Source organism: Nesoenas mayeri, assembly GCF_963082525.1.
Source record: "Nesoenas mayeri genome assembly, chromosome: 16".
In the NCBI taxonomy this organism is placed as follows: Eukaryota; Metazoa; Chordata; class Aves; order Columbiformes; family Columbidae; genus Nesoenas; species Nesoenas mayeri.
This window is the reverse complement of record NC_137562.1, coordinates 13,847,224-13,991,402: the sequence shown is the minus strand read 5'-3', so window position 1 is coordinate 13,991,402 and position 144,179 is coordinate 13,847,224.

Below are 144,179 nucleotides of genomic sequence, written 5' to 3'. Positions count from 1 at the left end.
CGGCGACAGGACTTCTTATGGCAACACTACATCAAAACCGAAAAAGGTGCAGGTGACTTGATCAGGCAGGATGAGGAGGGAGAAAAATGTGCAAACAAAAATAGCGTTGTGTTTTAGATCCAGAAGATGCCTGGTGTATCAGACTCATTTACTGAGAAGTATGTGCTGTAAACTCTCCAGCTCAGTGACTAGAGGAATGGCTACTAAAACAGGCTCTTTGCAGGAAAATCCCAATGTGAAAAAGATGATGTAATAAATGAATATTTGTTTGTAATCAGATTTCCAAATAACAAGTTTAGACTTTTTTTTTTTACCCTGAATACAACATGGTGATGCAAGCGTTAAAGTGAGACTTTGCAGCCTTCAGTTCTATGTTGGTTTGTATTTCCTGTGCAGCCTCAGTCAAGTAAAGTTCCTCTTTGCTCTTCTTGTCCCTCCCTGCAAATCAGCCTTTGTGGCACGTTCACAGCTGGCGAGGCTCTTGCAGAGATGTTCTTAACATCCTGAGGGACAAATGAGCATGACAGCAATGGAGACAACAGAAATAACTTAGGAAGAGTTACAGGCTTGCAAGTATGGCTAACTGTACTGTAAGATCACAGCTCCAAATACATTATAATCCCGAGGAGAAGCACCTTGCTTCTAATTTTCTTGGTGTCAGTGGCTGACAGGGATGAAAGGGCCAGAACCAAAACCAGATCAAGAGTTTTGTTGTTGGTGTAGGACTTTGGCTTGGTTTTTCTCTTTAGAGCAAAGAGTAGAGGGGATGTGCTGGTAGTTGTTAAATTCACAGGCAACATCAGTCTCAAAAAAGGCATCGAGCTAAAAGGAGGGTGAGGCTGGAGGCTGTACTGGGACCAGCATGCGGGGATGGATGGACACTTGGTCTCAACCTCCGTGACTCTTCCTGCATCCCTGAGAAAGACAAGTCTTAGAGTAGATACGACAAAAATCAAGGCCAGAGAGAGAAAACAAGAGGCCAAAGGGGAGGTGACATCCTTCTGTCCTCATCTCTCATCTTCTCCAACAGCGTGTCCTGAGGGAGGAGCACAGGATGGATGTAGTCATGTCTGAGTGGGGAGAGCTGGGGGTGATCTCCCCTGGGGGACTCACTGAAAGAAACATCTCTGGGCAGGTTCTGGGTTCATGTCCCCTGAGCCAGTGTCTGGTGTCATTGCTCAAGACTGCTGCGCCATCCCTAACCTCAGCCTTCTGGGATTTAGTTTGGTTTTTACTTTATGTTAGACTGATGGCAAGAGTAGAGTGCTGTACAGATGACTCCGGAGTGGAATCGGTGTGCGTAAACAAACAGGGAGATGGGAGACATTTTTCTCTTTAATGTCATTTTGAGTCTTTCTGGAGCTGTCCGTTTATCGCCAATCTGTAGGTCCACAGATGATGAGATGGATGAAATGGGATGATAAGCTTACACTAGCAGAGAAACTATCAACAGACCTGTTGATTTATTGCCCTTCTCAACTCAGGTGAATTTAGGGGTGAAGGGAGGATAAATTTTCCCCTACTGTTTTTCTTTTGCTGCTCTTATGTAGCCATTGACTCTCCATGGACCATGACTTTCATTTCCCATCATCTTTGAATTATTTAGTCTGGGATTAAGGTAGAAGGTAATTTCAAGAGTTGAAAAGAGGCAGAGAAAAACCCAAACTTTAATTTAATTCTGACTGTGGCTGCCTTAAATTCTGCCCTTTATCAGGGCTTACATCAAAGACAGATTGATAGGGATGTTGCTATGGGCAAGTGGAGATGACAGCCTTGCCTAGATGGTCAAGTAATTGTGGACCAGTCCTACAAGGAGACTAAGGTGACCAAAAAGATTCAATAGAGGTACAAACAGCTTTAGGATATGGACTTTGGTATGTATAGTCACGTAACAAGCAGACGAATACTACACTGTTCTTTATGTATAACTGTACAGTGAACAGAAAGCGTTTTCAACCATTTTAATTAAGGTTGAAAGTTACCATAAACACTTAAATCAAGAAGGTTTAGGAATGGTTTTGATTCTTCCCCCAAATTCATGCTTTCTCTCTCTCCTTCACCTTGAAATAGTGCTTAAGGACAGGAGCATAATTGCTGCTTCACTTGGAAGAAACAAATAGCTCCATGTCTACTGTGTCCCCTCTAATGGATTCAAACTTCTTTCTGAACTTCAATAGTGATCCTCTGGGCTGGTTCCCACACTTCGCCATCCATCCCCCCCATCACCAGCGTGCAGGGAGCTCAGGCTCCACAGAAACACCAGGTTTCGCTTCTCTATGGAGCTTCTCCTTAAACAGACCCAAAATTCTGTGTTCGTTTCTGATATTGTTGAGAGCCTTGTGCAAACAGGAATCCATGGCAAACCTTTAGTAGGGTAACTAGCCCATGTGTGGCACACATGAGCATAGAATGCAACAAAGCAAAGCAATAAAAAATCAGGAATAGGAAAGAAGGTGAGAAGAAAATTACCTTATTCTCTTCCAATGTTTGCTTCCCCACCTTTGGGGTAGATTTTCCTTTTCTGGATTATCTAGTGCAAAAAAAAAACCACCCCAAAACACCAGAAGTTCAGCAGTTGCACAGTTTTGCAGCCTGAGAAGCAGCCTACACCAACACACCTGCCTGGGGCCAGCCATCCTGTATTGGTGGGAGAGGGTGAACTCTGGCTTCAAGTGGTGGCTCTTGGTCAAAAACATAGAGAGGCACTAGAAGTTAATGTAGCTCATCATGTTTGTGATGGTTTCAGTGCACATTAGGAAGTGCCATCAGTGTTCAGTGGCTCATAGTTTGCTCACTGAAATTGTGGCCAAGCCTACTTTGCATGTACCTATCCTGCTGATTGCTCTCCTCCTTCCCCAGTTAGGAGAGAAAAGATAAAATCCATGTTAATTAAAAGCTAATTGATGACAAGATGACAATACTAATATAACAGCCCGAGTTCCTAAGTAACAACAGGCTCCTAAATACCACCAATGCAATTTTTAAAAGGCAGAATCAATGTTCTAATACCTAAAAACTTTTCTCACTAATTGTGGAAAATTAAAGGTCCAACTTGGTTGTTATCCAGGTGTGTTGAGTCACTATAGCACCCAAGGAGGTGAATCCCTGCATGTTGTGCATGAACAGCAAGAGGGACTCCAAACCCTACAACAGCTGGGGATGCTGGCAGGAGCAGCAGCGATGCCAGCACCACGTCTGTCCCATGAACATCTCGGCAGTGCAGATGAAGCTGAATTTCTGCAAGGATGGGAGGTCTCCCAGTCCTGCCCCGGCCCAGGGCCAAGCTGGGAGGGAACAGCTCGGGAGGATAAGAACTGCAGCTCCTGCAGCTGCTGCCAAGGAAGGAGGGATGTAGCAGGGAGCAGTGCTGCTGGGGAGGTGCTCTTGGCCCCAGAATGGATGCTCGCTCATAAACCCATCCTGAATGTGCCAGTACACAGCAGGAGCCAGCCAGGCTTTTGTGGGCTCTGGCCCAGGTGCCAGCAAGCCCAGGCCATTTCAGCTGCCGCTGGCAGTGCCCTCGCTTGCCCACGCGTGCAGCTGGCTCTGCCTCCGGGCAGGGATGGAAGTCACCGCAGTGCTGTGATCTGCTCTGGGCTGGCAGAGCAGCTTTGTCCAAGCTCCCTTGGAGACCCTGTGGCCCCCTCCATGGGAGAAAGCCTGGTACACTATCCCCCATGGGGAGTCCAAACGGTTTGTACCTCTCATTGGCTCCCACACTCCCCCATTTTCCTCTGCCAGGCCAGGCAGGGTGCAAACGGGCATCACAGACTGGGACCAGAGCAGGGCTGGGCACTAGCCACCCAGCAAATACTGGCCTTTCATCCCCTAGCATACTGTTCCCTAAGCCCAGGAGCCAGCAGCTGGTCAGCATCAGGGTAATTTCATCCTCAGTATAATCTGCAAGTTCCTCCTGGTCCCTCCTTGCCCAGCTGGGAGCACCAGGCTCATTGCTGTAGTCCTGCTGGCTCTTTGGGAGCTCCTTGCTGGAGATGCATGTGACTGGCACCCTAACTCATGCAACAGAGCAGCCCCAACATCACTTCTTGATAACAAGGATCCATTACATGAAGGTAGTGGCTTTGAAGGACTGAGATATTTGAGTTAAAGAAAAATTAATTCTACTCTGTATTCTTTTTTTCCAATTTGTTTTTTATTTATTCTGTGGATCTTTATTCTCTTAGTGAAGCATCCATGTCTGGTAGCTCTTTCAGGAACTTGGTGAGGCACCCAGAATTATTGGGGAGAGTTGAGGGTAAATAAAATCTAGGGAGGGAAGATGTGGAGTCAGTCATCACAGTTGGTTTGGATAATGCATCTGCTAAGCCATCATCCAAGGAAGCAAAGAGAGAAACCTGCCAAGAGAGCTCTGTAAATAAAATCAAAGAAGACAGCTGAAAGGTACTGTGGGTAGCACAGAGTTGGCTTCAGACAAGTCTATTTTCTAAGCAAGATTTCACATTTCCTCTGAGTAGAAAATAAGAGTACTAGTGACCAATCTGAGAAAGACTCTTGGCTTTTCATGGGGAGGGTCTTCAAGTTTTTATCGCCCCCCTAATGTATAATCAAGCCACAAAACTCTTGGTCTCTTTCAGCAGATCTGCCTCTCTGTAGAAGAACTCATGACAGGCTGTTTAATAACTGAGCCACTTGTAAACTCTGCCCTGGGACCTGAAAAGATACCTGTGCTGGGACATGATGTACCGACCCACGGAGCTGGGCTGTTCCAGCGTCACGGAGGGGAGTGCACAGGCACCCAGCACTCTCTGCTTTGTGTGACAATATTCTGGAGGTGTGAGACACTTTAAATCACAGCAATGCCTCTTTGGTGTCTTTACAGGCAGCTGATGAGGAAGACTGTGCTCAGCTGAGATACCGGTGCTGCTGGGTCCTCTCAGGGGAAATCTGCTCTGACACGTGCAAAAAGCAAGGTTTGCAAGTTTTCCCCTCTATTCCCAGGGTCTCATGAGTTGTGTAAGGAGCTGGGAAGGGTTGGAGAGTGAGGTGCTTCAGTCTGGCTGGTCCCAATTTTGTAGCTTGCTGTGGCTTGTGGCTTATTGCCCAGAGTTGGGATCCAGCAGTGGTAGCACTGTGTAAATGTCAAATAGTCATATTCTTTATAAATGTTCCTCACACGCAGGTCTGAAGTGATTTCAGAACTGTTCCCTGAGGGGTTTGGTTGCTGTCCTACAGATGGGAAAATAACTGCTGGATTGGGACTTTGCCATGACCTGGCAGCACCCATGGGACTCCTGCACGCCACTGTGATCTAATCCTCATGAAGTCTGACCCTTCCTTTCAAATGAAGGCTAATCCATCACGCCCTGATTGTGAAGAGCATTAGCGGCTGACAAATGCGGTGTTTACAGTGGCAATAACAGCCTGATTGATGGCTGGGGCTGGGGAGCTGCAGCTGGCAACTCTCCTGGTGACCAGCTGGTGGGGCAGGGACAGAGCTGCCATGTCGAGCATTTCCAAAGGTGAGGTTTAGTATCTATGTGTGGAGGCTGGTGGGGAATAAAAGGGTTATTCTGGAGCTTCCCAGCATTTTTGGCAGGTCTGTGCCCATGTCCAGCACTCCCAAGGCTGCTGGGGCAAAGAGGAGGAGTCAGGTGCGGCTGCCTTCTGCTGCTGAGCTCCAAACTCTGTTGCATTCAGCCTTTTCAGCAAAGATAAATAAACTTTGCTATTAGCTTTTTTTTTATTGCCTAAATCATGCAAGAAAAAGCATTCACTGACCTGTTGTGCTCTAAACTATAGGTGGTCCTGAAGACCATGAAGATAGACAAGTTTTTAGAACCGCTAGGCAGAAGTACTGCATGCTTTGTTGAGTTTTTCATTAGGGTTTTTCTCCCTTGTCTGTGCATTTTTCACACCCACTGGATTACGCATTTGCTTGCATTGTAATGAGAATAGCTGCAGTCATGGTAGTTTTTGGTTTTTTTTTAATCTTCATATAAAAATGTTATAAGACATAAGCAAACTGTCAAAGTTAGGAGGAAACATCCCATTTGGTCATGTGTTTTCATGTCTCTTGTGGTGGAAATGCAAAGTGAACCTGGGCTGCAATCTGAACTCTGCAGTGAGTTGTAGTCGGCAGAAGTGAACCGTGTGGTGCGGGTGCCACGTGAACCGAACGTGAATCAAACCCTGCAGCTGTGACGGAACTGGGGGTGTTGAAAAACTAGTACCAAAAAATGTAAATTTAAACTCTGAAAGAAGGGATTGAAAGCAGATTTAATTGCCTGAGGAAAAGGGTAACATGAAAATTATGAGGGTCGGAGGAGATTAAATGTACCTCAGGAATCAGAATAGACTGTTACTGTGTGATGGATGAATGGCAGAAGCCTGACAGAACGCTATTACACTGATCCAATTACATAGAAAATGTGGATAAGTGGTTCAAAAAGGTGAGTGGAAGGGAGGAGCTCTTGCTGGGGTCTTTGCATCATGGCACGACTCTGGGCTGAATGTTGTTTTGAGTATGCTTGGACCATGTGGAGTCTGACCCTTGTTTGATCCTGGGAGCTGTGTGACCTTGTTCATGTGATTGGGCAGGTTAATGTGTTCTTTGGAAAATGTGCTGAGCTAATTTTGGCAGGGTCGGTGTTAATATGTGTCACTGTTGACAACTGGGGCACAGGTTGGGTATCTCCACGCAGCACTACTTGCACACAGGTGGGACACGAGAGCTCACCTAATTGTAAACGTCTACATCTGTGTGAACTGTTTAAGGCTCCCTTTGTAATCAATAAGAAAAAAAAAAATCCCAGCTGCTCCTAGACTACAAGTTATCTCACTGGTTTTAGACATAAGCATTGCAATAAGATGAGGAACAGCTAAGGAGTGACTGCTTGGGTTTCCCCAGAATGCTCAGGAATAAACACAGGACATTTAGTGGAGGCATCAGCGTATGTGGGGTTAAGCCAGTGTTGTGAGAAGGGCAGGGAAGAGATTTAATTAGCTACAGATAGGTCGGAGCAGGACACCAGTGCCTGCTCCCCTACAGTCCCATTCTGCTGGTGCTGAGGATGATGTATTCCTGGTTTGGGAACGTGCCGGTGCGAGCTCTGCATGTTGAAATCACTAGAGAAACTTCTTCAGTGTTGCAGAAGAGGTTCCGTGACGATGTGGCTTGTGCGGTCCCTCTGCCTGTCACCGGAGCCTCTGGAGTGACCGCAGGGAGTGGCACTTCGTCAATGGAAGTGTCAGAGGCTTCCAGAGCTGATGAAGTGTCACGGTGCTGGCAGGCAGAGACGTGAGAGACGCTGAAACAAAAGGGAGTTGCTAGGTCCTTAGCATTCTTTTCTAATAAGGTTGTGGCCAGAAGTGGGAGCATCAGAAAAGATTTTTGCCACTCATAAAAAGTTTCTATGCTGTCTCCCATCTCCAGGAGCTGATTGCTTTGGCCAGCACCAGTTTTCCAGGAAAAAAAGAACCCGGTCACCCCCCCCCCCACACACTCCCGTCCAACAAAATGTATCTGTTAAAAATAGGTGTTTCTGAATACGTGTGATTTGCCTGAGAAAAAAACAGTGATGTTCTGGGGAGGAGGCTGATATCTTATCAACATACTGATACAGATGAAAGTGCAAAGGTAAGGGACAAGGCACCATTAGCAGTGGGTGCTGGATGTGACTCCGCCACAGACTCTCAGTGCGACCTTTGTCAAATCATTTAATCTGTGAGTGTCTCTGGCTGACTTGGTAGAAGAAAATAAAAGTGCTTGTTTACCCACCATTCAGGGGAGCTGCAGGGCTTCCTTATTCAGTGTTTAGGAAGCATTTGTGTAATGGCAAGATCAAAAAATGATGCTATGCAAGCGCAGAAGTTTATTCTGATTAAATTAATTGTACAACTGCTCCCTGATAGTTCCAAACCCAGGGCTCCCAGAGGAGACTGCATTACAGTCTGTTGTTTTTCGTAATCCAAACACAGAAGCTCTTTCTGCGCACAGCAGGTCGGTGAGTTATCAGAGATTGGATCTAGTTTAACTTCAGAAAAAGTGTGAATGTCCGGAGAGCCAGAGTGTTTGCTCTGCAAATGGGGTCAGGTGAGGAGAGATGTCATTAAGTGAACTACACTAGGAGCAGGCAAATGACTTTAACCATGGGAACACCCCAGAAGCTGAAGCTGCTTATTCTGCAGGTGAGTTTGCTGTGGCCTTGCAGGGAGTCCCCAGGGGTGACCCTTCCAGCTCCCTTTGAGGTGAACATCATGAGACATCTTCATGGCAGCACAGCCTGCAGCACGCTTCATGTTGACTACATCTTGTCCAAAAAATGTTCATTTGAAGGGTTTTCGTGCAATATCAGTCTGGAGGATTTTTGAAAAAAACCCAAACTGAAAAATCTCTTATTTTAACCTCCATCTCCCATAAGTCCTTTCTGAAACTGCATGAGCTGGCATGTAGACATCAGAAGGCACATGTGTATGCCAGCTGTATAATTCACCTGTCGTCCATCCGTTTGTTGTCTGTGTGTATCTCCTTCTCTTCACGTTTTGGGAAACCTTTTTTATCTTTGCCAACTCATTTTCTCCACTATTGCTGCCATTCCTGACTCCGGTGCCGGCTCTCAGCACGACAGCAGAGTCCCTCAGCCTGTGGATTTTTTTGTATTCATCAGCTTTTTAAAGCCCCTTGAAAGCTGCCATAGGTAAAAGAACTGCAGGAAGCCATAATTTGGGAAGTTTTCAGAGCTGCTTGTAGCTTTTTTGCCTGCTGCCATGCCTGACAACTTGAACTTGTGGAGTTATTCATTGGAAATAAAGCATTTGAGGAATATAGCTATTGATTGTTATGAATGATTTATGTACTATTTATATTGCTGTAACCTCTAATGACTTCTTATGGATTGGGGCTGTAAGGTGTTAAGCTGTGCACACAACTGCACTGACACGATGTGTTTAGTCAAGGGTAGTAAACCAGGTGGGTGAAACAATCACATTTGGTGGTGTAGGTGATGGTCACAGTGCGACCTGCCCTGCTGTTAGCAAGTATTTGGTGTAAGCATCTTGTCACAGGTAAATTCTAATGAGGTATTTGAAGGAGGAGAAACATGCTTTTACATTCCTCCCATGGACAGCATGGTAATATGCCAAAAAAAAATTAAAAGCTTGTTGGAAAATGTAACTGACGGGCAATAAAAGCTGGCATTATTATCAGAGCAGAAGGTGGGCTTGATATTTTTTGCCGTGTCTGCAAGCAGGTTGCCTTTGTTGTGCTGTGTGGCTTCTCTCACCGTTGCCTGTTAAATGCTAATGTTAAAGTCCATCTGCGCTCTCTTACACACATTTTAGCCAAGGGGCTGGCTTGCAAAATCAGGCTTATGCGCATTAACAGTCAGTGAGTTGACCTGTGGGAGAGGGCACCAGCATTTCTCGGTGCTGTTTCTGTTCCCTGAGCTCTCGCTGGATCGCACACTTAGTCCACTCCTATCTGCTTATTAATAACTTGTATTTCTTGTGAGATTAATGAAGTGAACTTTCGAAGATGACAGGCAGGATCCTTACTCAAAGTGCTCGTAGTCCAGTGAAATAATTCAGCTCTGTTGGATTGTTGTAATAAAAAACCCCAATTTAATCATGGAAGATTAGCATATGCCCACAGGCATCACTGAGATAAAGGGCACTAAGCCCAGGCCAGAGGCTCAAGCAGACCCCAAAGCAGTAAAATATAAATGATAATATCAGTAAATTGACAGATTTGGTTTAAGTAATAATGAGTAGTGTCTCTGGTACCTCAATACCCCTGCCCAGATGATCACCAGATTGGTTTCACAGGTGCTCTTTCAGTAACCGCATATAATAAGTTGTGTTTTCAATTCATACCAAACAACGGTGTTTTGGATACATAACAAAGCCTCTCACAACTTTCCGAATATTCAGTGTTTTCACTGAGTCTGATCTCTGGGGACACTCATATGACAATTATTCCCTTCCATTGACCCCAACTTGGCTGCTTTTCTTTCAGGCCAGGAGATCTCACCACTTTGGCAGGGCCTTTAATAAAGACATTTTCATTTACATGGCTATTGTGTTTCTCTCCCATCAGGCATCCATCTGGCTGGGCGGTCATGAAAGTATTCATCATAGGGGTGTCTAGACACCCACTCCAGTATGGGAAATTTAGTGCAAGGAGACTTTACATCAGATTTCACTGCTTCAAAATGCTATTGATTTTACTTGAAGAAGATGACCGAATGTTTTGAAAGTTTTAATAAATTCACCTTTTAAAAAAAAATGTTATACCTGTTTTCTGAAGCTGGAAACTTTGGTTGTTTCAGATGGGGTTTTAGTTACAAAACATCCTAAGCATCCTTATCATGAACAAAGCTTAAGCATGAGTTTAACATATAGAATTCGATAGGCTTCAACAAGGGAAAAAGGCTTCCAGTTTAAAAAAAACACAACTCTGTTGGGTTGTGAACTTCCACAGGCTGAATACTTTCCAGAATGAAGACCTATGTTCTGAAACTCAAACCTACCGAGTAACTTAATACAACCATAAAATCTCTGCCTTTTCTACCCCTTGACTTCATGGAGTTACAGTTCAGCTATAAGCTTTTATTGCGTGTTTTGCTTTGGTGTGTGTGCACTTGCTAAATTGTATTATTGAAAGTAATATAACACAACTGAAAAGGGATAATACACCAGGGCTGTATGTATTTAATGAAGACCCAAAGGCCACGAAGAAATAATTTTGACCCAACCATGCCCCTGAATATTGAGTTTTGCCCGAGAGTAAAGATAGATTTGAAACATAATTCTGGAGCATCTGTTCTGCTACCGCCCAGCTGCTGGCAAAGAGGCTTCTTTAACAAATAAAACAGAGTATGAGATGGGGGAAAGCAGAGGGCAAGAGTGAGGAGGAGGCTGTCTGAGGACAGACGTCCATCTGCATGTCCTGTGACAGCTCTGATGGCTCCTCCTCAAGGGCAGGAGGGACCTTCTCAAAGAAAACACATTGAAGCTGTGGACCAAAGGTTCTTACTGGTTTGAACTGCTTTGGAAATATAACAGTGCTGATGAGCAGGGGATTGTGACAACACCTCCCAGGAGCCAAGGTGTGAATGTTCAAAGATATTGTTTTCTAAGCAGCAAAACATTTTCGTCTGAGAAACGGAAAACAAATGAGAACCACAAGATAGGACATTTATGCAAGGCACCTAATGTGGAAACTGTTTATGAAGAGGAAAACCCACCAGTCAAACTAAAAGGAAGGAAATATGAGAGAGCCACAGGGCCTAAGCCAGGTTTTAACTATTGGAGGGCAAGATGGGTCATGCGAGTCGTTCTCTGGAGGGGAATTATCTCACTTTAGTAAGAGAAGATGTTCTAAAAAATAAAAAGAAGAATCAGATTCATGTAGAAAACCTCAGTGTCCATTGGAAAAAGTGGACCTCACCTCAGAATCAAAGATGACGTGGAGGCACAACAGCGTGTAACATCTGTGCAACGTGAGCCAGTGCTGGTACTGGACCATCGCTTCATGTCCATGGTGTAACAAGTTATTCTTGTTGGTGAGAAATATTAGGAGTTTAATGCAATTTAACTCTTTTGGGGCATTCTGATAAACATTCAGAAATATGGTATATTTTAACAAAAACTGAAAAAGAAAGCACCACAGGAAAAAACTCTTTTCTGAACAGCTTTAGTGCCTAGCTGGCTCAACCTCATATAAATATTAGGAAGTCCCAGAGAGATTAATATAGTGTGAGATCTTTGTGTTTGAGGGCACCATGAGGACTTGCAGGTCAGAGAAATCAGAACTCCCAAATTGGTTTGTAACCCAAATACCTCCTGGTGCCTCAAATCCTCTTGTGCGTTGCGTGTTGCCACACGAGATCCCCAAAAGGCTTGTACTGACTTACCCATAAGCGATTATTTTGTTTCCTAAAGACATGTTTGTTCAACTTTGTCCCTTAAACAAGAACAAAACGCTCTGCATAATTCAGCATCATAAGAACAATGAATTAATTAAGAAGTGTTGGATGGATTAAGTCATGTGTAAGGCCTGGTGTTATAAGACAATAGTTAAACAACCCGTTGTATTACTGTAATTAGAGTTATAGAAATTACAGTAAAGGAGCACCAAAAGGTAATTTCCAGTTTGGCTAAACCCTCTCTGATTCCCTCTGGCCAAAATTCAATGCCCCTATAGAAATCTCTAATCCTCACACAGAACACTGAAGCTTTTTACACAAGCTCATTTACTGCTGAGAGCTTCATCTTGGCTTCAGCTGAGCTGATAAGTAGGCACAGAAAGACTTTCAGATTAGGAAGACAAATACATATTTGAAACTGATTAAACTAAAAGAAGGTTCAATTGTATAATGTTCCAGGGTTGATTTAGGTACATGAAATCAAGAAACAGAAAGTGAATACAGCGATCCCTGGGTCTGCAGAAGCTGACACACGTGATGTGGGATCACCGCCTGGTACACGAAGAAGTTTGATTTAAACTTCTTCAGTTTGCTTAAAGTGGCATCATTGTACTGAGCCAAAGCTGGTGGAGTAAATCTAAAGTAAACCAGTCGAGATCTGCCACTGATCAGTACATTTTGTCGTTCTTTCTTGCTCTCCTGAGTATATTCTACATATGCATACAGTGACAAATGACCCTGAGACAAAAAAAAAGTAACATGTTGTAGGAAGAACTTGTGTTTAATACAAGATAGATGCACATTGCAGCACTTAAACTGAGATCTACGGAATGTGCGAGGCGGATAACTGCGTCTGCACGTGCATCTGGTGAAAATCGTGAGTACTTGAATAGTGCTTATGATTCAGTCTAGGAAACAGGTCAGCATGATCTATCACTGTGGCCTGCGCTTTGTGCTGCTCCTGCAGACAGCGGGAAGCTTCCAAACGCCTGACATATCAGCTTTTCTGTCCTTAATAGATACTCTATATTCCATAATAACAGTGGCACATAGGGTTGGTGTTCCTACCACTTTGCATTGCCCTTTTTTTTGGGGAGGGGGGGGCGCAAACAAACCTTAGCAACTTTCTCCCCTTTTTCTTGAACAATCCCTTAACAGACATTACAATCAACCTGAAATGCATTCAGTACATCATCTCTGATTACACAGCTAAAGAGCACTACTCTCTATTGGTCGTTCTAAACATCTTCAAGAATTTCATTGATGAAGACTTTCCGAAAGGAAAGATGTTACATTAGAACTTAAATCAGACCCAGCGTTTCACAAGGAAAGGAAAACAGAAAAGTCAAGTGTGATAAAGGGCTGTTTATCCATAGGAAGACGTGATATGTGTAAAAAGAACCACCTTACAAAAGGCTTAGCTGCTCAAAATGCCCCTTTAAAGGAGATACAATTAGAGCTTAATCGTTTCTCTCTTCAGTTCAAAGCTCCCACATCTAAGTTAATGAACATGTGTGCCAAGTCAGCCCTATATGTACCTTGCTTATCCTGACCATTTAAACAAGCCGTCTCTTTGCTAACATTGCTGTTTATAGAGATTGCACATCTCTGCAAGGGACCATTGCTTCTCTTTGTAGGTTGGATTTCGCTCTGTACAGAGTGCGGAGGATCAGATGTAAGTCCTAACAATTATTTTACAAATAAGTTGATAAAAAGCTAATAGATGCTAAATTAACCACAGGAGGAGTCCTGATCCGTTCCCTGAACCACAGAAACATGGCGGAAAATTACAAGGAAAAAAAAATCAATGAGGAAAGAAAGTTGAAGTCCATAAAGTTCAAGTGAGGTGCAATTGTTACTTGACACCAGCATGTTCTTGCAGAACAAATTAGTTTATTAGTGTCTACAATGCGGCACCATGTGATTGAGGCTGCTGTATGTTATGAGGAGGCTGCAATGTGGAGTCAAGTAATCAAAAGCCGTGTCTATACTGGGGAATTAAATAGACCCGGTAGTATTGCCTGATGCTGAGGTTGGCAGGCTCATCTCTTTTCCATACCACTCTCTTCTCTTCCATCATAGGCTGCTGTTTGCAGGATGCTTGTTGAAATAGCCCTAGCTTGTTAAATCACAAATCCTTTACAGGGATTGCCTAGAAGTGGGTTTGTTAAACTGGGCCAAAATTGGCGGCTGCTGTAAAAATTTTGGTGAGCAAGTATCAGCTAAGAGCGTGTGAGGAGGAAGATGAGGAGGCAGCGATAACACCACATAGAGCCATGCTGGAAGGCTGGCTGGGACCTGGAAGCAGCACAGGCTTTTCTTATTAGGGAGCACTGATAAATTCATGATGTTTCTGGGCTCAGAGACACACCTGTTGCATCGTGTGGCCCTCAAAATCGTCAAGTCCAACCATTAACCCCAACACTGGCACTAAACCATGTCCCTAAGAACTTCATCCATGTGTTTGTTCAACCCCTCCAGGGCTGGTGACTCCAGCACTGCCCTGGACAGCCTGTTCCAATGCCCCACGGCCCTTTCTGGGAAGAATTTTTTCCTAATATCTATTCTGAATGTCCTCTGGCTCAACTTGAGGACGTTTCCTCTTATCCTATCGCTTCTTCCTTGGCAGAAGAGACCAACCCCCTCCATGCTCCAAGCTCCTTTCAGGCAGTTCAGAGATCAGAAGGTCTCCCCTCATCTCCTGTTCTCCAGCTGAACCCCCCAGGTCCCTCAGCTGCTCCCATCACACTTGTGCTGCAGCCTCTTCACCATGTATACACATATGTATATATACACAGAGATAATCCTGTACAGGCTGCAGACTGTCGATCAGTTCTACCTCTAAATGTGCAGGCGTCTCACTAGGTATCTCCTCAAATCTAACTGATCAGGTCACTCCTGGGGTGATCTTTCTGTCATTTAAGCTTTGCTATGGTTGTATTTGTGGGAGTGCGTGCTGTGGATCTTTTAGTGGTTTATTCTCCATTTCCATTTGCCAGCACACTGGCTCAAGATGGAATGATGATCTAGCAATACAGGAGCACACATGTTCCCTGCATGTGTCAGTTCTACAGTTATGAATTGATGCCCATCACACTTCATCAAACCTGTTGTTACAGACCCCAAGAGCTGCTCATTCATCCTGCAACCCAAAGTACCAAGAACACCTGCAGCACCCAAGGTCTCTTGAAAACAGTGGAATCCAATCCCCAAAACCTTGTAGTGGTGATGAGCAGAAAATCACAGCAACCGGTGCTGGAAAAATAGGAATTCGGCTAAAGCAACAGTACCTTGACAACACTTGGTGCCGCAAACATCACTTAACTTGACAAACAACCAGTAATAGCTAGAGTGAAAATAAAGGGTTAGGCAGGTAGAGAGGTAAAGTATGAAGAACATGCTGAGCAAATAACAGCCCTTTGAGAACCAACATTAGCATAATTACTAAACATAGGTAATTGCTGAAATAGCATTTGCTGGCAGCGTTTGTGTTTCTAAATGCAACACTTTCTCTCTTCCCTGTGTAATCTTCTGCTAGGACTATGGAGTGTGCTTACACTCTGCTTTTAGCTGCGAGCGAGCTGGTATGGAAATTGGCACCATCTGAAAGCCGAGGGCATAGAGAGGAACAAACACATTTAACACCTTGGAGTCCAACCACCCTTTATAAACAAGGTTGTCATACTTGGGGCTACATGCCTCGTTAAAATCTATATGTTATACCATCAACTCAGCATTTGTCCCAGCGCCCTACTCGATACTTGATAAGATTGGACATTCTCAAATCAATGCCTATTGATTTTTCACTGCTGAGATAGGATAAGCATGTGACAGACACAATGAGTGTTTAGTACAGCAGATGAAGCCATTCCGACACTAGAAAACAATTTGGCTGATAAAAAAATGGCAACGAAAAAGCAAAAATCCAAACTCCACCATACACAAATGCAGTAACATGCGGTGCATAAGCAGAGGTCCTGGCTACGATCAAAAGCATTTGCCGGTTTTGCTTAAAAAGGCATTTGGCTACAGTTTTGATGGAAGAGCAGGTGGAAATTAAAAAGAAAAAGGGGAAAAAAAAAGAAAGGCAACAGATGAGGTTACATCTGTGAAGGTTGTAGGGCTGATCTGCAATTATTTATGAGTCCTGTCTGTGACCTGGGTACTGAGATCATGCTGTACTGGCTCCTGCAGCTCTGACGGTGTGTTGTTCCACAGCACAGATGGGGAGATGTCAGAGGCAGGAGCTGGACTCTACCTGATTACCTGTAAATACCTTGGGGAGGGGAAAAAATGTACATGCGCGATTAGCTGTGGAGATACTTGTGGATAACAGAAGTACAAAAGGGACAAAGCCTGGGTTTTTTGAACAGAAGCGAAAAAACGATTTGAAAGTAACTGCAGAGGGCAAAAGTGGGACCGTGCAAGGGTGGTTTGGAAAGGGCAGGATGCCCAGGACAGCCCCCACAGAGAAGGCTGAAGTAGTGGGGCCTTCTAAACCTTCAGGGTGGTGAGATACAAAGACGTCATATGCAGAGGCCGTTCTCACTGGCCGAAAACAGCTTTTTGTTTTAAAAATTGCCGAATTCTTGTTGTGAGGTCAAAAGTTGATATCCACCTCTGGACCACCGCCCATGGCTCACTGAAGGAAGATACCTACCTGCCAATTTGAGATGGGTGAGCTGAAAGAAATGGGTGTCATCCTGCCACAAATGGGGAAAGATTGTGGGATCAAAAGGAAAGCGTGAGGCTCTCCAAATACTGACTTGTTGGCTCCCTGGTGAGCCCCGGAGGGGATTTGACCATCAGCAGCACAAGCACATGTTTCACGGAGCATAAACTGCTCTCTCCTCAGGGATAGCTCAAGCCTTGAACATTTGCGCTTGAACATAATTTCCTCAGAGGAAACTCCAACACAATAAGCAAGAAGCATGAGGCCATTTGATGATCCATACATAAGAGATAAAAAAATGGCAGGCCCTTCAAAACTAAGCCAGAAATGTCTTCTACTGCCTGACCTTGTGGTGGCATTTAGACAGATGTTTCTTTAGGCAAGATCAGTATTTTGCTGTCATTCATTACGGATTTACCAGTTTTGTATTGATTTTGTTGTGGCCTCCTATGTACTTTAATTGCTGCAATAGAAAAACAAGTTGCTGTACATGACATTTCCTTTCTGAGGAGCTGGCAACAGAATTGCATGAACCACTGGTAGATTCACTGATTTCCCTCGTGAGTCAGTAATAAAATGATGACTGAAACAGCTTGTCCTTCTTTCTGTTCCAAAACAGCTATTTTTCTTTTTTTCAAGAATTCTCACTAGCTGTGGATTTAAAACCAGAAATCTTCCTAATTGCTGGGTAATATGGTAGACTTTCCTATAGTATTTCACAGTGGTGAACTCTGAGGTTTTATTGATTTACTTGGAGGTACAGGCACCTGAGTGCCTTTGCTTGAGCAAGCAATGGTTGCTCAAGCTGCAGATGAGGTCCACCCAGCACTGGCCAAGGGCAATGGGAATAATTGACAACGCGGTTTCTGGCGCTCTCATCGTTAGACTGACACATGGTGCAGCTTTCAGGGCTGCGGGTTGAAAAAGCAATGCTTCCCTCCTCTGGAACATGAGCGACCAGCTCAGATTCAAGGCTTCTCACCTGGGAGATTTGCAGCAGCTGGCAACCCTAATGATGTGGGGCAAACGATGTCATGATGTGCTTGCAGACTGGGGAGCAGATAAAACAGGTTAAGTTACCTCTATTTGTTTCTCTGGAGGGGTTTTCTTGCATGTTGTAGTTTCTAGGTCTTTCAGGGCATTTTCAGCTGTTCCACCTTCCCTGAGGATCTGCCATGCCAGGTGAGGACATTTACTCAGTACCTACAGGCTGAAACGGAGGTGAGAGAACGAGGACTTATTTTGGTTTCTCTGTGCTTTCCTCCCTTAACTTTCAATATTTTCAAAGAATGGTGCTCTAATCCTCTGTGTTTAGCCATCTGCTGACACCCTCTGTCTGGGTTTCCATAGCTCTCCTTGCTGAGCATTTCCAACCCTGATACTTTGTGTGTGTGTATTTTCTAAGCTGTGACCCTGGCAAAACTGAGCCCAAGGAAGGTAGTAGACAGGAGGTAGTTTACCTAATTGAAAACTGTGTCAGAGTTATCATTCATGACAATACACACTATTCTCCTCAGGCTGGTTTTGGTCCCACTACATGAATTAACATGGTAAGAAAAGAACCACAGAACTCTTCCCTCTAACAGCTTGATGTGTGTGTGTTCACATACCATAATGAGAAGCCCTACAAGAAAACATGGATAGATGAAGGCCTGTGAAGTGAACTATGAATAACATAAATTCAGTTTGTCTATAAATAAATTAAATTCTGCAACAGCCCTGTGAGGTAAGTCTGTATTACAGCTATTTTTGCAATGGATAGACGATGTTCCTGGAGATGCAGCTGGTGATGAGTTGTCTCAGCAGCACATTGGAAGGAGACCCTGGGCAACCCCTGGCAGGATTTTAGAACTGGCAAGACTGCTGGGGAAGGGGAGGGTTTGTTAGAGTTGGTCAATCTGATAAGAAACAGTTGTATGCAGTTAAACAAAGTAAAATAGGATCTGACATCTCTACGGGTGTATCAGGAACTGCGCCTTTGTTTTGTGGAGACACAGAATCTGCTTCCTAAAAAGTCTGGCTGAAAGAAGCAGCAAAAACGTGCTCAGTCCAAATAGCAGAGGTGGCCTGAAGGAACAAAATAAATAGTAGCTTTCTTTGCCTTCTGCTGGTCCTGCTTCAGATCAAAGCTGCTGAAACCTCCTCAAGGAGTATTTTCAAGCTGTTCTGCATGGCCATTTCAGCATAGCCCAGCTGGTTAATGCCAGCAAATCTGGGCTGGTAACAGTTCCTGAAATAAAATCTCTCTTGCCAGAAGAAGAAAGTCTAAGAACGGAAAAGTCTGGTTGTATTTTTTCCGTCATTGCCTGTGTACTTCTCAGAGACGTGTAAACAAAGCCAACTTGTTGATGAGAAATATGTCAATCAAAGAGCTGCTGAATGTTCTGGAGACAGTTATCACTAGATGTTTTGACTAAATGTCTGAGAGCTCATGCTCTTGGGAAATTTCCCAGTAGATCTGAAGATAAACACACAAGCTCTTGGCATCTCTCCTGACTGGATGAGAATCTAAGTACTGATAATTATTTATACCTAACCTGTGCACCTTATAAAACTTCTGGTGCGTCCTTTAGAAGGTAACATTGGAGCATTTTGTAGTGGTGTTTACTAAGGATGAAGTCCCAGTCAATATTTAAATCCTGCCAGACTACTTGTCTACATTGCAAAACATGTCAGAATAAAAAAAAAAATGCTCTATATATTCATGACTATATTCATCTATAGTCACTTTGGTCACAGCTGAATCATGGAGGTAGCAAAAATCAGAGGAGTGAACCGGTTCTGGAAAGCTCTCCAGTGGGTGGGTAACACCACAGGCATTTGGTGAGGCAGTGAGAACAAATTTGGTATTTGAAGCAACTTTTGTGAGTTTTCATTTAACTCAATTGTTTAATGATGCCCTGCTGGGAAAGGTCCCCTGCACCTACAGTTTTGTGCTGTTGAATGATCCTTCAATGGGCAAACCTCTGCTAAATCCCGGGTTTGGGGCTTCAAGGAGGTAAGATGAATTGCTGGGAGGTTGGCCTCAAACAGCAAGAAGTAAAGATTCACAACTGCGCACCTGCAAAACCACCAAAGCAGTAAGTAGCACATCACTGCTACAGCAGGAAAGGGCTGTTGGGCATTGGAACAGGCTGCCCAGGGCAGTACTGGAGTCACCATCCCTGGAGGGCTTTAAAAGGCGTTTAGATGAGGTTCTCAGGGACATGGGGTAGTGCTGGAGTTAGGCTATAGTTGGACTTGACTTTAAGAGTCTCTTCCAACCAAAATGATTCTATGATTTGTCTGAGTTGGGTTCTCCCCTGTGCTCATCTGTACCAGCTGGGGTAGCAGGGATGCTCCAGCTGTCCTCATGAGATCCAGAACACTGGCTCTGAATCTTATTCCTCCCTTTCACCTTGATTAACTGATATAAACCTTAGATGAACAGAGACCAGCTGTATTTCTGTTCTTGCAGTGGAAGTGGTGGAAACTAGAGCAAGAGAAGGACAACAAGGGCATGGCTGCCTTCTCCTGCGTGTTTTCAGGTCTGCAGTCTGCTCAGCCTGCAACCCAAGGCAATGTGTGAGACCATCCTGTTGCTGAAAATAGCCCATATTTGCTGATCTTGAGAAGTTTTCACAAAAAACATTGCTGAGAAAAGAGGTGTCCTGGCTGGATATTTACATATTTGTATTGTTTCTGGGTTATTTACATTCATTTACAGTGGTATTATGGGAGCAGTTAATTACAATAATTTATTTGTATAAAAACTCTTCTATATGCCTAGATCTCAACTTATGAGTTTCGTAACTCATAAAAATTAAACAACTCAAGAACAAACAAACACAAATTATAATTAAGTTTTGGTTCTTCTAGCATTCCCAGGCCACTCCTGGGACTTGCCAGTCTTGTCAATATTTTAACATGTTCAGCAACTTTTGAAAAGTAAACAAATAGCCATCGGTGGGTAAGCATTTCTGTATTTGTTTTTCAGAATTAGTTGCTCAGGTACGTTGCATGCATGTGGTAGAATGAATACACTTCAGAGGCACAGAATCCAGGCTTAGGCATCCATAAATGCTAAAATCTTGGACACATTCTTATCAAACCATAGCTTCAGATTATATGAAATATATTCTCTACCAGCTAATCAGTTAAGCACCAACACAAGGCAGATGGGAAACCAGGGACTCAGACTCTCCCAGCCCTTTGGTGACCTCTAACAATCCTTTCCACTCGTATTTCTGTTGGCAAATAATGGGCATTTCAAAACACATACGAAAAGAGTCAAATTCAGGTTGTACAGATTGAGTTTGACACTATCCCTTAACTCACTGAAAAGCAATATTCTGAGTGGCATTGTTGTTTTATGGCTTTTCAGATTAAAACTCTGGGCAATCAGGAGTAGCCGCTTGCTTTTCAGGACCAAAATATAGTGAGGGAAAAGCCACCAAAAACATAAAAATAGAATAAAATCAGAGCTGGTTTATTTATATTGGGAAGAAAACTGCATAATCAGACTGCAGCTTAATACAGGGAGTTATTAAACGCATCAGAAGATGGTTTGATGTGGACGAGCAGTGATGTCTCTGACAGTTCTGTGCACCTTAAGATATCAGGTGGAATAAGCAGTGAGGCTGGCACAAGATACAGCCCCAGAGCAGCAATCCAGCTCACGCACCTTTGGATAAATTAGGCCCCATCTCTGTTGATGTTAAAGCTCCAGAGGATGCTAATGCAGTGAAGTTATTTTGGGACGTTCCTCTTGAGTCCATGCTCTGCACAAAGGCAGTTTCTTGCCCTCCTGCAGGTAACCTTGGACTCACCTCGGGGACTTGGCTTGAAAAGTGCAAGTCCCATACGCTGAATCACGACTCTCCCTTCCTGCCTCGCTCACCCTCGTGCAAGCAGGAGGGATGCGCAGTGATGCTCGGAAGTAATTACTGCAGTCAAGTCCTCTTAATACTCCTTCTTTCCTATTTTTGTAGTAGAGTGGGGAGAGCTCTCCATCTCCTCTGGCTTGTTGTGCCCCTTATGGCCTGAATTATGCTCGATTGTCATAAAAATGACAAATGGTGTATCCTTGCTATGAAAGCCAACCTCATGTTAAATTTCAGTGTCCTGCTCCAAGGTACCAGAAGTGTTTTACCTGGACAAAATCCATATATATTTGTTCAGAAATACCCAGATAAACAATATACAGGCTTTCATCTTACACCCTGGTGCATTTCTGGGTCACTGAAAAGAGCTATAAATGTATAAACACCAGGCAATTATAATAATAAACAGAGCTATTTTGTGCACATCACCACTCACAACAGTCAGAGTCTGGGCTTCTGTAAAGATACCGATGTGTACATAATTATTAAAACCAGCAATGATCTTAGGTATGTATGTATATTATATAACTATGTAGCCCCAATTATTACACATAAGCACATTTTCTTAATTGCCATGTGAAACTGTTGCTTCCTAAAATTCTGTGGGTGGTTTGAAACAAAATACTAGAGATTAATAGAGTTTTGAACCAGCAAATTACTTCTTGTATAGCTTAGTTTAGTTTAATGTAGCTGCAATAAATGTGTATCTTGATGATATGGTTAATATTACATTACATTGTACCATTTTCCCTTGTGCTAAAATAAGTTTTAGCATTTTTTCCACAATGCAAGATGACAGAGATCAATTACAAAACTATTAGATGTCAATTAACATCTTTGCAATCTGAATCCCAAATGAACTTGTTAAAACTACCTTGTTATATGTCACTTACGTGTATAAATGATGGCTAAATGTTCAATGAATGCATGAAACAGTAATTACCTATTTGCTGTTTATGTACTGGTAAGCTAATTCCACCGCTGTTAGTTATGTCCACTTGAAAACTAAGATTGAATTTGCAGATGTGAGTGGCTAAAATGGGTTCTAAAATGCATCATTCATTACTCAGGTGCACTTCTATGCAGTGTCTAAATACAGATTTGGGAATCTAATTTTCAGCCCTTAAACAGGAGCATTTTGACTTGTTAAGCTACAAAGTTGTTTTTTAGCGTGTTCTGGTCAACACCAGTGCTCCTTGCTATAGAGTGCTGTGTTGTGCAGCTCCTACAAAGCCTGGAGCTTTCCTGGAAAAGATTGTCACTGCATTAAAAAAAATACTCTTTAACAATAATTTAGGCTAAAACGTAGTGAGTACAGCAAGGTTAACACCTCCACTCGCAGGAAAATGGAGTCATTGCCCTTGGGATAAGAACTTTCCCCTCGCAGAATATTCAAAATAGGGTTTTTATTTATTACAAGTAGTCAAGACTTTGCTTTGGCATCTCAGCTGAAAAATGATGCCTTTAGGAACAGACCAGAGGAGATCACACTGGCTACTTTGCTTATGGATCTCAGTTGCCTTTGCTACAACCCTGCTCTCTTTATCTGGTCTGTAGGGAGTGCAGAAGTGTCCTGAAGCGTGTTCTGGTGACAACTGGACTCTTTCTCCATGGAGGACACAAAGCCAAAGGAGATGGGGCTCCTGAAACAGGCACCTGTGGTAAGGTGGATAGTAGTGGGTGGGGGAATGGTGCCTGTGTCAGGGCAGATCTATCCCAAGGAAAAGGGACCTCTCAGGTCACATAAACCAGCACTGGCTGTTTTCCCTCAGTGGGAGAAAACACCTTTATTTTCAATAGTTGTTGTTGGCACATCTCCCTGTCCTCTCTGGTGAGTTACTTGTGCGGGAGTGAGATCAAAAGGGCTGTTAAAAAGCCGAGCCAGAGCAGCGGACACGGGAGCCCGTACAGGAACAAAGCAGGGAGTTACTAATTGGGGAATGCTTCTTGCCTCTCCCTCCTGGCTGGTAAAGCGTAGTCTTCCCAAGGCTAAGCTGAGGATCAAAGGGGAATGCTAAGCCTTACAGATCACAGCCTGTAGGAAGAGCAGTGGCCAGGGAGGCTGTCGGCTGTGGCAGGCTGATGCAGAGCTGGAGGGGAGCAGAGGCTCCAGTTTCTGGGGCAATGTGGGACTCCGTGGACATGTCAGTCCATGGCAGGCCCCTGAGAGCTTCTAACCTTCAGGAACAGAATACATGCAGCTACATCTCTTTGTCCCTTTCAGCCATGCTTCTGTTCTTCTTGGCAAGTACATCAACTCAAGGCCAGACTGGATGGGGCCCTGAGCAACCAGTTGTGGTTGAAGATGTCCCTGCTCATTGCAGGGGGGTTGGACTAGATGAGCTTTGAAGGTTCCCTCCAACCCAAACCATTCTATGATTCTGTGATCACGCTTTGTGTTGACAGAACTGTTTCTTTGTAATTGGAAAATACAGTTCTCAGGTCCCAAAGGAGAAGTATCTGCAAGTGTTACATATGGCAAAAGGGAGGGAGCAACCTTGAGAGCATCAGTTGGAAAGATCCTGCTGCAGGGATACATGTGGCCACCAGCCTGCAGCAGGGACCAGGAGGAGGCACGTTCCCAGGGGTCAGGAGCCTGGACCTGGCTGTGGTGCAGCCCAGTGACAGTTTGGAAGTCACACTGCACAAAAACCACAACCCTTCCTGCTGGACAACCTGGTCTCTTGGTCATGGTCTCTTCAAGGACATCTTCCTTGAAATCTATGTATCATGTCAAGGCCAACCAGCAGGCTGCTGCCTGAGACAGGGTCTAACTCAGAAAGATCACAGAGAGAAACTCATTAAAGGGAAAATGCTTCATCAGAAGTTTGCCAGCTCTCCTCTGATGGCAGACATTGTGTCAAACTAATTCCTTCTCTTTTGTGTGCTGGATCCTGCCAGCTGAAGATGTTATGGGACCTACTCACTGAATTCTCGTTAAAATAAATGCATGTTGGCCAGCAGACATTGCCATATAGCTCTGCAAAGATGATCTTCAGCGTCTCCTCTGGTTTTTGTACCAGACGACTTCATAGAAGGCTATTAACACTAAATGGGTAGGAAGGGGACTAGCGGTAGCCTCTGCTGCCAGGTTGTCCCATCTGCAGGCATTTGAGGAGCCCAGGGCTATTATTTCTTGTTAGCCTGCAGCAAAACTGAGCAGGAATAGAGGTGGCTTTGCTCTTGAAACCTGTGGATTCAGGAAATTTTGTGTTTCTGTGGATGGCACAAATTCTAATAGAATAAATAAAATTAATAGTGTTGTTAAGGAGTGGATCTCTGAGAATATCTTGCTCTTCCATAGCTGCTGTTCTGCTGGAGCTGTTCTGGTGGCTATAACAATAGCAGATGCTTCAATATAATTTACATGGAAAAATACTGGGTGTTTGGGTCTCCCCCCAGAACAGAGTCATAGAGAGGTATTTTTGTTCAGTTGTTTCAGGAATGCAATTTGGTAATTCACTTGCTTGCCTGATAAACGTCTGCCCTCTGATCCCAGCTACAGGAGATGGAATAAAATATAACTGGATTTGACAGACAGAATTCATCTGCTATGTTTGAGGCACAGTGAAGCAGCCTGGGGAGAAAAACATTACAGTAAATTATGCTTCCTTATCTCCCTATGCTAACAGTACCAGGTCAGCCTGGAGCGATGAGTGAACAAGTCTTCAAACAGACAGGACCCACCAACCCTGATCCAACTCCAGGTGGGGGATGTGGGCACTGGTGAAGCTGCTGTGAAGTCCCAGCTAATCCACGTTCCCTTTCTGGTCCCCTCCTGCATTTAGTCTGCAAGTTTTGGGGCAATGAATTGCTTCCCAGCCAGGCTGGTACCTGGGAGCTTGCTCTGGGTCACAGCCCGTGCTGGCTGCCACAACCCTGTCTGCTTGCACTGTCCTCTGCCAGGGCAGTGGGCTGATACAGCGATGCCACGGGCAGAAAAAACCTCTCCCATTCTTTTTCCAGCATTGTTCAGTGGTTTTGGAGCACTCTCATAATGCAGATACAACCAACAGTGAGCCCGGCTCTGCAGATGCCTTGACTGTAATGTGGATGCCCATGTGGCTCAGCAACTGCAGAATATCCACTATTGTTTGTTGTGCTTTTATTTATTTATTTATTCGCTTATTTTATGTATTTTGTTTGCCAATGAAAAATACATCGATCCTACTATTACTATTAGGGTCAATTCAGTTCTTAGAGGTGGATCAAAGCATCACCTCTGAAGGTTCCTTCCAACCCAAACTATTCTATGATTCTATGACCACCAAGCACACCATTAATAAGTATTTTTATTTCAAACATGCTCTAGTACCCTATGAACTGACCCTAATTTAATGGCAGTGGACAGCGACCACTCAAGCTGGAGAGGTGGGACTACCCATAGCTGAGGCTGCTCTGAGCCTCTGGTTAGTGGTTTCCATTTGCCTTTCTGCTTTCTTGGTAGCTTTGTATTTTGGGGATGGACAAGGTTGAGTGTGGATGCTCGGCACATGCTGAAGTGCTCTCAGCTCAGCACCTTGCCCAGGGGTGACACAGCTCAGCACCCCACTCAACAACAGGGGTCCTTATATTGATGTTATTTAAAGGGGTGTCTAGATGTCTCTAAAATTTGTTTCGTAAATGGCTGAAGCAAGGTGTTGAGGGAACAGGTCTGTTATCCTCTCTAGAAGAGAACTTGCTCCAAGGTACTTGCATCCTAATCTCTAAATTCACATAGTACAATAGGGACTTTTCTATCAGCAAGGTGACTCTGATGAATCTTCAAAGTGATGGGGAAAGAAGATGGAAGTGATGGTTGTTTTTTTTTCCTGCATTCACTACCTGGATTGTAACTATCAAACCTGACCGGCTGTCCACCATTCCTCCCACGTTGAAGCCTGCCTGCTCCTTCCCTGGAACATCCATCACATCGCAGGTCAGCTCTTCCTTGATTTGTAGGAGATGGTTGCCCAATCTGCCTCCCCTTTAATCATTCCTCTGACAGCAGCTAGAGAGATGAAAAGCTGGGGAGATCTAAGTAATCCATTTCTAAGCGTAAAAAGCCCCCTAAAAGTGGGGGGAGAGTGGAAGGGAGAGAGTCTGTCTGCTGAGCAAACAGACTGATTACGTCAAGGGCCAGGAAGAGCAGCACTTGGAAATCAATATGGATGAGGCTTTGAAAAGGTTGACTGACTGCACTGGATTAGCTATTGATTTTTGTCATTTTCACAGCTAGTGCCATGCTCTCCACCCGCTGAGGGCATTAAGCTCTGAGGCCTTAAACTTCTAATCCTCTGCTAATAACAACAAGACAATGCCCCGGCAGGGCAAGGATCTAACGGGATGTCCAATAGCTTCGGCGCTGTATTGAGTGTGCCAGTGTTGAGGCAGCAATTGCGGCAGACCAGAGACGTTGTGTGGGAACAACAAGCACAGAAGGATTTGGACGATGATGCTCAGAGGCCAACTGCAAATCAGTGTTTATTGGGAAGAATCTCCAACTGGTTTCCAGTTATCACTGGCAGCATGGGATGTATCATTTTGGCAGGATCGCTCTGAGCATTGATTTCTGTTAAATCAGGAAACAATTTTGTTTGTTTTCAGGATAGCTTTGGCAGAGGTGCACAAGACCATGGGATCCCTTACTAGCAGCTAAGGGACTCTATTAAAACACCATGCCATCACCATAACTTTGTTCATCCAGAAAACCCAGCTGTAAAACCCCCTGAGGTTTTAAGGTAGGACTGTGAAAAAGTAAAGTTGGAAAGAGTCAAGTCCTTACCATACATTCTGAATGGAGACAAAATACAGGACAACAATAATAAAATGCTCTTCTGAGATGGATGGGAAGGTGGCTAAGGAATGGATAGAAGAAATGGGTAGAAGAGATCTGGCTGTGAGGGAGGGCTTCCAAGGCTGGGGAACTAAACCAGCTTCTTTCTATATCATCCTTTATGTAAACTAGAGCAGATTTGAGGCGTCACATCAAAGAGCTGAACAGCCTTGTTGCAGCTCAGCTGCAGTTAACCGGTGTGAACATCATCATGGATGCGCCCCAGCAAACTCATGTCATACAGCTCGTCTACATCTCACTGGAAACAGACTATTTGCAACCTCTGAAGCCTTAGGAAGAGTGCCCCAGATTTCAGTCCCACATGGTGCATCTCTCAGCTTTACTCCCTCAGCGCTGGAGGTGATGAATGGGTGAGTGCAGCTCACCTGGGGATCACTCAGCCTCTTCTGCCACCCACTGCTCCCAATTCTCTCCAGCTCCAGGGCCACCTGAACTCAGCACAGCTGTGAGTGAATGGCAGAGTGTACCCAGAAGAAGAGAAAAATCCTTGGAGATATGTTGTGTGCTCCTTAGCAAGGTCTCAGTCCTTCATACAGCCGTGCTCAGCAGCATCACCTGCTTTCCTCTGCTGCAGCCCCCAACCTTCCTTAGAGCCTGTATGGTGGAGAGCACAACCTGCTCACCCACGGGTCACAGTCCTAAATGCCCAAGTGCTTTACTAAGGTTTGTTTATTTGAGAAACAGAGATGTGGGTAAAGCCAGTGGGTGCAGCAGCAGCACCGTGGCCATGAGCCTCCAGTGTGCAGCTGGTGCTGATCAGAGCTCGGGGGAAGAGCGCTCAGCAGCCTTTTGTGCCCGAATTATAAACGCTTTGCTCAACTTTTCGGAGAATCTCTGTCTAAATGTTGACAGTGTTATTTTGCTTGGGTTTGGTATTTATTTTAAAGGCCTTTGTGGTTCTTGGAAATGAAGGGATTATTGTCAATGTACAAAACAAATGGACTCTGCCAGATTTCATCCCTTTGGAAGGAGGGAGATAATGCTCCTGCAATAGCAGTTGTCGCTGCCCACCGGAACGGGCAGCAAACAAAAGCAGAGGGATGTGCGAGGGAGCAGATAGAACTTCTCCATTCACAAACCTCGTCCAAATCTGGACGACGCAACGCTGCGCTCTCCCTTGATCCTCTTTGGGCATCTGGCCAGCTGGCATAAGCAAGTTAAATTGAAATGTTCTCTCTCATTTTCTTTTCAGATGTTCCCTGCTTTTGAAGGGCTGATATGTGGCTTCAGCCCATGTGTGATGAAAGTCCTCCTGAAGTTTTCCAAAAACACAGGAAAGGGATGAACAAAGCAATAGGGACAAAAGGAAACAACTCCATTTTTTCACTTCAGTGCACCTGAAGTACCTGCAATTAATGAGTCTATTCAGAGCCAATACTGGGGTAAATGACAGAAAGTTCTTCCAGGTGAATCTCTTCAAGGCCATTGAAATGAAATTAACCCTCTTTGTGGTGTGGGGTTTTTCCTTTCTTATGTTAATTATTGTATGTTAGAAATTTCCTTCAGACTTTTTTAGAAATATTTTAACTCTTCCTCTTAAGAGTGGCTGGAGAAGATGTTATATGTAAAATTTTAATCAGTTCTAGATAATAGTTGGTTTTCAAAAAAAAACCAAAATGCTGAGAGAATTAAGAAAAATGGTTTCATTGTGCTCAGATTTATTTCCCTATATTTTCTTGAAACTGAAGAAAACAAATCCCTTAATTTCTCAGCTCTCATCAACATCATCCCCCTGAGGCTTAAGCAAAATGTTTCAAAGCAAGCATTTGAAGGGATTATTTCTTTACAGCTGCTGGGAAGGGTCTGGGTGGGGAAGAGATGAAGTGACACAGCCTCTCACCTCATAAGGGTAAATAATTTGGGGGAGGTTCATACGCAGCGCAAATCACTTGAACCCCAGATGCTTTTTTATTAAAAGGAAAAGGCATTTTATTTAAAAGCTGGTTAACCTGAATACTTATCAAGGAGATCACAGTAGGGAAACGTGTCCCCTGAACAAATTGGCTTGTGTATTTGGTGATACCACTGCACGTGTTTTGCTGAGTTCTTCTATAGTTGTTTATTTTTAGAACAAAAGTACCAGCCTGTAAGGGATACAGGAAGAGGGAGATGTCAACAGCAACCAGGAGGAAGACATTTGCATCCAGGACGTGATCACTCTGTGTTAATCTGTGCGAGCAGGTGAGTCCCCAAAATTCTGGAGGATGGTTGTGGGACAGAAGGTGGCCAAAGGGACAGTTGTCTCCTGCCCTCCAGGAGTCCAGCTGTGGCTGTGACACATCCTGCCCTGGGCTGCCTCTGCTCCCTGCCTGCTCTGGAGGTTGAGACCTGGTTTGGGACACTGCTGCATTCATTTGTAGGTACAAGAGGGTCTGCCTCAGTTTACCTCCTGTATACTGTGCTGCTTTGTTGACTATCTATCTTTAAGATGAAAAAAAATAATAAAAGGAAATATTTATCACAGCTAATCATAACAGCACCATCTGTCTCCTTTGCAGACCACAGACGAGTTTGGACCAGAAGCTGTTCAGCACAGACACCTGGTGCTTCACATGGGTGATATTCACAGAATCCAAGAGTTGTGCCAGGCCCTACCAGAGTATTACCAACATTTATCTAGACTGAGGTGTTTTTTGCCCTGTTGCATTTGCAAGCTCTCTCGCCATTGTTCTCACCTCTCTTTGGTAGGGAGGTGCCGCTGTGTTTGTCCCCATGGTGGGGCTCAGGGGCCACCTGGCCACTGTGTCTGTGTGGGTAGCCCTACCACCCACAAGGTAAGAGGAAGGTGCAGTGTCCTATTTATTTCAGAAGAGGCAGACCACTTTCTTTTTTTTGGTTTTATCTCTTTCCAGGCAGTTGGCTCAGTTTAATGGACTGTCTTTCAGCCTGTGCATAATTCTTCCCCAAATTAAATTCTCTTAGAAGCCCAACATAATACAGACTGTGTTGTCAGCTCATTACTTTTACATCCTTTCTTGTTCTGTTTATGTGAGCAGAGGTTTAATTAACTATAATCTACTGTGTAGGCAAAAGGAAAAAAAACCCACACTCTACTTGAAGGTATGTATTTATACTCTGTTATATTTTTGAACATTTTTTTGGGGGGGGGAGTTAACCTTTTTGTCTATGAGTAAGCAGCAAGAACCAGTTCTCATCCCTTTGTGCATCCCAAAGGCAGTTAAAGCACCCGACTGCTTTTCTGTATGTATTCCACCTGTGATGTCCTCTGTGTCTATGAGGTCATTTGACCTTGTATATGACAAAAAGTGCAGAAATTCCAGCTAGTAAAATGAGGCTTATACAGGCACTGAGTTGATTTCTCCAACTATGGGTTAAAAAGCTGTAGAGGCTTTCCTGGTGACAAGTTTATAAAACAGATGCATTCCTGGTGAACATTTATAAAACAATCTATTTCATCCATAAATTATGTTTATACCTGGAGAACCCTGAGTGCCCAAACAGTCCCACATGCTGGGGCAGAAGGGAATACAGCAGAAGGTGCTCATTTTTGCACAAATGCCAGGGTTAGCTTTCAGATTAGAGTGGGATTAGATAGAGGCTGACACTTGTTACTTGAGCTAAATTTAGATCTCACCAGCCAGATACAAATCCCCTCAGAAATTCACAGGTTCCATTCAGAAGAAAACAGGAAGCAAAATTAGCGTTCATTATTATTAGATTCGAAGATCAAATTAAGTAATTAGACTAAATTTAGAGAAATTGTTCCCATACATCTTTTGCCATTGTGTAGTGCTATTTCTGTTCCATATGCAAAGAAGGGCTTTGATATTTATTTATTTATAAGTTTGGTTGGTTTTTCCACTGTATTGGCGATTCAAAATACAGCTATTCCCCATCCCAGTTGTGCCCAAGGGCAGATGCTGTCCTGGGCATAGCTCCAAAGAACTTGTCCTGAAATGTACTGGTTTGTAACTGAAACCGTCTGATTTACATATGAATTTATGCCATCTATTTGAGGATCTTTGTTGTGTTAGTTAAATCCCAATCAGGTTAAGTCGTTAAGATCCCGGTGACTTTACAAATAATTTCCCATGGTTGCTGGTGTCAAAGCGTCCTAGACATTACAAATACCTACTAAAAATAATTGTAACATTTGGTCTCAGCCCATCTCGGTTTTGTTGCAATATACTCAAATACGAATAAGCTACTGGCTTTTTGGTTGAGGGCAAATCATCCTACTCCCACATCCTCTGCTCTTAGCAAAGCTCTTTCCTGATGAGGCCTCTTGAGTGCCTCATTTCTTTTGACTCATCTCACCGTAATTGCCAGAAAACTTCAATACTGGGCCTTGTGCAGAAACACGGCTCTTACAGAGCAAACAGACGGCACCTACCGGTCCTGTGGCTGCAGTCACAGAGATTGTTTGGTCCACAATGTACTTCATAATGGTTTTTCAAACAGGCAGAACCGGTTAGATGTGACCTGTTAGGTTTCGATTCACCAACAACTAGTGAGACTGTTGTTCAGATGGCTGGAGGGTCTGTTGCCCACCAGCATCATGTTGGAGGTATTTCCCTAGGAAGTCAAAAAGATGACAATTACTAGAATCATGGCGAATGAAAAGTCTGTTCAAATGACCTTTGGCCAATGCATGGTCTCTTGATGTCATTTTGCTTGAAAGCAAACCAGGCTCCAGCCACAGAGGTTTTGGACTGCAGGTGTTGCTTTGCACTCTCACGGGAGCAGCGGCGGTGCTCACCATCAAATGGGCCAAGAGATTAACTCATCATGAGCCATTACTAGCAAAATATCCCTTCTTCTCACCCATAAACTGCTCACAGATGTCACTTTTTTCCTGGCTGTGCAGCTTTTCTCAGAGTATTCCCCTGCACATGTGAGTCGAATGCAAGTCCTTAACATTAAGACTTCAAAAGATGGGGGTCAATCGCACATGACAAAGTTCCCTGTTCCCCGCCACGGGACAGGGACCCTTGCAGCAAACACTGCCACTGCACGTGTTCTCCCATGGGGACTTTCCATTCATGCTTTCCAGTTTGAAATGTTTAAATACGATGGTTCCCATATTTACAGGACGCCGCCGCACGCACTAATGAACAAAACTCTTTCATGCCAATGAGCACCAGTGAGCTTGAAGCCAATCTTTTTCAGTATGAGAGACTATTCATGCAGCTACTTTCTGACATTCCTTTTGCTCTAATTACAGCTACTTTTTTCCCCCTTTGCTTCATTAATGAACGAAGACACTGAAGCCTCAATTCACAAAGGCATTTAGGCATCTGACTCCTGCTGAAATCCCTGGTGAATCTGAGCATTAGACACTCCTTGCGCTCGCGAAGTAACACTGGGGACTTGTGTGCTATTGCTCCTGATTTATATCAGGCTTGAGCAAGTGAAGAATCAGAGTCTCTGTGTTTGTGAGGGAGAGGAAGGATAGTTCATGATTGAATTCCTAAAAGGGAGGCTGATGATGCAGGTGCTATTTCCCAGCTCTGCATCTGACATTGTGAATGACCTTGAATAAATCACATCCCTCCCTCTCTGTTTTTGGCCATCCAGCGCGTCTCTACCTCGCAGGTTTGCAAGGCTCCATGCTTTCATGTTCACAGATAGTCTAGCCTGGGCTTTCCCAAGGGGTTTGGCTGTTTATGTCCCTTTTGAGACTCTCGCTTCCTCAGTCTCTTTGAAAAATGCCAATTTTAGAGATTCCTGCAAGGAAACAGCAATAGGATTCAGAGCAGGAAGGAAGAGCCTGTCACACAACTCAGCGTTCCTGTTTTTAAAAACGAGTAAAGAGGACAGCACAAAAAAATCACAAGCAAAGTTAATTGCCTTATGTTTATACTGGAGGATCTCAAGTTTCCCCTCAAGACTCGCTGTTCGTCTGCCCACATCTGTTCGTAGCCGGGGCTCTGGTCTCCCAGCACTGAGTGACAGCGCTGGATACACGATGCATCGGCATCTGTAGGCAGAACCTGTTGACTGTTTACTGCTACGTGTTTCTCCTTGTTGTGTCTCAGTCACCTTCTCAAGGGCAATAGGATTTACCAGTAAAAGATTGCACTTTAGCTGAAACTGCTGAGGAGCTGAGCTGATCCTCCTCCATATGTCACAGGTGTCCCCCCACTGAGAGGAGGACTTAGATATACCCCAGTATATGGAACAACAAATGTTTATTGTTCCTGTCATGCCCTTGATTGTGCTGATAGGTTTTATGACACTACATATGCATTAAGTTACAGGCGGTGAGTTTTTTAAAGTTTTTGTTTCTCTCCCTTCATGATTTTGCCTTACAGTCAGCAGAAATACTGAGTCTGGCCACACTTTGCTGGAGAACATGACTTCAAAATAGAGCGGAATCATTGCTGACCTCCAGCTCAGGGAGTGCTGCTCTCACTGAGTCCAGTAGGAGCCTGCCAGAAAACCCTTAAGCAAGAAAACTTCTACTAATTACCTCTGATATGCATCTTCTATTCCCTTTAGCTGCCTAAGTTTTACTTTCTTGTTTTTCCAATGTCATAATCTGCTTCTTCTCCAGCCTCCCCATCAACCAAACAGTTGACTGCATGATATCAGATGCAGAACGAAGAGAGTAGTCTAAAAGTCACAGGGGACCAAAGTGCAAGTTTGGGTTCCAGTCAAACCCAAATTCTTACAAAAGCCTAACACAAATGTGACCCATCCTGTCTCAGCACAGCTAAGGAGGAGATGCTGGTCCTGGCGATGCTCAGAGTTAGGCTCAGGTTAGCAGGAGTGTGGGGCTGTCACAGACCTGCAGGAGGTGCTCACAGTCTGGTGAGAACAAGCCATAAATTTCAGGCCAGTGAGGTTTTTGAACAGCCACACAAGACAAGGAATGAATTACTGAACCCATTTGTGCTTAGTGAGTTATTAAGTGTAAGACCAAAGGCTTCAAGTGCTCTCTATGCAGCAATGTCTGAGTTAATAAACCATCACTCAGGCACTGCAGAATCTGACTGCAGTGCTGAATTGTTATTATGAAACATATTTTTTTTAATAGTCATATTTGTTCATTAAGGGAAAAGGTTCAGAAGTTCTGTGCAGTACATTATCTCACATCTTTCTCTTTTGGTACTCATCAGCCAGGTCTGCTCACCTCATTTCTGCTCCCTGGCTTTACACCCAGGGATAGTTTTACTTTGAAGAGACCGTGCTATGGTGTAATTTATGGATTTGGTGCCTCCTCCACACAGTGTCATGAAGACCATCTCTGAGCATGGCAACCAAGCAGCAAAGAGGAGGTTGCAAGCATGGCTGAAGATAACGAGATGACTCCAGGCTGTTCAGAAACAGACTCGGTTATACCTCTGCATTCTTCTTTCTCCTTATTTAGGGTCTTTCTTTTTTGTGATTCAAAGGCACCGGTTCAAGAAGACCCACAGATCTGTATAGTTATATGGGTAACCATATAACTCAGGCTCTGAAAATACTTGTGAAGACTTACAAGCAAATTTAATGGCCTCTTTGAGACTACAGCCATAGAAAGCCTGAGGTCCAAAAATGCCCCGTCTTTTAGAATTTCTGCTTCTGGGGTTGCAGTTTTCATGGGAATGGTTGCACAAACTCACCCACAGAGTGTTGTTTCTTCTTAAAAATATTTGAAATGAACAGCAAAGCTAACAACACCTCATCTAAATATAATAGATTAAATCTTGCTTTTCTAAGAAGCGCTTCCATCTCCATTTCCTTTATGAAGCTCATCCCTGTGGGGTTTCCACTGTCATCTTTACCTGCCTTGCTTGCCAAGACTAAAGGGTTACAATCTGTTACCATAAGAGAAGGAGGCTCTGTGAACTTCTCCTTGCAGAGACATTTAATCAGAAGCACTAAGGGACCCCCCCATGTATATGAGAACTCACAAGTGTATGTTGGGGGGAAAGGGGAATGTGTCTTGATGCCCACAGAATTGTGTGGAAAGCGGAGTGAAAAACTGTTACTATGGTCTCACACTATAATTCAAAGCAATTCAAAAATGAAATTAGCACAAAATAACCACAGTTGAAATATGGTAATTAATGTCAATTACCCTGGTTGCTATAGAAACGTGACTGAAACAAGCAGAAGTTACAGATAAGTTCAAGGTGAACCACAAATCTAAGTGGCTGGCATGGTCTTTTTTCTCTAGCTGATTAGGACTTTAGCTCTTCTGGCTGACAACCAGTTATCGATAGAACTTAATCCATTTAATAATCCCATAATCACTTTAATCCAGTTGGCTCAAAGTATTTTGCAACTGGTTGCTCTAACTGATTAACAACTGTCTTTTAAGAAATAAATAAAAGCTATCTGTGCAGTGCACATGCAGCAGCGTTTAGCGAAGGACTCGTTTCTGAAAGGCAAGATGGAATGTTTAGCAAAATCTCTGTAAATTATAAATGCATAACCCTAGGGCACAAAGGGCTTTTGAAAGTCTTTAATTTAATTAACAGGCACCAATATCTCTTTAGCTTTTGCAAAATGTAACTGGAAGCATGCAAGGGAAAGTTGCCAAAGGACACAGCCTCTACCAGGTACCTTTGGCTGCAAATGTACCTTCAGGGGCAAATGTGCATCATTTTGAGCAAACAATGAACTCATTGATAACTCAAGATGCCTTAGAGGTCAAGGACATGAAAGACATTCACTTTGTTCCTGATCTGCCCCTATTGTACTAAGAGATGCTAAAATAGTTGACTGATTATTTTGTGGAAAATGTTTTAAGAAGTGTTTTCTTCTGGTTTGGAGTGACACCCAGCTATTTGTAAGACCTATTGTAAACTATGAGTTCCTCCCTGCCTCCCCTAAGCATCATTTCTTTTGAAATTCCATTTCAAACACTATTTATGGCTCAGATATAAAAAATGAAGATGTTTTAAAATAATTCTGTTTTTATATGGCATTTCACTATGCGTTAGCAGTACCGAAAGAAGGGGCAACACATAATGGGACATCTCAGGTTTATTGAGACATCATTTCCCAACGGAAAACACTGTAGATGAAAAAATGCTGCCCAGGTCTGTAATTACATACTTTGTCAAGCACTTTGAAGTCTGGTAGTGAAAATGAGCATTTTATACAAGATCAGTAGTAATTATTATAATGATTATTTGATTGCTTAGCTTCTGGACATTTTTGTGGTCCTGTTAAGTCAGGATTTATTGTGTTGTGATTTATAAGCCTCAGGATCAGGTATAAATACTGTCTAGCTGGTGGTTCTTCTATGTACAATGCTCAGGAGCCCAGCAGTAGCACTCCTAAGAGTTTTGATTAACTACCCTTTGGCAGTTTGTGAGGCTGAACTTGTTAAAAGTTTTAAAGGAAGGATTTCATATAGAGTTTTCTGGATTTGGGCTCTACCTCATCATTTGAACTTGCCTAAGACAACCAGCACAAAGGGCAGCAGACAAAGATAGCCGATCAGATTGGATTTGCCAGCTGAGATCTCCTCAGCTGTCACCTATAGTAGCTGGGAAGAATAATCAGCTTGGGGCATATTTCATCACTTATTTGAGGTGCTTTCACAGACCATAGAAATCTTTTATCCATCCCATAGTAAGGGCAGCTTTTGCCTGCTGGTGTTTCTCTCAGTTGACAGCCAGTTAAATACTGGCTGAGGCCGTAGTGCCCCACAGCAACAAATTTGGGGACTATCTCTGCTTATTGGACTCAAGTCCACAAGTTACACAGGCTCTCTCAGGCTGGAACAAATAGAAAATAATAAAGACAACACAGATCGATGACTGACTGGTGTTTACAGCTGTAGGGAGTTTTTATGTTTCATTACATTTCCAGCTGAAGTTTTGGCTGAGTCAAACTTTAGATGTGAATGACTCTAGATAGGGTTTCATCTCTCAATGGAAATTGTATCTGGAAACCGGTGCCAAACCCCTCCTGCTCCTGGGCCCTCTCTTCGAGGGAGCTCAGGTTCATCTCCACCTTGAACATTTCCACCTTTGTAAGCCATAGGTTGTGACATGAGGCAGGATAGGGAGTGTCCAGAGGCAAAATTAAAAAATCGTATAAACAAAAATATATTTCAGGTCAAATTGAAGTAGAATATGGTTTGAGGTTTTGCAGATTTATTTTTGCAGGGATGGGGAGAGAATAGGTTAATGAAAGTAGCATTTTTGTTTTAACAGAAAACCAGAAAACAAACCCCGAATTGCAAATGTTTTGGATTAACCCAGAGCACTTCATCAAACTTAAAAATTGTAGTGTGTCTTTTATTTGCGTCATCATTTAAGCCTTTTAAAAACTTTGTAAAATCCGTGCCAGTTTTATTTTTAGGAGTCCGAGAAAAAATAAAACACTTTAGAAAACAAACAAACACAGACATTTTAAAATGTTTTTCTACTTCTACAGCAAATACGTTTGCCAAATTAAAAAAAGAAACAACACACGTGAATAGCTTCATCCTGGAGCTCCATTTTTCCATTAAATTTCTACTCTGATAAATTAATACAATTATTGAAAAACAGCCTTTGCATAAAGAGGGAGTTTGAGTCAAACTTAACTTTGCGTTGTCATTTCTTTCCATCCATTGCCATCCGTGGCAAATTGCAACAAAAGAGCTAAAAGTTTATTTTTCCATGTAATATGTGGTAGAAAGGGAGTAAATGCCCTTTGCCAATGATGAATCTCTCTTCCATATCTCACTTCCCCCAGCTAAGACATGTCTATAGTTTGTGTTAGTTCCTGCAAATCAAAAGCGACGGGTTTTCCTCTGTTCTACTTGTAATGAACGTTTTTTGGTTTTCCATCGGGAGAATTTTGTAGTAGAATTAATGGGGCTGTAAGCCCATAAAGCAGAGTATATTTTTGAAGTGGGTTACTTGCACCTTGCTTAGTATCACATGTTATTTTATAGTTGCAATGAAGAGAGAAAAAAACCCAGCCTAATCTCAGACTTGTATTGTTCAGACTTGTTTAAAGAGTGTTTTGTTTAACATATTTGGAAAGTAATGAAAAATAAAGAGAAACAGTGTTACATGCTACTTAATACAGGTATGGATAGAAAAGAGCTTGCTTTTGGTGGGGTTTATAAGAAAAGAGAAGGAAAGGATGAATACCTACGTGTGGGGATAAGGATCACTAAGAAGGAAATGAACTTAAGGAACCACCAAAGCATCGTTCATAGAAATGATGGCTGGGGAGAGGGGTCAGCAAGCAATTTGGCAACAATCTATTCTGGAGAAACAACAGCATTTTGAAGAAAATCTTTTTCCTTCTGTGAAGGAGGAAATAGTTCCCATGTGGGTTGTGTTGTGAGAACGGCGATGGCTGCAGTGGCCGCAGCTGAGAGTGCAGAAGGGGACAGGTAACCAGCTGGTAACCAGTTGGTTGTGCAACTCAAACACTGTGCGGATCCTTTCATGTCCAAGCACTGCCTGAGGATTCGTGGTGTAGTCAAGACCGTGCTAGTCTTGAAGATATAGAAGATATCACCTCTGAATTAAGCTTGGAAAAGCATCCAGCCATCACTCCCCATAAACAAGTCCTGATTCAGACACGGGCAAAGCATATTCACTGCGTGGGGCTCTATAGTACAATAGAAAAAACAATCTTCAGTTATGGGTTTCTCTTGGTCTGGGTAAGTACCTGGTGATTCCATCTGAGGACGTATTTCTTGGGGCTGCAAAAGTAAGCTTGACATCCTAAATGAGTTCTAGGACTTCCAGATCTGGCTTCCTGAGGATAGAGACCTGGGATAGAAAGGGTGAGATGTGAGTGCTCAGAGTCCTGCAGACCTGCTGTGGCACCCTCCCCAGAAGATGCTACCTTGTGCTGCACTTGCATCTCGGGACTGATGCAGAAATATACTCCTCACTGCTTTAACAGGAATTTCTGGTAAGTCTTTATCCATTTGGTTGGCTTTCCTGTCTGCAATTGATAGTTTTTATACAAAGATTACAGAGTGAGTTTTCCTAGTTATGAAGACAAGATCATTCTATGGTTACATCACTTTTGTTTGATTCTCGCTAAGTCCTCTCCTTGGAAAGAGTGACATTGTAGAGAAGAAAGACTTGAAACATCTAATTCCCCTAACACAGACGTAACTTTCCAGCGAGTTTGTATTCTGTTTGCTAGCATTTATTAATGCTCAGAAACAACTTTTGCATGAGGAAAGCACAAGGCAACAACTCTTTGTCCATGCAATTACTGTGATTGTCTACACAAATCAAGTGGTTTTGTATGCAAATGGCCAGTAAGCATCTAGTGGATGCAATGGCTTGAATTTCAATTTGCAATGAATAGTCGCATATGCAAACACATGTAAAAATGTGTATGTGTATTAATATCTGACAAATCATCAGCCTCCCTTTCAAACAGTTTTTTGGCTTATGTCAGTTAAAAACTCTTTTGTGTGCCACATGTAAACCCTTGCAAGTGAATAGTGGCTCTTCGGAAAGCAATGATTACTGTTCACTCCCAGTCACTGTAATGCTTCCAGATACGGTAGCAAGCTTATTCCCAATAATTAGTAATTAGCAGTAACTATTTTATGGAGCAGAAAAGAGTTGATTACAGTTGTTTTATCAGCTGGTATAATAATAGGGAAAAAAGCTTGTATCAGAGAAGGGAGAAAAAGGGACAATTTCAGAAAGTTGGCTGTCACTTGCCAGTCATCCATCAGCAAAACAACAGCTTCAGGGATCAGGAATTATTGATTTTAAGGGGATTAACTCTCAGCTACAGATAGTTCCGTTTCGGGGCATCATTTGTAAGCTGAGCTGTAGCCATAAACCAGCTGGTGCTGAGGACCTGATCCAAAACTGCCTCAAATGATTTGGACACCAATTTCAGGGACACCTTTGGGTTAATCAGTCCCCAGGTTGAAAGGAGTCTCAGTTCTCAGAGCATCTGGCACCAGGGAGAAGCCCATTTACAGACAATTTCCTCGAGACAGAAGAAAAGTGGTTTCTGAAATGAGGAATGGGGTTTTTTTCGGTGGAAGTGAGCTGTGGGCATTGCACCTGACACACATCAATTCTTGCACAGCCCCTGGTGCCTTTTGAGCCAGCCGAGAAGGCCAAACAGGTAAACACAGTCTCTACTGACACCAGGCTCTCCCTTCTAATGCTCACCGAGTTAATTAATTTTTGCTCAATTTGATTTGACATTCAGATCTGTGATATGTTTACCCTTCTAATGGGCACTTCTCCCTATTCCTGGCTTCCTCTGAAAGGTTTAATAAATGACAGGGACTTTTGGGGTGGGTAATGAGGCTTTAATTTTGTACTTATTTATTCATTAAGCTTCAGTAGTATCTGGAAAACAACAAATTGAAAGACTGTCTGTGGATTTAGTCTCTGTTCTTGAAAAAAAAAGCTCTTACACCAACAGGTCTATTACAACCTTGGCACAAGTTAGACATAAGGTATCTCAAGGATTACATTTGTTACTCTGCAACTAAGGCATATATCATCATAATGAGTCAAATTACTCTGAAAACCCCTGTGGCCTACTCAGTCCTTGGGCTTTCTATGGGGACTTCAAACAGTTACGCCCGCAGCACTAGCCCTAAGTGTCCTTGCGCAAACCTGAAATAAAACTCGTTTCCCATTTTTCAGTCGATCCCTGCACATTTCTGTTACCAGGAACCTGCGCTTCATGTGGAGGGTGGAGAAGTGGCTCCATTTCCCACTTGAATCCTATGGAACTTCCCATAGTATCGGTGCAGAAGTGGATCTGGTTACTGATAGCATGGGGGCTGTGAGACAGAAGAGAGAATTATTTAGGAAGGGAGGCAGAGATAGAAAAGAAGGAAGAAGGTGGTAAATGAGAGAGGTGTAAAACAGTGAAAGACACAGGAAAGAAAGAAAGGAAAGCTGGTAGAAAGCAATAAGGAAATAGAGACCAGAGCCAGCCCTCTAAAGCATCTTGCTATGATGACCATCAAGACAGGACACTAGACAGGATGAACCACTGCTAAGATCTAGTTGGACAATTCCTATGAATGGCAGGCAGGCAGCAAAAACTATCCCACAACTATAATTTTAGATCCGGTGATGTTAGCAAAAGCTGGCAGGCAGCTGGCTACCAGGCAGAGACATTCAGCAAGAAAGCTGACTTGGAAATGATATTTTTTCCTCACAGACAGTTTTTCACAAAAAATACTGAATTGCGAGAGGGGTAGAGATCCACTTGAACTTATTCTGTCGTACATATGGCAAGGACTTAAAGGAGCTCTGTTTTATTTTATTAAAGTGTTCCGGCCTAGAGCACTAATTCTGCTTCAGAGAGCACCATTTGTGCCCAGCTCAGCTGGGTCAGTATTGCAAAGGGCTCAGAGAAGGGACACCAAAAGCAACAGGATGAACAAAAGATGCCAGTGGGAGCTCTCACCCCGTCTTCCTGCTCCCGGTAAAGTGAAAATTGCGTTTGCTCTGATATTATCCAATACCACTTGTGAGAATGTCTCTCCCACATATTGCTAATAACACAAGACAGGTAGGTCCTCTTCCAGGGTGAACTCCAACAGTGTGGGAGCTGCAGGTGTTCACTTTCTGCTCAGATGGTTTTATTAAGCTGGAGTCTGGTCTTGTAATGATTGAGCATCTTTGTGCACCAGCCCACAGCTCTACCTTAGACACCTCACTGCTGAACACGAGCACCTGGTCCAGCTGTGTGTCCCAGCCTTGCTCTTCGCTGACCCCCTCTTTGGTTTTATTTATTCAGGAGCACTTTGTAACCCCTCTGATTTCTGTCTTGTCCACTTTCCTTTCATTTTAGTCCTTTTCTATTTCACTTGCTCTCTTTCCCTCTTATTCATTGTCTCCTCTGTTTCCTGAGTCCTACATCCTAGTTCCAAGAGACATTTCCAAGAGTGGCCCTTGCAGAGGACCCTCTCCCAGCACTTTCCTATGGCTTCCCAATACAATGTTCCCAGGAAAAAAAGGGCTAGCTGGGGTGCCCCTTCCACACAATATTCCTGTTGCCATGCATACTGGCAGGCAACAGCTTTGGAGCTCCTCCTACCTCCTTTCTCATCCTGTCTCTGTGTCATTTTACTCCTCATGTTTTTTCACAGTTGCACACATGGCAGCCAGCAGAAGTGAGAACTGCTGGAGAGGCAGCAGAAGCACAAAATGACCAGCACAGGTGAACGAACAAGTGAGTAAAGATGAAATTTGAAGAGAAACAGGGCTGAGTCCCCTGGAGACATCCAGAGGTCCCAAACCAGCCCTTCAAGCTCTCTAGTCTGATGTTCTGCACACGGCAAAGGCAAATCCCAGCCTCCTTTATTCTTGCATTTCAAAGCACCTTCATTTTCCCATCTTTCCTAGGCATTCCCCCACTGTCAGCAATAGAACTGTTTTCCTGCTTAAGTATTGTGCTTTCGATGCTCTGTGTGCATGTGTAAAAAAAATAAGAGTATGTATGTGTGTAGGTCTGGCCAAAAGGGCTGATGTGCTTTCTGCCCATTGAAACACATTTTCACATTTTCCTACTGTGTAGCACAGCCCTCAGGACACTCTCAGCTAATCGCTTCTGAGCTTAATCCTATAATTTTACCTAGCGGGTGGCTCAGGCATGGTTGAAACTAATGGGAAGGAACATAATGTTGTGATTGCTAATTGTTCTAGAGAATGTGGCACTTTACCTTTGGATGGGCATCTGTGCGTACATTTTGTTCCTGGTGTCTGTGGTGTGGTTTGTAGGGTCCATGATCATGCTTTTCATTCCCTGTGCAACGTTTCCAAAACAGAGGTGGTTTTGTTGGCTATTTTTGCTGGTTTTATCTGCTAGACAGTGTACATGGTCATTTTTCTTTGGAATACTTTTAATTCACTATGTGTTTGGAGATTAACCAAGGAAATCTTGGAACTTAGAAAATAATGTTAAAACTAGTGTCTGAAAAGCTGGGAAGCTGGAGGTTTTGTCTCTGATATTTCAGAACCAAATTGAGCACCAAGCGTGTGTCACTGGACTCTTCCAGTATCAGCACCTGCAGCCGCCACAGCCCCAGGGACACCAGCAAAAGGCCAACTCAGGTGCTGGTGGGGCATGGGAATCCCTGGCCCTGGGTGGTATAATGTTTATCTCTATCTTTACAACTTCTATAACACCTGATCCTTGTGTCTCACCACCCTCTTGCTGTCTTTGCTCAGCCCCACGGTTTGAATCCAGCTGGGGACGGCACTGCCTGATTTACCGTTGGTTCATCAATAACAGATGCCTTTTTAGCTCAAAAGCCTGATTGTTTACTGCAGCATTTCACAATTTCCCTCATAATTAGGTTGTCTAGAAATTAGGCTGCGCATGCATAGCAGGAAGCCAAATGCATCTGCCCTGCTGTTAATACAAGAGGCCACTCGCATGGCGGACAAGAGCCCCGACACCCGCTCTGATGGGAAATAAATCCAGAAGATTCATCGAGAAGGGAACACGGTGAGAGGGCTAAAGGCAAAGTCACCTGGAAAAGCAGAGGGGCTGTGGGTCCTTTTGGCCAAGCACACCTGGCCGGTGAACATCAGCCGTTTCAGGGCCGTGTCTGCACATCATGCGGTCCAGCCCACAGAGCAGCCCTATCTCAGTGCACGAGCAGTTGTTTACCTGGGAGCTGATCTCAGTGCAAAATTCATGGTGGCAGCTACCCAGAACATATTGCCTTTTACATGTTGCACTCAGCCCAGACCCTCTAGGCCCTTTACTGGGTAACAAACCAGTCCTAACCTCCCCTGCCGCCCGCTTGCTGGCTGTCTTGGCCTCTCTGCTCCCTGTGCCTCACTTGTACCCTGACTTCATTTTGCTTTTGCAGCCTTTTGGCAGGTACAGCAGGCTGTGCAGTGGCCACAGGCAAAGTTGACCCATCTCCAGGCTCACTGTGAGCCTCACCACCCCCTCTGGCCAGGTAACTGGCTTCTGGCCAATTAACCAGCTTCTTCTCGCCATCTGGGTCTCTGTGAAAGGTCTCGTTGAGGCTGGTGGCAGCGGGCAGGGCCAGACTACAGAATTACAGAATCCCAGAATGTCAGGGATTAGAAGGGACCTCGAAAGGTCATCCAGTGCAATCCCCCCGCCACCCAGATGAGGTTACACAGGAAGGTGTCCAGGCGGGTTTGAATGTGCTGGCTCATGGTCATCCTGCTGTCCACCAGGACCCCCAGGTCCCTCTACTCCACACTGCTCTCTAATATTCTCTAAGTTTATAAGGTAAAGACATCACAGATCTTCACGCTGGTCTTCACTCACATGCTAAAATAAGCAGGAGTTTTCTTGCCCCATGGTCTTTGCTGAACCATCTTGCACGGTCAGTAACTGGCTCCTAATTTAGCACAGCATGGCAAAACTCCTTCAAACGCTGTGTTTGTCACTTCGACAGCTTTCTCCAGGCTGCCTTCTTGCTGCTTCTACCTGCTACTCTCCTACACATGTGGAGAACCCCTCCAGTCAATGTCCCAGCGCTCAGTTTTTCTCCATCACTGCCAAGAGACACCTTTGATTAGATTTAACATCTAAGCAAGCATGGGATGTGCCTGTGTTTTGGTGGCAGCTCCCCCAGCCTTGGCAGCCTCTTTCTGTGCAGAAACTCACTTTCTTTGGGAAAGGAAGTGAAAAGCCCTGTTCCATCCTCCATGCTCAGCCCATACAATGCAGGACACCACCTTCCAGTACATCAGATACCTCTGAGCTGCCTAAGGAAGCAGCAGGAAAGTGTATCTGTGTTCACCCAGTGTGGCACAAAATAATGAAAGGGGAAAAAAAGATGCAGTCTGAATTTTATACCTGAATTTTCTATTATTACTGTATCACTGTGTCAGAATTGAAAGCAATGTAAGCTTTCTCAAGAGGGGCCATCCATAATGCATTGCAGAGCTGTGTGTAGGTATTTTATGAAATATATTTTATTCAAACCAGTATATACAACACTAACATTATTGAAAGGAACTGAAGGCGCTCCAGTCTTCTCTCCTTAAAATATTCATTATTCATGTTATAGTCCTTTAACAAAAACTAAAGCCAAATACATATTCAATTTATTTTTTTCCCCCATTCAGACTTAGCTGCTATTCATCTTTGGTGTCCAATGGAGATGAAATGTCCTCTTATTATTCCTGTATTAGCTTCTGACAGTTCAATTTCTCTGAGTGCTGTGTTTGAGACAACCCTTAACAAATAGCCACATAGGTAATTGCTCTGATCCAAATTTCTTGCCAAATCTTTTAGATCTGATGTAGATCACAGGCAGTAGGATGTTTACACATTCTCATTCAGCCCTGGCAGCTGCCTCCTTGAGGCTTTTTCTTCTGATAAATATCATTAGGATACCTTTCAACATATGCACAGTTTCATTCTCTCCTTCCGAATCAGACCTTGCAAAGCTATTGTGCCAGAAATGCTCTACAACCTTGTTTCTGTCTTCATTTTGCATTCACAGAAATTATGAGGGTACCTGGTGGGTTTAAATTGCTATTTCTTTTCAGGTGACTCTTTGGAAGACAGATCATCTCACCAGTTCATATAACTTACCAGCACCCTGAACACCCAACAGCTGTTCAAAATACATAGTAAGATTACTCCATCTCCCAGCAGTTCCAGGCCGTACATGTGTTTCCTGAGGAGATCTAAGGGACTCATTTAACAAAGTTCCCTCTTGGAAATCTGTTTCTCGCTTTACTTGATTTTTGCCTCTCAAGCATATTTCAGTCCAAACTTCTTCACTAATTATTTCTGTTGAGAGCAGCAGTTTGAGGTGCTTGGCAAGACCAGCAGTATCCTGGGCTGTGTATTCAGACAGCAAAAGCTCTCTGCCTTTCACCGGGTTAGTGACTGAAGAAGGAAAAAAGATTCAACAGGAGATAAAAGAAACCTCACAATTTTAGAGAGGGGAAACTGAGGCAGAGAAAGATTAGGAACCATGATTCTCAAATCATATTTAGAAGTCTAAACTACCTAATTTTTTTTTAAAGGTGTCTAAATTATTTTCAGAATCTAAGACTCCAATGGGCCAGTTTTCCCTGGTAAGAGAGGTGCAGAGTGACACAGCCAGTCCTCAGTTTTACTCACAGGCTCATTAGCCCTGCTGCAGACTGCCATAATTTTGCCTTGTCCCCCCAAGAGGGATTTTGTGTTCCAGAAGATTTTGCCTGTGATGAGTTACTATTGATTTTTCCAGGCTGCCATTAATCTTTCAAGCACTTTTAAGATACAAAAATATCCTCTGGATTATGAACAGGTCTGGACCTTTGTATCACTGAAATCTGAGCTCAAAGTGCTTTGTCTCCTACCCGGCCCCTCTCCCTCCCCTTTCCCTTTGCTAAGGGAACTTACATCTGTCAAACAAATCCAGCAAACTGTCTGGCAGCAAGAGCTTAATAACAGGGTCTCCAAACAGCCAGGAAGACAAAAAAAAAAAGCCACACTCCTACCATAGCTCCTGGGTTTTGTGTGGGAGCAGTGATCCTCTGTGCTGAACTAAAAATGTCTTTAGTTCTAATGGTAAATGATAGGCAGCTGGGTAAGGTGAAGAAAAAAGCACTTTTCCACTGGGATACATAGATGCAGCACTTATTCTGGGTCTCTGGAGGGAGCAGCTAATGCACACCACAGAGCATGAATGAAGAAGACCCCTCTTTGTTTTCAGATAGATGGTTCTTTTGCATATGCACAGTTGCAGCTGAGATTTGCACTGAAGTGCAAAGCCAGGCACAAGCTTGCCTTTTCTCCCTGTTCCAGTCTACATGTGAGTAGCAGAAACATCTGTCTTGAATTTCAATATGAAATGTAGCTATTAACTATAAATATTAAAATGATACAGAAACAGCAGTGCTGATGGGCAATGCTGTAGCAGAACATGGGCTGCATGCCATGGACTGAGAGCCAAGTGTCCATTGCATTCACACACCAAAACAGTGCCTGTAAAACAACAGTTGTTTCCTTTTTGTGGTTTTCTAACCCCAAGAATGATTTAGGGAATTCTCTAGTCCTGTCTTTGTATTCCCCAGCACTGTGAAGCAGAAATGCCACATGAGGCTGACTTGACTTCTCACACAGTATCACAGTATGTTTGGGATTGGAAGGGTGAATGTTTTCTTCTTTGTGTATTTTTTTTTCCAGAAAGGCTATTTGAATTTTGGGTCTAATAACATTTAGGAAAGTCAGTTCAGAGCTCCAGTAAGGGCTCATTTGTACAAGGGCAAATGTATCTTCCAAATCTGTCTGTCTGAAAGGAAGTAAAGCTTTAAAAAATAATTAAGATTTCCTACAAGTGCCTCATTCACAATAGAATTTCATAATATAGTTACATTAAGAGGAAATGAATGCCTCTCATTTGAGGCTGTTACCACAAATTGATTAAATGAGCAGATACCTTTTAGAGATCGGTTTTCAAACTTGGATTCAGCTCTGAAATGGAGGAGTTTCAAAAATGCTGCGCTAGTGCAATGGCACATGAACAAGACGTGTAGTGCCCAGGTCCTGGCACCCAGGTCAGGATGACCTCACTACATATTTAATCAGTATGTGCTGCAAACAGCCTGCACCTCATTACCAGGGGCTTTTGGCAGGATGAAGCCAGTGGCTTTATGGCAAAATTAAAAAAATGAAAATGTGTTATTTTTTTGAAATTCATCTGGAATAATGAACTTGGAGAGGCCCCAGTATCTCCTATCCTGACCCTACCAAAATCAGCAGATGAGCACTACGCAGATGTGCTGGCCTGGATGTACATGACCAGATCCATTGCTCTCTGGCTCTAGTTCTTCACCACTAAGCTCTTCTGAAAAGCAGGTGGATAAACAGTGTATTGAATCAGACTATACCTGGTTGTCTTGGCTAAATATGCTTACTGAATCACATGACTGGAGTAGGGTCAGTAGCCTAGCTGATATCAATTGCTCTATATTTAATTAGAATATTTTGTTTTTCCTCTGAGGATCCTCAAGTTCCATTGTTAGGGGACCCTTCTTTTTATTTAATCTCAAATATCAAGCCCGCCTGCTTCTTAGTGAGCCACAACCCTATCCAGGGAAAGGTAAGGATTGCTCTCAAATTTAAGCCGAGTCTTTTACTTAGGTAGAGACAAACCCTTGGTTAGTCCAAAGTACTATTCAGGGACCTCCCACAAGAGACACTCATCCTCTCAGGACGATACTGAGTGTATAAGAGCACAGATGTACAAATTACCTCTCTCTAGCAATATCAACAGTCCAGGCTGCAACCGAAATAACTCTTCAAGCTTTTAAACTCTTTTGTGCCACGCTGTTTTCAGGTAGGATTTGGTTTATTTTCTAAGCTAATCCCCTATTTTTTAGCATGGGCTCCACTCAAACCTGTTATCTTTTGCAGCTCTGTGAGTTTGGTGTCTCCTCTCCTGAGTCACTGCAGACCAGTGTTTTAAAGTCAGTCCCAAAGAGCTGCAACTTGGCTTCTAGAGAGCAGAACTTCTGCTCTGGAACAGCAACTCGTGACACTGGCCACCCTGCCCTCCTCTCTGCTGGCAAAACTGGCCAGTCCCAGTTTGCTGTCAAGAAGAGCAAGAACTTGCTTCTCCTATCCAGATGAATAAATAAGTAAAAAACCAAAACAGGAATGTGAGACTTTAGTGATAGGAATGCTGTTGTGTTTCCAGCAGGACACTTTCTGCTCTCGGCAAGAGGAGCACGAGCTCTGCACGTCATTATGGAGACATCAAACCCATGTTCCACAGGCTCTCATTCCTACCTTCCCCAGCTCATCTCTACATAGCACAGCTGGGTGTCCTCTTTACTGGAAGAAGGGGATTGATGGTTTCCTAATTTCTGCCCTCGTGCTGCACGCTGCAAGCAGTGTGGCATTTCTGGTGAGCAAGGCGGACAAACCTGAAACTCAATTTGTTCAGAAGAACATTTGAGTTGGTAACAGTAGCTAGGTTGTTTTGTGTTTTGCAATAAATTCCTTCAGCTTAAAAATTAAGACCTAGAATAAATACCTTCTTATGCACTTACCCTACATGTTCAGCCCATCAACCTAAGGTTTTATAACCTTCTTAATAATTAATATTCATTCTCCCTGCAGTAACTTCTCATTATAGTCGGGTTTTGTCTTCATACCTGACCATATTTTAAATAGCATTTGATGAGTGTACTATGATTTCCTGATAAAAGACATTAAGCCTGAAGCTCATCACTAATTCTGCAAGATGATTACTGTATTTCAGCCACATGCTTTGATAATATCATTAAATGTACAAAAAGGATGTTAATTCCTTAGCTGTGTCTGCTCAACACACACAGGAAAGGCTTTCAAACAAAGTCCAAATAAATAAGTAAAATACAGGTTGACGTGGAGACCGGTTTATTAGCTCCTCAGTAAGTACAGCTGTAAATAAATGTGTCTCTCGTGTTTTCTCAATATTTGAAAGAAGATGACACAGAGAAGGGCACACAGACTTCAGCCTCATGAGGCTCAGCTGTTGCATAGTCATAAAATAAATATCTAGCTGTTGCTTTTCACTTCAAGTATCAACTGTATGGAAGGGTACATAAGGGCCTACAATCAGTTGTTTAATCAGCTTTAAATAATAAAATGAAAAACCCACAGACATTCAGACAACCCACTTGTGCGTAAATGATATGCTTGATTTGTGAGAATTATGGGCAGTAATCATATTATCATTTCCATTAGATTTTTCTCTTCCACACTTTTGATAACTCAAGTGATTAATCTAGTCGATGAATATACAGACACAGACAAATATTTCAAAACGGTTCTTTTTTGGAGCTGTTTACGTTTGTCACATAACAAGTTCATCTCACCTGAATTTCCAAGAGCTGAAGTTGTAATTACAAACACAAAGACATAAAGATTGTCGTGGCCATGGGGTGGAGAGGGAAGAAGAAACTAGGCGAGGAAAAGGAGCCTATGCAGTGCCTACCAAAGGAAGGGTGCAGTGTGAGAGCAAATAAAAAGGAAGAGTCGCAGTGAAAAAGAAGGTTTAGGCTTGTAAATTTGCAGATTCTTGCAGATTGAGAAGGATCCGATGTGGGTGAGGCAATGACAGCAGACAAGTGCCTCGCTCGGGAGTCCAGCTGGTCAGGGGAACACAAAGCTGTCTCAACTGTCAGGACTTGAGGGTCACATCATATGTCATCGGAAAGATCAGTTCCCCAGACTGACAACAAACCCGGTGCTCTTATTCGGGACCTTTAAAGGTGAAGCCAGTGATGATCTTGTACACCTCAGGGAGGGATGAAGATCGACAACTGGAAACAAAGAGTCACAACACTTTCATTGTCTTTTGCGTGAAAAATTAGTCCTAGAGCATTATTAATTTCCGATGATACTTACAATCAGTCGAACTCATTCATTTTTTAAGTTTTGCTTATTTGCGGTGAATGGATCTGTTTCTCAGCTGGGTAGCTGCATTCATTTTGCAATAATGGTGTTTGTTTGACATCTGAGAAATTAACAATGCAAATGCCTCCGCGTCTTAGTAGCACATTCAAAATAAAATATCTCCTCATGCAGAATTGATGGCACGACTGTAAAAAGGGCTCCATAATAGCTGAAACATTTTTTAAAACCTGTTAAAATGTTAGGTACTTTAATGCAGTGGGGTCGTCTCTTGGGGCCCAGCTCTATCCACACCATCCTGCTTGTTCCTGAAAATGGTGATATCAACCAGCAGATACCCCCAGGGGCCCCTGGACACCCTGATACTGAGCACTTTAATAATCTTGCAGTGTTACACTTTGTAATTCAGATTAATGTGCTAAAAGAAGAAGTGTACTGACAATAAATGTGGGAGTTTTACCCTTATGTTTACAAATAAAGGTCTAAAAATGGTTAACAAATAGTGCATTACTCCCCTTCCCTGACTGACGTGAAGGCCCACAAGGATTCACACTGTACAGCTCTCCGGTGCTGTCCTGTTTCTATAACCCACCTACACCTGCTTATTTCTATATTCTCTTTGGTTTGTAACTATGAGGAAAGCCCTTCGTTTGCAAGCCATTGATAAATTGTCATTTACAGGAGGCAATAACGTCCTTAAAAATTTGCATAATGTTTTTACTCATCATTTAGGGCTGTTGCATATTATATTAAACCTCAAATGGCAGATTTTTATTATGCCTTAAGCCTCAAATAGTATTACAAATCCACCAGCCTCACTGGAATATTTTCTGTTTTCTGAAATTTAATTGTGTTGCAAGGCAAGGCAGCTCATAAGCTTCAATAAGTCCCATTAGTAAATTGGGATGTTGAACTGGCTATTTCAGATCGCTTCCATTAAATAAAATGGACACATCTTGTTGCCAGCAGGTGTGTAAGGACTCAGGTCACAGGAAACAGCTTCAGAGATGGACCGAGGAGCAGCCCAGCTTGAAAAGCACTTTTCACCCTGGTTATGGGTCTCCCCTCTGCCTCACAAGCTCAAGCATAGGCAGCAAAGGATATATTTTATATATATATATAGGTGGACATATAGAATAAGGGCATAGCCTCCAAGACAATCAGGTGTCCTCCAGAAGTTTCTCTTATGGCAGAGACATATAAGTGGCTGTAGGATGGTACCAAGGCTAGTGCAAGAATTGATGTTGTCCAGATGAGTAGGAAGAAAGAGAACTTTGGGAAATTGCTCCTTATTTCCTGGAAATGTGGGTCACAGGCTGGTAAATCAAGCGATTACTGATGTTGCCTGAGGTATACTTCAGGGGCCATTAAGTCAATTGAAAGCCTCTCATGGACATCAGATAGCTTTGAGTTAGAGCCCAAGGTCAAGTTTACCTGCCAGTGAGATTTGTACTCCTAGAAGTAACTGGCCTTAATAATATGTATTCGACTGTCATGGACCAGCTCACTGCTTAAATTAACTTGCTCAGCTGGACTTTCAAATAAAACCGCTTTAAGAATGCAGTGTGCCCTAGAAAGTAATTTGTTTCTTTCAGATTTGGTACCAAAAGCCTCGTTTGATTTTGATTTTAGAGAAGGCAGCAACTGGTAAAGTGGGTAATTTGAAACTTAACATACTTCTCCTCCCTAAGATCCGAACACATTAAAATTAGGTGCAAAGTGCTTCTAATTTGTCAATCATTCCTCGGGTAATTTTAGCCCTCCAAGAAAATTGCCTCAGAGAGTGTTTCCTTTTTCCTTCATGCATCGTTCATTTGACTTGATCCCGGTTCAGGCAGGCGAGCGGTACCCCCGCACCCTCCCTCACGTCGTCTCCCATCGTGCCAGCTGCTGCCTCCAGATGACATCTTTCTCTTGCCATCTGAAGAACAGCTCTGTAGACAGGGTAAAGACAAAAGGACAACTGAACAAGCCTTCCATCCAAATGGCAAACTCTGATTTGTTTCTACAGTTAAAATAATCTTAGCAGAGGAAGGAATGGAAGCATCCCAAAAGCTCCGAGGAAAAAATGGTTCTGCTGATGCTTCCCATTCAGCCTGTCAAGTGAACTTGTGAAGTTTCCACCTCATCTCTACAGCAAGGAAAGTTCGGATAGGTTTCTGATTTAGAGCCATCAAAATACATGCAGCATAAGATAAAACCAAAGGAAAAAAACCACGGTTCTTGGGGTTTGTCAAAAATGCTTACATTTACATGAATTTCACAGTGCAGTTTGGAAAGGTTCGTAAAATCCAAGCCCAAGTTTCAGGGCTGCATTTTGTGCAAGCTGTTCAGAGAGATACAGATAGTTATCTGCGTGCTTCAAAATCAGTTCATGTCAAACAAAGCTGGGAGGCTGGATAAAGCTCAGAGTTATGTCAAGCTACTCAGAGAAAACCTGTGCTAAGCAATCCTGCTTTCCAGCTCTAACAAACCAACCTGAGGAGTGTTTAACTGGAATTACAAGAGATCAGCCCACCAGTAACATGTGATTGTGAGAAAAACGTATTTATCTATGGCTCGATCATAAATTCTGCTCAGAATTCAAATGTACCGGTGTCATTTGCAATTCTAGACCTCTAAGCCAAGCATGAAGTACTTTGATGATTTGATAGCAGCTGTCTTGTCTCAAATGCAGGAGCCTTGGCTTTGCTGTAATGGATTGATTTCTCTCTGAGAGTGGCCAATATCAGCTCAGGGTAAAAATACCCCAGTCTGCTACTATAGTAACAGGTGTGCAATTCTACACGTGGAGGGATGCAAAAAAATGGAGACGGAAGAGCAAGAGAAATTCCTTCTGCAGATTTTATTCCTTCTATTTTTCTTTATAGCCTCAGCTTTGAGTACTCTAATGAGTGCTTGTAACTACAGGTGTAATAGTGCCAGAATCACCCCTAAAATTCAGCGCTAGGTTTGGCTCCTCGACCTCTCGACAGTGGAGGGGGCTCATTGGCTGGTTACACCCTGCATGAGGCTGCATTTCTTGTCATAAAATCAGCTGCTGCTAATGCCCCCGGGTGACCTCGTGTTTCTTGGCAAAAAAGCCTCCAATTGGTTAGTGCCACACTCTTCAGCCTTCATCCCCACCCAGAGAGCTCCTGCCAGCGGCAGGTGGATGGTGAGCACGGAGATGTACTCAGAAGCTTGCTATGCATCACCATGAAAACTCTTTGTTCATAAAACCTTCTGTTTTTTCAAGAACAGCAGTAGAAGAGATCCAGAAACAATTTTCCTAGTTCTCCTGCTTCTCAGGAGCTGGTTGCGTCCTACTGAAGCCGGCATTTATCAAGCAAATGCAGCCTTTTAGCTTGGTAAAGGATGCCACAGAAGGGCAAACTTGATTCTCCTTTTTCCCTTTTATGCTTTAACTTAGAGAAAAAGAGGTCACTTGAGGGAATTCCTCCCAGTTGCTGCCCATCCGTAGCCTGTTGGCATAAACAAGCCTGAACTGCTGCACGTACCACGAAGCCAACAGAGCCGCAGAGGAGCATCATGCCTCATGCATCATCAGCATCATTTCTGCAACAGAATGAAAAACATGGCTTGGTTTTCAGCCGTTGGATTTAGCCTGCAGCGCTGTCAGAGAATGGAAAAGAGAGAAGAGGGGGAGAAAAAAAAAAAATCAAGTTTTGATTTTTAAAATGAGCAAATTGATGTGGAAGTCACAGATGGTGAATAAATATGGGCCACAGAATTGTCATTTGGCAGCAGTTCTCCTGACCAATTTAAGAGGGGTATGCTGTTATCAAGTTTGGTTCAGCAAAAATATATTTTGGGCAGCAGTTAGTCATTTAAGAGGCCTCATTGTTTCATAAAATATATTTGGGTTTAATACAAACACAATTAATTCAGCTTTCTAATATTGTGTTTGAACCAAACCCAAAATACATGTTGTAAACATTTATTCTTTTATGTCGTTTATTGGTTCCTGGTTCTTTTCTGAAAGCTTAAATTTAAAAAGGGATTTGCAACAAAGAAAGAACATTTGGGGTGACTTCAGCTGGTGCAGCAAACTCCATTCTTATGCACTGTTTTGAGATGTGCCTCCAAATTATCTGACAAATGATATGTTCCAATTTAAGTCCCTCATTACCCATGCTTTTCTATTGCTAAGTACTGCACAGCAATCTTCATTATTATACCACTGTATTTTGGGGACTTATTAAGCTTTGCTTGTTGGGTCTAGCAATTGAAGCAAAGAATTTGCATCAGGCGTAGCACAGGCAGCACTTCTGCCAGCTGAAGCACCGCAACTGCATCTAAACTTTCATGCTTTTGTTTCCCAAGTGATGCCTTTGAGGACATAATGATAATATGAAAGACCATCAAGATCTCCAGCCCTCCTGATCCAGAGGCTTCTTTTCTCCCAGCTATCCACACAGGGTTTGTTTGGATAATATGTGCTTTGCATGCTGAAAACAAAGGGTATGGCAAATGGGTTGTAATGCAGAACAGTTTTTCCAGAAGTAGCTTGTTGGTCTCCATCTCATCATGCTGGGTGTGCTGCAGCGATATAAGGAGTTATTTGGCAGGAAAGGTGGTGCAGAGGGTCTTGCTTTGCACCCAGGTGGCTGTTGTCCCTGTCGGCAAGTGTCATAAAGCCCATCAGCAGTTACCAGAGTGCAGCTTCTGCCCAACCCAGAAAGCACCAACCACCACAAGTAAGTGCTGGTCCTCGACTTGCAAATCAGCCCTGCCTTTCCTTCCCAGAAATGTTTCTTAGCCAAGGGTTTCTATAAAATCCTGGTTTCCGACACACAGCACACAAAACTTCCAGTGGTTCTGAGTTGGGCAAGTTCAGCATCAAACTTCTCTGAGTTCAGTTGACAATTGCTGACACTATGGGTGACAGAGGGGGAAAAATAATCTAATCTCCACTTAGACATCAGTCTCCTCCTCCACATCTGTGTAACTTTAGGGAGAGAAAGGAATTGGGCACAAATATTTCAAGACTATGTTTGGTTTTCCCACTCATGTTAGAGACCTCATGATGTAAAACTCTGCTGCAGATCCCTCTCGATAACCAAAGCAAACCGAGCTTTCTAAAACAAATGAACAAAGCCTATTCTGCCATACATTATCCCTCACCTGGTGGTAAATCAGGGCTGCTCATACCATCACTGACTTGCAAAACACATCCCTCCATCTCAAACATAAATACTAATTAGCGGGATTTCTGCTTCAAATTAGTGATGCCAAAGCATTTTGAGATCCACACATGAAAAGAGCCACAGAAGCCAAAGTGTTACTGCTTGCTTTGGTCACAGTGTTTGAAATGGATATCCTTTAAAAAGTCTGTTTTCTCCTACCAGGTAGTTTGGTAAATGAGCCCTAGTGCCCAGCCCGCCTCAGAAACAGAAGGCAGGAGCAGAGCTCTTTGAAGCTCCTCCACAATTACAGTCCTGTGATGGGAAGAGGGAGCGGGGTGTTAACAAGTTTCAAAGCATAAGTATAAACCATAGAGATCAGGACTTTCAGCAAAGCCTTCAATAAGAGTCCTTTTCAAGTCTAAGATACATATCTAATTTATTCACTATCTCCAGAGATGAAAACGACTCCTGATGGTATCTTCTCTACTCACCACGTTATCATACCAATGATGAAAAGGCCAGGCGAGCTTCCTGGCTTTTGGAACTCATAATGCAATGATTAATATTTGTGTGTTGTCCCCTCCTTTAGATGGGTGTCTGGATGAGGGAGGGCTCGAGGTGGGCAGGCAGCTGAAGAAGAGAGAACAGAACAGGAGCGCCAGCATTAATTCTACCACAGTGAGAATAGAAGGTTCCTGCTCCTGAGATTTCCTGTCATAAGCAATAAGGGGAATACACTGTGCTCCTTGCCAGCTGCATCTTTCTCAGGATGCGCTATTACCGTGGCTACTGGGATGGAGCCAGGAGAGAGAGAAGAATAGAACACTCCATGGCATTGAGTGCTTGGCCTTGAAATGCATGGCACCGAACACCCTGCGAGGTCCCACCAACCCACACAGGTGAGACGTGTTTGTACCTCTCCTCACAAGCAGGTTTTCTGAAGCTTATTGCATTCATGAAATGCCTCAGGAAGCCATGTCAGGGACCTGCTATTGTGTCAGGTAATGTTAATCATCTCTGCATGATCGGGAAAGGTAGGGGATGCTGCACACAATAGAAAGGAGATGGTGAGACGTGTATCGTGCTGCTTCGATAATGCAAGGTGTGAAAAGTGCCTTCTGCAGTAAAGAAATAATAGTAGTTAGGATTAATTGCAGGTTTAGAGCTAGGGAATCCCACTGGGTTATACACATATGGTAAACGTCTTCTCCACTTTGTGGATGGAGAAAAGAAAATGTGAAAGAGGAAGAACTGCCTGCAAACGCACGCCAGGACAGATAAAAGCAAAAGCCCAAAAAAGCTTTTCAAAAGTACAATGAGATATTTTTCAAACCATAAATACTTTTTTGTTTGAAAACCAAAAATGTCTGTTTGGATTCCAAGATTACATGCTCACCATGTAAACTTATTACAATATATGACATACCTTACACTACAAATGCACCATCCAGATGTCACAATATTGTCACTGCAGATAAGAGGAGGGCAAACCAACTCACCTGTCTCACCCAGAACTCATGGTCACTTTTGCAGGAACTAAAGGACTAATTTTCTTGACTTCAGCTTATTCAATTACTGTAGTACTGTGACCAGCCAACTCAGGAAGTCGAAAAGTCAGGATCTGTTCAATTCAAGAGTATAAGTTAAGCGTGAGAGTAAAAGATCTATCTTTTCTAAAACAACATCACAAGATGACCAGAAATACTGGCCTCATTCATTGTCCATTAACACCCAGCACCTTCATGCGCTGTTGTTTAATGAATATGACACGTCAATAAAATCTTGCCTTTTCACACCCTTAAGTCCTGTGTTCCATCCAAGTGCAACTTGAAACATATTACATGTGAGAAGCTGATTCTCCACTGGTATGTCATTCACCGTTTTTATGTTGTAAAATGTAAAAACGAAAAATTAATGAATGTACAGTGAAACAACATGCTTGTTTAAATCACTTTGTCTAGGTATACTACATTCTTCTAGCTAGCAGAAAATAAAAAGGCCAGCTAGAATATCAACCATCTGTTACTAAAAAATTTCAAGGTTTTCCATGAAAAAAGATATTCCTTTGATTAACAGTATAGCTACACTATAAATTGTCCATTCAACCAGGCTTGACATTTTTCTCTGAATACCTTTATATGCGCATTGGAAATTCCAAATATCCGGGCTGTAGGTGGCTCACACAGCTCCTGCATGAGCATCTCAACTGATTCCCGTCCCCATCCCATCGCAGGGCGGTCACTGCTCAGCCCCATGGAGCTCAGACACACACCCGTCTGCTCCAGCAGTCCTGCCAACCCCTCCCTACGCTTCCCAGCCCTTTGCAGCGCTGTCCCTTTTAGTGCTCCGCTCAGCAGGAGCCAAGAGGTATTTAATACCGAACCATTTGGCACCTTCACTCTGGGCTGCCTATTCCAGGCTGCCAATACAAGCGCAGCAGCTCCAAACTGCCCGGCCGTGCCAAGAATTCTCTCCCTTGTGTGCAGCTCGCCAGCCAGAGGCAAATACATGAACTTTAGAGACTATCTAGAGGGAATATTCCAGGAATTTAGATTTCAGCCCCGGCGGTATGACCATACATCATTAAAGCTGTCTCTCCTGCCAATGCGAAAAGCAAACATTGATGATTTAAATCACGGTTCCCTGCTGGCTCATTTAAATCACTTGGATGGAAATCAGACCACCTTGTCGCTGTGGAAGAGGTAGAAATGGAAGTTGTGGATTCATGACTCCCAGGTCAACACTCTGCATTGGACATGGACCAGGTGGACAATAAATCCTGCAAGGCACAGTATATAATAAGCAATTTTATGAGGTGTGGCACTGATGAATCCTGGTTCCTACAGTTGTGTGTGTTGTGTTTATAGTTTCTATTGTCTGTGAAGTGTGACTGTTGACCAAAGCTTTTCCTGCAGTCCTGCTATGCAATACCATGCTCTTTGGTGTCTTGTGATGGTAAATGAGTCTTCCATGCTGTAAGCACTTCCATACAGTCTTTCCCTATTTATTTTTTTTTAACCTACCAGCCTATTATCATGAAACCTGCAAAAGATGCAGAGTTGACATTTGCATTTGCTGCAGAGGCTGGTACCACGTGCACGAGGGGACACTTGGAACCACAGAGCATGGGACAAGGAGCCTTGAAAGCGTATGTCTGATGGCACCTTCCCAGGAGAAGCTTGACCTGGACACACACAGGCCTGGACCCACATACCCATACACATCCTGGGATGCCCTGTGCAGTCTGTGAGATGTGGGACACAAAACAGTTGTTCATGCCCCATCACTGAAGCATTGAGCAGGGCACGTGTGTTAGTGGAGGTGGTCTCTGCCACAGAAAATCTACTGTTTGACTGGAGAAGCCTAAGCAAAGTTGGCAAAGTACAGGTGAGTAACCAACATAGACAAAAAACAAATAAACCAAACCAAACCAAAACCCAAACAAATGAAAAACCAAACCAAAACACCCAAGACAAGACCAAAATAAACCAACCAAACAAACCCCCTACCTTTCCATGCAAAGCCCAAATCCTGATCTTCCTCAAGCGGAGGGAGCTCTGCCAGCTCACTGGCACACAGACCTCTTTAAATTGGTTTGAATTTTTACAGCTGTACAATAACCAACCAGCAGCACAACCTGCAATGTAGCAGAGAGGCGTTGGCTCCACATTTTCCTGCCCGTTTGGCTTTTGTAAAAGCAGCAGATTTTGTTGCCTGTGTTACCTACAGGAAAAGACAACATTTAGTATGAGAGCAGGTATGAGAACGCAGCCCCAGAAGAATGCTTTGTGTGCAGGCAGCTGCCCACGTTTTGACAAACTTGTTTGACACTTTCAGCATTGGAGAGGCGTTTGAGAGGTGACAGCTGATTTCGGTCTCCGTGGCATTGAATTCTGATCGCTGACATTCACAAGTGCTGTTAAAAAATCTTCCTGGCTTAGGAACAAATAAATAAAAAACAGAAGGAAAGGAAATAGAAAAATAGAAGTAATGTCACATCTCTGCTCTCTCCAGCACAGGTTTATGGGAGTGAGAGAGAGAAGACGACATAGATTTAAGTCTCCCTGGCTATTTTGGTGCTAAAGCACCTTGTCCTCTGTTTCTTGATGCCACCGTGGCTGGCTCTTTATTGACTAGGGCTAGGACAACATTTAGGGGTCTCCCACACTATTTAAAAGGTGATATAATCCGCACACCAAAAAGAGGAGAAAACCTCCACTTTAAACCGTGTCCTCAGCTGACAAAAAACAAAAGGTTTACCTTGATATACCTACAGAAGACTCAGAAGAAATGTTCAGAGGTAGCAGAGAGGCGGCTCCTATAATAAGAATGTGCTTTGTCTGCAGATGCACTTAGATGGCTCAGCTCCTTACAAACTGATTTCAACCTCTGCTTTTTGAAGTAATAACAGCTCATTAATGAGGATTTTACTTCCTATTAGGGGATCCTGCTGGCTCTATTTAGAGTCTTCAACCCATGCTTGCTTTCTTTGTTCCCCTTAATGCTTTTTTCCTCAAATCTTTTTCCAGTGGTCAAAGGCGAAAAAATTACTCCTATTTGCATTATACCAAGGGCAGTGATATTATACTTCTTTCAAAAGATCCTTTTACAGCTTTCCATCTGTCTATCTAATGGTTTAAAACAGAGAAGGAAGTCTGGCAGCTGGCAAGTGCCCAAGATCTCCCAGCATGGGGAAGGGCTTCAGTAAATAGCTGGTGCCCTCTCTGAATGTGATGGGGTCTGTGCTTAAGTTTCTTCTATTCTGCTCAAGTGACAGAACAACCCACCAGCCCTCCCAGTGCCCTGGCTTGGAATCCAGGAGCAGCCGCCTCTCCCCAGGGTGCTGAGCCCCAGTTGGGTTAGAGATGGGAGGGTAAAAGTCCTTTTCTGAAATAATCAGCTTCCAGACCCTAAATGACTGACCAAGAGCAAAGTCAGTGCCTTTATCTCATACCCCTAAGATTTGCGGAAGAGTCCAAGGATGCACATACCTTCTACTTTCCCGGTAACACAGTCCCCTTCACCTCCATGGACAGCAGCATCATAACGGTTCAGCAAAGAAGAGATCAAAGAACACTACGGAAAAAAGCGGTGGGTAGGCTGCATGTGAACAACAGCAAGATAAGCATGATAAATTCATGCTGAGACCTCTGAAGATGGGGACAAGAAGGTGAAACAGAGAAGTTTGCAGAAGGATGCGAACATAATTGGGACATGGTTGGAGCTGTGAGATCTCTTAAATTGAATTTCTGTTTGGTGTAACATCCCTTGTATATGTTAATCGGGATGTGCTCTAGCAGACTGATTTAGTGTTATCATCAAAAAGAGTTTCTCAGCTGCCTTTGTCAAAGGAAGATTACAAATTATTTCAGATAAGTAATGGAACTAAAGACCTTTAAAACTAATTGGCCATTGCGCAATCCTGTTAATATCCTTTCTTGTCTAACAAAACGTAAGAAGGCAATTAAGGGCAAATACCAAAAAGCTGAACCTGGTTTCTTGCATGAAAATATGATTTATATGCCACTGGCTGTTCCTATCATGAGAAAAAAATATGGTGAATGATCATCTATTAACAGCCAACATGGCCAAGAAAACTACAGCTTCATAATAAGGCCTGAGTTGGGAAAGGTTTAAGAACCACACTCTCCCAGGTTTGCTACAGAAAACAGGAATTTCTGTGAAGTCTCCATATTAAATAAGAAACCCTGGTGGTTATTGAGCTTTGACAAGCCTGAGCTGTAGTATCCTTTGAGATACAGCTGCTTACTGGCAGCTCGGAGCGGGTCGTACCTGCCCAGCAGAGTGTTGGCGAGACATGAAATGGGTTAGCGGGACCCGGCTGTGCAAACCTGCCACGTCCCGGGGACAGCTGGTCAGGATCCATCACAAAAAGCGAAAACAGCCCTTGGAAAGTGCTCTAAGGCCTTCTGGACCTCCCAGTCATCTTTAATCAATCAGGACCCAGCTGCTGTTTGATGTTACTATTAATAATCATCATCGTAATCAGTTGGTGTTGTTTGCATGATATTGTCTCTGCGTACATCCTTTCCCCAGTCCTAAATGCCCTTAATGCTGCTTTAAACCGAAAGAAAACAGGAAAACAAAAGAACTTGTAAGCCAACCAAATTGCAGCCAACCAAAATTTGCACCCAGCAGAGCTCCAGTCCGGGCGGCACCTTTGAGCATTGCAGCATTGACCACAACTCACAGGCCTTCACGCAGCCTTTTTTTCAAGAAAACCAAGTATACCAAGTCACTAAAACCACCAAGATTTTGCCTTGTGGGTAAAACATGCTCCCTAAACATCCCCACCCTCACCCCGCCACCTTTCTAACGTGTTTTTCATATTTGCAATAAAAAGTCACCCATGTTGTTGTTGTACCAGTGTCTTGACAGCAACTCTTCACTGCTCAAGTAGTTAGTTGGCCATGGCACCTTTTAATATTGGTGTAAGGGCAAATAAACATCAAGTTACAGAGGGATGGCTGTTGCTCGGAACCCAGGTGGGCATTTATGTCTAAACAAATATATACTTTGTCTTTAATGAATTATTGCTTCTTATCAGGCTGCATTTTCCATATGAGATGGAATCTTCAGCCTCCCTAGTAAAAGGGATCTTAGGAAATCTCATTTAAATTTCAAGGACCTCTTAGGGATAGTTGTTAATGGTTATGCTAATTGGCATAGGGTCTGAGTGACAGTTATGTCCTGGAATGATTTGCAAATCACATTTTCTTGGAGCTTATTAGCAGACTCATTAACTGTACAACAGTACATTACTTTCAGAAATTCAGATCTAAGCAGAAAATTAAAATTATTTGCTAAATGACCTAATAAAATGGAATAAAATGTGCTGAGAAAGTGAAAACTGAGGTATATCAGGACTCCAGAATTTGGCTAAAAATAATCTGCATTTACCATTGACGTTCACCTCTCCTCTGGGAGTAGTTGTAGCCCAGGTGAAACTTGGTTAGAAACCTGTTTAGATATGAAAACAAATGAGGTCAAATCAGCAGTAGCAAACCCCAGCTAGCACACCCAGAGCCAGCATCAAGATCTACCACAGACTTGGCCAGGACTTGATCTGGTGATGGATCTTGTGGTCGTTCCTCCACATCTCCATTTCTCCTTCCCTCCAATTCCCCATGCAAATAGAAACCCAAACAGGTGCACCATCCTACTTGCCTGACAAAATCTATTTGCAGAAGGTTTTGTAATAATGAAAGGTCTTCCTTGAGGTCAAAAGGATTATGTGAAAAAATGAGAGTCCAATTGTGTAGTTTTACTTAAAAGTGAGAGAGGAGACACTGATTAATTAATCTCCAACCTGATTAACATATGCTATCAAATCTTCCTCTGTGTAAATAAAATGTTTCCCAAACTTCAGAACATTCACCTGCAAAACAGTTTAATGAAAATATATTTTAAATTTTACAAAACTATTAGGTTTTCATGCTATTCAAAAGTACACATTTAAGTGTATGCAGTATATACCTGTATTTCCACATCTTTAGAATATATTGTGCAATGCCAAGATACTTAGTGCCAGGTTTTTGAAGGAAGGAGAATCTGATTTCTGGTTGTGTGTGAGCATATGACATTGGCGCTCCAGATCCAAGTTTGCTAGCAGGCAGCTCTTCACACATTTGATAATTATGGACTGAAGCCCCAGATCTGAATTCTCACCTGACAACGCACCGTGCAGCATTGCCCTAAACTTACACCCTCCAGATCTGGCTTCTGTGTGCCAGGCGTAAAATTTCCAGCACCAGTTCTACCTCCTCCATTTTTTTGTGTTTGTTTCTTGGCTGTCTAATCACAGCAGCAAGTAATTGTATTTTAAGGGATTTTAAAGTCCTTTCGGAGGACTTCAATTCAAAAATCATAAGAAGGGCTGGTCTGGATCAGATATACTCCCCAAAGCACTCTGTTAAACTTTTAGGATCCTGGTCTTCACCTCCTATTCAGAATTAGAAGATGTGATTTCTTTTGGCTCTGGATTTTTTTGGAACCCTTTAAATATCCCTACTTCAAAAAATCTTCGGCTGTAACAGGAATAATTGATGAGTGCACAGTATTCTTGGCACACTAAAGTGCTTTTTTTCACTAATGAAATCTCAAACCAAAAGAAACTATTTAAATTTAAACGTGTTTGTCAACCTTGTATAACTTTGTTTTACAGAAGCAGCAATCTGATAAGATTGAAGTGATCTACAATGAAAGGCCTAGCTTTTTTCTTGAACCGACATTTCGAAAGAACCAACATTGGAATTAAAAGGTTTAAAACCAGAAATTATAATTAAATATTTTGATGTCATAAAAACAATCACTTCACATTAAAAAAAAATATGTTTAGCCATACTGCTTTGGAATTGAGATGCCTGAACTTGTGATAATCTCAGAACATGCAGAGATCTATGTCTTCAAAACCATTGTTTTCTGAAGTGTCCTGTATACCATTTCACTCTTTTTGGTAAGTATCATTGCATTCAAGTCCAGAAATTGTGTTTTCATCTCAGCAGGTCCTTTCAAAGTTTTTTCCTCAAACTGTAGTGGAAATGCTGTTTTAATCTACATATTACTGTTCATTGTAATATGGTCCGAATTTGAAATGCTTACAAGCTAATGAGCAATTCCGCTTGGGGGAGCTGGAGAGGCCAAATCATTAAATGCACAAGTTGGAAACGAAAGGAGATTTTCTCTTTAGAAAAAACTACTTTTGACAAAAATTTGTCATATTTTCCCCTAATAAACAGGGAAACCTCCTGTAGTAAAGAACCTTGGAAATTGTTGTCAATGTAACATAGGGCATTATAGCCTTAGAGATGTATTTACACATATATATGGTGTGTATATATAAAATATATGCTAAAAGATAGCATAGTATTTCACCATGGGAAGGCAGTACAATCTTCATCATAAAACACAGTTGCTTTGGGCTGCAAAGTGCCCCTACCTGGGGAGATTTAGCTGTGCTGTGTTAAATAGAAAATGGTACCTCCACGTACCTCTTGGCATGAGTGTGGTAGGAAAAGCAGGGACCTTGGGAACTGGTGTGTGCTGGGAGCAGTGTGAGGACCATGCTGGACCACCACATCAGCAATGAATTAACAGCATAGATGGACATTGCCTGGGGATCCAGACGTTCCCCAAACTGGGCTGGGCTGAGCATGGAAATTTTGCCCAAAGATTGGTCTGACCTACTACCAAAAATGGGGCAAAGCCAAAATGTTTGGCTGCAATTCTGAAGCTCCTGGTGCTCCAAGAACTGGACCTGGTGTTTCTGCTCGATGTGTCCTCAAGCATATCTGCATGCCCCTCATTCTTCTCCCAGAAGCCAAATAAGGAACACAGGCAAATAGAAACTCATGTCCTCGGAGCAAAGGAAATCTAGGAGAACAAATGACAATAAGAGGAAGACTCAGCTTCTTTAAGAGTTCAGACTTGTGATGTATGAGCTCCAAGAAGCCCGATAGTGCTGTCTAACACCTGCATCTTTAGAATTGTTTAAGCTTCAGCAACGATGTGGAAGTCTATGAAGTCAAAGCAAGCACACGACAGAAAATTTCACATAGTGCCTTTCATCCCAAGCCCTTTTCACATTAGTGACCCAGCTGTGTCTCCGCATGAATTTCCATTTGGCTTCAGAAGCTGCTCAGCATGTCAAAAAATCAGCCGACTTCTTTAGGAAACTGCATGCAAAGTTGGGATCTCAGCAGCACACTTCTGCACTTTAAAAAAAGAAAACATTCTGTCTTGATTTCTATTTTCTTAGCTTTAAAACGGAAACAAAGAAAGCTCTAAACCCTGCACTGGTCTCCTAAATTGAATGGAGTGGGAGGGGCTGAGGCTGGGGAACTGGGATTCTGCAGTGGCAGACGAGGTGGTCACTGGTTTTACATGGTCTCAGTTCTGGCACAAACTGGCTGGTGCTACTAGTTTGCTTTAGGAGACCTCAATTTCCCAACATTTCAACTCAAATCTGTAAGCTACAGCCACTGTTTCAAGGCATTCAGCCTGCCCACAGGCAGCATTATTCTGATAGCTTCACAAGAGGAAAATATCTCGAGTGTTCATCCTTTTAAAAGCCTTCCCCAAGTATGTGCAGCTCATCCTGTCAGCTGCTGGAGTTTTTCCCTGCAGCTACATCTTTCCACTGTATTTCTGTGCCTGTAGTAATAAAAACAAGGCAATAATTTAGCTCCCATGATTGTTGTACCAAAGCTTGTTTCTTATCCCACCTCTTATCTTCTCCATTCAGAGCCAACGTGCCTTATTACTTTGCAGCAAACATGGTCAGAGATGAAAGATTCTGTCATATGTTTTCCTTCATATTAAACCACAAGGCTTTATACTTCTCTTTCATTTTTCAATCTTGGACTTTATTGATTCTGACTATCTCTGCCACATGTGATTTTGGCTTTCATGCGGATGTGAATATGTGCATTTCTCTATTTATCCTCTTTATCAAAACCAAACAAGATTGAGAGCACTTTAAAATAACTGGCCACTGACTCCTGTTTCATCAGTTATTTGTTGCAATAACCTTACTAGGGCAGACTTGGGGTTGTGCAGCACAGGGGATGGACCCAGAGGAGAAGAACTCAGAAAGGACTTAGCAGGGTTCTGTGGGACTGGCTAAAATCATAGAAACATAGAACCACAGAACAGTTTGGGTTGAAGGGACCTTTCCAGCTCCCCCAGCACCCCTCCTGCCATGAGCAGGGACATCTTCACCAGCTCAGGGTGCTCAGAGCCCCGTCCAGCCTGGCCTGGGATGTCTCCAGGGATGGTTCATCCACCACCTCTCAGGCCAACCTGGGCCAGGCTCTCACCACCCTCAGGGCAACAATTTCTTCCTCATGTCCAGCTTGAATCTCCCCTCTTTTAGTTTAAAACCATCACCCCTTGTCCTATTGTAACAGACCCTGCTAAAAAGTCTGTCCCCATCTTTCTTCTGGGCTTCTTCTAAACTGAATCTTTTCCTCTCCATATCAGCAAAACACATCCCAGCTGCAGGTCAGGATTAAAATTCTTGATCATGCAGTACCACACTTAATTATCTTCCCCTCTGTCTTCTCCCTTCAGATCAGAGGGTTTTTTTCATGGTGAAGGGTTGGGTTTGCTCCAGACTCAGTGAACATCATTTCTATCCTGCTGAGGGAGAAATGAGAGTCAGAAAAATAATCAGAGTTTTGAAAACTATTTAAGTAATAATAATTCACCTTTTAAATTTATACTTTGAGGATGGAATGGAAGAGAAGCCAGAAAGATTAGGGTGCCTGAAGACTCAGTATTTGAGTTTAAAGGAATAATCACATCACCTGATTTCATCTCCTAATGCTAGAAAAGCCTTATGGCTGAGTTCCTTCAGGTTTGTGTTGGCAACCACAAGAGCTCTCCTCTTCCCTCACAGAGTTTTATAGGCAGTGCACAGTGTCTCAACCCATCACATTAGTGTGACTTTAATCAGGTACCAACTGTACAGAATAAAAATTATAGTTTTCCCATGGATACAGTGTTCACTGGGCCACAATGAGTCCACCTTTATGTGGTTACTTTGCAGTTGTCCACCCACTGTTTAGCTGTAGCAGTGGGTTGGCATAGTAGAAAAGGAGACCCAACAGGGAACATTTCTGGGTGTAAATTCCTATTCACACCTCTAATTAGTGTCAGTGGAGTCATCAATGGTGTAGTCACATTAATTACACATGAATGACAGCTACAATAGCATTGAGAGTAACTACAATTTTACTAGAGTGCCAAAAAGGACATTACCTTCAACATAACACAAATACTGAATATATTTAGAAATAAATTGTGATTCAAATATTTTAATATTAAATTAGAGCGTACCACTGTGGAAATAGAAAAGATGGCAAAAAATGAAAAAACACTACAGAAATACAGTTAGTGCTACGCTGGTCGTTATAACTTACTAAAAGTTTCTTACAAGATGGAGTTATAAATACTTACATGGTGGTCATTTAGCCTTCCCAAATCTCATCTGGCAGGCACCATCTATTCTTCTGGCCTTGGCTGTGAGAGAGTGTGTGTGACTTGCAGGCACGAATGCACATGAACCACTCGTCTACTGGAAGATGCACAGCCCCACTGCGGTGTGAGGAACTGGGGGTGCTCAGTACACCTTCAGGGCACAGGACCATTACCACCACTCAGTCCACAACTGATGGAGAGTCTCCAGAGGTGACCACGGATGGGCTCAGTTGCTATCTCCCTTGATCACAGCCAGCTTGGATGGCCTTCTGACATTGTTCAGTGGCTCTGTTTGGGTGGAAGGAGTCAGGGCAACCGAAGCCATATGTCAGTTGAGTCACCTGGTGATGCAGGGGTAAATGAGGATGTGTCTTGTCTTACATCTACCAAACAGCGTGGGGGTGTGATGGTATCACGGGTAGACCTGCGTGCAGTAGCTCTGGTCTGTCACAGGCAACAAATGAACATGTCACAGCACATCTTTGCCAGCCAAGCTAACTGCAGAGGTTTGGACATCTCCACCACTGGCAGGACAGGCAAGTCTGAAGTGTTGCCCTTTCCTTGGTTTCTGATTGGGAGAGAAGAACATTTGCAATTACACTCCCTTAATGTCTTCATGGGAACAAACCAAACCAAACGAAAATACCCCACCCAAACCAAGCAAAAAACCCAAACCAAACCAAACAAACCACACACACACAACCCCAACAACAACAAAACCCACAAAAACCACAAACACCAAGCCAAACCTTTAAACTCCACAAACAAACAAAAAACCCCAAACACACTAAACAAAAAAACAAACTTCCAAACTGTGCAGAGACCAAAAATCTCACTACTGAATGGTAACAATATTGAGAATTTTGTTCTTTTTCATTAAGAGGCATTTTCCTGGCCGTTAGCATCCCTGCTACTCCTGTGCAGAAGTGCATTACCTCTAACACGGTAGAGCTGACAAGCAGCAAGAAGTGTGTAGCTTCCCGATGGTTAAATCTATAGGAAATGTCTGGTGTTTAATGAAACCCCTATGGAGACCTCCATATTAGCCATGGTTTATTGCTCCATAATGGCAGTGAGTAATTTATCTATGAGCAACAGCAACTCCTGGTTCTCTGTGCATTAAGAGTTATTTATGAGGTAATTTTAACAGTTTCACACTGGCTGGTCATTATGTTACTGAAGGCTAGCTGTCGGTAGTTGTAGCCTAGGAGGACAGAATTACTTTCCCTGTCACTGGCTGAGTAGTAAACAATGACAAGGGAGCACTTGCGTGTTGGTGGAGAAGATGGCAGAAGAAACAGCTCTACACTTAACACTTGGAGGTCTCTGCATGGATAACAGTGTCTACTTCTCATCTCCCTCCCACCAGCTCTGTCCCAAGGTTCCCCCTGCATGGTGGCACCTCTCATCCTCCTCTTGTGACCATTTCCAACAACTGTGCTGGAGAAGAGGTTAGAGAGCATAGGAAACAGCCCAAAGATACTGATGAGTTGGAGAGCCAAGACACAGCATCCCATAGAGGAGATTTGCTGGCGTCCTGTGAAGGAACAGTTGGTGCAGAAGCTACTGAGATGCTGCTGAGGTAGGTAGGTGGCCCAGCACAGCAGGGAATGATCACGAGGTGGTCAAAAGGTAATACCTGCACTTTCTGGAATATGCAGAACATTGTACAACCACCTACTTACCACTTCAGCTCCACCTGTGTGCTACAGACGGGCTGTTGGAGCACAAATTGTGATAAAAGAAAGTTGAGGACAGGCACAAAGCTGTAACAGAGGCTCGTGTGACTTCAGTCACAGGACAGTGCCAGAGGAGGGTGGCACTGCAGACAGATGTAGGGTGGTTATAGGGCAGACAAGCTTGGATAAGGGATAAGGAGGATGTAGAAGGTCTAGCCACCAGCTGGCCAGAAGTGACAGTGACAGTGACAGCCATGTTCCTTAAGTAACAATCAAAATAGTTAATATTTGCTGTGGCAAACCTGAGGCAGAGGGTTTGGTGGTGCAGGGGGGTGAGCGCAGTGTGGGAACCTTTTCCACCGCTGCTTTTGATGTGAACAGTTTAGCAATTAACATTATTGCTAATCACTGCTCTAACAGAACTGAGCTGACAGTACTTTGCTGGCAGAAGAGAAAGAGATTCCCTGCTTGACGAAGATTACAGCAAAAGGCAGGAGGAAATCCAAATGGAAAATGGGGGTGAAGAAGGTGCTGGCATGGGCACGTGAACCTGCACCTCGTGCTTCAGAAGCAAAAATGTATTAAGCAGTGGCTGTTCTGAAACAGGGAGTGATGTGTAGGAAGACTCACTCCCTGGCCAAGGAGGGTAAAAAGGATTCATCAGCTAGAGAACTGTGGTTTAATTTAGCACCTTTATCAAGGAGAGGCTTTTAAGAGGGATCAATTGAAACATCGACTGCAAACACAGAAGACCAGAGCAAGTAAACGATTATACTAACTGTGTTTACCTATATTGTGCCCATTTGCCTCAGGTTTTTAGATGCAATTCTTCACTGATGGAATGGCAGGTTGGGCACATATATAATGCACACTCTGACTATAAAAACACAGAGGATCTTTATTGTTGCTACGCAACACTCCAACATCGCAATTATTTGACAACTTTATGCCCCCGACGCCCTCCGTTTGTTTTGCTGTCCACTTCGCTAGATCACCAGCTTTGGCAGCTTCACTTACTTTCAGTCAACATCATGCTGCAGTCATTCCCCTCTGTGGATGGTCAAAATACGGCTCCATTCAGAGCAAAACACCCCCACAAATAAACAAAAATAAACAAAAAAACCCCACAAAAAATAATCCCAACCTCCTCAAACTTCATGATCTTCATTCTCAGGACAAGACTCATGCCATGGAGCTGCTTCCCCAGTTTTATCACAGGAAGAAAAATTAATATTTCTATTTGCAGCCCTCGTCTTTCTGCTTGTGCGGTAGTGAAAAAGCATAAAAGTTGCACCAGAACTGATTCAGCTGCAGACCAAACCACCCCTCTTGCCTCTCCTGCAGCTTATCCTCTTATTTATCTTGTCTGTCAGTGTTTCACATCAAAAAGTTGTCTGGGAAGACCTTTAACCATCTTCAGCTTGGCTGCACTGTACAGGGCACTACTGACAAAGTTGTCCCCTTTACATCTGCCTTCTAGAAGAGAGACAAAGTTTAGAGTGCACAATTTTGGAAACTGGTTAGTCCATCACTTTCTAGAAATACAGAGCTGAAATCCACATGCTGAACATCTGCACAGATTCATTAAGTAACCGATCACTTAGGAATATGGTGCCATATATATATATATATATATATATTTTTTCAAGTACCTGGAGGAAGGTAGAGTGCATTCCTCCAATAGATCCAAGAATACCAAATATCCTGCACTGTAACGAGCTGAAGGAGAAAAATTAAGAAAATAAAAATAAGAATGTCAAGTAAAGGTCTGGCAAATCTGTAACAGCACCTTCCCTTGAGTATCTGAGCTGGTAGTTTGCACATCTGGGTACAATCCCTGCAGGAACAGACCAAACCCTGAGCAGCAGCGCTGTATTTCACACTGCATCTGAAAACATCCCAGGGCCTATTGCAGCTGTGCCCCCATCACTGTGTTCCCAATCACTTGTGAAGACAAAGAATTCAAGCTGCAGGGATTGAACTTGCTCCGAATCTTTTACAGGGGCTAAAATAAATCAGGTACCTTACTTTTTATAACAGTTATTCCTTACAATGCCAACGTACCCCGCAACTCCCTTACAAACAGAGACTAAGTATAACTTAGCAGACACCTGGACAGCGAAATTGAGCTTTTCTACCTCCACACACCTTTTAGCTCCTGCTGGAACTTGCGGTGCCACAATAGCTACCAGCCTGTGAAGGTGCTCAGCGATGGAGGAAATAAAGCTAAGCCTTAAAGAAGGGTTTCACATGACTAAAGAATTAACGCCTCTCTTCCCATGCTCAGTGCAAATAATGCTGGGTTTAATGGGGACCCCTTGAGGGGGGAATCAATCCCACCCACAATAAATAAAGTGGTGCCGTTTGTACGTTAAAAGAAGAGCATTGCAAGCCAGTTACAGTAACGACCCATAAAACCGAAATCACAGGAGCAGGGCTTTACCTGCTCTGTGATTCATACCTCTCCAGGTTGGTAAATAATGGGGACTCTTGCTGTTTTTTTATTTCTTGTGCAAGAGCTCCCATTATCAGAGCCAGAATTGAAAATGCAAAGTGAAACAGATGCCTGTCAGAGCCCTGGTACTATACCTCTCTGCACTTTAGGGGAAAAAAGGTATTATTTTACATTTAAGGAGTTGTCTATGCAATGTAATTGTCACTAAAAAGTGAAACTGCTCAAAGGTCACCAGCCTTCACCAGATCAAGACACAACAGTGTCACCCTGTGCTCAGCTCAGTGCCAGAAGTGTAACAGCCTTGTCATATTTCAGCTGATATGCCCCTTTCTCAGCTGGAGCTCAGGGGACAGCTACAGCTCATCCCTGCTTTCCACAGTGACTTCCTGGAGATCCCCATCCAGGGGACCTCTCGCCTGTCTATGGGAAGGGGACAGAGCCCCAGGGCTCCTCCTTGCAGGGTGGACCTATTCTGTGTATTGACCTCAATTTTTACCGTGCTGTGCAGCGCACAGCACAGATAGCTTCAGTCTCCTCCAAACTAAAGAGCCCCAGCTCCCCCAGCCTTTCCTCACACGGGAGATGCTCCACTCGCTTAATCATCTTTGTTGCCCTGCACTGGACTCTCTCCAGCAGTTCCCTGTCCTGCTGGAACTGAGGGGCCACAACTGGACACAATATTCCAGGTGTGGTCTCCCCAGGGCAGAGCAGAGGGGCAGGAGAACCTCTCTGATCTACTGACCACCCCCTTCTAATCCACCCCAGGTACCATTGGCTTCCTGGCCACAAGGGCCCAGTGCTGGCTCATGGTCACCCTGCTGTCCCCAGGACCCCCAGGTCCCTTTCCCCTACGCTGCTCTCTAAGTCACTTGTGATCTATGGTGATGATACGGTATACATAGCTTTTTGACATCTATCGGTGATGCAAGCAAAGCCTCCAACTGATGTTGGAGGTTATATGAAGCCAGGAAAGAATATCTTGAGCACCAGTTTTGGGGTGGATGAGTGCCTGCTGCATGCTCTCTGCCGCCTGGGTTTGGGGGTTGTTTCTGAAGTGGCGTTACTTGACTCACTGGGATTTGTTACACTTTTGTTAGCCCATCAAACTTAACTGACTAAAATGCATCCATGAAGTACAGAGTCTGATTCAGCAGCTGGAGCCCTTGTGGAGATAAAATAAACATCACAAAAATGTTCCTTTTAAAGGCTTTTCGTAAGTAACCAAAGAGTACATGAAATTATAAATCTGAAACAACAAAATGCCCAAGAGACATTTTCATGGCTACCTTGCGTGCATTAAAATATATAATAAGGTTTTATGAAATAGACTGTATTGCTCCTCCAGACATTCCCGATGTGCAATAGGGCTCATTTGAATTGGAAAAAAGAAAAGTCTTGGAATCACTCTAGACATAATCTTGAGGATTTTCCAGTAAATTCAATTTATTTTGGACTTTGCATGTGGGCCTGATTGAGCTTTGGAAGGTTCACGAGAATTTTTTGGAACCTCTGTGTTAGATTTTTATCTGTTAACACAAGTGGGAGACTAAAACAGTTGCATTTATAGCATGAGATTCACTTCAGCCTTACATCTGGATGTATTAATCAAGATCATATTCTGGCTCCATCCATAAATGTTTTCCATTTTTCAAATGTAGATGAGAGGGAAAAACAGCATTACAGCTCTTCATATCCATTGTACCCAAATGATATTTATGTTCCAAAAAAAGGAAAAATCAGCAAAATATTTTATCCTCTTTTAACTTGCTTAAGTTTCCTGTTTAAGCCACTTAAGATCTTGGCTTATATCATGGAAGAAAGGAAATTTCCTTCCAGTGGCCACAAAAACTTTGGAGATGGTTGCATTTTCTACTTCATTTCTACCAGAGATGTTTTCTCAGCTTTGCGGCAGTGACATCTCTCTGTCATATTGCAAGGCTTCTTCTTTTATATACTTAAATATAGAGAGGTAGGCAAAGCACGCATGCAACTCCTGCACTGCAGGAGCTCAGAGCCTGAGGGAGCCTCAGGAGATCCCCTGGTTTATTCTCTGGCCCCAGGGCAGGATCAGTCCTGCCTGCAGCATCCCTGACATGTCAGCCACACACGTCTTCGCTCAGACCACAGGGAAGGGCACTGAAATTCAAGAGTGCATCAGGATCCAACAACAATCACTATTAATTTGAAAATGTAATTATCGTTACCTGGGATTGTTTCATTGGAGATCTCTTTTAAAAGCCTGAGCATGAGACCAAATTATTGCTAGCTCAGCCCAAGTGAGCAGAAATGGGGAAACCTTGGTACTGTTATTGCATTCTGGTTTGCACAGGGATAAAGCTGGACAGGAGAAGTAGTAAATGGCTGTGTAAGAAGTAAGAAGTAGTAAATTCCCTGTGGGGTTTTTTTCCACTTTTTTTACTCAGCTATAGAGTTTCTGCATCTAAAACAAGAATTGAATCCCTGGAGACTGAGGTAACTCAACAAGCAGATGGATCACCTCAGAGTGAAAGACAAGCTGATCAAATCACCTGTTAGTCAATTAAAGTTCATTTTCCTTTGCTGGATGTAGTTTGCAATTATGCTTGATGACTGGAGTTTCACTTTGATACCAAGTTTGGGCAGGATGCCCCCCTTGCAATGGTTGGCCCAAAAGGCTCTCCATAGGGTGCCAGATACCTTTAAACTCCCCACTGATGCCTTTGCACAAATAAAATTGCTTTTCCAGCAGGCAGGCTGCTAGAGAGCTGGGTCTGACTGTCAGGTGTCTGAAGATGTGAATATATTGCCATGGTTAAGAACCAATGTGATTATGCAAAATTAAGCTCTGTGCATGTCTGGAAGTGCACGCGGGTGTGCAGATGAACCGAGCGCAGTCGCTTTCCCTGAAATGTGACTGCTTTCTCTAAGATAGTGAAAAATGTCTGCTGTCAAATAAATGCTCACAGAGTGCTAATGGAAAGTGGAATCTGAGCAGAAATTAAGGTTCAACCAGATTGCACAGGCTGGATCCTTAGTTGGTATAAATCAGTGCCTCCAGTGGATCTGACTGCTAGTCTACTCTAAGCTAGGCTTATCCATCCTGCTGTCGTTCTTTCCGCATGCCCACCAGCACAGAGGTTGGATGAATGTCTGCACAATCAAGATCCATCCCATTACTATGCTGCCTGCAGACATGGCTCCAAATATAAAATACTTTGTATGTCTCAGAGCAGCCTGGAGTCAACACAAGCAAAGGTTCCTTTCCAGGCCACACTTGCTCTCATGAACAAAACATAGTTGGGGCAGGTCTCGAGGAGTAGTTTTTGTCTCCTTCCCAGCTTTCTTCCTCCTCCAACCACGCTCCCCATCTTCCTCTCCAAATATGCCTTGGTGTGATTAAGACAACCCTGACAACTCAGAGAGTACATGGCCTTGAAAATTCAATGCTAATTTAAGAGATACTGAGAGGCAGAGCAAGTGTGAGGAAGAAGGTGAGTCTGAGGAGAACACAGATAAAACAGGCTCCTCTCAGCAGCACTTTGAAAAGAAATGACTTTCCAAAATCTCCCCGTTGCTGAAACACGAGTGTTTCATGCTGATGGATGTGACAGTCCATGAGAATGAGAGGGAAGGGGAACGTGCCGTGAGCTGAGGGACCAGGAGCTGCGGCAGCCTAACAGGTGTAAAATGAGTGAAAGACGCCAGCGGGAAGAGAGGGGACGAGCTGTGATGTGCCAGGATGATTTGCTGTTTCATGGAGAGTTTGCTCCGCTGAGCAACCACCCACCAGTGGTGCCACACGGGCACCCGCTGCTCCCGGGAACTGCACACAGCGGGTGGCAAAGTGGGATGGGGACAGGGAAGTGAGAGGACAAGTGGGGCAAGCTCGGAGGTCCATGTTGGCTCCAGACCATGGGGTGCACATGGGAGGATGTGGGCATCACTGTATACCTGCAGAGATCTGTTCCACCTTTTGAAGTGGGATGTTTCGTACAAGCAAAGAAAGGGAAAGGTGGAAACAGCATGTGTGGGATGTTTGGAGCTGTGGAAGCACCCGCCTTGCAGTGAACAGCAAGAGGGAGCAGTAATTATGCACAGTGCTCTTCAGCGTGGAGCGACCTCTGCACAGAGGGAGCTGGTGGCACACAAGCCCTCTACAGATAACATCTCTGGTTTTCCATCTGTAGCAGTCCAGCCTGTTCAGTGAAAGATATTTTGTGAGACAAAACCAAAAGGGGACAATGGCAGATTGGCTCCTACATTCACCTCAGTGAGACGTTCTGCCTGGAACTCCCCCATGGCAGACCCACTAACAGAGAAGTGGGAATGAATTATGAGACCACAGCACCTTCCCCAAAGCTGCTACTGCCCAATGTCTCATGTGCTCCAGCTCAGAAGATCCTGGAACAAACCCTCCCCTCTCCTTCAAATAGGAGTCAAAAGATAACTTTGACTACCTGGTGACTGATTCAGAAGCATATCAGTTTTAGAAAACCTTCCAGGGTCAATAAAGATGAGACAGCCAGTGAAGGGATTGGTGGTGAAGTCCTGGTTCCTCAAGGGTTAATGGCTTCTTCACACAGTGCTCAGGAGGGTCAGGATTTCATGCTGTATTTCCAGGGTCTGAAATACTGTCTCATTATTTCTGTGATCCAAATACCGTAACAGAAGACTAACAGCAGCCAGAAAATAGATCTTAGTAGCTACTGACCATAAACAAAGTGAAATAAATACTTCTTTTCCTTTAGGCAGGCAAACAATCCATAAGCATTCAGCCAGCTGAGGCTCCGCTCAGCTCACAAATGTCAATGAACATACCATGCCCATTTGTCGCCCAGCTGCTTGCTCTCTGTTCTGAATTTCCTCTGCTCTCTGACTTGCCATGGGACTCCCCAGTCCTGTTACACTCACACGGTGCTCCAGGACAGTCACCAGGAATGGAACTCTTCCTCCAGCCCCCATGGCTAGATGTGAATTAAATGAACTTCAAATTCCCATCTGTTCAGGAGTTTCAGCTTTTTTCTGGGGGTAGCTCTGGAGAGAAACTCTGAACTGCCCAGATCCCTGCAGAAAGGGGTCAAACCTGAGAGAAGCAGAACTGCATCTTAATCATGCAAAACCAGCTTTTGCACCAGTCTGGGATCCCTCTCCAAGTTACCCAACCTTCCTGGTATGTGCTCTACCTCTGACAGCCCCTTTCTGCTATTTAGCTCAGTACTTTACTGTGCTGATGTATCCCAAGAGCTTTTAAAGGCATTAGTAAATATCTGAAGACTGTTTCATCCTCCTTACAATGAGAATTCCAAGGGTTATCATACAAGTCCATCTGGATTTAAATATTGTTTCATACCATGCTCTCTGTGTCTCTGAGTGCTGCTGTCACAGTGTGAATTGATCGAGTCTTACAGCATCATTTCAGGAGGTATCATTAACCCACCCACTTCACAGTGCTGCTTTAAGGCACAGGGTGATTACTTGACACACCCAAGAAGAGAACAAGTTGGTATCTGAGGTAAAACAACTCAGAAATCTCAGTGCCAGACTCCAGCATATATATTTGATGCGGTGTGTATTAATGCAAAATTAATAGATATCCATCACTGTGCAGCAGCATTTGCTAACAGTATTATATAAGCTGGTAAATAATACACAACACTAATACGTACATGACTTTTGACAGCCAAATGCTCTTCAGGTGACAATAATTTCTGCCAATAGAGAATTTGTCTCTCTAATTCCAAATAAGCACAATTAAAGGAGATATATAAGGAACTGACAGCTCAGCTTCCGAGACCGGACTGTTCTCATTTAGATACAGGTCAAGACTCAATCAATTTATAAGGGATTCTTTGTCTTGTGGTACTTTCAGGCTGAAAGAGAAGACAAGGGGAAGAAGGTAGAAGACAACAGAAAATGCCATTGGGTAAAAATAAAAATTAAGATCTTGGGGTTTTTACGTATATTTATTCTTCCTTGGCATCAAGCTCTAAGCTTGGCCATATTCTCCCTAGTACATAGATCCCAAGCAGTCTCACTGTGCTCTTTCTATGGATTTAGTCATAATCTCATCTGAAAGGGAAACTGATAACTTGTCCTTTCAGCCTTCCTGACCATCAGCAAGGGGCCTTAAATATTGGGGAAAGCTCTTTGCTCTATTTGTATCACACCTTTGGCTTCTACAGGTTCCCAGCATCTCACGCCCCCTGTCGCAGCGGTGATCCTCCTTCTCCAACATGTGAGCACCTTCAGTGCAAACGAAACAAGAATTCAGTATTTTCACCAACAAAGACCTTGCAAATCTTCATTTTATTATGCACTTCAGTTTTCTAAATGCACAAGGGAACATACTTCATGTAGTTTCAAAGACAGAGGAAAATCCTCAACAGAGGTTTCAAATCCCAGCTCTAAAACAAGGTGCAGCTTCTAAATGGAGAGATTGCTAGGTATATTTTTTTCTGTTAGTATGAGTAAAACAACATATTTCTCTTTATTCTCTTTCTTGGAAATTTAAACATTGTTTTGCCTGAAGTCTTTCCTAACCAAGTCAGCTGGGGGCAAGAACCTGCTGCAGCAAATTTCAGCCCAAATACCTAAAGTCTGGTAGAATCACAAAGAGCTTGCAGTGAGATGTTAGGGGCTCATTGACCCTGCACAAAGAAGGGCTGAATAGTCAATGGAGACTGGAAGATAGAAGTAAAATTAAAGATTGATTTTTGTCAGTAATTTTAAGGGGTCAGAAATGATTCACCTAAAAAGAAGGATGTGATTGAGGACAGTGTAGTAAACAAATTAATTTGACATCTAGTTATTGCATTTTAAAAATACAACAAACAAAATACAGATTAAATAAACCTCAGCTGACCCAGCTCCCTGGATGCTTGTGTTTGACTTGCCAATAAATAACAAAATCCATCAGTAAAGCTTGTTCACCTATTTCTACTTCAGGTACTAATTTCAGCTCCAAGATCAATTCCTGACACTTAATTAGGTGAATTGAGGAAAGAGATGTTTCTACTGATCGAAAAGTCACAGGAAGGAAAAGCTAATACCATTATTCTTCTATGTAGCTGGAAGAAGCCTTGTAAGATGTGGCAGGTCTGGGATGCAGGCTGGGAGCCACAGCATCCTGCAGCACTCACTACATGAAAATCCACAGCTGGCAGCTGTAGCATCGCACCCAGAGCTGTTGGACCTCACCTGCTACACAGGGAAAGATAAAGGTCAGAATACTTTTCAGCCAACAGCTGCGAATGTAAATGATCAGAAAGCAATTCTTAAATTGGAAACATCAGCTCCTGGGGGAGGGTTTGGTTCTCCTCTTTCATGGTGCAAGGTGGTAAATACTCTGTAGTTAAATGACATCAGCTAGGTTTTACCTAACTACTCCCCCACTTTAGTAGGGATGTACCAAATGTGGTAATTCAGGCTGGCTCTGACGCAACTGCACAGACAGGCCCCGAGCAGCAGATTTTCAAAAGCATTTAAAACATTGATTCCCTTTTAAATCAATAGGACTTGGGCACTGAAATATTTGAAAGGTCTGAGCGTTGGCCTATAGTATTTAGCAAAATCACAGCAAGTTCAAGTAAGCCAAGCCAGCACTGGAAGATTTTTGGGAAGATGGAGTAAGAACCATGCTGTATTTATACTATTAACAGCTTTTCAGTCCGCACAGGCTTGGTGGGACCTGAAAACAAGCAGTTAAGCAGATACAGCCCATGCGATTTGTTCCGAGAGCGCAGTCAGCTCACGTCCTTCCAGCCCAGCGAGCACCGGCAGCGATACAGCAATTACCGCAATACTTACACATCCTCGCATCCCACCTTGGGATCTGGAGAGAGAGATGGAGCTCCCTGCAAACGACAAAGTATCATTATCCCCAGGGTGTAGATGGAGAAACTAAGAGATTGTTACGGGCCCACAATCACATCGCACCAAACAGTGGCAGCAGGAATAGAAACCGGCTTTGCACAGCGGCTGTTTGCACAGGCTCAGAAACCAAACACTGTTTCTGAATATCCTGATGTTTGGGGATTTCATTCCAACCAATGCCTATGAATATCTTTTTATTTCAGTGAATAAAGTCCCTTTTCTCATTTTAGTGAAGAGTTCCAATGGTACTTATCATATATTTGTATTATTTAGAGAAAACTAGTGAATATGGAGAAAACAGCAAGGTTACCATATTCCAAATTCCAGTGTCCTACAAATATAGAAACTATGATTATCCTAGGTCTGATTCAGAATACATAAAGATGATCAGATCTCAGTTAAAAATGTAAAAACTTTCTCAGCTTGAGTGTACATCATTACACCCGGCTTCAAATCTGTATCTCTTTCCCTATGAGTGATAACTCTGATATTCCCAAAGAAGAAGGATGGATTTACACAGTGCTTAGAGAAGAGGAACCTGAGAAAAACACCCTGGATCAGGAATAGATACGTCTGTGTCAGCAGACAGAGCTTATTCAGTGAATATTTTGTAACCCAGCATTATTTGCACCACTCTTCTGGAGCTGACCTTAGTAAATCACACATTCCATGCTTAAGGCTACAGCTTATTGATCATAAATGCAATCAAAGCCACGATACATCCCTGTACCTGCAGTGGTCAGTCTGCTGGGACGATTAATTAAGCTTGATACTGTACATATTTTTCATGCACAATTATACAACTGCCTTGTCAAAAAAAATCTGCCCAGCATTTCTGGCTGCAAAATATTGATAATGGTTAAATCTGTGGGTAAAAGATTAAGATAAAAGGCTGCTTAAAATCGGAAAAAAATCACTTGAAGTGCTGCAGACAAGACCATCCACTGAAGTCCTAGGATCCAGCTCTACACAGAAGTGCCAAACTAACTTAAATTGGAGGATCACATCATAATCCCATATAATTAATGTTTGTCATCTTGCTGTAAACTGCCAGATTATCATTAGTGCATCTTTTGTATTTCCAGGAGAAACTCATTACTCAGCGAGTGAAACGTTAGGAAATTATTTACAATTATGCTGCCGAGAGCAGTAGGCTAATTCCATCTACTAATTAGCACCACTTACATAAGTATAGGTAGAGTGCTATAAATAATAGCGGTAATGTGTGCCACGCTGGCACCAGCTCTCTGGGTCTCCATGCAGCAGTGGAAGCTGCCCCCTCTGCTGGCCTTTTAATGGGATTTTACTCAAACCACAAGAAAGGCTCCTAAAAATTATTCTTTGCCTGGGGTGGCAGGAGCCACTAAAGTGTTGAGATTTTGATGGATTTTGTGCCGCTGGTGGCTCCAGTCTCCTTAACTCAGCCATTGAACCAGGACAGAGCGTTGCACATCCCTTTGTCCTGCACTATTGGTGGTTTGCATTAGCAGCAGTTGGGTTTAACGTTCAATAATGATTAGAAATTAGAATGAAAAAAAAACCCAAACCAACAAAACAAAATAAAACAACAGCAACAAAAACCCATAAAAGAAACAACTCTTCACTCACACAATAAAACCCAAAGAAACAAAAAAGCCCCAAACCAAACCAAAACCAACTGAACGACAATCCAGTTCCTACAGCAGGAATCTGCCTCTCTTCCAGCTGCATCAACTAACGCAAAGGCTGGGGAGATTCGTCCTGTTTAACCAGCACACAGGTGTATAAAACTTGTGCCTGCGTGAGACCTGTGCAAACTAACAGCATTTGTAGTACTTTGTTTTAATCGGACCTCCACAAACCTACAGTGATGCTACACTACCTCTTAGCTTTCATTCTTCTCCCTCCACGAATCCTGCTCTTCTACAGTAACCTTGATTTGGCAGGAACTCACTTTAACATACATCGCAACATACACCTCAATCTTTTCCTTGGTGATTCAGGGATGGACTAGAAACATGAATTTGTGTGTGAATGGTGCTATTTTAAAAATGGAGAAGGACTTACCTTCCTCAGGAAAGTGTTCCAGGCTGTGGACCTTCCATGGACAAAAACAGGTCAGAAACAGGCCAGGTGGACCTTCTTTTGGTGCTGTGTAGAGCCAGGCACCTTCCTAGGATGCTGGGTCCCTCTCAAAGGCCTTGATGCCTAGAAACAAAGAATGTAAAGCTCACAACCTTCCTTGGGTCTAGGCTAACAAAGTGACACCTGTTGGGTGGGGTGGGGGAAGGAAGGAAAATGGAAAAAGGGAAAAAGGAAAAAGGTCAGTGCACACTTGGAATATCATCTTTTCATCGAAGCCAGCATTATTTCACATGTGATTTCTCTTCCCATTGACTTCAGGGACATCTGGGATGTTAGAGAGGGAAGACAAATGGTGGTGTAATGCCAAGGCATACACAAAAAAAACCCAAGAAGTCCGGATAGCATTTTTCCTTAAGGCATTAAAATATGCAGAAATGAACAGCTGCCATCCTATAACACTTTAAATATTAGTGACATAATAAAACAGTTATTTTCATTGTTTCATATGGTTTTCAGTTTGCACACTTAGCCACAGCCAGAATTTCCTGACTAAGAGTGTGGAATTGGCCAACAGCTTCAGCCAAACTGTCTCAGATGTTAGATTCCTTATTACAATGTTCCCAGCACCAACTGCCTGGAACCGTTTAATAAGATGGAATTGCAGTTTGAATGACACACATAATCAAAATTTTCATTTGTTTTCTGAAATAAAATCCATCTAATCTCCAGCAGAAGAGAATGGAAGTGGTTTTGAGGCAGGCCGTTCATGTTCCAATATCAATTTAGATGCAATTTGAAATATCGGATTTGCCTTAATGGATCATCAGGTCTTAATATATAGGGGAAACGAAGCTATAAGAAGGGTTATTGAATGAGAAGGAAAGGCTATATTAAAAGACAACAAAAAATAAGAGAGGGAAAACGAAAGATATATTCCTGTCACTGTAACTAGAAACAATTACTACATACGATGAGATTTTTTAAAATCCTTTGGTAACTTGCTATATCCAGACCATTTTCCTGCTGTGGCAGGACTGTTCCCTATAGTCCATGATCCAATCTGCCAGGTGGTTTTTCAATAATTCATGCAAGACATCAGAATGCACCTTATATGGTTATTACATCACTCCAATCTCTGAGCTGAGCTCATATAGTTTTCATTATAGGGAAAAGCCTCCATCCGAAGTGACTTGTTTGAAGAAGCAGCCAATAGGAATAGTTTATTGCTTTTGCTGCTGTTTTAAAACATAGAACATCGAATGTTTCCAGCTTGGTACTCTTCCTTGTCAGGGACATTCTCCAATAAAAGCTGGTTTCTTCTTCCAGCACTCAAATCCCAGTGTATGGGGTTTGTTTGTCTGTTTGCTGCATGCTCACTCTCCTATGTCATCTCAACTTTTAACCAAATGCATTCTTTGAAAACAATGTATAACAAAAAAGCATACATCTCTCCCACCACACACATTTATCTAGTTCACATGCCTGTTAAACTGGTGCATTGTCCATCACAAACATGGAACCTATAGTAGAAAAGTCCTCAAAGGAGCACAGGCCGGCACTTCAAACCATTGGTTCCCCACTCCAAAGCCTCACGGTTTGGTCCATCAGCCTTGACCGTCCAGTGGTTGATGTTGAAAGACATTGGCAGTTCTGCTGGCACGGGAATGCTGGGTGGGCTCAAACCCCAGCTGAGGGGCAGCAGGTTTGTTCATACCGGGTCAGTCTGAAAAGCAGCAGCAATATCCCTGGGATCAATCTCTCCTAGAAGTCATTCCTAAAGCTCTCCAGATCCTCAGCTCTTCCAGGTATTCAGCACATTCCTTGTGGTGCAAGAAATCTTAGAAGAGAGTTTACAAGGCCATGTGTTTGCCCTCGCACTCACTGGTGCTGCTAATCCTCACTCTTTCTTGCAGTGGCATCCAGCTCCTGGTCAGACTCCTCGTTTCCATAGGCTCTATTGTTCCCTGTTGGAAAGATGCCCAGAATCCCCAGATTCTTCCTGATAATCTTCTTCCCTGTGGGGCATTTTCTTGATTTGGTACAGATTAATAAAACTACATTTCCCGATAGCTCCCACTTCTTCATTCTTCCCCAGCTCATATGTCCCACAGTTCATCAGCTTGCATGGCCATTAGGCCCTATTATGTCTGGTGTGGGAAACCCATTGTTAAAGATGGCAATAACAGAGCAGGAGCTACATCTGTATCCTGAAAATTATGTGTGCAGCAAATAAAAGCACCACCTGGGTGAGGACCAGACCCCACATCCCTCGTTCTGAGTCCCAGCACAGGCTGCGTGTCAGCCCAGGACTTACCGATGGGGCCAGTAAAGTTTTTGCCAAAAGCCTCCGGGAGAAGCCTCTGGCCAGTGGGAAGCAGCTCTGAATGCAACGAGTTGTACTTACACTCTGTCTTGATATGTCAAAGGCAGAAATGACTCTGATTTGATCCTGCTCACAGCATTCCCTCTGGGTCGATGGATATCAGGATTTGCTTTGTTGAGCATTGGGGAAGAAAGCCTGGGCTTTGAAATTACCTTTATATAGATGTATACAACCAGAAATATACAGATGTAGACACATGCACATTTGGGGCTTTTTCCTTGCAAACTTTAAAGTCATCACAACATTTTGTATATGTCAAATTCAAAGAGCAACAGTTCGCTGTTATTTTATTTTTATTCCTTCTTATTTGATTTTGTATTTCCAGCATGTTACAAATCACCGGCTTACACCAGGGTGTAAGCCATAAAAGTATTGCCTCATTGCACACACAAATGTTTCAGATTAAAATTATAGGCTAGTGGCATATATGAAAGGCAGATTATAATTAGTATCTAGACTCTGGGGTGATGAATCACAACAGAGCATTATATACCATCAGCTTTGCACTGTGTTGCAGGTCAGAAGTTAATGATCCAAGTAATGCCATTCAGCACAAGTGCTGCAGGACCAGATGCCTGTTGTCACATCTCCAAGATAACAGGTGACATTGCTTCTTGCGCTTCGCCCAAAAATGGAGGCAGGACATGAGGGGTGCTAGACAGACCACTCCAGAGCATGGAGACAAAGGAGGTCTATCTCTGGCTTCTGCATGTCAGGAGGGATGAAGTAGAGAGAAAGACAGGTAGAAAGCTGGCAAAGAAGGAGTGGATAGCTGCTAGAGTCGGGAATTTTTCAGTTAAAGAGGATTTTCCAGGAAAATACCCATCTCTTGAAATTGAAATATAGAAACATTCAGAGAACTTTTTGCTGGGATGGAAGGTCAAGAGATGGAAGGATGGGCAGGGAGACTTCCCAGCCTCCATGGAGCATCTACACAGGCTGGAACAGACTGTCCCATGACTGATCATCTGCACAAAGCTGTGCAGGTTCCCATAGGCTTTAATCCTTGCTGATTTAAAAAGACAAAAACGAGCAGCTTGCCCAGAGAAATGGTGGATGAACCATCCCTGGAGACATCCCAGGCCAGGCTGGACAGGGCTCTGAGCAACCTGAGCTGGTGAAGATGTCCCTGCTCATGGCAGGGGTGGCACTGGATGAGCCTGGAAGGTCCCTTCAACCCAAACTATTCCATGGTTCTAACTTGATAACAACGAGAAGATTTAGCACCAGGAAGACCTTCCAGTACAGGGACTACCATGGACTCATCCCCATGGCAGCCCTCTCCACTGCATGCTTTCAAAGACTGACCAGTGTCACTGTAAGCCTTGCAATGTTATTGTTTTCATGTGTGTTTCTCATCTGACCAAACATTTCAGAAGCTCCAAATTCTGTTTAAATGTTTAGTTCACTGTTCACTAGCATGTTGCTCCCAATACTTAGGCTACATTAAAAAGCATAACATACGTACTCATGTAAATATATATATATATATAGCCATATGTGTGCTCACGACACACACACACACACAGGAGCGAACATTTCAATAGCGAAACCACCCTGATTCCCATCTGTCAGTAATTCTGCCCTCCAGGGCGGCATATCTGCTGACAGTGAGAAGATTACAAAGGTGATTGAGCTTTGAAACGTATTGTTACTCTCTTCAATAGTGCTGATTGGCAGCGGTGATTAAATGACTCAGGCAAGGGGAAGCGGTATGAGAGGCTGACCAGGCAGATCATGGATGCAATCAGCTTAAGCATCTGAGAATAAGTGCTGGTTTTCTTCTTGAACAGCTCTGGATGGAGCCAGGTGAGGATATGCATCCCATGTGGCTGGAGTTTGGTTATTTCTCAGTTCTTTTCTTACCCCATCTGGTGGTTTCAGGGAAAAATCCAGGTCCTAAGTCTTTATCTAAGTCTTTATCACCACCATAACTTGAGTCGCAGGTCCACTGTCACACTGTCTTAGCCTGCAACAGAGCCAGCACCTTAAACTAAGACTTTAGCTTTACCCTGAAGACAATTGAATTAATAAATTCCAGCTTGGTATTGAAATAAAGCTCACTTTCTCCTAGGTGGGTCAAAAATGCACAATCTATATCAGCTGTTCTGTTCCCATGAATTCTATTACAATATGTAGCAAAGGGAAAGATTACAGGGAAGGCAGAGCCAGCAGCATGCCTTGCTTTATGAGGGAGAAAAACACACACACACACAATTTATTTTTCATTGCTTTATGATGAATATGAATTCAATTACATGCAGAAGAGAACGGCAACAGTCAGTTGGAATTATACTCAGCTAGTAGTGAATATAATGGCTTTTAACAAGGAGAGCTTATCATCAAGGTTCAGACAAGCTTGAGTCCATGTTGCACCTGATGAACCTGCACAGGGAGACAATGGCTATCACAGCTGAGAATTCATCTCTCATCTCCACAGCTGGAGGAGGGAGGGGGAAGCACGTTAGTGGAGCCTTCTGGTCATTGCCAGCCTTCCAACCACACGTGTCAGGACAACAGCCATATAGGCACCAGGGAGCAGAAGGACCATCCGTCAAAACATGAGCACACGCAACAAAAGCAACACAGAAACATGCTTGTCTCTAGTCTTGTTTCTGTCATTTTTCCCACCAGACAAAATGCCTGTCCCATCCCTGGGTAATGCATCCAACAGCCTGGTTCAGCTTTGCCCACAAGCTTAGAAACCACGTGTACAAAAACCAGCTCAACCTTCTGCCTCGATTCAGCCAGACATCTGGGAAGTGCCTGTACAAATGGCATCACAGCACCCAAGCACCCCATCACACACTGCATATATATGTCTACATATATACATACATATATATATATATATATCTGTGCCTTTTCACTTATAAGGCTGAAACACTCAAACAATGACCACCCACACAGAAGCTGAGTTCTTTAAGGAGGCCTTTTAAGCCCCTTTTAGTCCTATCAATTGAGCAGAAAACCACAGTCGTTAACGCATTTGTGCTTGGCACAAAGTGCCTCTTTGCGCAGCTCCACTGGAGCAGCCTGCCTGGGGACCCACTGCACCCCTGGGAGTCCTCTGACAACCCCCCTGCTCCCAGGACACCCCTGCAATGCTCAGCAGCCCCCAAACCCCGGCCCGTCTGTCCTGCTCCCCAGAAACGGCAGTGGCTGCATTTCCCCAGCTGCTGCAGCATCAAAAGAAATCCTCAAGCACACGGGAGGAGGGACAGACAGTCACTATGTACTGTGCATTAATCTCATGAACAGTGCAACTCTCCTAGGGTGTCACCGATGTTAGTACAACATCGATACATCCAGGTTTTCTTTCTTCAAGGTAGCTCTCAGGTTACTTCTTGGGATGCTTAGCAACTCAGAACAGTAATGTTAATGCCACAACGCAAGCAACCACCTCCAACCCTTCTCTGGCAGCAGGCGTGAAAAGATTATACATCTTTAGTCACTGTTTAATAAAGCAGTACTAAGCAGCAAACTTGACTTTGCTTCTGCCTAAGACAGAAGCCCTGAAATCCCCCAGTAGTGTGTGCAAACACACATACAGGTGTTATCTCACTGTGCAAACACTCACACAGGTATGCTGCTGCCTGTCAAAGCTGCCTTTGAGCCAAACACACCAGTCAGGCAAAGGGGAGAAACTGGGGGCACACGGGAGGGCTCCGGCAGCAATAAGCCAGATGAAGTTGGAAGATGTCGTGTGCTTTGTGTAGGAGATCCAGTTGGTAAAGCTCCAGCAACAGATGTGCTGGGCTGTGCTGCCCAAAGGAGGCTGGTGGGGACAAATTTCCCAGGAGAAGCTGTTCTACCTTCCTCTCTGCATACAGGCAGCGCACACAAAGCCTTCCCCTGTTGCAAAAGCAAAACGTTATCCTAGAGCAACTGTCTGAAAAGGGACAATCAAGTGATACCCAATAACAAACATTTCAAATTTCCTTACTGTTTTTTGTCAAAGCATTTCATGGACATTTGTGGGTTAAGCTTCACATCATCTTCAGCATGGAAGATGAGTGTTGCTACTCTTTAGAGACAGGAGAAATAAGACACAGGCATCAAATTTCTTGGCCAAACTTATGGATCAAGACAGAGTGGAGCTCTGACATTTGCACTACTTCATCCCCATCTATCTGCTCCTTCTCATCAGCTGAGATGCTGCAGGGTGGCTCTGAAACAAACCGACCGTTCTCTTACCCGCTGCCCTGAAAGTATTTATTCAGTGCTGGAAACGCCATCAAGCTGATGTATCCAAATTTGGGGAATTAAAGCAGGCTCTTTCATTTATTTAGAAAACATATTAATAGTTATTATAATTATCACCAAAAATATTAAAACCTAAAAGATACTAACTTGGGGAGAATAGATGCTCATATTATAAAATAAGCGCAGTAGTCACACCTCTCCTCTAACAGCTAGATATCAGCTTCATTGGGCCATTTAAAATTCAATGCCAAGGTAAGACTTCCCACTGTGCTCCTGGTAGTACTGCTTTATTTACACAACTGGTACAGCAGGAGCACTCCGAGGGATTACCAGCAGCGAGCCCTAAGTAGCAGTGAAGTCCTGCATCAATCTCTGCCTCCGTGTATTCAAATTCTTCCCTGTGAGCGGCCAGTTCACTAAAACACTGTCTGCCTTGGAAGAGAAGGTGTTTAATCTCATTTCCATCCAGGTGAGGCTGAGGACCCCAGCCCAGCCCTGAGCCTTTTCCTGAGCTCTCGCTGCAGTGGAGTTAAGCGGAGCTGAGTTCTGCTGTGAACACAGAGACGGCACCGGCTGCGGGGCTGGAATCAGACTGCACCATTAGACAAAATCTACGGGCTTGAGTTCGGCCATCTGCTCACCAGGCTTGATTGAAAGTGTAGGAATTACATTAAATTACCTGATTATGTGAAGGCTGACAAATGATAGCAGATATTACAGCCAAGGCCGAACAAGAGCTTGGCTATTCCTGTCTCTACAGGAGGAGTAGGAGTTTTGCCCTGTGATGACGAGCATTGCAAGTGTCTCCTCTCTTTTTTTCTTTGTTAACTGAGGATGGAGAAGAAAACAAACAAATTGCTCATAATAAGTGGAACACAAAGAAAAAGAGCCAGCTGTACTCACAGATGTTACAATACAACCAAAGGTGCTTCTCTATTTTCTCTCCTCCTAGAACAAGCCGTATACATCTAATGAATAATGCAAGCGAACTCCTCTATAGAATTAATAGCATGCAGTCCTTGACTTGCCTTTAATCACGCTCAGCACCCAGTGGGCCTGGGAAAGTCAGTGTTATTAATTTACCCAAACTCTGTGGTTGTCAGCCATCCCAACAGCTTTAGCACCACAGTTTTGGGAACAAACTCAGAATCCATGGGCAGCCCTATGAGCTTTGTTCCTCATCATCAGCAAAGTCTGGATTAAAGTCAACTGACGTTTCACTTGAACATAACCAGTGTTTACAAATTATGAGCGTAGGAAAAGTCTCTGCTTAATTAGATGGACTCATTCAGCTTAATTCATGCTTAATTCATACTTCAGATTTGTATTTGTGCAAATTCAAGGAGATCCAGAGGATTTCACTCCCTTAAAGCAGGTGGATTAGATGTAGATCTGACCCTATCAGTCTATAAGATGCATGGACACTATTTATTCCAAGTCTGTTAGCCACTTGTTATTAGCAGTGCAAATGGTATGGCTTCAAGTATCCATGTAAGCCTACAGCTCAAGGCTGAAATGCAGCCTTTTTCCAGAAACTAATGAATGCAAAAGTGTCTGTGAAGCTTTGCAAATTAGGAGATGAAAAGAGAAAAGGAGTTCAGATATGGCTGCATCTGAAAATGACTCAGGATTTGCAAAAAAAGGTTTTCTAAGTGGCCTCTCCTGATCTGGCTGGTGCTGGTTCAGAAGACGGGAAGGTGTAGTGCTGTGGGAGCTTTGCCTAAAGACAAAATAAATCAAGTATGAGTCATAGGCAAGTGTCAGAGAATATTGCAAACTGAAGTTCCCATCCATCAGAAACCTGATTCCCTTAATGTGTTTTGTTTAGAAACATTTCTACATACATAGATCAAAAAAGTTTGTTTTTCTCTTGTTGAATTGTTATGGCAGCCAAGCAGCTTTCAACCCAAATACAGTCTCCCAGGCTCAGAGGAGACCCTCAGAAGGATGGACATTTGTCTATCCCTCTGTCCTGGGGAGGCATGGGAGCCACTGCGCTCTCCAGCAGCAGAACAGCACAAAACATCTGAACAACAGCTCCTGCAGGGCACAGAACCAGCTCCGGCAAACACAAGGAACATTGAATTAACTGAAAATGGCATGTTTTGATTTGGCTTAACATGCCAAGCTAGCTCGATCTGGGTCCACTAGACTGGAATGATACATTTCATTTAAATCTTTGTGATGGAAGAGAAAAGTCTACTCATTGATTTGATTTAAAATCAATTTTTTTCCCCTAGAAAAATCGATCTTTTTACAGAAACTGCATTATCCGTATACACAAACACTTAAGCACCTCTAATTACCACGCATTGGTGAGTTTGCTAACAGATTTCTTGTGAGCTATAGGACGTAATTCTCAATTACAGTAAAGTCATTTTACAGCCTCTTACTCCCTAGAGCCATAAAACAGGTGTAAAAATAGTTATGGAGAAACATTAAGAGCCCCCAGCCAGAATAAACTTCTGTTTGCAAAACTGTGTGGGAACATGAACTGCTACGGCTACATCTGATTATCTCGTGGGGGTTATCTGAACCCTGGAGATCCCTCCCTTTTCCTTATTTCCCTTCCAGGTGTCAACAGGAATTTCAGAAAAAAAGAGCCCAAGTTGGAGAAAAGGGAAAAGGAGATCTTCAGTATGTCTTCAAAAAATACACATAAACCTTCCCACTCCCATGATGACTTGTGTATTTGTCAACTGATCTTTATGGGAAAGCGGTAAAGAAGATTTCCGATGCCTCATACTGACATATATTCCCACTGAGGAACAAAGTTTGAACCAATTTCTGAATTTTAAAATTGTTGAGAGGAGGGATTATGACAACCAAGAATAACTGTGTGTGAAAGGAAATTGATTTCTAGTCTGCTAATAATTTATTTTACATTCTGCAGAAGCATATTCCAAAAAGCACATATTCTTGAGCAATAAACAGTTCCAAGGACTCTCCTCGTTTAGTCTCCCCACAGCATTCTTTGGACTTGCTTAATTTCATAGCCCAAGGCTGCTCTGGGGTTTAGGTGAATTTCATATCCTGCCTGTTTAAGATGACAAGACATCAAAAAGCTGCAGTTGCCTCCCTGCCAGTGCAGGGTATCCTACCAGTGATGGCTCCCAGTGCTCCCCCCTGCTTCTTAATAATCAATTTAATTTGGTCTGCACCTGTTGCATTCAAGTGTTTCCATATCCAGCCTGTGCCAAGAGCCAAGGATCTTAAAAGGATCTTGCTGCCTTCCACTGCAGCAGATGGGATTTGCAGTGCCACCTGCCCATAAGGGCAACGTGGATGTACAGATTTGAGTTCTGGGATGCTGCAGGCTGCCGTTCCCAGGACAGCTGAGCCAAAGTAAGTGTTAACATAGCTCCTGTGCTTCAATTTAAGCCTGCAGAATGAATATTATTCTCATGGGCTGCAATAAGGTTGTAACATGCTTAAATACTTCATTAATGAGGGCTCCGTAAGCACCACAGAGACAAACAAGATTTTAGAGGGACAGAAGCCTTTGTGCTTTCCCCTTCTCCACAGGGGACAACTTCAACTCGCTGTCCAATTTGCAGTTGCTAACAGAAAATTTTGCACATGGAGATGGATTTGCTAGCACAGTTTGTACCTCCATCTAATTGTTTTTTTGAACTTTGCGTCTTGCAAAGAAATAACCATCACTCTTCGGTGGATCCCTGTTCTTATAGTCTTCAGAGTTTTTACATTTTTCTTCTCATAATATCCCATAAGTTTCTATTGCTTCCAGAGGAGCAGAGCTGAGCCATCTTCTAACTAAGACCTGTTAATTCCAGAGCACATCAAGCTACCAGACAAAGCATTTGCACTCTGTTGCAGAGATTAAGACAAACTTCCATAGTGGGGAAAATTATACCACGAATAAATGTAAATCTTATTAACATTATTGTTTGTATTCTTTTTTAACTATACACACAAAGACAGATTCATTTGAAGAGAGCAAGGATGAGAAGATGAGAATAGGAGGATGCTCGATCAAGACCACTAGGGCCAGGTATTTGCACAGAGCAGTTCCTTGGAGCCTTGCAACACTGGTTTGGGATCACAGGGGAAGTGGAGATGCAATAATGGCTCTTACCAGCCTTCCCAATTTGGCTTCTGCTATAATTTAAAAACACCTCAAGGCTTCTTTAACTGGTAGTGATAGATAATCACTGCCAAAGGCCATGCCATCATCCAGGACATGACCCCACCAACTGCTGTGACATGCACACCCCCTTGGCTTCTGCTTTAAAGTCTCTGATGTGACCTTAAATGTGATACAAAGAGGGTGGACCTTACAAAGATCTGGTCTATGATGGCTTTAGAAACATTCTGGGCTATTTAAATTGTTGTGCTTGAAACTAACATTTTCTCTGTTTTTAAAGTGTTCTTAAATCCTCCTACTCAGGGAAACGGGATAAAAATATCCCATCACACCTGGCTGAGGTAGCCACTTGTAACAGACACTGCTTTTGGAGGATAGGTATTTCAAGATGTTGTCGCTAAACTGCTTTTTTCTGAGCATCTGACAGATATAGATATTTTAGGTTTTAGGCAATGCACACCAAATCAGAGAAAAGACCAAGAACTCAAGGTGTTTGTGGCTGGTAGAAGTATCAAAGTCCCGCTCACTGCAGCACTCTAACATCCATCCCTTTACTTCTGCTACCACAAAAGTTTCTGAACTGATTTCCTTCAAGGGAGACTGGTTCCCTTTCCATTGCTCTGTCTCAAGCAGGCTCCTAAAAATAGAAACACTACCCTAACATCTGTGCCCTTCTGATGTGAGTAAAAGCAGGGCACAAAGTGCTTTAAACCAGACTCTCATTCTCTGGAATAAGAAGGATCACCGCTCTCTGGTCAAAAGTCACAAATGGCAGATGTTTGGTTTTATCCCCTTTGGCCGTTGGCAGTGGCAGATTCAGAGCTGTTATGAAGTGCTGAGGCTTTGCACCCGCTCTTAGCTCTGGGAAATCCTGGCTGTCTGCTCCCATTCATTCTCTTGAAGCAATCTTTAATCTTCCCAACATTCCCTTCAGGCTGCCTGTTCCGAGGCCGCGGCTAGAAGAATGTCTTCACACGGTCTCAAAGTCCCAAAGTGCAATGCCACCTCAAGGCACGCAGTGAAAATGAAATCAGAACTCCCTCTATTAAACTGAAGTGATTGCTGACCTCCCCGTCCATGAAGATATATAATCTGCTCATTCCTTTGAACTTCAAGCCCTGGGTTTCCTCCTCTCCTCATCCTTTTTTTTTCTCCTTATCTCAACAGAAGCACCAACCACAGACCCACTGAACCTCTGGGTTTGCAATGGGTCCTACAGCCTTTATGGCAGTTGGCATTTCCCATCTGCTTTGCCTACCTTGAGCCTGCTGATCAGCATCGCTGACACACACAGGCTCATCCATGATAGAATCCATAACCATGGTTTTCAAAGGAGCTCCACGTGCCTTTGACTGTTTGAAGCTTGGATGGACATGAACAAAGTGCACCCAGAGTCCTGGACATGCCTGTGGTTCTCTGACCCCAGGATCTCACCTGCAATGAAAGGAAGAAGGTCCATGAGGTCCAAGAGCTTGAATATCAGAAAGCACTTAAGCACACCTTGCACACACTTCCCTGAAGATGATCCTGCCATGACTATTGCTACTGTCCTTAAATTTAAGAGTTGAATTACTTTTCTTCCTTTTCTGACAGACCTGACTTCAGCACACCCAAGGCAGACATGGAATATGGAAAAATGCATCTTATTTTTTAAGTTGAGTGAAGGCAAAGGAAACATAGTTAAGAGATAAATGAAAGTAGGGGACAAGAACATGGAGAAATTTTCAAGCTGGCTGATCTGCAGGTGAAGGATGAGCCTGAAACAGAACCAAAGCTGCTAACCAGACCTTGGGAGTCATCTGAGGTGAGACAGAATCAGCAGAGATTTCATTACTCAACAAATCCCTCCAGATGCCTTGAATAATTCACAGCAAACACTGGGACATAAAGACCAGAAGCCCCATTAGGAGGCACATGGTATTGTTTCTGTTCATTAGGGTGAGTCACACAAAACACATTATTGCATAAAACGGGATGTCTCATTAATTACGTCAGTCTGAGGGCTATAATGTACCAGTGCCTGGAAGAGCACTGGGAGACTCAGTCCTTGTTCTGATTGTTCCAGAGACACTGTGGGACTTTCTCTGCAAAGTCACCTGTCACTCCCTCCCCAGCTGTCACTCGGGGTCTGGCTCCCAGCACCCTTGCTGTGACCTGCCCATAGGTGCCAGCATCCATTTCTGCAGCAATGTCACCTCTCCTGTGAAGTGGCCCCCGAGGACACAAATCTCCTCGTGCTCCCCCAACACAAGCAGGGCACCGCTCCTGCTGGGTGCTCAGCTCTGACACCAGCAAGGGAAAACCCGTCCCTGAGCTGAGCTCCTGCTGCTGCCATCAACTGAGCGTACAGGGAAGAGTAAAGAAGGAGCTTTCATCACTATTACAAATCATGGAATCATTTTGGCTGGAAAAGACTCTCAAGATCATTGAGTCCAACCATTAAGCTAACACTAAACCATGTCCCTAAGAACCTCATCTCTGCATCTTCTAAACATCTCCAGGGATGGTGACTCCACTGCTTCCCTGGACAGCCTGTTCCAATGCCTGACAGCCCTTTACAGGAAGAAATTTTTACCAAAATATTGCTGCCAGGATACAGTACTGGTTGCCTGTACAGAATCTATAGAATTTATTGGTGCGGAGAAGGGAAAAGGTCAGGGAACATCCTTGCGTATTTTGCTCTCTAACAGCTAGTCCTTGTGACTGTATCAATATGCAGTAGCAATGACAGGGACAGACTCCCTGCATTATTAATATACTGTGAAAGATGAGGTAGCTATTGTGAAAAGTATCTGTTTGCATGCTTAATATACAATACTCTAACCTCAATGCACTGCCACTGATGATGCCACATTAAAACACAGCTAACCTTTTGAGAAGTCCCACACTGAGCAGAACAGAAAATACTAGCTGTGTTCTAACACTCCAAAATGTTCCAGGCTTGGAAATAGAACTGTTAAGATCAGGAGAACAAAACAAAACAAAAAGATGGGGAGATAAAATGCAGTCACAAATGCCAATGGAAGGTCACATGAATGGTCACATTGTACCTGATTGTGATGTGATCTAAGGAGTGTATGGATATGGCAGAGCCAGGCCTTTAAACTCTGTAGTAACCAAACCCCAGAAGTACTTTATCCTAAGCTCTTTAACAGAGTGACAGACCAACACATGTAAAACTTGTCTTAATGCTTTCAGACAGCAAGGAGTCCAGGAGACATGGTTTTCTTCCTATTATGCTAAGCTTAAATAGATTTATGTGGTCTTTAGTTTACCTTGCCATGTAGGCACATTAGGCATGGATTTCTCTAAAGCCAGAACATCACAAACTAACCAAACAGCCTTGTCATTGCAATTTCACAATTTCCCTCTTTTGTGCATCTTTAAGCTCTGACTGCAGTAGAATTTCTTCTCCTCAGCCCACTGCCATCTGGAACAAGGTTCAGACTCAGTCACCAGCATAATGGGAAAGGATGTTTCTGGAGAATGGTGGGAAGGTTAATGATGAGTATGCTTAGAGCTGGTAATCTTTCTGTGTCTCATTGTGGCACTCTGGTCTCCATCATATGATCTGGAACCACTAGGAGGAAGTTACTGAGAAGACAACAAGAGGTCTGAGATCTGATGGGAATTTGGGACTACAAAGCCTCAGTCAACAATGTAGGGGAAGTCTCCCCAAAGGATTTTCCATTTTAAGTTATCCTGATTGATCCAGGAGACTGGAGTGGGCCTTAGACCATCTCCAGAGCATCAGAAGGAGATTATCAGCAGTTGTGGGGACTTTGCAGCTCCCAAATCTGGGCAAGCTCAGGGGGACGAAGATGGATTGTGTTCAGACAGGTTCATTCCAGGTTATCCATTAAGCTTCACAGCGAACATCAGATTTTAATTATCAGGGTTAAAAAGGGACATCAGAGGATGCCTTGTAACCTCCTGCCATCAAGAAAACAGGTGGTACCCATTGCTTTACACATATCAAATAACACACCAGCTTTCCAAACTGCCCTCTGTTTGCGGGCTGGATCGCTCTGTACCGACTTCAACAACGCACGGCATCTCCTTGAACTGCTTCAGCTCTCCGACAACCTTCTTTAGTCATTTCAGTGCTCTTGCTCTTTCTCCCATGGCCCTGCCTTACAAGGCTACATTCCTCCAACCTCCACAAGGCAGAGCTGAGGAAGGAGGAAAGGAAGAGAGATGCTAATGCCTTCGCTACTTGGTGTTGCAAGCCCATATCGTACAGGCTGTTTATTTCTGCTAGGCTTAGCTGGAGGTCTTTGGATGCTTTTATACAACTTGACATCCACCCCTCAAATAATCAACCCTACGTCCCCAAAAAGGCCAGAGACAGACATGTTATTTTCTGATGCTATTTCTAGCATTGTCCAGCAGACACCACAGGGAAGAAGAACAGCTGCAGCTCAGGCGGTTGTACAAGCTGTTGCTGGCCCGGCCATTCCAGGCAATGTCTGTCAGGTCTGAGCGAGCTGGACGCTGGTAATCGGGCAAAGCTGTTGTTTGTTAGCCCCTCGCGGTCTCTTGACTTTTCATCTTGATTAAAGACTACGCTGAACGATAGAATTAGCAAGGCAAGAATCCTAATCTTTTTGCCGCTCCTGAAATCCAGTCGCCTGCACACGTGCGCATCCTCAGGGCTACCAATTAGTGGCACCAGCTGCCAGCCTGGGTGCCAGGGCCAGGAGCTATTAGTGCACAGACCATTAGCTTTAAAAGGCATTTGGAACTTCTGAACGTATTAGGGTTTGTGTGACTGACATACACTACAGCCATATGTGGCTCGCTGTCCTTTCTGTCAATCGTTTTTTCTCCAAAACTGTGTTGGTTTATCGAAGCTATCTTGTGGAGCATCTCATGAAAGCATCTTACCAAGAGGTTTCAGTAACTTTGTTTGGTTAAATAGTTGTTACCCACTTTAACTAACTTCCTTGGCATCTTTCCTCTCAGTTTGGAGTGGCAATGGGTTGCATGAAAGGTTGGATATCTGGACTCTATTTTTAGCCCTGTCATTTGCCCAGTTAATGGTTCCAGGGAAGTCATTTCATTTCTTTATGCTTCAGCAACCCCATCTGTAAGATGGTAATGATGAGTCTGTACCACAGGGCTTTGGGATCTATGCTTGTAAAAAATATAATAGAACTTAGAACTACCATTACTGCCTAAAGCAAAGGTGGAGAGGAAGCCTCAGGGGCCTCCATGTATTTTTCAGCAGTACCTGCATGGGGTTTTTTGTTGCAAATCCCATCCTGATGCGGCATCAGACCTGGATACCCCCTGCTGACCTTGGCAGTCACTGTTCCATACTTGGAGGGGATGAGACTCACTGTGGGCTGCTGTTGTCACTGAGTCCCCAGGAGTGGTGGTACCAGCAAGCCATGCAGGTCACTTCCCAAGAAGATGACAGGAGATGATGACAGAAGGTGCTGCCATGATGCACTTGTGGGTGATCATCAACACAACAAGAGGGATCAAACCATTGACTTCTTTTCCCCTCACGCTGCCTTCATTTTCACAGTCACAATGACAGCTCAGTGCAGGGTAACTCATGAGTTACTCACCACTCTTTCCATTGATACTTGGTCAGCCAGCACATCTCAACTCCCCCACTTCTCTGCCTTGTCTCAGCCAGCATCCAGGAGGTATTCTGACATGCAGGACCTGCTTTTTGTGAAAATTAAGAGAGCTGGACTGGAGTTTATCTGAGCATACTGCTAGCACACCAGTTACAAGTTATTTTAAGCCAGTGTGAGTGCCAGGGAGCAGAGCCAGGACACCGGCTGTTTGCTACTCATCTTGTGGCAGTGAGTCCTAGGCAAACATAGACGGAAGATTGTCCATCAGGAGACCACCTGGCTACCCAACCACTAACCCTGACCTGCAGGGATGAGCCAGGTGGCAAACCAGAGCCTTGACTCTTAAAAATAAGTTAAAAGCCAGGTTGTCTCACCAGCCTGTCTGAGCCCACTGCAATCGGACCACAGGGAGATTTCTACGATTTCTTTCCCAGCTTTTTGTTTAAAGCAGGGCCATCATGGAATTTGGAGTTCAAATACAAGATTTCTTCAAAAGTCTCTAAAAGGGACTTTATAATGTGAAGTTCTGATGAAATTTCCAGCCTTCCTCCTTGACACAGCTGGCAAATACCAGCAGAAGTCTTTTATCACTTAAAAAAATATTTTTAATATTATGCCCCTTAGCTCGATTCCTGACATGCAAACATGAAATCAGTGTCATTCTAAGCTGGTCTTTTTATCTCAGGTCTGGCAGATTTTTCAGGCTCAGGACAGTTCTTCTGTCATTTGAAAGGACTCTTCCCTCAGGAAGACACACACATCCTTGTACTTACCCAGATGGTCTCCTCCTCCAAGCTAGAATAATGTGTTTAAATTTATCCAATGGCTTTCGTGACTCAGATTTCCCATAACTAAATGTTTTCTAACCGTCCTCTGCTCCACCTCTTCAGACACTAATGCAACCATCTCACAGGCTCACAACCTGCAACACTGCATTTCATTGGTGGAGTGCAATTGCTATTGGGCCAGGGAGAGGGATTTAGCTGGTTTTAGTCTATCATACAGCAGTTCTAGAGCAGCTTCACATTCACATAACCCATGGTCTACAGCTTGGTCCAGGGCAGTCCTGGAAAGACACCATGGCTTTTAGAAACTGCTTCAAAGGGTTTTTTTCTTCCTGGGAGGAAGACTATGTCCTACAAGCAGCCATTTCAATCTCCTGATCAGACACAGGGAAAACCACACCTTCACTCCCCCCCAGATCTTTATCCCATGAATATTTCTGATCAAACTGCATATCCAATCCAACAGAAAACTCATTCAGCAGCCACCAACACAGCAACTTCACTGTCTACATAAACAGGTAATTTTCTGGTTTGGACTACAAGACAGAAATGCAAATCCTTGCATACCGATGTTTCATCTTCTGCCTGGATTGCTTCAAGACAACAGGCAGTGATTTTAAATGGCATATAAGTGATAATGAGAGCCCTGATTACTGGTATTCATTGAGGCCCGAGATCCTACACTACGCAAGCTCCTTTGAAAACGCCACCGTTGCCTTCCAACTCACAGGAGTCCTTCTGGAGCAAACACATTTTTCAAGAAAAGTATGCTAAACAACACTGACATCCAAAAAATCCTTTGAAATTGCTGGCAAGCAGAAGTGGTGGCTCATCATAGGCTGGAGCAGCTGAAAGTCAGATGCAGGAACAGCAGGTGAGGAAGGATGAACAAGTGAGATGAACAAGCTCAGGGAGGAGGTGGGTAAAGGAACAGGGGCAAGAGGCTGGATACTGGGGTCGAAGAGGTTTCAAAGCTGCTTGGGTAAGCTATTAGATTGGTTTTAAAGTGTAGGCTGGGGTTTGGAAAGGCAGAAAGGAGCTGAACTACAGGATATTATTCTGCCATCATCTTCCATAGGCTATTCCCAGCTACCATGGAAATTGTCATTTGAAGCCCTTACTCTGCCCCAGTCTAGATCCCATTGGGCATCAAATGCACAAAATTCAGGCAAGAACTTGACTCCAGAGAAGAACAAGTGATGACCAACAAAGTCTTGCTTCAGTAGCCCAGTAATACTGGTGATATGGCACAGTGTACTGCAGCCAGGCTGGGCTGTATCAGTAACCTTCCTAAAAGCAGACAAGACACTAATGTCTAGAAACAGAAACCCAAATGTATGAGAGTTGCTGCATATTAGAAAACTAGCCCTTTGCCATAAAAGACAAAACAGATAGGGAAGATTAGTAAGGGCAAACAGGCAAGCAATTAATTATAAAGTATATTAACTCTCCAGCCATGTACACAATCAGACAAGAAACATTATAAGCAAAACCCAGCAGTTTCAAGTAGCAAAATATTGACGAAATTTACATATATAATCCCCTGACACAAGCAGCAAAATTCTGCTTGAATATGTCAAAATGGAGCTGTCAGTGAGCACCATCGTCAAGCAAAGCCCTTGCATCAGGGATCTGATGGGAAGACAACTCCATCCATAGAACCCTGGTGTCTAACTCTGGAGCTTCTGTCCTGGCTTCATAGGATCACAGAATAGTTTGGGTTGGAAGGACCTTCAAAGCTCATCTAGTGCAACCCCCCTGCAATCAGTAGGGACATCTTCAACCAGATAAGGTTGCTCAGAACCCTGTCCAGCCTGACCTGGGATGTCTCCAGGTCCTGAAGCAAGTCAGGTGCCAGGGGATGAAAACCTACCTGATGAGTAAAGGACAATAAGGACATTGCACTAGTATCAAAACCACAATGAAGGTGAAGTGAGGTAGGATGCACCCAGGAAAGCCCCTGAGGATATAATGAGATGATGGGAACCATGCCCTGCAGCCCACTGATACACTCCAGGAGGATGGGTTGTTTTTCCACAGCAGCAGCAGTGGCAAAAGAAAACAAAACCAAAACAACTAAAATCAGGTTTTATTAGCTGAAAGCAAATGTTCTCTCCCCTGTTGCTTCAGCAGCCTAAGGAAAAGCATGCAGCTTTTGTCAATATGCCCGAGGAACGTTTAAGGCTTTCAACATCAATGTGTCATTTCCCATAACAGCCCATCACCAGGGCAAGTCCTACAAACAAGCCTTCACGACCATAATAGATGTTTCAGCGCGTTTTGCTGTCTCCGACACAGCTCCCCAGGCTGCCTGCTCAGGCTCCAGGCTGCTGTCTGGAGACTGTGAACGAGCAGTGGCTGGAACCATCTCAGCAATGGCAATCCCAAGGCTGCTGCTAATAAGACAAGTCCATGCACGTCACCATCAGCACTGCATTCCCCAGGCTGCCACGTTCACTTAAATCACTTTAAACCAAAGGGTGGTGGATCAGGGTGGTTCACACTGCCGTGCAGGTGACCTGGCCAGAGGGTGCTGCGAGCAGCTGGGCCTACGTTGTGGACACCAGGGGACAAGGACCTGTATGATTGTGGTTAAGGAGTTGAGGGGCACTGAGGAATATGAAGCCCTGGTCCTGGGGCTTAGAAACTTACTGTTTGTCACTGCCAACTGTTCCTTTTTAGCAGCTCTTTATGTCAGTTTTATAAGGTATTTTTTTACCTGAATTCTGCCTTAAGCCACAGTCACACACCTTCCTGAGAATCTGTAACTGGACTTTGACCAAGCTACCATGGAGAAAATAGTATCTGGTGTCTGAAATACAGGCAGTTCCTCAAATAATCCAAATACTGCTGCATTTCTAGATTGGATCGAAAGGTTTTTATCATTCTATGGATTTTGCTGGGTTTAATGCTAACATTGTAAGATCAGATTTGGTTCAGGCTCCCACACCAGTACTTTGTGGTTTCTTGAGAATCAGCACAGTTTGAATTATGAGACAAGTGCACAGGGGTGACGATGCTACCACAGTGTGTTGCTCTAACCAATTTTGGGAGCACCAGAGCAAGGGTCATTGCAGTCTCGTGGAACTTGGTGGTTCTGAGTGACCCTGGGGATGAAGCCACCATGTGACAGACCAGATCCTGGTCTCAGTCGGGCCAAACAAACCAACTTCATCAAACCTACACCTGCTCCAGCCCTACCTGAATTTGGCCTGGAATGTTTCATTATCCAGCTGACAGCTTTGCTGTGAGACCAGGGGCAGCATACTGGAAATATGTGACTTCTCTATAATGAGTTTGGCAAACAAGATAATTGCATGCCGGTCCTGCAGGTTCCATCGGTCTGTCTCTGTCCAGAGCAGGCTGATCCTGCTCTGTCCTCTGAGGTGGCTGCACGCCAGCCCCATTCATCTCTCGCTGTCCTCTTGGCTGCAGAGCCCAGTTTTTTAATAGCCATGGCCAGAGCAGATTCATTGGGTGCCTGGTGGTGGGAGCAGATCTGCATCCCTGAGCACCCTGAAGGATGGCCGAGCATTAGGCAATGCCATAAATTATTGTCTTTCTAAGATCAAAGAATGGAGAGGCACGATATCACTATGACAGTTTGAGAGATATCATTAATATGGTATGCATTTAATTCCAAAATATTTTCCATATCTTAAAATAAGAGGCATGGAAGGAAGACCCTGCTGCCCTGAAAGCAGAGATTGGGAAGGTTTGGGCATCTTCAGGGTGACAGCGTGTCTGTTCAGGCCAGAGTGGCAGAGTGACCCAGGTGGCCATAATGCACAGTTCATCATTAAATTGCGAGGAGTTAATGAGTTACTGGGGCTGTCCCTGCAGATCAGCCTGGAAATGCCATTTGGACAAGCAAGGACAAAGTTCTTGCATTTATATTTCTTTTTTGTTTGCAGCTGGGATTTGTGATCCGAGTATTATTCTCATAAAAAGTTTCTATAGCTTTAAAGCACTTTCACATCTATTCTCTCTAATTTCTACTCATATAATGAAGACACAGCATACACACTAAACAAAGCTTTGGTGAACATCAAGATTCCAGAAACTTCCTGTGGGGGAAAAAACAAACAAACATAAAAGAAAATGACAGGAAAAAAAAAGGGGGGTGGGGGGCAAGAAATCGACTTTAAAGAAAATAAAAACAAAAACAAAGCCAGAAGATGAAAGAAGAAAAATCCAGGTGTTAGGAATTAATGTGATTTCATCTGAACTTTCCCCAAATGGAGAATATTCTTCAAAAGCCAAACGCAGAGCCCTATTTCATATTCTCTGTGGTAACCTTTAGAGTTCAAAATGCTCATCTGTTCATCCCTCCATGTCCCCTCGCAGTGGCGTTTGCAAATGACACAAACATCTGACTGCGATCTGTGCTCTCCCTAATGCAGCCCAGCCTGCCTGTGCCTTGTAACAATTTTCTCTGGAGCAAGTTCAAGCACAATTTGCTCCTGCTGGTGTCTATCTGTCATCGGATGTGTCAGCCGAACCTCTCACAGCTCGGGTGGGGAGAAGGAGACAAAAGGTCACCTTCTACACACGGTATGTTCTCCAGGAGAAAAGAAAGAACACTAAGTTTTTATCTACCTGACGAGAATCAAATGCTTTTTTCCCCTTTCCCTTCATATTTCACTCCCCACACTTGCAGCGTGGCTCAGCGCCTCTGGTAGCAGGTGGATGCGCCCAGGACAGATGGAAATGAACCAGATTAATCTGAAAGCTGGGAGACCTGGTGCTGCAGAACGCTATCTCTGAAGGTTTTGATGCCTTTCTTTAGAGGAACGATTTCTCACCAGCCTTTGAATGCTGATGATGCCTTAACTCCCCAAGGCTGCAGCTGAGGTGCTTTCAGGAGCCAGCAGGCTCCTGACACTACCCCAGGTGAAGTCACATCTCATTGCTTGGGAGTTCATCTTCCCATGGGAGATGCAAGCAAGGAAGGTGTCTCTAAGTGCAGTTCTGCACTGAAGAGGAGTTAATGAAGAAACACCACCTTCCTACTCCTTGTGTGTACTCATAACTACATCCAGTTACTGACTGCACACAAGAACATGGAGCATCATGACCCCAGCTGGTCGCCATCGCAACCACCACAAGCTGGCATGGCTTCCATAGAGTGTGCCAGCAGGAGACCTGCCCGCAGGGAAGAAGAAGGACTTGACAAGCTAAGCTTTAATCTGCATTAGACTCTTAGCTCAGGCACAGGCAGTCACCTTCAGCAACTCAACAACTAGGAACATAGGCTCTAGGAAACAGCAATCTTGAGTACATCGATTGGGTGAATAAAGCAGATCATGCTACTCTGCTTAGGCCATGGGATGTATGGATGCTACTGTATGCGGGTTGGTGACAACCCTGCTGACTGATGGAGGGCACCAGCCCGACTCACAGGTCCCTGGCAGGCTGACACAAAACAGGGGAGATGTGATTTAGAAACCACTGCAAAACTCCAACCATACCAAGGACCAATGCTTCTCCTGATATTGGAGAAAGGCTTGCCGTGCTCCAAGAAAACCTTGGTCCAAGGCATAGCCCGGAGCATGATACAGGAGTTAGTCAAATCCACTTGATAATAATAGAATCATAAATAGTTTGGGTTGAAGGGACCTTCCCAGCTCCCCCAGTGCCCCCCCTGCCATGAGCAGGGACATCTTCACCAGCTCAGGGTGCTCAGAGCCCCGTCCAGCCTGGCCTGGGATGTCTCCAGGGATGGTTCATCCACCACCTCTCTGTCCAACCTGGGCCAGGCTCTCACCACCCTCAGGGACAACAATTTCTTCCTCATGTCCAGCCTGAGAGGTTTAGACTGGAAAACACAGCAGAAGGAAACACAGCGTGTGATGAGATGCGACCAGTGCCCACAAGAGCCAACGTCTGTCCCACCATACACGGCTGCTCTGTCTCAGGAGTGGGACAGAAAAGCAGCTGGAGCAGGGAGAGAAGCCAGAGTGTCCATCTCTGTTGAAAATGGATCTTATCTTTACTGCAAATAGAACCACAAGGATCCCTTGTTATCCTTTAGATGTATTTTGTTAGTGTTTCTCTATCTGACACCAGTCAAAAGGGATTCTGGGAAAGAAATATAAATGGTACTTTTAGTGTTTTATAAAAGGAGATGTACGATCTCAGTCATTCAGTGAGAGCAGAAGACTTAAGGGATGGTAAGGAATAGAAAAGAGCTTGGAGATTTATTTCCCGTTACAGTGTGGCAGCTGGGGAGGAAGGGGGCACAGACAAAACCGAATGATTTGATGTGAAACCAGAGCCAAAAATGTAGAAAAGGCAAAAATCCAATCAAGACAGGCTGGAAGTTTTCCAGTGAAATGTTTCCCTCCCCCCAAGAAAAGAGGTATTTTCTACACAAAGACATGTTCAGGGACAACCCTCAGTTTTCATGAGGTTGTTATTATTTTTCAGTTTGCATTGAGTAACCAACCCAAAAAGGATTAGCACCACCAGAAAAAGAAGGTAGGTTGCAGCAGACTTATTTCCATTGAAAACGTAGGTGAAAGCAAAGGCTTATGTGCAATTCTTCCATCAATAAAATCTAATTTTCCAACCATTTTTAAGGCTGAAGTGAAAAAAAAAAAGACTTAAGGAAAAACATTCTCAGGGAAAACAAGCTAGATGCTATTGACATTAAATCTACGGAAACTTTTACCCATCTGGCTGCTGTTGTCACCTGTCAGTCTCCCAGAGTTGCCACGTGAAGGTGTCCTGGAGGACAGCCTGCTGCTTACAGCATGGATGGGCTTATACACCCCCTGGCCATATCTCTCAATCTAATAAAAGGTTTTACCTCCCTCCACAAACCTTGTTTTACTACAACACTTAACCCTCACTTAGCTACTCACATCCCAAATAACCAAACCTATTTCAGAGAACGGGAGAAGACTGTGATATATTGAGCCAGGGCAGTCAGTCTTGCAGAGAAATACATCTTAGCTGGGGCAGAAAAGAGACATTTCTGCCCTGCCTGCCAGGAGGACAGGCCAGCAGGGACCCATCGCTCAATCCCACTCTGTGTCCAGGTTTATTTTGCTGTGCCCCTAAAGGTGCTTCATCTCTGTTGCATCCCTGACGCTTCCTGTTGCCCTGCGAGTTGTTTTCAAAGTCAACAAAATAGGAAAACACAGACAAACACCCACACGATACAAATTTAGCAACATGAATTGGAGAAGAACTACTATTTTTAATGTGCCGGCTGTTACCAGCACACAGCATTAATTGGTGCAAACTGTACATTTTGTGGTACGTGTCAGTGTGCAGACACCCAGACACACATTTTTAGCAGCAGCAGTCGCTGTGATGAAGCTGGTTTGTAACCACCAGCATGAAGCAATGACAACACCAAACCATTTCACTATGCAGCCAAACTAAATGCCTTCTGATTCTTCATGCATGAGTCTTGTAAGTGTAAACTTTTCACACTAAAAGAAATAAAATCATCCTTGGACTTTAGCAGTAAGAATGATTCAGATAGCCCCAGGCAGCAATGATCTCAGCTGATAAAAAACAACAACGTTTGGCTGCCTTTGGAAAAGTACTTGCTAATTTTTTTCATGTGCAACATTGCTTTAAGCTACAAAAGACACAGAGGTTAATGGCAGGTCACTGGGAAGGTTTTATTGTGTTATTTGTTTTCAACATGCCTTCCTCCCCTTTTCCAGAGGTGTAGGGCTAAATAGGAGATGGACAAGCAGTGGAAGCCTTGATCTCCACACTCTACATGGAGTTCAGCTCAGCTCTGGGTCTGAGCTTTGAGACTAGAACCTTCTTTATTACTCTGAGAATAAAACTCAGCATCATTTCTGTAGAGACAGTTCCAATGCAGTTTTCATAGGCAGATGCACGCAGAAATAAAAGCCAAGCATCTGTCAGCTCCACGTGACTAACTCAAAAAAGCAGCACGTATGTTGGAAATCTAGTAAAGAAAGGGCAGGAGAACAAATACTTGAATAGTGGGAACTCTCAAGGTATCTCAGCACTTCCCACCTCTGAAATAAACCTCTCTGGTGGGCAGAGTACGTTGGAGGAGTCCCTACCTGCTCTGCACCTGAGAGCAGCAAACATTTTCTACCTAAGGTGAAAATAGTGCATGGAGGAAACAGCAAAAACAGGTGGAATAGACAGTGAAAACAGAAAAGTAAGTGAGGAGCCATAGGGTGAAATCCTGGCCTTTTTAAGTCAATGGCAAAAAAACTCCCACTGGTTTCCATAGGTTCACATAAATTCTCCTCTCATTAGTAAAACATCCAGACAAGCCCAGAAAATTGTATCAGGAAGGATTATGTTCACACTGTCCATCATTTCTTCTGCAGTTCCAACACCATGGTAAGAGATCAGGTAGGGTCCCTCACCCTGCCAACAGCACTGCTCTGATGTGGAAGAGGCTATGGCCTTTTGAGCGCCCCTACTGGCTATAAGATAAGCTATAGGGCCTCTTCATCTCTTTACTTAAATAGGATTTCTAACATTTCTTTCAGAATGAGAGTAGCATAAAAACCTCTTGTCTCATGAACATTCTAATGAATGTTTCCTGACTAACTGATGAGAAGGGATGGAGAGAATGATCTAGGGAGCAAACCTCATTCACAACCATCACCCAGCAGTTGGAGGGTGAAATGAGATAAACTGACCTCCCGCTTAGCAATGGTAGACGACTTCCCCAGAGCTTCCTTGCAGCTCTGTAAATCACTCATCCAAGCAGAGGTTGGCTGGTGGTGCCTCAGCCCTTCCAGAACTCACAGACCTGCCCTCCTCTTCCAAAGCCGTTTATTTGGAAAGGGCAAAGAGAGGTCCCAGCAAAGCTGTGACTAATGCCGAGCTAATTCCCAGAGGAGAAGGCAAACCAGCCCCCAAGGAAACCAAGTCTTATGTTTTCCTGACCCAGGCTGTGACAGTTTAAGAGAGAACTTGCTCTTACCAGTAAAAATAAATGTGTTCCTCATCAGAGATAACGGAGGGCAGCTCTCCCATCCACGTCACATCTGCAGGGCTGTGGTGCGAGGGCAGATGTCAAGATACTGATTACACCGCAGACTTGCAGCAGTGCAGCGCAGGGATCAACCTAAGTGCAGTTCAGAGGAAAAAAATGAGCCTGACTTCGGTCTTAAACCTTTTCAGGTGTTAAATACTGAAGTCACTGGTTGGTTTTCATTGTTACCACCAGGCAAAACTTACCTTCACTTTCCCTGAGCAGTGGTTTCCTACTTCAGGTGTGAACACCCAAACCTGTGGAGTCCTTACTGCCATGTTTACCAATATTTACAGGTGTGAAACAGCCCTTCAGTGGAAACTCTTCTTCTCTTAAGCTTAGAAAGCAAGTTCAGAGAGTAGCAAACAAGCAGCAGAGAAGACATTGCTTAAAAAATGCAAAATGCAGTACACAACCTATTTGCAACACAAAGCAATGCTCAATAAAGGTGAGGAAATAGCTATTAAAATGAAAAATACTTCACATTACAACTTTTTTCCTCCTCAAATATGTATGTTTTAATTAAATATTTTTAGTGCTTTCTGCTTCCTGCATTACCAGCTAATTTGTAAATTCCAGCATCTTTACATGCTTTCTAAGCTACATTTGTTCTTCTACTGACAATTAGCATTTGATTCGATTAATATTTTTACATTCACCAAAGAGGTATAAAACCTTTAATCTCTGCAAAAAGAAAGTATTATTTTAATGATTTCCAATGTTCTGCTGCAGGCAATATTTTGCAGGTGTATATGGGAAATGGGAAACCATTACCTAGAGCTGGAACTGCCTCCTTCTCCCTTTGGGGGAAAGGAGGATTCCAGCACTTAACCTGTAGTAACTCATCTTTAGGATAGAAAATGCTGTACAGAAATAAGTTAGTGAGTATTGTGTATTTTGGCCATATGAGCTTAGATAAATTGTCTCTTTGTAAGGAAATACCAAATCTCTTGTTCCACTAGGTCACTCTGCCAGTGTGCAGGAAGGAACACTGAAGGACCTGCCTCCAGCACCTTGTCCTAGAGAAGCTGATGCATCCAAATAACTTTCTGTGTTAGGCAGTGCTGCTGCAAAAATGAACATGGAATCCAACGTGAACCTCGCTCTTTCAATGCAGGTTTCACCCTTCTGCAAGGGCTGATTTGCAAGGAGTTCTGCACACTTGAGGGTGTGAGCAATGTGTTTTGTGGTGTAACTTTGCCAAGCAGAACTGCAAAAGCTCACTGGGTCTGAGCTGCAGGAGGAATTCAGGTTTGAGCATGTCAGCAAGGAACAGGAGTATCCAAGAGCATGAACCAGACAATAAACGACTCGTGCCTTTCTGTACACAAAAGGGGAACTTCATGGGGTAAAACGTCACAAGGAAGGAAACCATTTTAACCATATAAATGGCAAGCATATTTTAAAGAAAATGGTTTCTAGTTTAGCAGAAGTAGTTTTGACCTAGGCATACTTTGCCATTACAGAGGGAACACAGTGTCCAACTTTGTGTTCATGGTGATCTGCCAGCACAGCCCAGTATGCAAGAGAGAGCTTTGAATTCTTATTGAAGAAAAGAGATCAAGGAGTTTCATGTTGAAATGCAGATTTAATGTGGATTTGACTGTCATGGCTCAGTGCCAATCAGCAGCTTTCACAGAGGTTTCCGAGCAAGGTTCTTCAACCTTCCTTTGCTTCAATCTCATTCAGGGAAGGAGGGTAAAGCAATGACCTTGAGGGGTTTTCATAAAGGAAAAAATTACAGGGTCTCGCCATGGAATAGCTGTAACTAGTAAATCAAGATACCCATGCCAGACAACGTTGCCGCTGCTTTTGCTGCTGGACTACATCTTACCTTCAGGGATGCAAAGAAAGTTGTTGTCTATAGGTGAGATGAACAGAAAGATGGAGCCATGTGTGCTGCAGAGGTGAATTTGTCACAAAGTTCATTTCAAGCCCAGGTTAGGCTCGATTTTAGGGTGAAATAGTGGCAAAAGCTTTAATTCATCTTAATTTCATGGCTAGATCTGTGTAAGAATGAGGACAATGATTTTGAAAAGTATCACCGTAAGTGTGTTTCTTTATTTTGTTGCATCTTTTTCTTAAGGCTTAAAACTTGACATATTCAATCAATTCTACTGCTCCCTTTACATTGCAGATTAGTTAATTGCAGAAGCAAAAAAAAGAGTGCCTGATTTATTATGTATGGAGCTTTGGAAAACTACAAAAAGCAGAAACATAGACAAGTCATCCAACCTCTCACTAATGGCCTTCAGCAGTGAGGAAATGAGACTAAGTGTAGTAAAAATGCAAATAAAAATCAACTTATGAATTCAAGCGTCTGTCTCCATTACAGAATCAATAAGAAATACATGAATTCAGGAAGCCAAAAGTTTAAAGCCAAAAAAAGGGGAGTGAACTCCAATCTTTCACATCCGTAGCCCTGGCAGCAAGGAAGTCTTGTCAAATTCCAATCCACTTATTTGGAAATTTATACATCCCATCACCCTACATGGGCTGTAGTCATGTCAACTGTTCAGAGAACAAGTGTCCAGAAAAGAAGGGCCAGGAGGAGCCTCTCTCAAATTCTCTTCCATGATGAAAGAGTGAAATTGTCAAGAAACTGAACTTGCACAAAATTTAAACTGGAATTTCTGGCCAGTCCAAAAATTCTCCCCACTTCTCCTCCCCAGATGTTCCTCCCGCAGGCACGGTGCCCGTCCTGCTGTGAGAAGGACTCAAGCTCAGTGGCAACACCTGCTCTAAGGGCTTTTCAGTCATGCAAAGATGCGAGACTGATCAGCAGCTGCATGAGAAATCCTCTTCAAGGATACGTTTCAGACACCCAATCTATTCCAGATAAAATACAAGAACTTGAAAAATTCAACTGTGATACCAGCTGCTTCTGAGAAATCCATTACACAGCCATCAGCTCATGACAACTCTTGGCTTTTAAAGACTGAACTACCGACATGAAGGAGAGAGATCTACATGCAGCTACATAACCTCAAAGCCTCTTCGTGGCGAAGCATCTGATAAAGCAGTAAGCCCATGCAAACTAAATTTAGTGCTGAGAAAATGGAGCTCGAGCGTGTTCAAGGCTTTCACTCGCTGTGTGCATGTGTATGAATCAAATTTCTACGCTGCTCTTTGCCAATTAATACCCCCAGATAAAACACACCAGGGAGAGACTTACAATTTCGAAGATTTTGTGTGCTCTCCTGCCCTGATAGACATCGCAGCACTTTACTACTGTTTTACATGTCCAAATATTTGCCTGGATAAATAGATTTAGAATGGTTTGAATAAGCTGCACTTTTGCTTAGGAAGCTGGATGAGTCACATAGAAAAAAAGATTCTGGAAAAGATCTACAGCACAACTACAGACAGGAAAATGAAAGGAGAAGTTGGCACTAATAGGTGCATCAAGGACAGAAACATCCAGACTGTGTTAAGTGTGCATGGCCTATAGATTTAAACAAAATTTGCCAAAGGAGGTATTTCCCCAAGCTCAATCTTTATGAAAAGTGTTTCATAAAACAATCAATTGGATATATACCTTTTTACAAACACTATATGTATTTTTTTTTAACGTGAAATTCACAGACAATTAAGCTCATCAGGAGCAGAACTCCTCAAGGTTGTTGTATACACAGTTGGACTAACTGTACTGTTTTAGGACTGGACACTGTCCTAACACAACCTGTGAGCTCAGTGGGAAAGACTTGCCAAACCGTGGTTAGAACTAGAGGTTTTATTCCCAGCAAGAGTCTCAAAAACCCCAAGGAGTCACTTTTTAAAGCTGTTTTCTTGGCTGCACCGCCTTGGTACTCCAAGTCCTGGGTCCCTGCTATGAAAGTCCATGCAGTAAGGTGGCCTTAGCCCTGCACGCAGAACTTGCCATGCATAGGAAAGTAAATTGAAAAGGGGTTGAGGGAGAACCTGCCCCGTATGCTGGAAATATCCCTGGAAACAGGACACAAACATCTGAGATGCAACAAAACCTTTGTTACTCTGCTTGTACCACAAGGAAGCAAAGGACCAAAATAAGACCTGCGCTGTAAGATAAGGGGTTGAGTTATACTTTTGTGTCTCTCAGGACTCGGCAGGAGCCCTCACATGCTCCAGAAATCCAAGTGGAGATCTAACAGGTAATGTAGATCAACTGCAGGCATAAAATCAGGGAAGCAAAAAGTGATATTCCCACCATTAAATATAGATGGGAGCCTTAATAAGGCACAAAGTGAGGGAAATGAGTGGCTTTTAAATTGAAGTTATTATGCACTGCAACAACTGCCAGAAATTATATGCTAATGTCATTCTCTTGCTTTTATTCCTCTCGAGTTCAGCAACAACCTGCTCCTCTCAGTCTCTTCTGGCATCTGCAACTGTTCCCGTCTCACAGCTTTGATCCCCCTCTCTCTTTAGCCAGGGAACCTTCCTCCATCAAAATGAAACATCTTCCCCTAAAATACTACAAATCCCACAACTTCGCCATGGATACAGCAACTTCTTTCCCCAAAGCCCCCCTGCAGTGTTAGGTCCCCCAGGACTCCTCCATGACTGTGCCACAGGCTGGACCGTAATATGAGATCCTACTCATTTCTGTCCTACCAGCAGTAAATCTGCTGCTAGAAAGATCCACTTAGGCATTCAAGCTTTCTCAGCTTTGCCTTTTACTTCTGTATATAGAAAATACTAGAAAAAAAAAAAAAACAATCAATTAAGACTATTGCATTTTCCCTCCTTCCTGATTTGCTTCATTTAAAAGTAAGAAACAGTCCAAGGTTGGCCACCTGGAAACTTGCACCAGAGCAAGTTCCACTGCTTTCCTGCCTCCAGGAACACAGAGGAATAAACCCAAACCTTCCTTCCTCCTCATCTGCAGCTCCTGGCTCTGCATTACATGCATATTGTGCAGTCAACCTACTTTGTGTTCTGTGTGCTAAATCAAACAGAAGATAATTTCAGCCTTTGGATGGTTCCTTCTATGTGGGGACTCCAAACCTATGTTATTCTTCCTGTTCCATCCGACCTGCAGTTTGACACATCACCAAGGGCTGGAGGATGGTGTGGGCAGCACACGATCCTGCAGCAATACTGGTCCTGTTTGGCAGCCCTCGTGTCACTCTCAGACAACTCAGTAGCATCTCAGAGATGTTGCTTACTGTACAACAGAGGGTGTCCAGGTATCACACAACACAAACTGGAACTGCAACCAAAGTGAAGGGTTGTCTGGGGAGATGGCATAGAAACCAACCCTGTGGGGCTGTTAGCACATAGAAGCTATTCAGAACTAGAAATGAATCCTACAAGGGTGGCCTGCAGCACACATATGAGTGCACTGTGCTGTCCTCAGCCACAGGTAACGGTCCTGAGTCTCCTCTGCAACCACAGGTGACTTTGCTCTTCTTTCTTATGGCTGATGTTCCTCGGTCACCACTGGCACCCAACATCAGACCATGGCAGAGGTTCAGTCACATCAGTAGCAAAAAGCATGAAAAGGGTGTTTATATGAAGCCTGTGGAGAGAAAAGAGATGAAGAAAAAAAACCCAAAACAACACACACAAAACAAACCAACCAGAACACACACACAAAACAAACCAACCAAACAGAAATCTACAAAATCCATTTAGAGGGGGACAAAAGACAAAGGTGAATAATCAGAAAGCCACACGATCGCAGGCAATTATGGGTGACTTTCTTGGCAATCACTACTTGCAAATCAAGCCCACCTCCTGCCCTGGTGGCTGATTGCCAGGAACAAGTTAATTAACCATCGCTAACAAATGCACATCTAGTCTAGACTTTAACAACTCTTCTAATGCTGGATCCACCCCCTCTTGGCAGCTTCTCCCGACTGACCTCCTGTGATTGCCCACGAGCCAAATTCATCCTTGGGGAAAGTCTTTTTCAGTTCAGCTTGCACCAGGAATTAATTTAGCCCTGAAAGTGTGCCCTGGTATTTTCCCCATAACCTTCCCTCAACATTGCTGATCTTCCCTGTCTTCTTCCAATCACCTTCATGCCAAAGGCTTACAGCCAGCTCCTCTTCTCTTTTAGCTGATATTTGCAAGAATTTATTTCGTTTTACATGGTGCTCATTGAACTTTTTCCAGTTCATGTGTCTTATTTTAAAACTACAATTCACAAAATAGCCTAATTCTCCAAACGGTGCTGAACTGAGTGGAATAATTACCTTACTTGTTTTAGGCCCCTGCTGGAGTCCAGAATTATACACTTGGAAAATTATGATTGTTTTAGCTTCTTTTTTTTTAGTTTCACAAGATGCGTGAAAGACAGGTTTTTATAAAGGACATAAAACCAGCCCAAACTATAATTACCACAGACGGAAAAGAATTCAGAGAAAAAATGATTTTATGATTAAGGCATTGGAGTAGAAACTCAGAAGTTTGGATTCTTTTTGTGGCTCTGCCAAAACCTTTTTCTATAACCTTTTCTGAGTGAGTTTATCCCTCAATGCCTCAAATAAAACACTCTGGCGCTTCCTTGTTTTACGATAACTGCTACAAAAGCACATCCATTCACATTTGTGAGATGTTCAAATACACCAATAATCAGAGAACCACAACGACTGGGACGGTTACAGTCATCTGGCTGTATTTAATCATCTGTTGTCGAAAGCACATGCATCTTTAATCACAAGCACATGGGATATAGCAGCATCGCTCTTGAGAAACAAGCGCTGTACTGAAAAAACAAACAAAAAAGGCATGAAATTCCATATTCCTGACAGAAAATGTTTTGCAGAGCAGGGCAGCAAATGTCAAAGTGTACATCTGAAGCTCAGCATCTCCCCATTCCTGTTCCCCCAAAACAGGGACAAGCTCAGGTCTCTTGTTGAAAAAACCTTGACCAAAATGTCAATTCGTATTCCACTGGAAATGTATGAAGTCAAAAGCAATTACAGTGACTCCCAGACTTCCATCTTGATACTAAGGAAAAGTACACAAAAGAAATGCTACTAGAGGAACACACATAGCTTTTAAAATAACCTTAGAAACAGGATGCTGGAGGAGTCAGGGGGATTAGTTGAATACGATTCCAGGATGTGATGAGGACACTGAACTTTTAGAGTGAATCCCATTTAAAAAACTCTGAGATTGAGCAACAACTGAAATGAGAAAGCAGGAAAGTCAAGTCTCCGCAAGCTAAAGCAAACCCAGCAAGTGAGGGTCACCGCAGGCATGTGTGGAGGCAGCTGCCGTCACCCAGCACTCGGGGTTTTTGCTGGCAGCTTTGAGCACAAAATAAAGCACATCCAGAAAGTCTTTTAGCTGGTGCTGCCACTATGAACCGCGTTTACATCACGTGCTTATATAGAAACTGCTGCCACCACGCTTTTGAGCAGGGCATGTTGTGATAGGACGAGGAGTGATGGTTTTAAACTAAAGAAGAGGAGATTCAGGCTGGACATGAGGAAGGAATATTTGCCCTTGAGGGTGGTGAGAGCCTGGCCCAGGTTGGCCAGAGAGGTGGTGGATGAACCATCCCTGGAGACATCCCAGGCCAGGCTGGACGGGGCTCTGAGCACCCTGAGCTGGTGAAGATGTCCCTGCTCATGGCAGGGGGGCACTGGGGGAACTGGGAAGGTCCTTCCAACCCAAACTATTCTATGGTTCTGTGCTCTGCCCACCCCGGCACCCAGAGGAAGAGGAAAGCTCACAGGTGTCTCCTTCCTCCTCCCTTCCAAAACACCCAGGACTATGTCAACCGATCCCCCCCCTTCCTTTTTCATTGCTTTAATAAATTAAGCGGAGCAACAATAGAGATGAGAGAAAGCAGGACAATGTGGTAAATGTATCAGAAAGAAATTTGAATTGTAATGAGGAGAGCTAATCAGGAAAAGAATGGACTGTAGAAAAAGCGCTAATGAGTTTCTAAATAAATTCGAAAGGTTAATATTGTTCTATCTAACAAATACGAGAAGAATCATAATGTGAAATTAAAGGCCTCACTCCAATGCCCTTGTGGCCATATGTTACAGCAATATCCACCCACCTGCTCTATTTACCTGTCCGGCCACTGCTGCCTGTTAAACGGGATCTCCTCAGATCAGCCGCTGCTCGCAATCTCATTTGTTTCCCTACATCAAATGTCTGAGCCAAAGTCCAGTAAGGGAACAGAAAGACTCTCTTCGACTTACGTTTTTTGTTTGCAGCAAGATTTTTGTGACTCGTTTCTGCTTGCATTAGCAAACCAATAATCAAAATGTGTTTTTAAGACCACGAGGGATGACCATGAAGTGCTGGACAATGCGGTTTTCAAGCACACTTATAGTCACTGTTACTACCACGCACATTGCCAAGGCGAGTAAAATCCAATGCAGGTTCAACTGAGGAAAGAGCAAGTAAACAATAAAAGTTCTCCAAAAATAAAAATTTGGAGGGTTTTTGTTTGTTTGTTTTAATTCGTGTGATGCCAGTAGTTCCAAATATAAAGTAAGACTTTCTATATATAATCAAAAGGAAAGTATTCAGAGACCTAGTACAAAACATTGTAAAAATTGTATTACAGCCAAAAAATGTTTTGGTTTTTGCCCTTTTTTTTATTTTAGGTAAGAAAAGCAGCCCCTTTCAAGAAAAAAAAAATATCCAATTCTCAGCAAAGCAATAAACTCACAGGCTTTTCATAAGAATAGAAGATCTGCTCAACTATTTTCTTGCTTGAAGGAAGGAAATGATGCCATTATAATATTTTACCCTGAACATAAAAAACCCCTAGAATGACATCATTCTTTGGGGAGAAGTCTGAGTGTATTTGTGTACATGGCTGCCCATCTGTCTTCTGAACCACAAACAAAATCTAGAGGGAGAGATGAGGGCAGTCGCACATTTATCTCCCCCTGGGTCCCACGATGCCAGAGATGAGTTAGGCGCAGTCCCAGAGCTGTGTAACCTCATTACGATCCAGCTTTACCCACACTAATAAATCTCTTTGCATACATCACTGTGGGCACAGTCACACGCTGCCGGCACAGCTGGAGGACACACAGTGACTCAGATGCCACCAGATCTGGACCGGGCAGAGCTGGGGTGTCTGTGTCCCGATGCCTGAGGCAGCAGCCGGAGTCAAACCCAACGATGGGCAGAGCTGCAACCATTCAAGCTCAACCATCAAACGAACCTTTCGCTCCTATCGCTAATGGAAAATGAACAAAATTAAGATGTGCACCTTATTTCTTCTAGGCATACGAATTATTCTACAGCTGGAGTAATACTCCCGTGCCAAGACTGACCATCATATGTATTATTCACGGAAACCTTGCAAAATGCTGCTCAGCCACTCACCTGACATGAATAATTTTGTTTGACAGGCAGGTTAAAGACTTTAGCTTTCTAATCCTCCTCCTGGCAGGGAGGGCGGGCGTTCGTGCACTGCACTGAGAGGCGGCACAGTGAGGATGTTTAATAGCGGCTTCGGTGGAGATCGACCCTGGAAGGCAAAGACTGGGAAAAAAAGAAAAAGCCATGAACCTAAGAGAGAGGGGGAGTGTGAAATGCAGGGAGACAGAGACTTGGACGGTCAGGACATGTAAACTCTTTGCAATTAACCCTTTGAATGCCAGTGGGAGACATGCACTTACCCTCCCATCACTGATGGAGAGCTCAGCGGAGCTCCTCAATGTTTCCAGCCCGACGTACCAGGGAAACAGGATGGAAAACAGTGGAGCAGCTTGTGCTCCTGAGCCCAAGGTGCAAATCTCAGCGGCTGAACATTTCTGACAATACGCTGTCTGTAAAAGCTGAAATGCAAACATCTTTGTGAGACAAAGGGCACTGTGACAAAATTGCTAACTGTGAATAAACAAGACAGTTGCAGAGCTCATCATAACCCTAATGATCCTCGCTAAATCATGCAGGCCCATCACCTACATCTATCGTCCACATTAGCAGACTGCTGAGTGCAGGAAATACGGCAGGATCATTTTTCAAGGGTTTTGCATGCCACACTCATTGGGAACCCTTTGAGATGGAGTCTAAAGCAGATGGTAAAATGTGAAAATTATTCTCATTAATTCTTTAGCAGCCTAAAATAAATTAAAAAATAATAAAAGCCTCATTTGGTCACACTCCTGCTTTTCCAACCATTACAAAAGCACCAACAGGAAGAACTCAATGCTGCTGCATTCCGCAGCACAAACCTGCTGCTCATTAATCAGTTCAAAGACACAGGAACAGTCGTATCCTGTAAAAAAATACAAGGTCTTCCCCCTTCATTAGCTGTTGTTCAATGGCCTGATAAAAGAACAAACAAGCTGAAACAGCAGATAAACTTCACTGTACATAGTGTTGAATGCTGAAACCCTTTCAATTTTCCTTCACACATGTTTTCTACTTAACAGCATCTTTTGCTTCAAGCTTGTCATCTACTCTGCAGACTCTTACAATAAGATGTATCATTACTAGTCCCTCATTTTATAGGCAGTGGAACTGAGGCACTGATTTCATTCAAAAGTGGAACAACAAAGTCAGGACTAGACCCTACGTCTAATCCAATACCAAGACTGAGCTTTTCTGCTCGTTTTGCAGGAGGACCAGTTCTAGTGACCTGTCTATCAAAGCACCAAGGTCTCCTAAGCTGAACAAACTCTGTTCCCATCACAGCAGCTCCAGCACTTGTAGCCTCTGATGTTTTCCCTCACCCAGAGGACCTGAGAAATGTGCCACAGAGGAATCCCCTCCACAGCAGCGGGGTGTATGGAACTTTACCTACTGTCTTAAACACAAGAAGCAAATAAAAAGCGTTACAGAATTCATAAGATGTTTCTGTGTGAGAGCAGTGAAAAGCTCTGTGGAACTGCTGAAAGCAAACGAGGGAGAATGTAAATGCTTCATAATAAAAATGCTGAAGTTCACTTTTAAAACCACTAACACCAAACTGACCTAATATTAAAGTATAATATTTGCTAAATGGAAATCTCTGACTTCTTCACAGCCCTGTTGCTTTCTGGCTATCTTCTTTCTTATTAATTTTTGGATGATGAGCAAAACCTACCAAGGCTTACAATTGCTTGTAGCTCTAATCTGCGTTTCTCTAAGCCTCTGACCGTTACCCTGATGCTATTTTAATTTTATCCTCTTCTCTCTAATGCACTAAGGTGTGCAAAATGAGTTCGGCTCACACAGTGAGAGATGCCATCAGCACAGAGCTGTTTCATTAGCGTTTTTCCCACCAGGTTAGTGCTGGGATAAGCAGCCAGCTGTTTCAGTGAATAAACACAGGTGGACCTACAGCACCTAGACAGGCTGCCCGGCCTCATTTCCCAGCATCCAGCAACCTCGAGACAAAAACTGACACAACTCCAGCACTGTCCACTGCCTGCATGGATAAACCTCTAAACCCCAGGCTTTGAGACAAGCCCCTGCTGCTTCTGCAGTTTAGAAAATCCCTCTTTTCAGTTTGGAACATCCCCTGGGCTGAGGTTTTCCTGCCCTGCACCCAAAATGAGGACTGCTACCGGATCAAAGGAGATGGGAGAAAAGCTTCTCTGTGCTCCTCTTGTCTCTTCCCCAGCATCAGCTGCAAGCTCTGAGCTCTGGAAAAAGCACGGCTTGGTAGAGGTCATGATCTGAATGCAGATTATTCACAGAAATGAATTTATCTGATGAATTATTCTAAACATATTTCAGCTGGCTCTACTGAGCACATATAGGATGCACCTCCACAGCTACTTTAAATACAAAGCGGGGCATTAAATAAGGACAGTCACTTGCTTGAAAGCATAATATTTTATTTGCCACAAATATGCTAATTCTTTAATTTTACCCCTCTGTGCTAACTAGAAATACAATCTGAGCAAGATATGTTTTCTTGTAGCTGATTATTGGGTAGCATATCACAGCCGATATCCTAGATTTTAGACCCTGATTTAGTGCTTCCTTAGACTTTTACCTAATTTTGATCACACCGTGATAGATTTTGAGTTGCTTACAAACATGTAGGACTATAATCTGTCCGCCACATCCCCATGCTGCTCATTATTGGTGCCTACCAAGTAAACCTATTGACAGGTTTGTTGGAAAATTAAGCATTTTTTCTAAATAAATACTAAGAGACAATAAAGAACCAGCTATTTCAGTATCTACCCCAACCTCCTGATGAGCCTCCTGGTTTCTAGACTCCAGTAAACAGGCAATAAAAGCAAAACCAGAGGCCCCTTATCATTTAACACTTTTAAGCTTCACTAGTCCTGCTGTTAATACTATTATATACAACTCTTCATTTTAGAAAGGAGATTTTCTGTCACTGCGATCTCTGCTGAGCACGAGCTCCCATGTGGAGGGACCACAGGCATCATATTTTCAACAGGATCTGTGAAGGTTAGAAACAATTTATTCTGCCTGATGTAGGTAGGTCTAGTTAGAGCTAATCTAATTACACAGGAATAACAGGAATTGTCTCCAAGGAGGAAGACACCAGGCCTCAGTCCAAGATGAATAAACTACAATTCACCACAGAAAGAAGGCTCAGAGATACTGACCTGGGGCTGCAGTGTGTAATTCCTGTTCAGGGGTGTGTTTGCACATGGTTAATTACACAGACTTTAGGTGCTTTGCCCGATCTAGTAAATGGAAGCACATGTTTTAAGCTGAGCTTTAGTGCTTTTAGGAGCTGGGACAATATGAATATTTCAACCTGGGCCCACCTCTGAAATCAGCAGCTCGGTGGAGTCATCGCTTTCTTGGCAAACTGGAAAACCATCTCCCAAGGCTTTGAGTCACATGTGATGTTTGTAACTCCCGTGGCATTTTGCTGTGACAAAAGAAGGACAAGAACATTTGCAATCATGAAATTTTAAAGAGAAATGTACTATCACCCCGTGGCGTTTGGGACTATTCATTGTTTTAGTGCTTGAGTTCAACATCAGCACAGAGAATTTTAAGAGATGGAGAAAACAAAGATTATTTTAAAAACAAGCACAACTCTTTGAACCTCCTGAACAGCTCAAGTGCATTGTTAGTTTAGGACTAATATTCCATTTAATTTTTATCTTATCCAAACTCCAAATCTCTTTTGTCATCAGTTATCCAAGACACCAAACAAGAGAGCTCTGAACTTGCATTTAAGACACAGAAACAACACCGAGTGTTTCTGCTTCATCTCCCAGAGCTCAGCCCAGCCAGGCTCCCAACAACATCTGGACCTTGGGGAAGTTCAAATCTAGAACAAGCCAGAATGAAATCCCAAAACTATGGAAATAATGGCAGTATACAAACATTACAAGTAATTTCACAGGGTACATCAGGGAAGATCAAACTCCAGGAGCAGTCACACTAATGGGATGTAATTCTGTTGGACAAGGTTGAAAGCTTTCTTTAAATCTTTGTCAAAAAAAGAAAATCAGGTAAAAGGGACTGTTTTTCTGACATGTTCTCTTCACCATCTCATCCTGTCACCTATAAAATTACTTCTCTACCTATTTCATAGGTGGGAGAAACCAAAACAAGTGGCACCTAAGCCAGGTGTTTTTCTCAGCCATGTCCAATCCACATTGCTCATTGGAAAACTTTGATGTAATCGTCCTTTTGAAAAATACCCATCTATTAAATGGAAGATGATCAGAAGAGTCATTTTCATATATTTTATTGATTTTAAAAAAAAAAAAAAGGTCAGAAAAATATTTTTAAATTGCAAGAGAACATTAATTCTGTTAAAATAAACAAAATTCTGGTTAGCAAAAATGCCCAGATTCTATTGAAGTCTCACACACTCTTCTAGGAAAAGAAAACAATTTCTCATACTATGTTACCATACCAGATAATGCCGTCATAGTTCAGTTCTTTTCTTCATAATTACTCGTTGAGAGCAATTTTCCCATTCTTAAGTAAATAATTGGGGGGGGTTTTCCCCCACAAAAGTACCTGGCACAGACATATGTCACTAACGCGAGGTCAGTGTTGGCTGAGTATCATTTCCACACCAGCAAGCAACAAGTCCTGCAAGGTCTCACCTTCTCCTGGGCGACGCTGGTAAATCCTGTCCCAGCAGCGTTGTCCCTCGGGACAGCAGGAACAGATGGGACATGTTCCCTTTCCACTCACACTCGGGTGGTGACTTTGGTATGACTGACAGGGCTTTGCGGATCCTCAGGATGTTCTCCACCTGATCTGTGCTTTCTGTAAGAAAGAATTATAGAATCATACAATTGTATTGGTTGGAAAAGACCTTTAAGATCATTGAGTCCAGACGTTATACCTAACACTGTCAATCTGCCTGTAGACCACGTCACTAAGAACCTCATCTATACATCTTTTAAACCCCTCCAGGGATGGTGACTCCACCACTGCCCTGGGCAGCCTGTTCCAATGCCCCACAGCCATTTCCAGGAAGAAATTTTTTCCCAATATCCAATCTAAACCTCCCCTGGCACAACTTGAGGCCATTTCCTCTTGTCTTGTTATCTGAGAGATCAACCCCCTCAATGCTCCAAGCTCCTTTCAGGCAGGTCAGAGATCAGGTCTCCCCTCAGCTCCTGTTCTCCAGCTGAACCCCCCAGGTCCCTCAGCGGCTCCATCACACTTGTGCTCCAGCCCCTCACCAGCTCTGTTCCCTTCTCTGAACTCACTCCAGCACCTCAAGGGCTTTCTTGCAGTGAGGAGCCCAACATTGACCCCAGGATTCAAGCCTCACTAGCACCCTACGCTTGTCTCAACAGTGAGCAAGATGCGCTTTTACACTGAAAAAAGTAGCCTGGACTGAGTTGAAGTACCCACAAAAAGTCAAAAACCACCTGGGTCTTGTTGCCATAAGGCAAGGTTTAGCCATTTAATCATCACACTTAAAAGACAGGCATCCCCTGTGGTCAAAGCTCCAGCAGATGCAGTAGTATTCAGCACAAGGTACACAGAGCATCCCCAAACCTCTTGGGATACTGTGGAAAGCTTCAGCACAATCAAGTTGCTTCCCCTGTTAAGAAATACAATGGCCTGGGGCTTCCTACTCTAGATCTTCATTTTAAACTTATCTCCTCCATAGCCCAAAGATAAAATGGGTTCAGTAGACTTCAAGAAGGAAAACAAGAGAAAGAAAAGCATAAGCCCTTCCACCTTTATTGCCCCCAGACCCACTCAACGCAATCATTTCCACAGTGAGTCCTTCAAAATGCAGAAGACATTGTGCTTACACATATGCCAAGAGCAAATAAGGACCCTTTGACACTCCAGAAGACACCGGGATCTTTGTGAGCACAAATTTACCCCTCCAGCTTTCCACATGGCCCTTCGAGGGGCTGTGCAGAGGAAGGACAAGCCCAACAGATATTGATTATATGGGACTTGGAATAAAATATCAGCTATTGAAGCGAAGGTAAGTCCGAAAGCATTGACAGGTTTAATTCTCAGCGGAACACGTTATACTACAGAGTATATGTGTGGTAAATAAAAGATCAACTGAAAAGATGAAACTGCTTCGGACAGCATCTTTATCCAAGCAGCAGAAATTCAGCTGCGCAGCAATAGGTTTTGCTGGCTAGTTTATCTGTGAGAGCCGACCAGCCCGAACCTGGGAGTTCTATTAAAAATACTCTGAGCAGGACACAAGAACAGGTGCCTTCAGCACAAGCACTGCCGGCTTCGCTGTCTCATGGGGAAAGGGAAGAAGGAAGGAAACCAATGCAATAGGAAGCAGCAGAGCAGCTGAATGAGACAGCAGCATGGGTGACAGTAAACACTTTATAACTTACTTAAAAGCCTTTTCCAAGTCATCTGTTCTGCAGCTCAAACAGCAGCGGACATTTGTTCAACTATATTACACACAGACACATAGCCCACATACATTCGAAGTTGTTTGTAACCATCTCTTTCATCCTGAGCTGTGGGATTGTTTCGACAAGCTACATCTGCGCTGATTTGTTTTCACGCTCAGTGCTGAACAGACAAGGCGGTGACACAATTCAGATTATCATGACCAGCCAAAAGGGGAAGATTTTCTAATTCCATGGAAACTACTCTTACAATAAATAAATAAGTATGAGCTGAACTTCATGACTTTTTGTGCAACATGCTAAATAAAAATGCAAAATAGTGTCCCTAAGATACATATGCACCACTGTTCTGTGCTAAACTTGAGGAAGAGAGAGTGGTGCTTCAGCTCAGTAAGCTCTGGAGCAATGATACCTAATGCTGTCCTCCCTCAGGATCCCTGTAGAAAGCTTACCATTTAAACATGGGATTTGTCAGCTTGAGCATCCCCTTGGATCCCATCAGCCATCGTGGTTTGGGTGGGGACAAGGCTCTCAGAAGACTCGTGAGACCCACCAACTGCACTTAGCATCCCTTAGTCTGTATTTGGGGCTGGGTCACAATCTGCATCTGCACGTGGTGCTTCTTCCTGGATCATCTGCAAAACTGGTTTGCCTCACGGCAGTCCCTGCTACCGAACAGAATTAAGAGCTATTTCCCACCCAGGTGACTATTCACTAGCTATGCTGAACCCATGGAGAAAATGAAAGCAGGGAGTTAAGGAGAAAAACTCAAAGAAAAAGTCTTCTCTCACAGTGTAGCTGCATGGGAACAACATGTTAAATTTACACCCACAAGACCTCATAATAATTACCCAGACCTTCTGTTTGCACAGTAATTACAATGAAACTATTTAAAAGGAGGAGGATGAGAGCTTTGCATATGAGCACAATTGGTTTTCTAGTCGCCTCCTCCATCTTAAATTCCTCTTTGCGACAAAGCAGACCTTCCGGCTCGTGACTTCGCCCAGCTGGGACCCTGGGGACCTGCTACAGGTGTGGGGGATGTCACTGTTCAGGAGGAGCTGTGGGGAGCCCCGTGGCCTGTGCCCCACCCCTGACACTGGGACCACACCTGTGGGTGTCACCATGCCAGCAAAGGTGCCACCAGCCATCCAAAGAGCGCCAGGGGCAACAGCTCATGGCTGTCTCAAGAAAATTTAATGCGTTCTTCAGATCCACCAGAATAGACCCCCATTAGCTTTCCAGTCCCTTCCGTCTGCACAAGAGAAAACTCCCTGATTCCCTAAATCAATGGACATCTGCTGCATCAGTTCAGCTGGGACCAAGCACGTAACTGCACCCACAGAGGTGGGACCGTCCTCAGTGACAGACAAGGAGCTTCAAAGCCTGGGGGTGACCACACCAGGGCTGCTAACATGCTCCACTTCAAACACCAATACAAACTCCCAGCTTGAGGCATTAAAATTTAATTACCAGGGACAGCTGGATCTGGGCAATGGTCTGACACTGAGGATCCGGAGAAAGAACAACCCGACTCCGTTCAGCAGCAAGCTGTCCGGGACTGAGGAAATGGGCTCAAACCAAATATTATTTGCGTCTTAAGGTCTCACAGATTTTGCTCCATCAGGCTCAGGCAGCCAAGCAGCCAAATCCAGGCTCGCAGCTTGCAACACAGACCCTCAGGGAGAGCCCTGGATCTCAGTTCAGGGGACTGACTTTGCCATCTCTATGCTTTTTGGGAAGAAAACGAGTCCTTCCACGGGGTGACCTGCATTTTAGGGGTCACCCATGGCAGTGGGACAGGAGGACACAGACACCTGCACACACAGACTGACCCAGGGCTGGCTGCTATTGCTGGTACCCACCAGCACGGCTGCTGGAGCATCTCCAGCCCATGACCAGCTTACAGCAAGAGTGCAGGTGACAGATTTCATATTTTCTGTTGGAAATGAAATTCAATCTCACACAAATAATTGTGTTTGTTTTCCCTACAGGTTCCAATCAGGCATAGCTAGTTATTGAAAAAGCCAGATACTCATCAAATTTGCTTCTTGTCTTATTTTCAATGCTACAGGTTGCAAATTTTTCTCCTGGAGGGGTGGTGCTGAGTTAAATACTTGAGTATGAACCATGTTCCAGTTTTCAGTGAATCTGATCAAAACTGGGGGGAGCAGGTACCTTTATACAAACGAACAGTAATTTTTAAACAGCATTTTTGTTGCAATGAAAGACAAGAAGAACTGAGCCGTTCCCAAACCCAGTTTGTGATACGAGCACAATCTTCTACATTATCTCCAGCAAATCTACAGCTGTTTTAAGGGCTGGTGTTGAATAATTGGTATTATTTTTTTTAAAGCACACACACCTTTTCCAAGATTGGTGAAATGCAATAGCAAAGGGAGACTGGGCTGGTGCCTGCGGCACTGAGGCTTGGGGCACCTAGGGGTGCAACTGGGAACCCACCACCCCAAAACTCACCTCCCAGCCTGACTAGCTCTTGGAGGGAGTTTTGCCATGGGGGAAGGATTGTCACCCCACACTTGTCGTGCGTGGGGCTCTGTCCCCCTCTGGTGACAACTCCGGGAAGTACAGAGCAGAACGAGCAGCCTGAAAACCGCGGCTCGAGCTCAAGTTGGGGCCACCGTCTGCCTGGGCTGGGCTTAGTCTGCAAAAGCAAGACAGGGAGAGAGACGTGATCACAGCAGGGTTAAAAAAACCAATTAAAAGATGCTCGGTTAAGGCATTCATAGGCAGGTATATTTGTGTGTATGGGATTTTCTTTTTCAAAACCAAATTCCAAACCGTTTTAAAAAGCACTTTAGAGATAAGTTGAGCATTTTCCTAGATGCCTTTCCATTCCTTGAAATCCCTGGCATTTGGGGGTTTAGCTACATCAATATAGAGAATAACGCAGGGAAGTCAAAGGCCAAACCGAAAACCCTGTTATGACTGAAGCAATCAATGGAGCCTTGCCACCCTTCAGCAGAGCTGAGATTTCATGTCATTTACATAGTTTTTGTGGGATTAAAAGGCCTTTAAGTGAGTCTCAGCACTCACTGCTCCTCTGGCACCTGCAACACTGGACCAAGGTGAAAAACACATGGAAGAGGAAACTTTTTCACTTGGGTTTCATGGGGTTTTGCATTTAGGATTGCAGAGCCTTGTGAAACGAACTTGCTGCTCTGAAGACTTGATTTACAGTCAGGAGCCCAAGTACAAGGCTTTATAGTCTAATTCTTCTGCAGGACGCTTCTCTATGTTCTAATACAGTCATCTCCCAGCCCTAATGGTTGATGTCATTATCCTATCTCTAAACCTGCAATCTGAAAGTTCTCTAAACCTTTCATAGCTATTGAAACCACTTCTTTTAAGGGGAACATAGAAGAGAGAGGTCCACTTTATACTTCCATCATCTTTCTCATTAGTTTCAGAAGATCAAGAGCTTTTTTCCTGCATCCTGTCCCTGGTAAGACCTCTGAGGGACAGGAGACTGGTGCAACTTTCATTTATGGACTTAAAAGTTATAGCAAAATTCAGTCCATCCTAATATTAAGTAAATTATATGAAAGGTAACAAACAGTAGCATGATGCAATATTTTTGAAGTGATAGCTTTCTAAAAATATAGAAAAAAAAAATCAGGAATAGCCAGTAGAACTATTAATTAAAATGTGAAAGAAGATAAATAATGAATAGCAGTGTCATGTATTCATTAAGATTCTACAAATGAAAAATAACTCTCCCGGTTATTCCTTTGATGAATCTAGCCCAAATATACTTGAACTGCAACATAAAAAATTCAGATGCTCGTATTTCATTCTGTATCAGCCATTCTCAGATCCCCAGATCTCAAAGCCAAGAATTGCAAATGTCTAATCACATCAATACTGACCTCTGTCTCTAGCCTTAAACAAGTCATTTAACCTGCCATGGTCTTAAAACAAGAATGTCTCTAATAAACCCTTATGAAGTTGTGATGGTCTGAGAGACCCTTGCAAGGAGAGCAGTTACCTACTGTGGGGTCCAGGGCTGTGGATGAAAATATCAGTGTTTGGTTCAAGGACCCCTGAGAGCTGAGGCTGTGTCTCAGAAGGACAAGAAGGTCCCACAACTACTGCTTGCTCTGGATATTTGCTTTGTGGATATACCAAGGACTTGTAACTGAAAATTGGCAGGAAAGAACAGGTCTACCTGCTGTATTATTTAAATACATTTAAAATAAACCTGCAGAGGTGAACACGTATAACAGACTAATGTGGCTTCTTTGTTAAAATGTTTTCTAAAAGAACCTAAGCCCGTTTTGAAGAACCAGAAGTCAACATGCCACTGAAATCCAAGGGCAGCCATCGGCCCTAAGTCACCTCAACACTAAAAAAGAGAACCTCTATATAAAAATAAAATCATTTTTGTTAAATGGTTCTTCTCTCAGCCCATCAGTGGGTTCAAGGAGCTGTGAAGCTCCTGCCACAGCCAGTGGATGTCTCAGCCCAGCAATTCTTTTTGCTCACACAGAAAACGTTTTCACTAAACATTAAAATAAGGTTCCTGAAGTGTACCGGCAGTTGTTAATAAAAGACATGCTTTCCCCTGGGGTTTGTCAGCTCTGCACTTCAAAGCTCGTTTTACACACAGGCCGACACTGTATTTTAAAAAGTGAATGTTAACATGAGCTCTTTAGTCAGTTAAATAAGAGTATCATGAGCCCCTTTCTTTTTTCCCCCTCCCATCAAATTTAAAAAAAATCCAACCCCTTAGCAGCCTCTGATGAATTTAACATTACAATCGTTTTTCTGATACATCTCCACTCCTCTGGTTTGTCCCCTGGACTTGTGCTGCCCCACAAACATCCACCCGTGCTCCCCCAGCTGCAAATTCCCTCCTGAAGGGTCAGCCCTTGGCTCCCACCTGGGTTTGTGTTTGAGGTGTCCCAGGTAGGACCCACCTGCAGCTCTTATCACTATCCAAGTACTCTTCTTTCCAATTCAAAGGCAAGTTAAAGGAACTTTAAGCGAAGATTCCTCTAGCATTCCGGCTCCTAAATTAAGTCATGGGCAGAAGTTGGGAAGGGGAGGCAGGAACACACCCATTGCAGTATGAACAAAAATCCTAAACTATATGAATGGGATTTTCTTCCAAAACAAGACCAGGTGACATAAACCAAGGAGTGGTAGTTAATAAGCAGTGGGCCCAAAGGGTGTTTGACTACCTGACTTTTTTTTCCTATTAAACAAAAGTTGATACTGATACAACCCAGACAGGTGAAGGGCTGGAGAGGGGGCTCATGTGCATTTATCCCATACCTCTGGTTCGGGTTGCTCTGCAGAGGCCATCGTCTCACTCTCTTATTCATCACCAGGCTCTCAAGCTACTCCTGTTCATATTGGGTACAGAAGGCAACATGGACCCACCACCCCAAAACCATGGCTCCAGAACCATCTCAAACCCACTGCTGTGGGGTTTCAGATCTATGGGAGCTCCCGGGCAGCCTACATCCAGCAGCACCTCCCAGAAAGGAACTGCTTTCTCCTCTCATTTTCACCTTCTCTTTTTAACAACGCTTCTCTTTGGACAAAGTCCAGGTCCCCAAAAACATTGGCTTTCAGCCAAAGCCTAACTTTAGCACTATGCTGTGCTATCCAGCACAGGTAACATCAACTTAAGGCTTACTTACCAGGCCCTTTTGGAGGTTGCCTCACACTCTCCCACCAAGATCAACTGCTTCGTGGAGGTTGTCTCCTTCAAGAAGGTGCTGGCCCCATCATTTATGAAGAGGACACAGCTCTCAACTTCCACGTCACTGATGCTTCAGTCTCCAAGAGCCACAGCTGGGGTGAAGATGCCTGATTTAAGGGCTGCAGTACTGCTGGCAGCAGGACAATTCCAGCCAAAGCAGCTCGCTATGCACATGGAAAGAGCCAGGATCCTTTTACGACCAGAGGAGAAGCCTCTCCCGCCATCAATTCAGAGCCGATAAATTAGGTGCTGTCTGCAGGCAGGGATAAACTGTGGGAGAGATGTAGGGTCCCAAGCAAAGGACAGTTCTTGAATCTATGAAATCAAAAGGGAATTAAAAGAAAAATATATTATTTCTAGTTATTTGGACAGTTAATTACAATGATATATATGTATATTAAACTTATATTTATTGTAATTACTGAATAATTTACATCACCATGCAATTGACAGAAATTGCATGAAGAACTGAGAATGATTTTAAATTATTTTAAGTGCTTTGAATGTGTGAGAAACATTTTTTAAGATATATTGAAATATTCTAAATATAATTATACCAGTAAGCTCTGTTTGGGCTAATGTTTTTTCCTAGCAATTAGAGTGTGGTTGATGACACAATTACACTCCTATGTATAAAGTCTTTGCAACCAAGATAATTTTTTATTGAAAAATAATTAGAAAACATTATATGTTGACAAGCAGTTATATGCAGCTTTTTGTATCATTTTCTCCAGATGTATTTTATAGCTCCACTGCAGGCCTCTGCACAACAGAAAAGGTAGGGTGAAGTGGGAAAAAAAGAAGGAAAAGAGTCAAGGCAAGCAATTAATGCACGTAACTCTCCTCGGAAAGGATTATCCCACCCTCCATCAGAGGAGTGCTCTGTTAAGGTTAATTTCAAATGGAAGAATAATCTCACACATAAGAGTAAGAAGATTAAAAGGCAAAAGGAGGCAAAAGGCAGAATAAAAATTCTTCATGACATTTTGTTTGTTTTCTAAATCTCATGATTTAAAGATTATGGTTCAATGGGTTGTGGGGGTTTTATTACATTTTTCTCTTTTTTTCCCTTTGACTTCCCGAGCTGGCAGCACTGCAGCTTTGGAGCAGCAACCAAAACCTCTTTGGAAAAATAGCCTGTAGACAAAGGCCAGGGCCAAGTTCCCTCGCTCAAATATCCAAGTACCTGTCCTGGTTCAACCTTGCGCCTTGTGGGAATTGAGGTGCCCCAGCCAGGGCAGGTAACCCCAGCAGATCAGAACAAGCAAAGCAAAGGCAGCATTTGTGTCAAGGTCCAAAGGAAGCGACTCTCCAATGCACCTTGAAGCCAGTATATTCCTTCCAAGAGCTGACAGGCTGCATCAATCCTGCCTTCCCCTCTTTTTTCTTTTGCCTTTCTGCTTGGATCAGACTTGCAGCAGATCTGGTGGGCCAGGCTGACAGGCTGTCCAAATGCCAGTCATCTTTGAAAAGGATCATTTAGATAATTAAGAACAGCTAGAATTTGAATAGTTTCGATTTATCAGTGGATTAGAAAGTGGCAGATGAAAAATCAAAGACCACACTATCACTCACCAATAATAAATGTTTTCCTCTAGAAAATGAAATTCCTATGCAAAGAAGCATTCATTACCATCCATCACAGGAGCTTCTGTAGAGTCAGCCTTTACTGTTTCCTGGAATGGCATGATCCCAGAGACACAGCATTCTATCACTTGTTTTGAAATGGGCAAATTCTCCTTAAATCTCTATCCCACATTGACTTCCCTTGTTGATTTACAGCACCTGCATCTCCACTGTGTTCCGTAACATTACCACTGTTGACTTCCAACAATGGGAAAGAGTTTCAGGGCTGCATAGCCAAAGGCTGGGATCTTCAAGGGACTCTGAGGGTCTCACGTCTATTTTACTAAAAGATGCAGAGAAGTACAATAAAATACCTGAGCAGCCATTTAAAAACTGAAGCTTGGGGATGTCGTCAGCTTCAGTGATGAAGACTGGAAACCATCAGGCTCCTCTTCAGAACTGCCTTTGGGTTTGTAACCACAAGGATCTCCTGGGCATCACCACACTGCAGGTGCAGGCAGCACCTCCGTGAGCAACCAGCACCCAAGGGCTGCAGATCCTCTCTGGCAGGTCTGGTCATGCAGATACCACACGATGCCTGCACGGTCCATCAGAGCATCCTTGGCAGGTCCAGATTGCTAAATAAGAGGACTGCTCATCCAGGCAGATGTGATGCTGGGCAGGTCTTGCATCTGCTGACACAGGTATTCCTGCTCTACTGCTCATGTGGATGCAGTAGCAGAGGCTACCAATTCTGGTCACTTTTGTTTTCCTGTCGTTCACAGGTTTAAATATTTATTTTATTGATGGGTTATTGTGGTTCCAGAATGGTAGTGCTCAAGGACAAAATATATTGATTCACCAGAATAAAAACCTCAACTTTTAAATATCTAGTTCTTAAACAGTATATCAGACTCCCGTATCTTCCCATGATACACTCAGCTTTAGAAACAGGCAGATGCTGTTACCATGGTCAATGGCCAATATTCAGGTTGTTAAAGCTGAGTAGAAGATGACCAGCTAAGCACACTGACCCCTGTGCCTTGTAGCAATCATCTCTTTTCCCTTCATGCTCAGAAGTATGACCAGCTAAGAGAAGACACACGAAATGCACGTGTTGAGCAAATCAGCTGGGTAACTAGATGGAAGCATCGACAAAATCTTCAGAAATTGTGCTGGCAGAAGTGCCTGGAGGCATAAGGCAGGTACAGACCAGCTGAGGCCGATTGACAAGGAAACATTGAACTGTGGGGAAAATAAGGCAGAGGATAGCTAGCACGGGCATGGGGCCAAGGGGAAGGGTAACACAGGGCTTGAGGGGACAGCCTGGAAGCAAAGAGAGGAAGAAAAGTGGAGAGAATCAGAAGGAAGTGAGATGTGTGGAGCAAAATACTCAGTGCAACAAAATGAAATGACCCAGCTGTGTTTTGGTACCGGGGTAAACAGAAAGCAGTCATGCTCACACCAGTTCAGTTTGGAAGCGTGGAACTGCTGTTGCTGAGATCAAGCTCGGGATTTGTTTGAAGGTGGCACCAGATCCCTTGGATATATGGCCTCTATGTCAATGTAATGCGATTTTAATAATACCACCAATTAACTGCTAACAGTTTCACTTACTGACCCAGTGCATACCCAGAAACAGGCTGGACCAAACACTTCGAGCTGCATCTTCCCTGATGGAGACACGAGTCTGCTTGGCACAGGGGGAAGTTTGAAATTCTAGGATTAATATGTTTTGGCCTCCGAAAGCAACTGTGTTATTTACAGGTAGAAAATCAAAATCACAAGCAACGTTTCTGCTATTCATCTGCATGGTAGTGTCTAGGGTTACCTGGCATCTTCCTACCTTCAGACAGTTGCTGACATGTCCTCTGTTTCCTTATGCACATTTTTTTTAGGGAATCCAATCAAAGACTTTTTCATTTTTCAAATACAACAATACCCCAGAGGCTGTATAGAGAATTAGATGTTCCAATGAACTCTTGAAATTAAGTACATGAGTGACCTAAACAGCAGCTGGAAGCGCTGGCAACCAGAAAGTGTGAGCAGGCAAAGGAGTGATGAGTCAGGCAGTTTAAATGACTCCAACCTTATCTGAATGAAGGTCTGAAGAAGAGTTAGAAGGACTTATTTTAACAAATTGGAACAGATTGCCAAGTGATGTAGTCGCTTTTCTATCACTTCATATATTTCAAAGAAGACTGAATTTTATATGCATATACACACACTTTTATACTAGGTCAACCAGCAGTTATTGGGATGGATATATCACTGGATATGACTTGTTTCATACAAGAAGTTAGTCTGGATTATAACATTAATCTCTCTGCTTCTCCTAAAAACCTACGGCTGAACTAATAACTTCACTTGGAACAGAAAAACAAAAATGCCTTCATTTTAATTATAATATCAATTCAGCCTATGAACCTACTGAGATCCAGGATGAAAGCAATAGTTTTATATAAATTAAAAATTACAACCACTGAAGTTTAAATAGTATTTGATCGCAACTGTAAATAAATTGTGGTACGGAATATCATTTTAAAAGCCACACTATCTGATAAAGAATATGAGCCAAACAAGAATCTGAAAATTGCGAGATTCCCAAGACAATACAGAGATTTTTACAATTAATTCCTGTGAAAAATAACGTCTATTTTGAATAGAGAAAAACATTAAGATTTTCTGTAATGTTTGAGAGCATTTTCCTAACACAAACATAGATAACAGTTCTAGAGACTTGAGAATTTCGAGCACACTTTTCATATTTGCCCACTTCGAAGTTTTCACACCAGGATTTTGAAGTTTCCTGGTCTTTTTCTGTAAGTGTCTAGCAACCTTGGATGGCTCTGGTTTTGCTACTCAGCCCTACAGCTGTGCACAGCAGCTGGAGTTACACAGGGGTCACCACGAACCGTAAACAGTTTTACAGAGCATAAAATTTAACAGACCCAAGGAATATGTCGGCAGGGGCCATAAATATAAAAATTAACAACGGGAGCACTCCATCATTAAACAGGGATCAGGGAACAAGCTGAAAAGCTGGCGTTGGATCAGGAGGCTGTCACATTAATTGAGGTAATTAGTGAACTATGGTGCTGATCGGTTCACTGGCTTATGTGAACATCCCTTATGTGAGTTGGTGGGCCACGTTGCTTTTGGGTTGCACAGTCATTCTCTGGCTCGTGTCAACACTCATGTTTCTGCGAGTGCACAGCGCTCAGGGGCCACAATTTATGTTTGCAGAAAAGCTCAGGCTGCCATGAAGATACCAGAGTACATCATCACATTTTAAACATCTGCACATATAAGCTTCCCCTATGCTCCCCATATGTGAAATCTCGTCTCTGAAGTCTGTCATTGGGGAGTTAATAGCTACGGCATGTTGAAGAAACTGGTGTTTCTTTTACTGCCTGACTAGTTGAAAATCCAAATTATTTTGAAAAGTCTAGCCCCATATTTAGTTAGTTATTATATTTAGTTAATACATAACAAACAGCTCTCAAGAACAACCACTCATCCCACAACACTGAGTGGGCTGCAAAGAGCCAAAACCTTCATTGTCTGCAGCGTTGGAAATGGCCCGTCTTGACCTGACCAGGAGCTGCACACAGCGACAGGACTGAGAAGGAAAATATTAGGCTGGAGACAAAGGCCACAAAGTGGCTGATATGATACCAAAAATCGTGACTTACCTGAAAACAGAGGGATACCCGGGCTGAGATCCACAGGGCAGCAAATAATAGGAAACCATAAGGCAATAATGGGAGAACAGATTGAGAGGCAGTGGTAAACAGGTGGATTTTAGCCTCTGTCTTGGGCAGATAAAGGATGTTTAGATGAGAACCCAATCCTCTGATAAAGGAGAAATTTATGTATATCTCCTAGGAAAACACAGTGGTTGTTTCCCACATGTTCAGGCAAGCTGTGCAGCAGCCATGAGGAGCATTTTTGCCCTGCATTCGATTTGATTTCTCTTCTGCAGCAAACCTAAGGAAATAACACTCTTCCATAGTAAAGTAAAAAAAAAAAATAAATAGTAAATCAGGATCTTCAGTCAAAAAATTAAGTTTGGGAGTTCAAATGCTGATGCTATGAACATATTTTCATAGGAAATGAGGAGATCAAAAGTCTCAGAAAATCACAGGTGGCCCAAGAGACTCTTGTATGAAGAGCCAGTTTCCCAGGCTCCTGGCACGGAGGAATTGCTAAGGCTTCCTAACTCCTAGAACATGTAACAACAACAACTCCTACAACACATTCTCACCATCTACCATGCTAAAAATTGGCCTCTGAAGACAGCACGCTCTCTTGATGCATTAGCTTTTGTTCCTGAGATAGCAATTCAACGTGCCATGCTTTCCATGTAGTTTTGTTCTGTGAGCCGTATCTTTAAGGTGGAAATGGAGAGTGATCCTATGAAAAGCAACATCATATTAGTAGAACGCAGATGAAAGCAGAGGAGAAATCCTCATACTGCTGTTGTCTTCTGAAACCAAATAAAGAGTTTTATCAGGATGAAGAAAAGCAAAAACATCCCTAATAACATAAGGCATCTCTAACTCACAGTAAGACCTGACCGCCTCACAGCACCAAGATGAATGATGCTGTTACCGTACTCAGTTTGACAGGGGCCGAAATGACCAGGCTCACCCAGAAATCCCTGGGAGGAACACGAAAATCAACCCTGGCTCTTCCTACAAGGAATGGCCCTCCCATTCTCATTGATACCACATGCTGCTCTCCACACTGTAACAGTATTCCCTCTGCTTCACTCTGCCTTCCCAATTGTGTACATATAAAACACTGTGCGTGCAATTTATCTTGGAAATTAATACGTTCATTTTTTATACACTACATGCTGCACATCAGCACCTTGGACAGTGCCCAGGACAAGACACCGCAGGACACTTCAGGGAAAGGCATTTTACCAAAGGCACGTTGAAATGGCACCTGTCAATCCAACAAGAGATGCCAGCGAACTCACACCAGGCACAGGGTGATTACAGGACAAGTCACAGTGATGCTGCACTCGCCAGTGCTATAAACCTGCGGACAGAATTCACTCCAAAATAAATAAAAAAGCAACCACAAAACAAACAAACACACAAAAGAAAGCTGAATCTGTGGTGTGTTTTACAACACTCGGGGAGAAAGAAGAGAGATAATAAATCTGGAAGCTAGTAGCCACAGCAACAAATTGCATTTCTCCTCTGGACAGCTTTTCCTCCCCCAATCAACAGCAATTACCAGGCACCTTGGGGTAATATAGCAAAGTTTGTGTAGCTTCTATGGCAAAGTTATTTTCACAATACTAATTTATTCCACATCTGCAAGGTGCTGATTCATTACAGCGCATTACTGGGGGTCTGATCCCGACAGACAAAGAAAACACAAAGAGAAAAGCCCTGGACAGAGCTCATTCTGCTTGTTTTTTGTTGTTGTTATTTTCTGATACCAATTAAGAGCCCAGCACACTGAGCCTGGAAGAGAGATGCCTTCCCTGACTCTTAGGAGCAGGGGAAAGGCAGCAAAGATAAAAAGGTTCGGGAGAAGCGATTGAGGGTGAAAGAAAACATAGGCTCGTACTTGACAATGTCAGTTTCAATAAAGGTAGTGGTTGAGAAACCATGTACATGCTGCTTGAAAAAGTAATAATGAAGGAATAGCTGTGCTTCCTTCTGCTGTTCAAAGGCTGCCTCCAAACCACTTCAAATTCTCTCTGTGTCACTGCAGCGCTATCAAGTCTAAGAAAGGGCTAGGAATCTGGTTTCCATTGTTTTTACCCAAAGGAGCTCTGTGAAGAACCAAGGCTGATTTGCTTTCAAAACATCCACGTGAATATATCACAGATCACCTACCTCCACACATTAAAAGACGGGCTCGGCAGTGGACAAGCTGTAACACGTATTGCTCTGTCCTAGGGCACGGTACAACCACTGAAGCATCTTGCCACGCACTTTGCAAAGGGCTTGAAAGCAGAAACTAATGTAGAAGGACAGGGTGAGGACTAAACCACGCATGGCAGGGTGGACCTTCCCCACACCAGTGTGACCCAGCAGCTGCCATTGTCGGATTTTAACCACATTTGCTTTTGCTGCCTTTTAGGCCCTCAAGGTTTTCTGTTTCCAAGGGAATGACCTTCAGGTGCTGAGCTCCCAGCTAGAACTGACAGTGTGACAGTACGCTGCACGCAGGTGCATTCATCTGGCCGGTGGGAAAAGCAGTGGGAAATCCTGCTGCCCAAAAAGGAGATTTATTGCCCCTGAAACAAAGTCCCTCCGAGACAGCGCAGGTTCCAGCACACTCAGCAGGCAGGGTCAGCTCGGCAGGCGGCACATCAGCCACTGCCGGTCCTAATGAGAAGGCAGAGGTGGTGGAAAGAGTCATCTCCACACCGCATTTAATTATTAAAGTTGACAGAAGGGATTTGGCTGGTTTTCTAAGTATTTTGCAGGGAAGCTGAGAGTTCATCTCTGTGTGAACCAGAAGATGATTTCCACGCAGGATGAAGAGCTTTGTGCTCACATTCAGCAGCAATTGTGTCCTATCTGTAACTACAGAAAGCATGAGACATGTGGTGGCTGGTTGACACACCAAAAGGATATCTAGCATCACCCATGACATCTTGACGTGCTACTTTACTTTCCTTAAACACAGTCTTATCTCTGCCTATGAATCCTATACAGCAGTTCTCTCATCCTCCCACAGTCTCAAAAGATGTGGATGCACCATTCATCCCCGTCCAGATACACCACTTGCTCGTCTAACCATGTGTGACCATATAGGACCAACTACCCAGAGGTACCTTGTCCCCATATTGGTGGTACACACAAGCTTCGCCTAGTTTTCAAAAACCTCCTTCTTTAGCCAGCTCTAACAAAACGGACCTCTCATTTCTGCTGCCTTTTATTATAATGGCTTTTTTTCATGCTTGATTTGTCATACGCTGTGATTACTCCAGAAAAAAAACCTTAACACTGGCCTAGATCAGGGTCCTGGAAATATGCCCAATTTGCTATTACAAAGCGTAAGGGCAAACACAGAATCCTCTTCCCTGTTTGAACAGTCTCTTCACACTACATGCACCCAAGCAATATTTTTCTGCCAAAGTAGTTCACTACCTCTCTCTTCAAAAATTTTTAGACTGCTTTAATCCAGAGCCAAAGCACGCTGCTCTGCTGCCACTGAAATTAATAGATGCCTTGCCATTACATTTAGTGAGATGAAAATGAGGCCTTAAGAAAGTCAGGCAATCACACTGCAGTCCGTATTCATGTAGGGAACACTGCAAGCAGGATTTAAAAGGACCTTACATTTATCTTTGTACTGCCTGTGCTCCATCTGCATATAATTGCTTATGTCTACAGATGCTGTAACACTCAACGGCTGAGTTTTTACCCACACTAGGTCTCTCTTTCAACTGGCAGGAAATTCTCGTTGCTCTACAATCTATACACAGCCATTTAGCATTTAATAATTCAAATTGTAACACAATATTTGATGGAAAATAGTCATTATGGATTTACAACACAATGCAGGTAGCTGAAGTACACAAATTTCAGCATTTCAGGAAATGGGTACTATTTTCAAACAGAGCTAATCCTATAACAAAAAAAAAAATCCACAATAGTATCCATAATCTTTTCTTGCTGCATACATCTATGGGATTTGGGTGATTTCTTCCCCCCTCTCTTTAGTGCTCAAACAACTGAGTTATAGCAGAACATTTTTCTACACTATGAAGCTTATTTACATACTGTAAATAACTGTGAATGCAATAAAATCGTGGTACAAATAACATGAAATAATGCCTCAATTTGCAGTTGTTTTACATCAGCATGGTTTATAGCAGTGTTTACTGCAGACTTAGAAACGAACAAATAAATAAATAAAAAAGAGAAAGAAAGTCAAAACCTCTTCCATTCCCTGCACCGCACAATGTGGCTTCTAACCTCTGACCAGCACTGAGGTTACTCACTGCCTACATAACATTAAAAATCACAGACCACAAATGATACCAGATCCCAGCCTGGATAGCACAGGACAGGGAGAAGACGATGATGGGGTTTCCATCCCACATCATGCACAACCTGAAGGCCCAAGGATCAATTATGTGAGAGGGGGACACTGCCTGGACTTGGATAGCCAATGGATCCTTCCCCACATCCCAGACTGCATGTGTGATTTGGGACCAGTTTCTCCCTCTCTGTGCACCCCGCTTCCCCAGCCATGCAGGTGTTTCCACCTCTAACTTGTCCATTTGGATGGTCTCATTGAGGTGCCAACTGCAAAGCACAGGGTGCTTCAGATACTGACCCCAGCTCTGGTTTCTATCACCTTTTATAACACAATCCGGGCAAACAATCCTGGTGACTAATTCTTACCCTCCGCTTCCTTAAATTGAGAGTTCCTGGTGGTCACTGCCTGAACTACCTTATTTTTGTCATGTAGCCACCAGAAGCCATCCACCTCCTTGGAGCAGGGATATCCTGTAAGTCTGGTTGACACCTCATCATGTACACAAACAGGATCTAACATTCCCCTCCAATAACCCCATGCAAATTTGAGTTACTGATGACATGAAGAAAACCATCACTCTCCTATCTGGAAGCTTAATGTTGGTTCCTAATTTAGATTTCTCTGCCTGTTTAGGGTTTTGCTAAGACGACTTTCCACATTACCTACATGATAATTTGATCCCCCTTTTATTAAAAACAAACGAACAAACCCCACACAACAAACAAAACCCCTTTTAACACAATAGAAGGGCTCACAGCATCATTTTGGGTTGTCAGCAGGCCTTAGCCAAGATAGGCTATGTTTAACGGCAAATCTCATATTCCATGAGCTATCACCCCCAGCAGTCAAACAAATGTGTCAAACTGGAATAACTGGAAAAAAGTGTCCCTGGAACAGACAGGTCAGGAGAAAGGTTTCTCTAAATTCTTTTTTCCTCCTGGTATATCAGAGAGCCAGAGCAGAGCCTTGAAACCATGCAGTGCAATTTTTTCCTTCCTTTAAGCATGCACTGAGATGTAAATAGTCACTTCCAAGAGCTTAAAACCCCAGGGAAGCAGATAATAAGCAATTACTCTAACCAGATAGCACTGATGTCTAAAAATTAATTTCTGTGCTAACATCCCACCCCTTAAGTTTTAAATTTCAAAGGAAAGCATCTTCTGGAAAAGATACACAGGTGTACAATTATGTTTCCTAGACACCTGTCTCCATCTACCCTGGTGGCACATGTAACCCCAGCTCCTTGGGGCACACAATAGCCATTCCTCCGCATTCCCCGGGCACGTGTGCCTTTAGACAGGAGCTGCTGCTGAAGTACAAGGCACTACGCTGATCAAAACAAATTGATCTTCTCACTGCAGCATTCCTGACGTGCTTATCCCACTATAGATTTCCTTTGTTATCTCCGCCAGTATTTACAAATCAATTTCTTTCAGAGAAGGCTGTTGTTTTCCTCGAGATCTGCTCAAGCGCTAAGCTGCCTAGCATCTTCAGAAATCATTGAAATGGGACAATAAAGCCATCAAAGCCAGGAGAAGTGGGAACACAACCCCAGGAACAGCAGGTCCTCTGTTCACAACATTTTGCTCCCAGGCAGCAGTGCTAAAGCTCACACTGGTGCTCTGGGGCTGCTGGTCCACAGGGAGATGTTCTTCATTGCTTCACACCACAGGAACATTTCTCTCCATTTCTCTGGATTCAGAGGTGTCATCCTTAAGAATGACATCAAGTCTTACAGGTAAATGCTACCTTCATCCATTAATATTTGTCAGAAAACCAAGAGCAGTTACAGGGCTTTGTATACTATGAAATCACAGCATTATTTTTATTTCATCCTATATAACCATTAAGAATAACCAAAAGAAGCTAAGACAAAGAAGTCATCTTTAACAGAGGCACTTTGGGTTTGCAATACTATTAATGGGATGTTATTTGTAATAAATGACCTTATCATGGTCAGTCTATCTTGCATCCAGGGTCCTCTGAGACATCTACAAATGTGCCTAAATAATCACCCTGAGCACCCAGAGACACCTTTTATCATTTATTTGCTGTCATTCTTTGAAGGCAAAACACTGAAAATAACTATTTGATATCTACATATGGATGCAGTGCCTACCTTAATAAATGCTTCCATTTGGAAACTCACTGCACAACTACTGTGTTGTACTTAAAACAGAGAAAGGGAAAGCTAGCTTTGTAGGAATTCAGTGAATATTATTTGACAAACATCTATTAATTTACAATATTTTGGGAAAAAAAACAACTCAAAACCGGGTCCTCTACCAAAGCCCACTAGGTTGTTCTAATCCCTGGTCCTTAACATTCACCACTGAATGGTATCTGGAAACTGTATTAGCAGTAAGTCTGAGATCTCATATTTTATATAATTTTTATAATTTATATAATTTTTGTAATTTATGTAATTTTTATATATATTTTTATATTTTTTATATAATTTGTCAAGCATTCCCTTATATTTTTTTGCTGCAGCTCTGAATGTTCTCTGCCCTTCACTTCAATTAATGATGTCATAGATCAGTATATTCTCCCAACAGACTATCCAATTAACTGCCACACTCTTCCTTCACTTTATTCACAGAATGGAAGAAAAGATAATCATAGCAAACAGATGCACTTAACTCTTTATGATTTCAAATAAAAGCCAGAGAAATGATTAGAATGCTTTGCCAGTCCCAAGGTTTAGCCAAAAAGCACATTGTACATCTTAGTTATGTCATGTTTTATTCCTCAGCCTATGAAAATGCTGGAGAGTGATGCACTTAGGGTTAAAAAAACATTAAAAAAAACTAGCAACAACTTTGTCAGATTTTTCTGTTGTTTGACGCCTCCACAAATAACCTTATTGTTCTCTCTCCTTTCAAAAACAAAGACGCAACAAAAGAAAATAAAAAATGCCATGTGAAGCTTTTATTTCCAAGTCTGTGGAAGTAGCAGTTTTTCATCTTTAGCTTTCCCAGTTGTAACCCCTGTCACGTCCTTTCCCGGCTGGCCGTGGGCAGCTGATTGACAAGGTGCTGTCTGTATTCGTGCCACATTGGAAAGCGGATCTGAAACTGCCCCAGACAAACAGGTTGGAGGAAATTTCCCCTCGAGAAATATGAAATATTTACAGATACCTTTTCTCATTATTAGCCCACCAAGGACAGACAAATGTCCACCCATTGATTCAAACTTTCCATCACCTCTTTTCCAGCTACTCTTTCTCCCTCTTCCAAGCATTAGTCCCCACCTTTCCCCTTCTGCACCTTTTCCTTGTCCTCACTTTCCCAAGGCTTCCTACAGTATTCTCCCCAGCATCTCCTCCATCAAACATTCCATTCAGCATCATTCTTTCCACCTTCAACTCTGCCACATTTTGTTAATTTGTTTTGAAGGAATCTTTGGGCTTAAGCTAAAAAAAACCAAACAGTAACAAAATATATGTCGACAACTACACAATCTCCTTGGAATACACAATGGTGAAGAATTTGTTGCACTAAGGAATCCAAAGAAGATCTACTGCAAATTTCAAGGGCAATCTTTGATGATGGGGAGCTGCATCCGTTTGCTCTGCAGCTGGACTCAGCCTAAGGGGTGTCTCTGTTACCCATGATGACAAACAGAAACCTGCTGCACCCTCCCATGCTTTTCATCACCTTGCTTTGCACACACAGGATTGTAGCCAAACCTCTCCCATCTACACATGCAATTTATTTTGAGACAAAACATTTTATTCAGTTCTGTCACAAAAGGATTTCAAGACTGCTAAGGAGCCCTCTGACCCAGCTGCTCTAACGAGTAATGCACAAGGAGCTGTTAGATGCTCAGAGTTTGGGGCAATCTTCGTACAGTGGCTGCGGACAAAATTCAGAAACACTCCTTTGAGCTCTGCAAACAGATCTTAATAAGAAAGTGCATAACCAAGACAATGGTGAGGACGTGAGAGAGAAAAAATAAGACAGATTGGAAGTGAAGATAAAGAACAGAAATTATGTGAACTGCAAAACAATGCAGAGTAACATTGCTTCTGGGTATCTTGCATTAACCGCAGAGAGGGAAGAGAGGTTGTTTCTCTCCTGTGCACCTCCCCAGGCATTGCAGCAGCCAAGACAGTGTCTCCACTCTGCTCCTAGGAGAAGATACATCCACATTCTATCTTTCCTCTGTACCATGTCCCTTTCCTCACACCATAGTGTCCAGGATCTATGGCACAATTTGGAAAAGGGAAGGAGAAATGTAGTGAAGGGATTCTCATCATCTGTTCTCAGCTGAGTCCACCAACTCCAAGGACAAGCTTAATTCCCCAAGGGCTCCTCATAAACCCACCAGAGGAAAATTTGGGATGCAAGTCACACATTCTCAGTATCAGCACACACCTCAGCAATTCAGTTTGCAGCACAGGCAAATCTCAAAGCAAAGGCAAGAGCTGACCCCTTCTCCAGTGCTTGGGCAAAGAGAACAGGATGCACAGGGTTAATTCCCCTAAAAATCTCAACGAGCTCCAGGATATGGTCTTAGCAACTGCATCCTGGATGGGGAACCAAACCAGCTGCAACATCACAGCAGTCCACAAAGATTGCTGGCATAAGAGGGACTGAACTCCTGAAATCAATACACAGGGACCCGTGGGAGTTTGATTCTCTTCAGGGACCCAGAGCCAGAGGAGAAAACCCAAAAGTTATACAGAGGTTAAGCTGAAGAGTTGAATCCAGGGGTTAAAGGAATTTTAGTTTCTAGTACCAGAAACTGCAGAGATTAGTTTTAACTATCATCCTCGAGGACTCCAAATACAGATGCAAAAATACGAATGCATATGTTTAGAAGAACCTTACTCGACTTCAGTAATGTAATGGGAGGCAATACCACAGGGTCTGGCCATGACCACACTGCACACTCCCAGCACTGACCTGGGCTCTGCTTTGTCCATGGAAATTACCCGCCATCATCAGGCTCATTTCAACTACAATGGCCTTTCGACTTTCTCTTTTTCTTTAAGGAAAAGCAGGTCCGAAATCTATTACACATTTTTCATGGCTGTACACTACTTATTAGTTCTCTTGCTTTTATGGGCCATGACTCACAAGCTGGGTTGTCCTCTGCACACTGAGAAATGGGCACCAAGGACTATGAATCACTCCAGGCACCGTTACCTCTCGCAGTGATTGAGTGATGGGACAGAAGTACGAGGAGACAAACTTCCCTGCAGACCGCACAGAGGAATTTGTTACTGCTTGAGAGTTGCCATCACTTTGGTCACCCACCAAAAAGGAACAGATGTAGCAGCAGGGAGTACATTTCTCCAATCAACATTTATAAATATCTCCAAGGGGGTGTCAAGAGGATGGGACCAGAGTCCTTTCAGTGGTGGCCAACAACAGAATGAGGGGCAATGGGCACAGACT